Genomic DNA, 136,001 nt, shown 5'->3' on the forward strand with positions numbered 1-136,001 from the left:
AAAAACAAAAAGGGAGAAACACACAAAAAACACACAAACAGGAGCACAACACCCATCATTGTGAGCGGTGTTGTGCTACTTACAGTATGCAGCATCTTTACAGATCGCTGCTTACAGTCTGGCCCCCAAGGGGTTAAGGGAGGATGCATTGCATCCCCCTTAACCCCTTGGGGGCCAGACTGATGTCAGACTGCACCCATCCCAGCAAGGAAGGGGTTAAGTGACCCCCCTTCCTTGCTGGGATGGGTGCAGTGCTGGGGAGGGGGTGGGGAGAGCTTTATACTCACCCCGATGTGTCCTCTTCGTTGGTCCGCAGCACAATGAAGTCACTGTGCTGCGGACCCGCTAATTGTACGTGCGCTCAGCCGATCAGCCAATCAGCTGAGCGCACATATAATTCTAAATGTTTCTTCTAATAATGCTGTTGTAAAAACATAATTAGAAGAAACATTTGATGTTTTAATTAAAGTAAAGTGATGATTAGTACAGAAAGCTCTTTTGCCGGCAATATGAATTAACGGCTTACTGGAGCTTCCTGTATTAATTAATATTTAATTAATAAAACACATTTTCGTTTAAATAAAATCAGTTTCGTTGTTCAATAATTTAATTTAAACGAATATATATAAATATACATTTATATATATTTATTTTAACAGTATATTTAATTGCAAAATGATGGAATCGTTTAAATTTAATTATAGAACAATGAAAGGGACTTTATTACAACGAAAATGTGTTTTATTAATTCAATATATTAACCATGAGAGGCATCGGCATTACTGCAGAGGATCGCAAACCCCAGTAATAGTGATTCATGTAAACTGTTTCCCTGCTTTCCCAGATGCATCCAGAGGTGTTTTGCATCACTTTCTTAAGATTTTATTTGTTATTTTTAGTTGAACCAGATTTCCAAGTAAATGACCGTATGTTTTCAGCCGCATGTCTATTTTTTCCCACGGCCGTAGTTTCAGCCGCACATTTACAGCCGCATAAAAAATACAGCCGCACACATACATAGTGTGAACATAGCCCAATTGTGTAAGAAATTTGAAATTGTTAATTTTCTGTGTAGAGATTTTATTGTAATCCAATATTTTTCATTATTATAAACCTATTACCAGAGAAATGCACCCCAATATTGATTGCCCCGTTTCTGCAGTTTATAGAAATACCCCATATGTGGCCCTATTGCGCTATTTGACGCAACCAGAAGCCTCAGATAGAAAGGAGCGCCTAGTGCATTTCAATGGCTCCGTTATATTTGGTCATTTCTGACTGTACCACTTCAGGTTGGCAGAGGCTCTGGGGTGCCAAAACCTAAAAAACTCCCCTAAAGGGACACCATTTAGAAAACTACACCCCTCAAGGAATGTAATAAGGGGTGCGGTGAGCATCTTGACCCCACAGGTGCTTCACAGATTTTCCGAACAATACGGCGTGAAAAAAGACAAAAGTATTTTTTTACACTAAAACGTTGTTCTAGCCTTCAATTTTTCATTTTCACAAAGGGATAAAAGGAGAAAAAAAATTTAAAACATGTAGCGTAGTTTCTCCCGAGTACAGAAATACCCCACATGTGGACATAAAGTGCCAAGCGGGCGCAGGACGAGCGTCCAAAGGGAAGAAGCGCCAATTGGCTTTTGGAAGCTGGATTTCACTGGAATGGATTTCAAGGGCTATGTCGCATTTACAGAGCCCTAGTGCTGCCAAAACACTGGAAACCCCCCACAAGTGACCACATTCTGGAAACTACACCCCTCAAGGACTCTAACAAGGGGTGCAGTGGGCATATGGACCCCACTGGTGACGGGCACAAATGTGGAAAAATGTGACGTGAAAGGGAAAATTTTCATTTTTTCACTTTCATGGAATAAATGTGCCCGTCATCAAGGGGTCCATATCCTCATTGCACCCCTTGTTAGATTCCTTGAGGGGTGTAGTTTCCAGAATGGGGTCACTTTTGGGGGGGTTTCCAGTGTTTTGGCAGCACGAGGGCTCTGTAAATGCGACATGGCGTTCATCATCCATTCTAGCCAAATCCAACCTCTAAAATCCAAATGGAGCTCCTTCCCTTCGGAGGCTTGCCCTGCACCCACATGGCGCTTTATGTCCACATGTGGGGTATTTACGGACTCGGGAAAAATTGCTCTACAAATGTTGGTCTAGCCTTGATTTTTTTCCATTTCCACAAGGGGTTAAAAAAGAAAATAAAAGCAAAACGTGTAGGGTAGTTTCCCCTGAGTACGAAAATACCCCACATGTGGACATAATGTGCCATATGGGCACAGGGCAAGCCACCAAAGGGACAGAGCGCCATTTAGAGGCTGGAATGGAGGATGGAGGCCATGTCGCAATTACAAAGCTCCTGTGCTGCCAGGACAGTAGAAACCCCCCACAAGTGACCCCATTCTAGAAACTACACCCCATAAGGAATCTAACAAGGGGTGCAGTGAGCATATGGACTCTACTGGTAACAGGCACATATGTAGAACATGTGCCGTGAAAATAAAAAATACCATTTTTTTCATTTTCACGTCCCAAATGTGGCCGTCACCAGGGGGACATATACCCGCTGCCCCCCTTGTTAGATTCCTTATGGGGTGTAGTTTCCAGAATGGGGTCACTTGTGGGGGGTTTCTACTGTCCTGGCCGCACAGAGGCTTTGTAATTGCATCATGGCATCCTCTAATGGGAATGGCGGCCATACCTATTTAGCTGGGGAAAAGGGACAATTCTAATTTATTTTGGGGGTATTAGGCCAATTATTAGTTTATAAGGTTGAAAATGACAGGTGTCCATCAAATTCAACCTGTGTTGATCCAGAGGAAGGCAAAAAAAACCCTCGTAAGGCAGACGACAGTAGCCTCATCACAGGGAAAAAATTCCTTCCCGACTCCATAATTGCGATCAGAATAATCCCTGGATCAACGTGACCCCTGAAATAGGAATAAGGGACAGAATTTAGAAAATGTAGAACACCAATGATGTGTGGTATGCCTTGAAGCGATCCAGTATGCAGAGCCGGGGTGATCAGGACAGGTGTCACACAGGAAAATGGTGTCCTTCCTGATCCCCCTGTCACGCCACACTCTGCACTTCTTCTGGGGTCTCCCTTTCTCCAGTGTGGGGGACGTCACCTGGAAAATGTTACCCTGGTGCGATACGGGGTCCTTCATATCCAGAAGCGCTGGGTCCGCTCCATGGCTGCTAAATATTAGAGCGCTATTACTACTTCTGATATTTTCGGATCGTGCCGCAAGCTACAGTAGCTCGGGCAGCGAGGGACCGGAAGAGGGGGTGCTGGTATAAAAGTTTATCCAGCAGTGGGAAGATCAGTTCCCAAACGATCTTCCCACTAACTCCGAAGATGGGGGGGGAGGGGGCATCTGGGGGCTGGATTCGGGTGTCCCTTCCTTCATACACTCTAACCCGGGTACGTGCACACTGCGGAATGGCGAAGGATAACCCTTTGTGCATTCCGCAGCTGGCACCCACCGGCGGACTGATGCAGGCGCACGTCTCCGCTCGTGTCACACTCCATTCTATGCACGGGCGGATTCCGCTCTCCATCCAACGTATTCATTCTTTGGATGGACGATGGAATCCGCCCGTGCATAGAATGGAGTCTATGACACGGACGGAGACGCGCGCCTGCATCAGTCCGCCGGCGGGTGCCAGCTGCGGAATGCACAAAGGGTTATCCTTCGCCATTCCGCAGTGTGCACGTACCCTAAATCTGTAAGTGTACCCTAAGGTACTCTCACAGAGTTTGTAGAATTTCACGCCATACCGTCATCTCTTATTGGGACGGTACTGGCGGAAAAGACATGTCTGGGGGGCAGTGTACGCTTTGCTACCCCCAGACACGTCACTGGATGATGAGGATGAGGATGAATGGAGGAATAAAGGATCCCCCCATTCATCCTCACTTGCTGTTTCGGTGTCGGAGGCAATAATAACGTATGCGTCCGATACCGAAAACACGCCGGGGGCCACTTTTATATGGAGATTGGTATATGGGGTATGTAGTGGTGTAGTGTCAAACTTTATTCAATGTAGTGTAGTGTGGTGTAATGTAGTGTTTTTTACGTGTTTTTTTACAGTAAGTATAAAAAAAAACCTACGCCAAAAATGGTGTTGCTGATAAATGCCGCACTTATGTGCGGCACTTATCAGTAGACCGTGGCAGTAGGATATAGAAAAAAAACACCCTACGCCAAAAAGGAGGAGTTGCTGATTAGCAGAGCACTTTTGTGCGATGCTGATCAACACTCAGCGGCGATAGGGTGTGGAAAATGGGGAAAAAATTGGAAAAAAAAAAAAACTTTTACTACATTCTGAACATCCCTATAGTGGCTGATACGTGTATTACACTTATCAGCCATTAGAGGGCAGCAGAGTGCAAGATCCGAAAAAAGACGCTGGAGCCGAAAAAATCCGAAAAAAGACGACGCTGGAGCCGGAAAAAGCCGATCGGGACGTCACGGAAGAAGCCGAAGACCCGACAAGAAGAAGAGGACGCCGGGAACCCGGAAGACGCCGATCAGGACCCCGGGACAGGTGAGTAATGTACAAATACCTGCTCTGGTAGCTGAGGTAGCTGAGGGGTCCAGAGCAGGTATTTATTACTTGTGGGGACTGTGATCGCCGTGAACGGCGATCGGGCCGGTGGTACCGTGACCACCATTACTTTTTACAGTAATGGCGGTCGGTGCCGTCCTCGGACAGCACCGACCGCCATTTTTTCCGGGTCATCGGGTCACCGATGCCCCTTAAAGGTTCCGATCGCCGCTATGGGCTAATCAGCCAATAGCGGCGATCGTCGGCATGGGGGGGGGTTAACAACCCCCCATGCCGACAGGGAGAGATAGCCTGCTATGTATTATAGCAGGCTATCTCCCCTGATCGGGACCCGGCCGCGGCGCCCTCTTAAAGGACCCGCGTACCGGTACGTCATGGGTCCTTAAGTGACAGTGTTCCATGACGTACCGGTACGTCATGGGTCCTTAAGAGGTTAAAGTGTCACTGTCGTTAACATTTTTATTGCAGAAATCAATAGTCCAGGCGAATTTAAGAAACTTTGTAATTGGGTTTATTAGCCGAAAAATGCATTTTTATCATGAAAAAGCAGTTTGAAGCTCTCCCCCCTGTCTTCATGGTTTTCCTATGGAGAGAGAAAGTAAAGGCAGCAAAAACAGGACAACAAAGAGTTAATTTACATTCACATCACAGGCTCTCTCTTCTGACAGGCACCATGGAGCTATCTGACATCTGAATAGGGCTCTGAATAGCTCCCCGCTGTGTAATCCTCATCTCTCTGCTGACCTCTAAATCTCACTCCTTCCCCCTCCTCCCTCCCCTCTTCATAGACCAGACAGGATCCGACTGATGAAAGAGATGAAAAAACAGTCAAGATTTTCTGATTCTGAGGAGTGGACAGCAGAAAGGAGAGGAGGGGGGGACCTGGGAAAAGGCTTTTTACATGCAGATATTGGCAGATTTGGCTAATAAACCCTATTACAAAGTTTCTTAAAATCACCTGAACTATTGATTTCTGCAAAAAAAAAAAAAAATTAACGACAGTGACACTTTAAGCTGTTTTAACTATGACTGTCAGTATGGGAAAACTGGCTGCTGTAAGGAAAGCCAAGAGTATTGAGGATGGGGGAGTCTTTGGGGGAGGATAAAGCTTTTGGTAGTGAGACAAAATTTTGTTAGGATTAGCTGAACCATCACCCTAGGGAAGTCTGTGTTAAGAGTAGCTCTGGCTCTCAACCTGGCAGCTAGTAGTGTATCTATTTTTTTTCTTGGTGACTCGTGTTCAAGCCAGGGCCTTACCAGAACATTGTGCTAAAAAAATAATGCAATAATGCAAAGATTACACAATCAAGACCGTATTAGTAGTGTCAATGATGCCCCGATAAAATATTAAGTAACAGTATCGCAAAGGTGTAACAGCTTATGTAGAAAAAGACGGGAATAGAAAACTTTACAGTCGTTATTGGATGCTATCCCATTGCCAAAGACGATGGACTTGGGAGAACCCAACCACTAGCATTGATACTCCACTGCTCACACAACCATTCACAAGCCACTGCTCCCTAAAACAATGCCCCCCACCAGTGAATAGACAATAAAATATTTAGTCCCTATCTACTAAAGCCGTCTGTGGCACTGCTAGCCAGTCAGACCAAATTATGTCAATTTCTTTTAGAAGAGCTTCTATTCAAGTGTAACACCACCCTTTTGAGTCCTGTTTAAAAGGAGTGTAAGTCCGGCAAATGGGCAGAACGTAGTCACATAATGACTCTGTCCTGCTCATTTAAGTCAATGTGGCCGTCATGTGGTGGCACGCTGGGCTGCACATCAGCATCCTTATTTCACTGATTCCTGACGTGTAGCCCGACGTGGGGCCAAAAACGAGATGTGAACATACCCTAAGAAGGTTCCTTGCACGGACCTCCCAGTCATCAGCCAAGAGATCTTGATTGTCAACAGGAGGTTAGTCCGGTACCCACTGGGGACGATACTGCAGAGGCCCCAGAATCCATCACCTTAGAGTTAGGTTGTTCAGATGCAGTCTTCTTTTTGTCTGCCCGCCATTGTATAAGCAATAGTGTAGATTGTACTGAGTAATATGTGGTTTAGTGGTGGGATAAGACCATACAGTACGATGGGTGTCATAAGCTGGTATTAGGCCACTGGTGCGAAGTCCTTCTAAAGAATTATAAACTAGTTCAAAAAGATGGTATCCAAGATGAATGTCAGGTAGATCAGTCACTTAACAAGTATAGGATATTTCCCTTTAAGGGTATGTTCTTTGGAATCAGTGCCGCAGACTCCACTTGAAGTTCCTTCCGCCTTTCCCATTGATTCAATAGGATGTCTCAAGCATCCGCCCAAATAATTGATATGTCTTCCTGTGCAGTAACTGCTTAATGAATGATTTTTTTTCTGCCTAAAATTTCTGCATATTACTGTAATTGAACACTTTCTAAAGTAAGAGGTGCCCTTTATTTACATAACTTACATTACATAAAAAGAACACATAAAAGATAGGGATGGTCTGGAACCGAGTTCGGTTCGGGTTCGTACGAACCCGAACCCTCGGTAATGATTCCCGCTGGCGGATACAGCGGGAGGACCGCCTGGAAACTGAGATACAGCCATAGCCATAGGCTGTATCCCAGTTTTCCAGGCGTTACTCCCGCTGGATCCGCCCGCTCCACGGAGCGGGCAGACAGCGGGAATCTGCTGCCGAGCGTTCGGGTTCATACGAACCCGAACCTCAGCAGGTTTGGACCATCCCTAATAAAAGACAATTGTTTATTTTGATGTCTTACTAGGAAACCAGAAAACTAACTATTGTTCCATCTAGATACGTTTACTTGTAAATGTTGCTCTGGAGCTACGATAATACCAGTTCCAGGATGCTGCTAGTGTATCTAGCGTGTGGTGTTGGGGTTTTAGCTGAGGAGGGACTCCAATGGTGCCCTTGAGATATTCCATCAATACCACTCAGTAAACATGAAGGATTGTAGGGCGTAAGAGATGCTGCCACCTCTGTGTAAAGGGATATTGTCACCCTCTCTCTATAAGGAGTTCTCAGCAGTATTCTTAGGCTTATATTCTGGACATTTCATATGTTACTGTATAAAGGATTTCTAGTGGTCACGGTTTAAAAATGCATGTTATTTTTAGTGTACAGAGCCACAATGGGTAAGGCTTCATAGGCCCCGCTCCTCCATTACTTCATCAGTGTCGTAGGCCTCGCCACCTTCACAATATCATCGGAATGGGCCGACTTGGAGGCCTAAGCCCTGCTCCCTCTGTGACATCATCAGAACTGGCCAGAGCTGAAGGAGGATTTCCGTAAGTTCACTGCATGTGGGCTAAACACCTCACATTTTGTTCTTCTCCACAGTCTGCCCAACTTGTCCATGCAAGGCCATCTTCTTAATGTGAAGAATAACGACATGCGTTGTGTTTTTCCCACATGCAATGAACTTATTGAAATCCTCCTTCAGCTCCTTCTGATCTGGTCAATTCCGAAAACATAATGGAGGCGGTGATGACGTCACAGAGGGGATGGGTCCAACAATGCAGATTTAGGCCATGACATGGCGTGATGGCCATGAAGCCCCACCCAGATGGCACTGTCTGCCAATGATAACATGCATTTTTATCGGAGAGGTCACAAAGAAATCCCTTAAAAAGTAAAAAATTAAATGTTCCGAATATAAACTTAAGAATGGTGTTGAGAATTCCTGAACTGTGGAGAGTAGGTTTGCTTGTGTTCTGGACAGAACAGAAGAACAGAACAGAACAGATCAGAATATGGCAATTCAAATTTTATTCAAAGTTTATTTTTTACTTAAAAAGTAAAAAAATTTTAAACTTAATAAAACAAAACCAAAAGATGAAAATTTGGTATTACTGTAATTGTACTGACCTGCAGAATAAAGATAACATTACTTTTATTACAAAGTGAGCAGTTCCTCTGAACTACAATTTTTTTCCCCCAATTTCAACCCAGAAATATTTTTTTTAGCAGTATGTTTTTAAAAAGGACTATTGGTCTCGCAAAACATAAGCCCTCATGTGGCTCAGTATATAGAAAATTATAAGAGTTATGACTCTTCAAATGTGGGGGAAAAAATTGGCCAGAAACTTCCCCTGGGGGGTGGGGGTGGAATCATATTTACCTTCTGACCTTCTGAGTTTTTATGTTTTATATTATTGCCATTGTTTTATAATATTTTATATTGATCCTGTCCTTATTTTCTGTTTCCTTTTCTACAGTCTCTGAGGCCCAGATACAATGTACACGTACCCAAAGATCTTATTAGTTACAACAGTAGCGATGATTTTTATTGTTTTATTCGAGGTTCTAACGAACAATGTGGCAAATATAAATTATTCTGCCAAAAATATTCGGCCATTCTTAAGTTATTCTATAAAACTAGGTGTTGAGTGCTCCTGTTGTGATGGCAAACTTAGTACTGATACAATAACCGCACTGGAAGACAACCGGACGTTCATCATATCCCCGTACTATGACAACAGAGATGGCAATAAGCCGATGGTACGGATCCTCAGTATTATCCACCATCAACAGGTAAAGGAACTATACTGCTATTTCTGTTGCTCTACAAACCAGAGCGTGAAGATTTCCAAGGCGCTCATAGACATGCATAGTGATCGCTTTGGCTTTCCCTATGTCACAACTGACCTTCTATGTGAAGAGCCACCAGACTGCCATGCTGAGTATTTATCTGTCCATACATCCCCCTCCAGGCAAATGACACAACTACCCATAGTCCCAATACAAAACCGAGATGTGAAGCCATTTTCTGCCAATTTCACGGTCTGCATTTCCACCATGTTTGGTAATTACAGCAATGTCTTACAATTCATTCAGACCATGGAGATGTACCAGATCCTGGGGGCACAACGGGTCATGATCTACCTTAACAGTGTTAGTCCACAAATGGAGAAAGCTATGGAGTATTATATTGTAAGAGGAATCCTAGAGGTGGTAGATTGGCCAATCCAGCGATATCTCAGTACTGGCACAGCATGGCACCATAGAATGAATGCAAGCGATATAGGTTATTATGGTCAGTTGGCAACACTCAATGACTGCATTTATAGGAATATGTACAGGACCAGATATGTGCTACTCAATGATATCGATGAGATCATTTTGCCATTCTCACACATGTCCTGGGATACCATGATGAAAAGTCTTCAACAACAGTATCCATGGACTGGGGCGTTCCTTTTTGAAAATCACGTTTTTCCTCAGACTGTACCCATCGATGGTAACTTCTCTGATATTTCATCATGGAAAGACGTCCCGGGATATAACATACTCCAGTATGTCCATCGTGAACCAGATAGACCAAATTATTTCAATAATCGGAAGATGATTGTGGATCCCAGAAAGGTCGTCCAAACATCCGTCCACTCTGTTTTAAAAGCTTATGCCGGTGAAGTGAAAATCTCAATGAAAACAGCCCTGGTTTACCACTGCAGAGGACCTGTTCAGGACCTACCCGAGACTTCATTGATAGAAGATAAAACTTTATGGGAATATAATGCTTCACTTATTAAAAATGTTAATAAAGTTCTTGGGGAAATATCTTCCGGTGATTAAATAATTGGAGGAGCAAAGCTTGACATGATGCTTCTCTTAGAACTGTATATACCTATTTCTATGCACATAAGCCTGTGGACAATAGCTGTATATGCAGTTTTTTTCCATTACTGTTTTATTGATGAACAGCACTTTAGATGGGTGCAGCACAGCCTATTCTCCAAAGGAATATAGAAATAGGTTGTTGCACTGCACAAACCACATGTATTTGTATGCATGTTACTTAGTTATAACTTTTAGTAGATATTCCAATAAAACGTACAAAATACGCTAGGTTTGCACAATGTAGTTTTTATGAAAAGAACAGCAGTTGTTTTAAAGGGACACTGTCACCCCCTTTCTGTATGAGGACTTCTCTACACAGCTGTAAAGCCTGAATTCTGCAGTTTTCATACCTTAATTTATAATAGATTTCTTGGTGCTTTGTCAAGTGAAAAATGCTTTTTATGGTTGGTAGTTTGTGCCACCTTGGCGGAGCTTCACGTCCGCAGTGCCACTTAGCCCCGCCCACATCATCGCTGCAGGCCCCTCCGTGATGTCATTACTGTCTAGCTCCCCCCCCCCCCCCCATGGCGGCCATTGGAATAGGTTAACCTAGAGGGAGTTCTAGGCCGGCCCTTTCAAATAGCCAATGAGGGGGCGGGCTTTTGCTCCAATGTGGGCGAGGCTACGTGGCACTGCGCACGTGAAGCCCCGCCCAGGTGGCACAAACCACCAACCATAAAAAACATTTTTCCCTGGACCAAGCACCAAGAAATCTACACTAAAGTAAGGTATGAATACTGCAGAATTTAGGCTTTAAAGCTGTGCAGAGAAAGTATGTTTTTATACAGAAAGTGGGTGACAGTATCACTTTAAATTTACACAATGGCCATTCATTTCATAGTAAAATAATTTGCATTGAATTAAATGCAAACAACAGTCGTTGTTCACACAATGTAGCAAACAACTTTTAAACTTGCAGCCCTGTGTCAAATTGGCGTGGCCTAGAGTGTCTATGCCCTAACCTTGCACCGCCTCTCCATCCCTCCTCCTTACCCTCTTCACCATTAGGAATGCCCCTGGCAGAACTTCTCCTATTCCTCACCTGTCTGAACACTGCACAGGTGCCTTAACTATCCAGCACATGTGAATAGAAGAAAACCTGCCTGGAGCATTCCTAACGATGAAGAGGGCAGGGAGGAGGGACGGAGAGGGACGGAGAGCCTAATGCACAGACACTCTAGGCCACGCCAATTTGACACAGGGCTGCAAGTTTAAAAGTTGTTTTTTAGGACAATAACTGCATCACCTGCCGAATGGACCCCAGGACAGATCATGGATTAAAAGAAGCTATCCGAAGGTACAATCGGTTTGGGGAGGGCAGATTGTGGGTACAGAGTCACTTTAAGGACAAAGCTAATTTTCATTTTTCCACTTTTGTTTTTTCCTCTTCATGTTTAAAAGGCCATAGCACTTGCACTTTTTCACCTACAGACCTACATGATCCCTTATTCTTTGTGGCACCAAATATATTTTGCAATGGCAGAGTTAATTTTTTCATAAAATATGCTGCAAAACCGGAAACTAAAAAAAACTAATTGCTCTGTGAAATTGAAAAAAAAAAATCTCCATTTTTGGGGGTTTTTGTATTTATGCCATTCGCCCCATGGTAAAAATGACATGCTATGATCCTCAAGTCAGTAGGATTACAAAGATATGTAATTTCTATCAGTTTTATTTTACCTGACTGCTTTTAAAAAAAAAATTTAAACAGTTTAAAAAAAAACTAAATGTGATTAAAATTGCTCTATTACCATCCTTATTATGCTTTTATTGTTTCGTCTATGGGGCTGTGTGAGGTGTCATTTTTTTCTGCTATGATTTGTTCTTTCTATCGGTACCTTACTTGCATATATTTAACTTTTTGATCACTTTTTATTACAATTTTCTGGATTTTATGACCAAAAATTAGCAATTTTGTACTTTGGCATTTTTTTCACTGACGCCATTTATCATACGAGATCAGGAATGCCATAATTTAATTGTTCAGGCGATTATGCACGTGGCAATAATTTTTAATTTATTTGGGTTTTTTTAGAGTAATTTTAAATTTCACAATGAGACTTTTATATACATTACATTGATTATTAATATAGATTAATGCAGTACATATATCTTCACTGGATTAGTGATTAGTAATTTATTAAAGAGCCAAGATCAGCATCTTTGCAGCACTGACCTCCGGCCCGGCAACAGGAACGGATCGCCAGGGATAGCCTTTTTAGATCATATAAATGCAGCTGTCAATTCTGACAGCTGCATTTAAATGCTCAATTAGCCAGCGCAGCGAAAATGGCGGCAGTTCCCAGCTGAGCAACTGCAAAGATGTAGTATATCACCTCCGCTGCTGATTTAACATTATTTATTGGTAATGACTGCCTATTTAAAGTGTACCTCTTTCATTTTTCCTCCTACAGGGCCATGTAAGGGCTTGTTTTTTTCAGGAACAGGTGTACTTTGTAATGGCATCTTTTAGTCTGCCATAAAATGAATGACAAAAATGGCATAAAATGAATGACAGAAAATATCATTTATTTGGTGAATTTGGGTCAAAAAATCTAATTCCACAAATGTTGGGGGGCTTCCATGTTTACGGTAAAACTGGCATTTTTTCTTTATTCTGTAGGTCAGTCTGAACACAGCTATATGCATGTTTACATAGGTTTTCTAACGTTTTACTATTTTTATTAGCAGTAAAACATTTTTTTTTTGCAAATAGGCATATTTAAAATGGTCCTATTGTAACTCCTATAGCGCATTTATTTTTTCACCTATGAGGTGTAATTTTTTGCGTCATGATCTCTAGTTTTTATTAGTAAATTTTTTTCTAGATTAAACGTATTGATCGCTTTTTATTTTTTTATACATAAAATGTCATTAAAAAAGCAATCTCTGCGTTTTTTACCGCTTTTTGTTCACGCCGTTCACCGTGTGGGAATAGTATTGATTAATAGATAGATTGGACGATTACGCACGCTACGGTATATTATATGTTAATTAACTTTTAATATTACTTACTTACTATTACTTTTAATGTGTTTTATGTATAAAATGGGAAGGGGGGTGATTTTCATTTTTATTGGGGGAGGGGCTTTGGGACATTTTGTAAAACTTTTATTTATTTATTTATGCTTTTAAAGTTCCCTTAGGGAACTATCACTTACATACATTTGATCAGTAACACTGATCACTGCTATGTCATAGCATAGCAGGGATCAGTGTTATCTGCGATCTTCTGATAGAGCCTGCCTGACTGCACGGAGGAAGGTAAGAGACCTGCGGGGGTCCCAATCGCTAAGTAACCGGAGATGCTCTGGTCATTTATACTTAAACACCCATGGTGTTTAAGGGGTTAATGGCGGGCGGCCACATGGTCATGGCGGCCCGCCATTGAAGGCGAGGGCCTGGATGCAGATAGCAGCCGGTCCTCACTGGCTATGGAGCGAGCTCAGCTCGTGAGCCCGGTCCATAGCCTGGGACCCTGGCAGGGCGTACATTTACATGTACATTAAGGCACAGGCAGTGGGGGCGTAAATGTACGCCCATGGTCGTTAAGGGGTTAAATAAAAAAGTCCTTGAATCTAATAGTAATAACGGAGAAAAGAAGGTAAAAAAAGAAAAACTGTGTGAGAACAACTAAAAATAACGTCCGCTGTTTACAGAAGACGTCCGAAAAGAATTGACATGATCATTATTTTGACGTCCTCGCAGAAAACGTCTCTTATTAAATACAGTGTGTGCAATGGACGTCCGTTCTACCATTGACTTCAATGCATTGCATTCCAGTCAAATCACTGCAATAACGGACGTCTTTTTAAATAGAAAAAGCGCCCCCCTTTTCTCTTTTTTTTAATGTTGTGTGAACATAGCCAAAGGGTGAGTATCGAGCTTGTATTCCACACCATGGAGATTTGCATTGCTGGGAAGATTACTGTTTTTCTTAGATGCTAAGGCTTAGCAATGGCATTATGCACTTCAAAAAGAGTGGAAGGATTAGCCCCCTGAATCATCATTTAGCCTTAAATATTCCACCAAATCAACCCTTCTTATTGGAAGGAATTATTGAATGGTTTCTAACCTTTCCAAAAAATATGTGGGATCCCCTGTCGTGTGTATACATGAGGAGCAGCACTGTTTCTTACAATGATAGAACTTGGCATTTTGATTGGTTTCCCCTTCTTCAGGCTCCATCTCTACTTTTCAGTTGCCACACATATGTTACATTTATGATGTCCAACCTATAGTTTACAATCCTCATTATCTAAGGACATGTATTTATGACATAGCTATAAAAGCTAAGTATTAACTAAACTACATTCTATTTGTTTCCTGTGTTTCTCCCTATTAATATTCTGTCCACTTCTGTGGACTGGTAACATTGCAGAGACTGTGGAGACAGCAATCTCTTGTATACCTTCTGGCTTTATACTCAATGCTTTAGAAGAAGGATTTTGGCAACTTCTCCGACTGTTGTACATGCAAAGATGTCAGATCCCAGACACTAAAGGTGAGTGACCCCGCACATTTCTTTTTGTACCCTGCCCCAGTTGACTTATTACATTTTTCAAACTATCTTCTTCTTATTGGAGTACCCTTGCGGATATCCACTATGTAAGGTTACAAGGTTGGCTTTATAAGGAGTTTTGCAAATATATTGACCCGATTATCTGACAAATTAGCTGGCAAAATTTATCTGACAGATTTTTCAAGTCAAAGCCAGGAACAGACTTAAAACGGAGAACAGGTCTGAGGGAAAGAAAGGAACAGGTCTGAGAGAAGGAAATCCATGCCTGGCCTTGGCTTCAATAATCTGTCAGATACATCTGTGTAAACACACCATAAAGCAAAGGGCTGCACAGACAATCTAAAGATTCGGCTGTGCGATCAGCAAGCCATGTAAAAGGTTGTGTAAACCAGTGCTGATCTAGAAGATAGCATGTAGTACAATGTATGTTTAGCATAAATCACGGCTGTTGTTGCAAGCGTATACACATACTACATATAATACTACATATATACATACACATAGTATACGCTCCGGCCAGGATTTCATCTGGCCACACGAAAAACTGACGTCAGTTTCCTGCGGCCGCTATTCATTGAATAGCGGCCGCACAGAACATGTCAGTTCACACAACTGAATGTGCTGCTCTGATATGTGGATTAGGATGCTGACGCACACGGGTGCACCCGCATCCGAATGTAATCCGGAAGTAATGAAGGTCATCTGGTCGGTACTGCAGTTCTGCCCGGGATGGTCTTCTGTAACACCGGCCGTTCTGTGACCCGGCCGCGTCACAGAACGGCCGGTGTTATACACCATGTGAACATGGCCTTAAAACTGTAAGAAGATTTATTTCAGGGACATTTGGCAGGATCACCACTCATGGATTGAAGGATTTAAAGTTCTCTGAACTACCTGAAAAAATGTAGTGTATATACAGTACCTTGCCAAAGTATTTGGCCTTTTTGAACTTTTTAACCTTTTGCCACATTTCAGGCTTCAAACATAAAGATATAAAATTTACATATTTTTGTGAAGAATCAACAAGTGGGACACAATCGTAAGGTGCAACGAAATTTGGATTTAGATACAAAAAGATTTCCCAAGCTTTAAACATCTCAAGGAGAACTGTGCAAGCAATCATATTGAAATGGAAGGAGTATCAGACCACTGCAGATATTCCAAGACCCGGCCGTCCCTCTAAACTTTCATTGAACAAGGAGAAGACTGATCAGAGATGCAGCCTAGAGGCCCATGATCCCTTTGGATGAACTGCAGAGATCTACAGCTGAGGTGGGAGAGTCTGTCCATAGGACAACAATCAGTCGTACACTGCACACATCTGGCCTTTATGGAAGAGTGGCAAGAAGAAAGCCATTTCTCAAAGATTTCCATAAAAAGTCTTGTTTAAAGTTTGCCACAAGCCACCTGGAAGAGACCAAACATGTGGAAGAAGGGGCTCTGCTCAGATGGAACCAAAGTCCAACTTTTTAGTCACAATACAAAATTATATGTTTGGCGTAAAAGCAACACAGCTCATCCCCCTGAACAGTGTCGGACTGGCCCAACAGAGGATCCTCCAGTGGGCCCCCAGCTTTAGAACCTGCACTAACACTGACTAACATGTAGTTTCTCACTGGTTCTTTATTGGTGGGCCCCCAGGATCATTTCCTCTGGTGAGCCCCAGATAACCCAGTCCAACACTGCCCCTGAACACACCACCCCCACTGTCACACATAGTGGTGGCAGCATCAGGTTTGGGCCTGCTTTTCTTCAGCAGGGACAGGGAAGATAGTTAAAATTGATGGGAGGATGGACAGAGCCAAATACAGGACCATTCTGGAAGAAAACCTGTTGGGGTCTGCAAAAGACCTGAGACTGGGAAGGAGATTTATCTTCCAACAGGACAATGATCCAAAACATAAAGAACATAAAGCAAAATCTACAATGGGATGGTTCTAGAGATGAGTGAACCTGGAGCATGCTCGATTCCATCCGAACCCGAACTTTCGGCATTTGATTAGCGGTGGCTGCTGAACTTGGATAAAGCCCTAAGGCTATGTGGAAAACATGGATATAGTCATTGGCTGTATCCATGTTTTCCAGACAACCTTAGAGCTTTATCCAAGTTAAGCAGCCCCAGCTAATCCAATGCCGATCGTTCGGGTTCGGATGGACGCGAACCCGAACCCAGTTCGCTCATCTCTAGATGGTTCCCAAATAACCATGTGTTAGAACAGCCAAGTCATAGTCCAGACCTAAGTCCAATCGAGAATCTGTGGAAAGAGCTCTGTGTGAACATACAATTACACAGTTTAGTGTCAAACCCAAGAACTAAAAGGTCATTCATAAATATATTAAAAAGAACAGGGCCCAAAACTTACCCCTGTGGTACATACTACTAACTGATCCCAGTATCAGATGCTTTGAAAAAAATCAAGATATAGGACATCCAGTCGACTAGAGGAAGTAAAAAAAAAAAAACGTATGAGACAGATTTCCCCATACCAGGGTAAAAAAATGCTTTCCCCACTGCAAATATGACAGGCAGAATAAATTCCTGAGCAGGGACTGAGCAGGTGTAGGGCTTAGATTGGCTTGTTAGGTAGGCAACTACCCAACAGTACTTTTAAGGACTAGTATTCTGTCAGTGTGACTGAAAAAGAAAAGCTTATGCCATACAATATACCAATATATACTGAGTATACGTGTCACGGCCGCGGCGGCATCCCGTGTTCCGGGCCGCCGCCGCAACCTCCTCCAGCGCCATGCAGCCGCCGGGGTCCTTGTGCAGGGACCTGGCGCTGCTGCTAGTTCGGCCCCTGGGGGCGCCTCACCTTCCTCCGCTCCTGTCTCTCACTGTGCCGGCCGGCGCGCGCGTCCCCGCCTCCTAGGGCGCGCGCTCGCCGGCTGTCTCAGATTTAAAGGGGCAGTGCGCTCCTAATTGGTCCACATGTCAATCACTCCCGTATAAGTTCCAGCTCTGCCCCCTTCCAGGTGTTGGAGCCTCTACATGCTTCCCATAGCGTTTGGCCCAGCTCCCTGTTGTTCCTGACCTTAGTCCTTGTCCCTTGTTCCTGTCTTCAGTCCTTGTCCCTAGTCCTTGCCCGCTGCCTTTCCATTGTTCCTGAGTCCTGTCCGCCACCTGCGATCACGTCTACAGTCCTCTACCTGCACTATCTCCTGCCTACTGCTCCTGCCACGCCTCGCCTGCCGTCACTAGCAACCAAGCCAGGGGTAGCGACCTGGGGGTCGCCTGCCGCAGCAAGTCCATCCCGCCTTGCGGCGGGCTCTGGTGAAAACCAGCGGCCCCTTAGACTCCGCTCCCTGGTGAGGTTAGTGCTATCGCTAGTGACGGTCCAGTGGATCCACTACTCCAGGCGTTTCAGTAGGCTCCAACCATGGATCCCGGCGAGGTGCCTGATATCTGTGACGTAGCCAGAGTGGTCGCTCAACAGGCCCTACAGATCCAGCAACAGTCGCAGCAGATCCAGCAACTGACTGCCGCCTTACAGCAACATACTACTGCTCAGCGCTCACCACCTACTGCTGTCTCTTCGAAACTACAACTGGCTCTCCCGAGCAAATACGGTGGTGACCCCAAGTTGTGCAGGGGATTCCTGACTCAGTGCACCATGCATATTGAACTTTTAAGTAGTCAATTTCCCACCGAACGCTCTAAAGTGGCTTTCATCATCAGCCTATTGGAGGGTAGAGCTCTGGCTTGGGCCACGCCTCTCTGGGACCGAGATGACCCTACTGCTGCCAATCTCCGAACCTTTCTGGCCGAGTTTCGCTCCGTCTTTGAGGAACCTGCCCGTGCGTCTTCAGCTGAGACTGCTCTACTTAATGTCTCACAAGGGAATTCCTCCGTTGGCGACTATGCCATCCAATTTCGCACCCTGGCAGCAGAGCTAGACTGGAATGAGGCCGCTCTAATAGCCACCTTCAAGAAGGGCCTGTCCAGTCGGGTGAGAGACGTGCTTTCCGCCCGAGACCTACCTACCTCCCTGAACGAACTCATCCTACTGGCCACCAGGGTTGATACTCGTTTTTCGGAGAGGGAGGAGGAGGTTCTGCATGAACAACGACTAAGCCTGTCCCGTCGCCATCACCAGCTGGCGCCGGTCTTCCAGAATCCTGACATTCCGATGTTCCAGCCGTCTCCTGAGGTTCCTATGCAGGTGGAACGAGCTCGCCTGACGCCTGATGAGAGAATTCGTCATCTAGAGCTGAATCTCTGCCTCTACGGCGGTGGCCCTGATCACTTTCGGCAGAGATGTCCCCAACGTCCTCAAGCATCCGGGAAAAGCTCACACCTAGGTCCGGTGGGACAGGTCTCCCTAGGTGTGAATGCCACCTCTCCAAGATTGTCTATGCCAGTTTCCATCCAGACACCCTCAGGACAAAATCACCAGACTACTGCCTTTCTTGATTCTGGGTCAGCAGGAAGTTTTATTGCGGCAACATTGGTTCAAAGATGGCGGCTACCCGTGACCCAACTAGCCAGACCCCTGACTATCTCCTCGGTCACGGGCGAGATTCTTACCGACCATGTGTACTACCAGACCGCACCTCTAGTCCTCCAGGTGGGCCCTTTACATCAGGAAAAGATATCCTTCTACGTCCTGCCCCATTCTTCTCCCACCATCCTCCTGGGACTCCCTTGGCTGCAATTACATGCCCCCAAGCTGGACTGGAGAACCGGGGAGATTCTCAGTTGGGGTCAGGACTGTTCCAACCAGTGTCTGAAGTCACCTCAGACCAAGTACTCTATGTCGTCGCCTGACCCCGCCAAGCCTCTATCTGGCCTACCGGCGGAAGACCAAGACTTGGCGGATGCCTTCTCTGCCGAGGAGGCGGACTCCCTACCATCTCACGGGGCGTACGATTGTCCCATAGACCTCCTTCCTGGTACTTCTTCTCCACGAGGTCGGGTGTACCCTCTCTCCGTACCCGAGACTGAGGCCATGTCCTCCTACATCCGGGAGAACTTACAGAAGGATTTCTTCCACAAATCCACATCCCCTCGCCTCATTATACCTCCCGATCGCCTAGTGCCAGTCGCCACCTCTACTCTTCAGAGAATACCCCCCGGAAAGACCTATGTTCGCCCTGCGCTTCGAAGAAGGATTTTGAAGTGGGGACATTCCTCGTTGGTGGCCGGGCACCCTGGAGTCCAAAAGACCGGGCAACGGATCTCCCGCCACTACTGGTGGTCCAGTCTATTCCAAGATGTCAAAGACTTTGTGGCTTCCTGTACCATCTGTGCCAAAAACAAGTCCTCCCGACTAAGGCCTGCCGGCCTATTACAGCCCTTGCCAGTTCCAGACCTTCCCTGGCACCACATAGGGATCGACTTCATCACTAATTTGCCTCCATCTGCAGGCAAGAAAGAGGGGGAGGCCAAAGGGGGGGGGGTACTGTCACGGCCGCGGCGGCATCCCGTGTACCGGGCCGCCGCCGCAACCTCCTCCTGCCCCATGCAGCCGCCGGGGTTATTGTGCAGGGACCCGGCGCTGCTGCCAGTTCGGCCCCTGGGGGCGCCTCACCTTCCTCCGCTCCTGTCTCTCACTGTGCCGGCCGGCGCGCGCGTCCCCGCCTCCTAGTGCGCGCGCGTGCCGGCTGTCTCAAATCTAAAGGGGCAGTGCGCTCCTAAAGGGGCAGTGCGATCCACATGTCAATCACTCCCCTATAAGTTCCAGCTCTGCCCCCTTCCAGGTGTTGGAGCCTCTACATGCTTCCCATAGCGTTTGGCCCAGCTCCCTGTTGTTCCTGACCTTAGTCCTTGTCCCTTGTTCCTGTCTTCAGTCCTTGTCCTAGTCCTTGCCCGCTGCCTTTCCATTGTTCCTGAGTCCTGTCCGCCACCTGCGATCACGTCTACAGTCCTCTGCCTGCACTATCTCCTGCCTACTGCTCCTGCCATGCCTCGCCTGCCGTCACTAGCAACCAAGCCAGGGGTAGCGACCTGGGGGTCGCCTGCCGCAGCAAGTCCATCCCGCCTTGCGGCGGGCTCTGGTGAAAACCAGCGGCCCCTTAGACTCCGCTCCCTGGTGAGGTTAGTGCTATCGCTAGTGACGGTCCAGTGGATCCACTACTCCAGGCGTTTCAGTAGGCTCCAACCATGGATCCCGGCGAGGTGCCTGATATCCGTGACGTAGCCAGAGTGGTCGCTCAACAGGCCCTACAGATCCAGCAACAGTCGAAGCAGATCCAACAACTGACTGCCGCCTTACAGCAACATACTACTGCTCAGCGCTCACCACCTACTGCTCTCTCTTCGAAACTACAACTGGCTCTCCCGAGCAAATACGGTGGTGACCCCAAGTTGTGCAGGGGATTCCTGACTCAGTGCACCATGCATATTGAACTTTTAAGTAGTCAATTTCCCACCGAGCGCTCTAAAGTGGCTTTCATCATCAGCCTATTTGAGGGTAGAGCTCTGGCTTGGGCCACGCCTCTTTGGGACCGAGATGACCCTACTGCTGCCAATCTCCGAACCTTTCTGGCCGAGTTTCGCTCCGTCTTTGAGGAACCTGCCCGTGCGTCTTCGGCTGAGACTGCTCTACTTAATCTCTCACAAGGGAATTCCTCCGTTGGCGACTATGCCATCCAATTTCGCACCCTGGCAGCAGAGCTAGACTGGAATGAGGCCGCTCTAATAGCCACCTTCAAGAAGGGCCTGTCCAGTCGGGTGAGAGACGTGCTTTCCGCCCGAGACCTACCTACCTCCCTGAACGAACTCATCCTACTGGCTACCAGGGTTGATACTCGTTTTTCGGAGAGGGAGGAGGAGGTTCTGCATGAACAACGACTAAGCCTGTCCCGTCGCCATCACCAGCTGGCGCCGGTCTTCCAGAATCCTGACATTCCGATGTTCCAGCCGTCTCCTGAGGTTCCTATGCAGGTGGAACGAGCTCGCCTGACGCCTGATGAGAGAGTTCGTCGTCTAGAGCTGAATCTCTGCCTCTACGGCGGTGGCCCTGATCACTTTCGGCAGAGATGTCCCCAACGTCCTCAAGCATCCGGGAAAAGCTCGCACCTAGGTCCGGTGGGACAGGTCTCCCTAGGTGTGAATGCCACCTCTCCAAGATTGTCTATGCCAGTTTCCATCCAGACACCCTCAGGACAAAATCACCAGACTACTGCCTTTCTTGATTCTGGGTCAGCAGGAAGTTTTATTGCGGCAACATTGGTTCAAAGATGGCGGCTACCCGTGACCCAACTAGCCAGACCCCTGACTATCTCCTCGGTCACGGGCGAGATTCTTACCGACCATGTGTACTACCAGACCGCACCTCTAGTCCTCCAGGTGGGCCCTTTACATCAGGAAAAGATATCCTTCTACGTCCTGCCCCATTCTTCTCCCGCCATCCTCCTGGGACTCCCTTGGCTGCAATTACATGCCCCCAAGCTGGACTGGAGAACCGGGGAGATTCTCAGTTGGGGTCAGGACTGTTCCAACCAGTGTCTGAAGTCACCTCAGACCAAGTACTCTATGTCATCGCCTGACCCCGCCAAGCCTCTATCCGGCCTACCGGCGGAAGACCAAGACTTGGCGGATGCCTTCTCTGCCGAGGAGGCGGACTCCCTATTATCTCACGGGGCGTACGATTGTCCCATAGACCTCCTTCCTGGTACTTCTTCTCCACGAGGTCGGGTGTACCCTCTCTCCGTACCCGAGACTGAGGCCATGTCCTCCACAAATCCACATCCCCTCTCCACATTATACCTCCCGATCGCCTAGTGCCAGTCGCCACCTCTACTCTTCAGAGAATACCCCCCGGAAAGACCTATGTTCGCCCTGCGCTTCGAAGAAGGATTTTGAAGTGGGGACATTCCTCGTTGGTGGCCGGGCACCCTGGAGTCCAAAAGACCGGGCAACGGATCTCCCGCCACTACTGGTGGTCCAGTCTATTCCAAGATGTCAAAGACTTTGTGGCTTCCTGTACCATCTGTGCCAAAAACAAGTCCTCCCGACTAAGGCCTGCCGGCCTATTACAGCCCTTGCCAGTTCCAGACCTTCCCTGGCACCACATAGGGATGGACTTTATCACTAATTTGCCTCCATCTGCAGGCAAGAAAGAGGGGGAGGCCAAAGGGGGGGGGTACTGTCACGGCCGTGGCGGCATCCCGTGTACCGGGCCGCCGCCACAACCTCCTCCTGCCCCATGCAGCCGCCGGGGTTATTGTGCAGGGACCCGGCGCTGCTGCTAGTTCGGCCCCTGGGGGCGCCTCACCTTCCTCCGCTCCTGTCTCTCACTGTGCCGGCCGGTGCGCGCGTCCCCGCCTCCGCCTCAAATTTAAAGGGCCAGTGCGCTCCTAATTGGTCCACATGTCAATCACTCCCATATAAGTTCCAGCTCTGCCCCCTTCCAGGTGTTGGAGCCTCTACATGCTTCCCATAGCGTTTGGCCCAGCTCCCTGTTGTTCCTGACCTTAGTCCTTGTCCCTTGTTCCTGTCTTCAGTCCTTGTCCCTAGTCCTTGCCCGCTGCCTTTCCATTGTTCCTGAGTCCTGTCCGCCACCTGCGATCACGTCTACAGTCCTCTGCCTGCACTATCTCCTGCCTACTGCTCCTGCCTCGCCTGCCGTCACTAGCAACCAAGCCAGGGGTAGCGACCTGGGGGTCGCCTGCCGCAGCAAGTCCATTCCGCCAGGTGTTTCAATACGCCGCTGTACACTGTGGAGTAGGCTTTAAAAAAAGGAAGGTTACGTATTATAATCTAATAAAAACAGACAACATACAGCCGAAACGTCACGCACTGGTGTGTCATTAAAATCCCAATTATTGCTTTGGATGTGCTGTCTCTCATCTTCTTTTTCTATATCCAAGATGGCGCTGGCCAGGAAACTATATTTCCCATCATGCAATGCTTATGCCTGATTGATCTATGATGTGGCAGAGCTGATATCCACATGATATAGCAGAGTTGAGGTAATGAGCTAGTAGAGGTGAGTTAGTGAAGTAGCAGAGTTAAGGTAGTGAGGTAGCAGGGTGGAGGTAGTAAAGTAGCAGAGCTGCAGAAGTGAGGTAAGAGAATTGAGATAGTGAAGTAGCAGAGTTTATAAGTTAGTGAAGTAATAGAGTTGCAGAGGTGAGGTAGCAGAGTTGATATAATGAAGTAGCAGAGTTGCAGAGGTGAGTTAAGATAGTGAAGTAACAAAGTTAAGGTAGTAAGGTAGCAGAGTTGAAATAGTGAGGTAGTGAGCTGGGGGGGTCTGTGGATGAACTGGGGAGGGGGGATTGGTGGCCAATGCAGGTGAGCTTGGAGCTTTGGGGGGCTGAAGCAGGATGCCGGTGAGCTCCGGGGGGTGCCTTGCAGTCGGGGGTGGGGGGGCTGAGGGGGGTTGCAGCCAGAAGGGGGTCTTGGGGGCTGCGGGTGAGCTGGTGGGAGTGCTACAACCTAAGGAGCACTGCCAGTGGACTCCAGGAGGGGGGGTGGCTTGCAGTCAGGGGGGTTTGCAGTTTGCAGGCAGCTGCGGAAAAGCGAGTGGGGGTTGGCAATCTAAGGAGCACTGCCAGTGAGCTCGTTGTGGTGGCGTTTGAGCTCCGGGGGGGGGGGGGGGGGGGGGGGGGGGGAGGGTTGCAGTCAGGGGAAGCTGCAGGTGAGCTTTGGGAGGGGATGCATTTGGCTGTGGGGGGGCTGCTCGATGCTGAAATCAGAGGAGTGCTGTGGGTGAGCTACGGGGGTTTGGGCATTCTGCGGGTGAGCTCAGGGGGGGATGTTCTGCAATCAGAGAAGCAGGTGAGCTCCAGGGGGGGGGGGGGTTTGCAGGTGAAGTGGGGGGGACGGGACAGTCAGGGAGGGCTGCGGTCCGCGGCGGGTGAGCTCCAGGGGGGACAGGGGCTTGCCTGCAATAAAAGGCAAAGGAGCAGGGGAGCTCAGAGAGGGCAGTTGGGGTGGAGGGGCTGCTGTCAGAGAGGAAGACATGATCATCAGTGGCAGTCGTTACCTGTCCTCAGTTACTTCAGTGGGCAGGGTTAGAAGCCCTAACCCAGTCCATTGAAGAGACAGAGGACACATGATCCTAGTTTTGATGATTTTATGCAGACAGAGGGGGTGAGTGCCGATAAAATGCAGCAAAACTGTGCAGAATCCATAATAAGTTGATATTGGAAAGATGGAAATGTATGGGTGGGTAATTTACTAATACAAAAAGGATTTTGGGGGGGAATACCCCTTTAACTTAGAATCTGGCATAGTTTAGTGTGAAAATTGCCGCAACCTGGTGGTGTCAATTCCTTGAGCGAAGGGGATAGCAGGTGGAATTTGCTGCAGAGTCCACGGGCTGGGGTTCCAAGTGGAATTTCAATGCTGATTCTGTAGTGTGAACAGGCCCTAAGGTTTACGGGCCCTACTCTTTTAAGGGAAGTTTGAGGATTTTTTTTTGGTGCTCCTTTTTGGTTTCTCTACAAGTAAATTGTCAGAGACCTTCAAGGGAGGAATGGAGAACACCAGACGAGTGCTGCCCTAGTTCTTGCACCTACCCCAGCTGTCCCTAACTACTTCCCCCGGATGCCCTAGGCGGCAGCGGACAACTGAGATGCATTAGCTAACTTGGGCAAAGTGTGCCCCAAACGAAGACTAGACATACAAACAGAATAAGGGATAGTCAGGGGTCAGGGATAGTGAAAAACAGACGGTCAGCAAAGTACAAGAACAGGATTCAGAGAATAGTCAAAGTCCAAGCCAAGAATTAAGTTATCAAGAGTATCAGTCAGAACAAGTGCTAGGTCAAGAAGAACTTACAGGCCAGGGTACTAAGATAGAGGATGATACTTATGAGACCTGTAGTCCCAGCCCCCCGGCATGATTGGGGCTGAGGCTTCAGGTCCTGCCCAGATACCGACAGCTGACTGGTGAGTCAGCTATCAGTCCACAATCAGTGAACTCACCGCACCTATGCTGATCAGCCAGGGAGTGAATACTGGCCACTGCTACAACCAGGAATAGCAGAGCAGTGCAAAACCTGAGAAGCAGTCTGGCTATGGACGCTGAGCCGAACGCACGGCCCAAGTCCTAACAAAAATGTTCAGGAAAATGTGTTCCCTAACTTTCCCCCCCGCTATAATTGGACTTGGGTGGGTGAACAATATTGTCAGACTGTAAAAGTGACATAATTCAGAGAGCTGGGAGTATTTTAGGCATCCATGCTCCCTCTGCTGTCCCAGTTCCATTTCTGTGGTGTTTCCATCACTTTCTGAGGTTTTCAGGTGCACAAGACACCCTTCTCCCTGCTGAATTTAAGACTCCTGAAAAAAATGCTTGAGCCTCCCATTGACTTTAATGGGGTTCTTTACTCGAATTGAACACTCAAGTATCGGAAATGACTGAATTTGAGTAATGAGCATTCAAGCATTTTAGTACGCTCACCTCTAAATGTTATGACTTTACACTGGGAAGACCCAAAGTCTAATTAGGCCCCACCTGACAACAGTAGATATTTGGAACAACTTTCAGAAGATGTGATTGATAAATCTACCGTAATTTTAGACCTGCCTGCCATAAACAGATAGCTATCATAAGATATAAATAGAAGAAAACCTGCCTGCCATAAACAGATAAATATCAAAAGATTAAAATATAGGAAATAATATTTTTTTTTTTTTGCAGACAATCGTGTATGCTGAGTTTTGTAGCAATTAGAGATGAGCGAACCGGGTTCGGGTTCGGGTTCGAGTCCATCCGAACCCGAACGATCGGTATTTGATTAGCGGGGGCTGCTGAACTTGGATAAAGCTCTAAGGTTGTCTGGAAAACATGGATACAGCCAATGACTGTGTCCATGATTTCCACATAGCCTTAGGGCTTTATCCAACTTCAGCAGCCGCCGATAATCAAATGCCGAAAGTTCGGGTTCGGATGGACTCAAGCATGCTCCAGGTTCGCTCATCTCTAGTAGCAATCCTATTTGATTTCTGTCTATTTAAGTGCATTTGTTTTCTTACCAATAGCTGTACCTAATACGGTATATATTTTTTTAACACAGGAGCCTAAGGGCAATGCATGTCACTGTATTGTGGCAAACCTCGGAGGTATGTTAATTATTTCCTTTGATACATACCTGCAGCAACAATGTAAATGGAAACATTCATGTAAAAATAGCACCAGCTTTTAAACCCTTTTCAGCACTAAGGGATTCAACAGGAAAACACACTTTTCTTTTTGCAGAGTTAACAATAGAAAAAATCTTTTTATTTATTTAAGGGGCATAACGTGTCAGACCTGTCAGAGTTCCAAAGAACAATGATTGCTTGTGTGCACCTGGTAGGTGTGTTGAGGTTATAGTTTTTTGGGGCTATGTGAAGGCGCTGTAAGAACATCGGTCCTTGTTTGACACTGCGAATTTACCATCAGTACATTTGCTTCAAGTTTCGCATATGGATAGAACAGCGCTGGAGCAGGGAAGCCAGTGCCATTAGAATCAATATAACCGCATCATAGAGGGGTGGGGGTTTCCTCCCACTGGTGCCAGGGAATGGGACAGCGCTGTACGCGGGAACAGGGCCAGGGTTAAAAAGAAGGACTGCTGCACCACCTTCCCTGCGCCGGCAACGTTCTATCCATATGCACAACTTAAAGCGAATGTACTGATGTGCCCACAATCCAATTTGCCATAGACTCCAGTGTAATGTATGGCCGGGAGTCGTACTTTACACTGTAAGCACAGGCTATTTTGTATGGCCACTGTTCACCAAACTGCGGCCATACAAAATAGTCCTGCCAATTGTTTTGTGTAGCTTTATACACTACGGCCATTGTTTTTTACACTACTATGTATTTAAGCAGTGCTGTTAAACAACGTCCATTGTTTAAACCTGCAACAACGGCTGTTGTTTAACTTCAAAATACAGTGTGTGAACATGGCCAGCAAAAAATCTGCAGACAGAAGTAGCTGTGGTTGAAAGTTGAAGCTTGACGTGAGGGACAGAAAAGCAGTTTGTCAAACTGTAGCCAAAAAGTATTTACAATTATTTTAGAATATTTTAGAATGATTTATTTGTCCTTTTTTTCCTAAGGTTTCTGAAACCCTGATACAATGTACAAATACACAAAGAAGATGTTATTATTTTCATCAATAGTAATAACTTTCACCTTGATACTGTGATTTTCAAGGAGTAGCTCCCCGATTATAGTTGAATGTACCTTTTGTGATGGCAAACTTAGTGCCGACACAATAACAGCACTGGAAGACAGACGGACGTTTCTCATATTCCCGTACTTATTCCCGCAGAGAAGGGAATAAGCCTATGGTGCGGATACTCAGCATTACCCATCATCAAGGGGTAGAGGAGCTATACTGCTATTTCTGTTGCACTACAAACATCTGTGCGATCTCCAAGATGGATCTAGTCTTGCATAGTGATCGCTTTGACTTTCCATATGTTACAATGGACCTTATATGCGAGGAGCCACCAAATTGCCATGCTGAGTATTTATCTGTCCACATATCTGTTTCTAGACAAATGACACAATAACCCCGATTCCAAATACAAAACCGAGACGTGAAACCATTTTCTGCCAATTTCATCGTCTGCATTTCCACCATGTTTGGTAATTACAGTAATGTCTTACAATTCATTCAGACCATGGAGATGTTGAAAGACGTTAAAAGACAATGATCAGCTGTCAGCTTGCATGTTGGCTGATCGTTGTCTTTTGTTACGCAAATTGATTATCGGCTGTTATGGCCGATAATTGGCCAAATACGGCCGATAATCGCTTCGTGTAATAGGACCTTTACATGCCATGGTAACGGTGCTGCTAATCATTGAGTTTGATTATAATTGTACATAGTGGAATGCAATAGGATACCCTAGTAGTTAGCTCTATAGTGAGCGATTTGTAAAAAACAAACAGAAATCCAATCCTTTAAAGGGGAAGCTTTATCTATTGTTTCCTTTATCTACTGCTGTTTCCTTTTGATGTTATGCTGTAGAGATCACTTTACAGCAGCCTACAGTTTATAACCAGAGACATACTATTAGACGAATCGATCTTTAACAATAAACTATTGCAAAAAAGAGCTACTTGAAATCATTCACTATATAACACAGAACAATAATCGTTAGTTACTATGATCTTTTACTCCATCTGATCCCATCAAAAGAGTAAACGATGTGGAATTACACTTAAAGATGAACAAATGACCAATGATGATTTTGGTGCCAGCAAAAAATCAACGATCAAAGACACATGAGCGATTTCTTATTGGTCGTTAGTTTGTTGCCTGCATTTACACAAAACGAATTATCATTTAAATTCAAACAATATAATGATTTTTTGCACGATAATCGTCCCGTGTAATAGGACCCTTAGTCTCGTGGTAAGAAAGGAAACTTTCAGGATTATTTTTCAATATAGATAGTAAAGTGATAAGTTGGGGGAAAAAAACTCACTAAAAATTCTTTAAAAATGTGTTTAACATAAAAACGTGATTTAGGGTGCCTTCACACCTACCGGATCCACAGCGGATCTCACTTCTGCGGATTCGAAGCGAGAACCGCTGCGGATCCGGAACCGTTCACCCCTATGATAGTACATATTCGCAGCGGGATTAACATCCCGCTGTGAATATGTGCTTTAACCCCTTGCTGTCAGCTGACTGCAGCCCCGCCGCCGCATTAGCCTCCTCGGCCGCGGGATGCTGGATGCGGTGGGGAATGGGGGCATGCGGTCGGAGATGGGGGCATGCGGTCGGAGATGGGGGATGCGGCCGAGGATGGGCTAATGCGGCGGCGGGGCTGTGGACAGCGAGGGGTTAAAGCACATATTCACAGCGGGATGTTAATCCCGCTGCGAATATGTGCTATCATATGGGTGAATGGTACCGGATCCGCAGCGCTTCTCGCTTAGAATCCGCAGAAGTGAGATCCGCTACGGATCCGGTAGGTGTGAAGGCACCCTTAAGCATTAGGTAATTTTCTGATGACACATTCCCTTTGAAAAATCAAGGGAAGTTTATAGGACCACAAAAAACTCCATTGTGGTGCGTTCACACCTACAGGATCTGCAGCTGATTTTCTGCAGCAGATTTCATTTAAATAACTGAACTTAGCATCAAATCTGCTGCAGATTTGCTGCAGATCCTGTAGGTGTGAACGCACCCTCAGGGTAGAAAATGTAAACTATAATTGGTAATGAAAGTCATAGCTGGTGCTCCAACTTTTCACATAACTGGGATACTTTTTATATATAAATTCTCAAAAAGATCATATTAGTAGAGATAAGCAAATTGAACGTCCAGAACTGCCATTCGATACGAATTTTGCAAAAAGTTTGATTCACAACTAAACCAAACCTCACAAAGTTTGCACGAACCCGATACGGAATAGTGGCCACACATTATACATTACAAAGTGCAAGAGGTTATCTGTAAGCCCTTGCAGCTAGGCAATCATCTGCAAGCCAGCATACAGCAACAACACACTCCTGTAAAGTGAACTCAGGAAACTGAATGCATACATTTACACTAGCTATAGAGAGATAGGTAGGGGCAGGGTTAAAGAGGGTTATAAAAAGTTGATTAGGTATCAGGGACAGATAGAGCGTAGTGTGAGGGTTGTAGTGTAAACTGTGTAACTGTGAAATTGCTCCAGTCCTGTCACTTTGTGTGGCATTAGCCGCTATCCTTTACAATCCTTGGTGAAGGGCAACTCAAGCGAGAGATTTGCAAACTACTTCTATAGAAAGATCTCAAGTCTTCCAGTTCTAATCAGTTGCTGTATGCCCGACATTTCTATGTCTATGTCTGTCATACAGCAGCTGATAAGTACTGGAAGACTTGAGATTTTTTAATAGAAGTTAATTACAAATCTAAATAACTTTCTGACACTAGTTGATATAAAAAAAGAGGGCACTGGAGTACTCCTTTAATCTTGTAAAGCACCTGTCAGGTTACATTACGTGGCCTGTTTTAAAACTGTGTCTGGCAGCAGAATAAGTGTTATTGTCAATGACACTTATTATGCTGCCAGGCATGTTTTACAATAGCCAACTTGACATAACCTGGCTGGTGCTTCACAGGGTTAACTTCAACCAGGAAAGCTGTGAACAGGGGTGGGTCACTGACCCACAACGCTAGTGATCCACCCACATCCATAGCTTTCCTGGGTGAGGTTAACCCTGTTAATAAGGAGAGATTGTATTAAAGCAATAATAAAGTCTTGATACAAGCCGATTTCTATAAAACTCTCTCGTTATAGGAGATCTGCCACATGGGTCGAAGGGAGGCTGCACTATGGTATTGGTAATATTGATGTATGGTGTAGTTTCCCCCAGGGATAACTCCCTAGTACTGTTGTCTGAGGCAGTTAGAGGAATACCTTTGGTGTTGGTGAGGTTTAGTAGGAATCGGGCAACATGGAGACGAGCTATTATGGTTCAACAGCGACTTTGTAGAGTATCTTCAAAATGTCCGCCAGCCGGAGATCGCTCACTTACAGTAAATTGAGCCATCTCTCTTATATACAATGAAATAAACATACATCAACAAACACTGAAATATGTAACACTGGTTCCATGCTAGGCTCAACATTAGGGACTTAACATCAGTATACGGCAGGTTCCCCCTCTTTAAAAAAAAAAAAAAAAAAAGCCATCCTCGGCGATTGGCTGGGACGAGGATGGATCCTGTAATCTCCCATATTGTTATAACTAAAATATGTGACACCGAAATACTAAGCAATAAGTACAAAATTATCTATCAAAAACAACACATATACAGTACCTCATAAAGAATGAATAGAGCAGCAGGTCACGTGCCGTGCCCGCAGCTGTTTTTAAAACAATGGAGCCGATCATGTGGATGTAGAGGTGACAGCCATCATGGTGGAAGATATCATGATTGTGGCAGCCCACCATCCATGCAGCCCTCGCAAAGGGGTGTACTCCACCTCTCCACTGGGTTCTAGGTCATGCATGAACTTCAGAAGGTAGTGTTTTTATGGAGCTCTTGACAAATAGGATATGGTGATGATGGAGATCCCTTAGGCAGCCATACCCCTTGTAGCTAGGCTACGCTCACAACCAGGGCCACTTTAACCAGAAGGCAAATGGTGCGTCACATGACAGGGGCACCCCTGAGCAGGGCCGGCCTTTGCTATGTGCGACCAGTGAGGTCGAACAGGGCACCGGGCGTCACCTTGTCAGGGGTGGGCGCTATTGGGATGGGTAAGTAATCTTCTAACCTATCCATGGCGCCCCCCTTCAGGGGCCCCCTACCCACTGCTGCGCTCGGCATTGTAACTATGAGCGCTCGTAACAGGGGTCTATATACTACTGGGGCAGCACACAGGGGTTTATATACTACTTGGGGCGGCATAAGGGGTTTATATACTACTGGGGGCAGCATACGGGGGTCTATATACTACTGGGGGCAGCACACTGGGATCTTATTACTACTGGGGCAGCGCACAGGGGTTTATATACTACTGGTGGCAGCATAAAGGGGTCTATATACTACTGGGGGCAGCACATGGGGGTCTATATACTACTGGGGGCAGCACACGGGGGTCTATATACTACTGGGGGCAGCACACAGGGGGTCTATATACTACTGGGGCAGCATACAGGGGGTCTATATTAATCGGGCAGCACACAGCGTCTATATTAACGCAAGGGATATATACTACTGTGAGCACCTCACAAGTGGTATATACTACTGGGGTAAGCACACAAGGAGTTTATACTACTGGGGGCAGCGCACAAGGGGTAAATACTACTAGGGGTGGCACATATCGGTCTATACTACTGGGGGCAGCACATAGTGGTCTATAATACTGGTGCAGCATACAGGTATCTATACTACATTGGGGCTGCACAGAGGGGCCTGATACTATATAAGTGGGGGCAAAGGGACACCTTAAAACTATGGGGCACTATACTCCTATACTGTAACTACTATACAAGTATTAGGCTATGTTCACACTACGTAAGTTTCCGGCCGTATCGCACTCCGTGAGTAAGCAGCCGGAGATTTACGTAGTTTGCGTACAATGGAAAGTATACGATCTACGGCTGCACAGTTCACACTACTTAAGAACTTACGCCCGGATCGTATGCGGCGCCGTAAAAAATGAACCAGACCATTGTTTCGGGACGGAAATACTGTAACTTACGCCAGTAGCGTAACATGCGGTCCCGTACGGAGTGGTGATTTCTTCATTTTTACACTTTGATTTGCTGATCCAAAAGGTTCTGTTTTTACACGTATATGTCCAGCCGCGAAAAATATGCGGCCGGACATATACGTAGTGTGAACATAGCCTAACAGGGGACCTAACTACTGGATGTGTTGGAGCCTAAAATGTTTCTCTGGCAGATTCTGGAGAGAGGATTCACAGCTGGGGGAAGACTTCAATGTGGCTGGATGGATGAAGAGGAAAAAAAAGTTAAAGACTCTGATCAGAGAAAACACCACCTGTGAGTCACTGGATGTAACTGCACTCTTTTATAGGGTTGTAGTGATAGTGGTGGTATGGTGTGGCGATATTATGTAATGCCTGGTATCATTGGGGATATTTTTCTGTTTTGTTCAGAGCAGTTTGGAGGCACTGTATGGTGGTAACAGTGTGATAAGATAACTACCATATGTATTGGGGCTCTTAATACAGTGTGGGGGTACTTTCAGGGTGCCAAAAAGGAAGGGGGGGGGGGCAATCTTGAGAGCTTTGCACCAGGCTAACCAGTGTATTAAAACAGGCCTGGATGGAGGTTAACCTTCCAACAGGACAAGGACCCAATGCATACTACTAAAGCATCATTCGAGTAGTTTAAGAGTAAACATGTAAGGGTATTGGAATGGGCTAGTCAAAGCCCAGAGCTTAATCCATCTGAAAATTTGTGGTCAGACTTGAAGACTTTAGCAGTCTGACCACAGATTTTCAATTGGATTAAAGCAACTCTGTACCCACAACATGCACCCTCCGAACCGCATGTACCTTCAGATAGCTGTTTTTAATCCAAGATCTGTCCTGGGGTCTGTTTGGAAGGTGATGCAGTTATTGTCCTAAAAAACTTTTAAACTTGCAGCCCTGTGTCAAATTGGCATGGCCTAGAGTGTCTGTGCCCTAGGACTACACCGCCTCTCTGCCCCTCCTCCCCGCCCTCTTTCATTAGGAATGCCCCTGGGCAGGATTTCTCCTATTCCTCACTTGTCTGAACACTGCACATGCGGTTTTCCAATCTGGCACAGGTGTAGTGTTCAGAAAGGAGCTGAATAGGAGAAATCCTGTCAGGGGCATTCTTAATGGCACTGACACTCTAGGCCACGCCAATTTGACACAGGGCTGCAAGTTTAAAAGTTGTTTTTTTAGTACAATAACTGCATCACCTGCCGAATGGACAGATCACGGATTAAAATCAGCTATCCAACGTTACAAGCTGTTGGGGCGGGGGGCAGATTGTGGGTACAGAGTCGTTTTATGGTCTGGACTTTGACAAAGCCATTCCAATACCCTTACACGTCATGCTATAGCAGTATGCTTTGGTTTTTGTCCTGTTGGAAGGTGGACCTACATCCCAGTTTCAAATCACTGACAGACCGAAAAATCCCTGTATTTAGCAGCATCCATCTCCCCCTCGGCTCGGACAGGTATTCCAGTCCTGCTATTGAAAAACATTCCCACAGCATGATGCTGACACCGCCATGCTATTTTATCAACAATCGGGGCTGACACTGTCTCCTACATGTCACAAACAGAACTTAACAAAATCCTTAAAACATGTGGTCAGCTCACTCTACGCCTGTTCCCCATGATAAAGCCACAACAGAGTGGTGAAACGTCAGTGTGGTAGTGGGTAAGGGGAAGGGGGGTGTTGGTTTTTAGATAGGGACCAAAATATGAATGTGACCGTATAAAATAATCAAACAGCCGAACAAGGAGTAAAACAATGGACAGCTATGTGGTGGTGACAGCGCTCACCAGCACTTGAAATGTCGGCTCCCGCAGAGCCCTACACCAGCTCAATAGCTAGAAATCAATGTATCAAAGAATATGTAACAAAAACTTAATCCCTAAAAAGTATCTGCAGTGAGTTACGTTGTAGCCGTTCACTCTGAATAAGTAATACGGTATTCCCATTAAGTGTCCGGTGTACTGTATTCCTCTAGTGTCTAATACACTACAACACTGACATCTATTGACTAAGGTAGGTTACTACAATTGGTATACATTGACATTGTCTGGATTCTATATTTCCGGTTGTCATTCAATTACATCTAGTAGGCAACTATTGTACACTTTACATTCATATAAAGTCCCAAGGATTAAATTTCACTTACAGTCGCACATTTTAATACATTTAATAAAATCTTTTTTAAAGTTTTATACTTTTTGGTCTACATAGTCTAATGGGATTTGTTGTACTTGTACTCCATTATGTAAATTAGTAAAAGGGGTAAATCTGCAATTTCTGAGTTGTTATCTGTGGTTTGTTGCTGAGAGTTTGTTAAATTCCTATGTAGTCGCATGCTGCTACTGTCAAGCTAAATTCACACGATCTTTAGCTTTGTCCGTAATTACAGATTCTATTGGAGAAAATTAGCCGCATTTCCTTTTGGTACTGATTGGAGAATATTCACTTAGGCCTTAGAAGCTAAGTACTAACCAAAACATTTTGCTTTTTACCTCCATTGTCTCTTATAAATATTTCATCCAGTTCTAATGACTGGTAACATTACTAAGACTGCTCAACAACAATCTCTCCCACAGCTTCTGCCTTTACACTGAACACTTTAGGAAGGATGTTGGCAACTTCTCCGATTGTTATGTAAGCAAACACTTCCTGCACATCCACTCCAAGATTCATCCATATCCCAGACACTAATGGTAAGTGACTCCGCACACTTTCTACAGAGAACACCAGGTAGTTTAATATATCTTGCAAGTCATCCTGGTCCAGGAGTGGACGTCCACTATGCAAGGTAACACGGTTGGCTTTCTTAGAGGGGTTTTGCAACCATTTGGCAGACATGTAAATAGATAGATAGATAGATAGATAACAGATAGATAGATAGATAGATAGATAGATAGATAGATAGATAACAGATAGATAATAGATAGATAGATAGATAGATGATAGATAGATAGATAGGAGATAGATAAATAGATGATAGATAGATAGATAGATAGATAGATAGATAGATAGATAGATAGATAGATAGATAGATAGGAGATAGATAGATAGCAAAGGATGTTGAGTGGCACAACAGGAGATACGTTCGGGTGCCAGTAGATGTAGTTCAGACCACGAACCTTCTGTGTAGATAGTAGTGATGATCCACGGCACTCCAATTAAAAAAAAAGATTATATAGTGCAACACAGCAAAACACGACGTTTCGGCGGTACACCCGCCATTTTCAAGTGCCGTGGATTATCACTACTATCTATCTATCTACATAGATAGATAGATAGATAGATAGATAGGAGATAGATAGATAGATAGATAGGAGATAGATAGATAGATAGGAGATAGATAGATAGATAGATAGATAGATAGATAGATAGATAGATAGGAGATAGATAGATAGATAGATAGATAGATAGAAGATAGATAGATAGATAGGTAGGTAGATAGGAGATAGATAGACAGGAGATAGATAATGGATAGATAGATAGATAGATAGATAGATAGATAGATAGATAGATAGATAGATAGATAGGAGATAGATAGATAGATAGATAGATAGGTAGATAGGAGATAGATAGATAGATAGATAGATAGGAGATAGATAGATAGATAGATAGATAGATAGATAGACAGATAGATAGATAGAATGTGTGAGTGTGAGTGGGTGTGTGTAAAATTGGGTCGGTCACAGTTTGGTCCACCCCATGGTGTTATACCTTTATAAATGCCCCATGCCAGTGTGCAGTTCATCCTTTCAACCATCTTTAAGGCTTTACTCACACATTGTGTATTTCATTTGTTTGGTTAGTATGAGCAATATCACTTTATTTGCATTGCTTTTATGATTTTTGCATAGTCTCTAGCATAAGGAAGTAGAAGGCTCAGTGTTGCCCACCACTTTATAGTAATAATGGCGGCATAGGCTATGCTCACTCTTTGTTTATAGCAGGGATGGGGAACCTTCGGTCCTCCAGTTGTTGGAAAACTACAATTTCCTTCATGTCTAGACAGTCAAAACCAAAACTTTGGTTGTTAAAGAATGATGGGAATTGTAGTTTTTCAACAGCTGGAGAACCAGAGGTCCTCCATTGCTGGTTTATAGCATACATTCAGTATATGCATGGGGGGACCTGTTCCCCCAGTCCAGGATATGTGGGCATATACTGTATATTTTGCTATACAAAGTTGACTGTGCTTTCCTATGCAGCAGTATACTATGTATACTATATGGTATATGTTTTGTTATTTAACTGTAATTTTTATGGTTCAGTAAGTTTATTAAAGTTTTTTTATTTTCAAAACCTTTATAAGCCTATGAAATTTCAAACAACAACATCAGGGCAGTGCTTAATAGCATAATATTTACAGTGCAATGTACAGGCACATCCACAGTAGGCACAGTAGAGGACCCCCGTCTTGGCTATGATATATGGAATATAACCTTATCCTGGCAATGATCTTGCGTTAATAAGAGTAATAGCGGTTTTGTTCCCAACCTGAACACCCAGAATTAAAAGCTTTATTTGACCCCCAGCCCTAAGCAATATACTTCTCCGTACTGTAGACTTGTTTAATAGAGTCTAAGACCTCTGCTAAAAATGGAGGTGCCAATGTTTTCAATTTTCGCATAACTGCTACTTTAGCTATAGAAAGAGTCTTGTAAAACAATGGTTAGCCCCTATGTGGGACAGAGTCTAGATCCAATAATAGCAACGCTTGTGCAGGAGTCAGCGCTGTGCCAAGTCCAGCTACGGCCTGTAGCAAGTCCGTTATGTGTGCCCAACATTGTTTTAACACCGGACACTCCCATAATTTATCAAAGAGGGACCCTGTGCTCCCACATTTTCACTGACATCCACTGATGGAAATATTTTGATCAATTTCTGGGGTGTATAATACCAACAGAGTATAACCTCTTCCCATGACCGCACAGCGGTGTCTTTACTAAACTGGTCAAACCCTTCGCACAACATATATTGAGGTTTCCGACCCCTAGGAAAATGTATTACCTGTGAATTCCAGTGTTTTTCTGATAAATAATGCCTAATTTGCAGGTATATAAAAAAGTCATGTTTAGAAATATTGTATTACAAAGGCTCATTGTATCTGTATGATATTGTAAACATACAATCCTTTGTTGCCTGTGAGCGACTTTCTTTTTGAATATGTAATGAATTTTCAATATGTATGTTCAAATATTACATAAGCCACTAATAAAATATCGTTTAAAAAAAAAAAGAAATATTGTATTTAGTCATTAAAGGGACTCTGTCATCTTCAATCCACCTCCCCTCAATCCCTAAATTAAAGTAATCTGTAAATCAGATAAATCGGATAAACAACGTTGATTCCAAATCTGTAATTTGTATCTTTCTGCTCTGTTGCATTTCCATGTTGATGCATAGAGATGACTACTAAGCTCAGGAATATAATGGAGAGGACTACTTAGACTTCTTTGTGGGCTTATAGCGAAGCAATGCAAGTACATAAAAAGATAAAAATTGTAGATTCAGAATTAAAATTGGTAGATCTATTGATAACTTAAGTTTAGGCTAGATTCACAAATAACATATCCGCAGCGGATTTCCATGATCCCGCTTAGCCAATCAGTGCACGGCCCCACTGCAGTCACTGATTGGCTGCGCGGGACCTCCGGGAGCCTCAGATGCGGCCGGAGCGTGGAGCAGGTAAACTTTCTTCCCATGGTGGTGGCAGCATATACATTGAAACTAACAGGAGAGGTATTCGCAGCGGGTTTCACTGTGAACTCGTTTCATGTGAACCTAGCCTTACGAAGCGTTTTGGAGGTGACAGAGGTTACTGTATTAACAGTGGGAAAACTAAGTACGGGTGGGGATTTAAATAATTCTCCGCTTCTCCCCACTGCGGTAGGTCATTCCAACATCTCAGACCAGCCACCATTGGCAGAGACAGATTAGGTGGTGTGAGCAACCAAATAAAGCTTGTAGGTCTCCTTCACCATAATACTGTTCTTTATTTCACCAGGCTCTCAGCTGTGGTAATAAGGTAGCCGCATAGTAGAGATAGGGGTCTGCTGGAAGTCCCCACACTCCATACGTAACGGCCTAGTCAAAACCTGGTATGCTACTCTTGGTCCATGTTTCCTCCAAATGAAATTGGAAACCATTTAATGTACTGCTTTAAACTATGACTATGGAATATGAATTGGTAGGGTTCTAAATAATTTTATTTTTTTTTAAACTCGTTTTATTAACCTCTTAAGGACATAGGACGTATGCGTACGTCATATGTCCTCACTTGCACTTCAAAGCGGGGCCGCGCGGCGGCCCCGCTTTGAAGTGCCGCGATCCCGGGTGCCGCGAGTAGCCCGGGACCGCTGCTATTAGCGGGCACGGTCTGATCGCCGTGCCCGCTAATTAGCTAATCGGAGGCAGCTGTCAAAGTTGACAGCTGCCTCCGATTACCGGAGGCAACGTTTCCCTGGGGTCTAGTGGGGGAGATCGCTCCTCCGGGACCTTGTCCCGGAGGAGCGATCTCCGTTACTGATGCCGGCCGGGGACGCGTCCAAGATGGCGCCGTCCTCGGCTCGGCACTCGTTCGTTTTCGGCTGCAGCAGCCGAAAGCAAACGAGTGCCGATCTCATGGATCTCTGCAGCATATCTATGCTGCAGAGATCTCAATGAGAGATCCAAGTGTATATACTAGAAGTCCCCTAGGGGGGCTTCTAGTATATGTGTAAAAAAAAAAAAAAAAAGTGTTGTTAATAGTAAAAAGCCCCCTCCCCTAATAAAAGTCTGAATCACCCCCCTTTTCCCAGGTTTTAAATAAAAGTAAACAAATAAATAAATAAATAAACATGTTTGCTATCTCCGCGTGCGTAATCGCCCGAACTATTAATTAATCAGATTCCTGATCTCGTACGGTAAACGGCGTCAGCGCAAAAAAATCCCAAAGTGCAAAATTGCGCATTTTTGGTCGCATCAAATCCAGAAAAAATGTAATATAAAGCGATCAAAAAGATGTATATGGGCAATCAAGGTACCGATAGAAAGATCAAATCATGGCGCAAAAAATGACACCTCGCACAGCCCCATAGACCAAAGGATAAAAGTGCTATAAGCCTGGGAATGGAGCGATTTTAAGGAACGTATATTGGTTAACAACGGTTTGAATTTTTTACAGGCCATCAGATACAATATAAGTTATACATGTTATATATCGTTTTAATCGTAACGACTTGAGGAACATGCATAACAAGTCAGTTTTACCCCAGGGCGAATGGCGTAAAAACACATTTCCCCCAAATAAAAGAAATGCGGTTTTTTTTTCAATTTCACCACACTTTGAATTTTTTTCTGGTTTCGCAGTGTACTTAATGCACAAATTCAGCCTGTAATTGCAAAGTACAATTAGTGACGCAAAAAATAAGGGGTCATGTGGGTTTCTAGGTGGAAAAATGCAAGTGCTATGACCTTTTAAACACAAGGAGGAAAAACCGAAAACGTAAAAACGAAAATGGGCCATGTCCTTAAAGGGTTAAAGTGAATTGCAGGGTGCAAAATAATAAACATGAAAAACATGTGAAAACCAAGGACAAAAATGTCCAGTATTGTACAATTCCAAATGGAAAGGAATACAAACATAAATCCAAGAACAGAAACTCTAAAAACAGACATGAAGACATAATTATTCAAGTAAAATGAAACATGAAGTTCATGGGTTCATGGACAGTGCTTGTTGTGAGAGGCGAGGCACACTACAGGCTCCATACTTTTTCAAACTTTCAGGACATTTTCTGTGTATGAAAACCAATCTTTCAAATGTCATCACCTTGTCCATCATATTTATCCACATGGTCTCGGAGGTCTCTTGTCAATCCAGCGCATAACGATAGCCTTTCGAGCTGAGAAAAGCGTTTCCCTGAGAAATGTGCGAAATATGCAGGATCACAGGGTATGGGCTGTAAGGTCACCTCTGATAAAAAGGTAGTGACATCACTTCAGAACGTGCGTAAGGTAGGAGTGGGAATCCTACCCATTTGACGTACAGGAGTTAAATAACATTGGTGGATGATGTATAATTGTGTCAACTTGTTGTTAGCTGCAGGTGACACATACAAATCAGATTCTAGGATGTCTCCCACATCCACATCCGTGAGGGTGGGAATTTGTGTGCGCAATTGCCGGGAGAGGTGTATTTAGTGACTTTGTGCAAACAAGGTGAGCATAAATAGAAGACACCAGACCTTGTGACAAGAGATGAGCGAACCGGGTGTGATCCGATGAGTGTTCGGCATTTGATTATCGGGGGCTGCTAAAGCTGTATAAAGCTCTAAGTTTGTCTGGAAAACATGGATACAGCCAATGACTATATCCATGTTTTCCACATAGCCTTAGGGCTTTATCCAAGTTCAGCAGCCACCGCTAATCAAATGCCGAAAGTTCGGGTTCAGATGGACTCCAGCATGCTCCAGGTTCGCTCATCTCTACTTGTGACCTAATTATACCTATAAGGAGATAGGCAGATATTGTAGGGCGAGGGGTTACAAACTGTGCATTAAATGGGTTATCCAGCGCTACAAAAACATGGCTACTTTTACCCTCTCTTGTCTACAGATTGGGTGGGGTTTGGAACACAGTTCCATTGAAGTGAATGAAGTTTAATTGCAAACAACACCTAACCTGGAGACAAGAGAGGGGGAAAAGTAACCCTGTTTTTGTAGCACTGGATAACCCCTTTAAGTGCATGACGGAGTTGGAGGAATCTATAAAAATTGGAGTGAGGTATTTGATAGGTGTTGCGTAGAGTTTTTAATACATATCAGGGTTTCTATACATAGTATAGAAACTAAACTGTTGTTGGCCTAAGCATTTCGTGTTTAGGCTATGTTCACATTCAGTAAGAGACCGGCTGTTCCGTGACTTAAAGGGGTAGTGCGGCGGTAAGCAATTATTCACTAAATAACACACATTACAAAGTTATACAACTTTGTAATGTATGTTATGTAAGTGAATGGCCCCCTTCACCATGTTTCCCCCCACCCATGCTAGACCTGGAAGTGTAGTGCTCTATACTCACCTGATCCGTGTCGACCCCCGTGTCGACCCACAGTTATGCTCAGCCAATCGCTGCTGAGCAGCTGATGACGCGGCAGAGGGCGGCCGGCACGAGGGATGGTCAGAGCGGTTTGGCCGGTCGCCCGAAGATGACATCATTGTCACAAGATGGCAGACGGGGTGATGACACGAATCAGATGAGTATAGAGCACTACAATTCCGGGGGTGGCGTGGGTGGGGGGAAACACGGCCATTCACTAACATAACATACATTACAAAGTTGTATAACTTTGTAATGTGTGTTATTTAGTGAATAATTGCTTACCGCCGCACTACCCCTTTAAGTACGGGACGGATGATCTTTCCGGCCAAAGGGTTCTGATGGGGGCACATTAGCGCGCGCCCGCATCAGAACCTCCCACAGCACGCAATGAAGCAAGCGGCCAGAGCCTCTCGCTTCATTGTGTGAACTGACAGGTCTTTCTGCGGCCGCAATTCACTGAATTGCGGCTGCAGAAAACTGACATGTCAGCATTTGCAGCCCCGTACAAGGTCTCGACCGGAGCGTATTCGATGTGTATACGCTCCGGTCGTGATCCCACAGAAGATAAGGCTATGTCCACACCCCACAAAATACAGCCGTTGTTGCCGATCGCAACAACGGACGTACTTTTATGTAGTGTAAACATAGCCTAAGGCAGGGTTACAACAGTAGCTATTTGATTTTCAGTGGGGAAACAGCTTAGGGTTTGGGCCTCTTTAAAAAAAAAAGGCTAAAAGCCAAGATGACAATATGGAATTATGTTTGGTTACATTCATTGGTCACGCCGTCAGGTCCTGGTGGCTTACTGACCAGCAATTTTCAGATTTTCAGGGAAATTTCTTGTTCACTGAAAGGGGTATTTTTTTTTAGATATCTTTATTTTTTTCCCTTTTATTATAAGCAAAAGTTCCCCCCCAGATACAAACATGATATCAGTAATCACAATATATCAACCGCATCGCTCATAAATATTACACATAAATATTACATAAGTATTCTATGTCACTACTAAATTCAATATAAAATCAATCTACCCAAATAAGCGGATGTATAATGAGCCAAATCTGTAATAAGTACTTACATTATTCATTTCATAGGAGCGATGCTTGACTCCCTTAACCCACCCATAATACCCACCCACCCATGCGGTGAAGGAAAGCACGGGGAAAACATACGATCAAATGATAAAGTAAAAAAAAAAAAAAAAAAAAAAAAGAACCCTTCCCTCCCAAAATCACAGTAGATCATTTATCCACTATTCCATCAATCCATTTATCCCATATTCGGCTATATCTGTTCTTCGCTCTACTACTCCTCACACAAGATATTCTTTCCATTCCAGCAACTTTATTTACCAGATTAACCCATTCTTGAATTGGTGGAATTTCAATTTTAATCCAATATCTCATCACTACTACCCTGGCCATTAATAACAGTTTTGAGACCAGTATTTGGCAATCCGATACCTGGATGGTACATCCAAGAATGATACATAATGGGTTATATGGAATTAATATTTTTAATCGATCTTCTATAAGTTGTACTATTTTCTTCCAATATTCTTGTATTCTATTACATTCCCACAACATGTGTAAATTATTAGCCTCCATATTTTCACATTTCTGGCACTTAGCTTCCGTTCTTATACCCATCCTAAATAACATATAAGGTGAATAATATACCCTTTTGATTATCTTGAATTGCATCAATCTATAGCTATTGTTTCTAGTGCTAACTCCCATATTTTTTAGTATATTCTCCCACTCTTCCATAGTAATTATACCTATTTCCTGGTCCCATTTGTGTTTAGTTACTGTGTATAGATTGCTTATGCTACTATCATTAATTAGCCTATATAATCTACCCAACTCCCCTTTCTTCTTCCCACTCATATTAGCTATATAGCTAAACACCTCATGTGTCTGGACTAAAAAACCAGTATGATCTATCGTACGTGCAACTGCGTGCTGTATCTGGTAATAATAAAAAAAGTGAAATGCTTCAATCTTTTGTGTTTGTATCAGTGTCTCTAAATTTATTAAACACCCATCCTTGAATAACTGATGTACATCAAGGATGCCTTTATGAATCCAAAATTCACTCTCCATTTTTATTAACTCCTCAAAATAAGCGTTCCCCCAAAGTGGTGTAAAACTAGTACTACCTTTTATGTGACAAATTTTCTTTAGATTAGCCCAAACCTTTCCCCATAATTTTAAATAAGTGAGCCCAATAATATTTAGTGCCTTTATGTCTCCCATATCTATTATATTAAATATGTGTCTATGAGTCTTTTGTACAGGACTTTTAATATATTTACCCAGTGAGGAATCATTATTCCTTTGTGCGTTTTGAATTTGTAAAGCAAAAAAATAATGTCTAAAATTTGGGAGCGAAAAACCACCCTCCTTCATTTGCCCAGTAAAGTGATTGTATTTAAGCCGTACACGTTTCCGTCCCCAAATTAAACGATTCAAGGATATTTCAATAAGTCTAAACCACTTACTAGAGATCCATATGGGGGAAGACCTTAAAACATACATTATTTGGGGTTGAATTATCATTTTAATAAGAGCTAATCGATCTGCTTGTGATAAAGGCAATTTTATCCAAATATCAATTTTTTTATCTATCCTTTTTATCAATGGTTTTAGATTAAGTTCTATAAAGCTAGCTGGGTCAGGTGAAATATTTATTCCCAAATATTTAAAGCTTTGTTTACCCTCAATTCTTGTTAGCCCATAGTCCGGAATGTCCGTGTCGGGATATAGCATTATGCAAGAAGATTTTTCCCAATTAATCCGAAGGCCTGCCACTTCCCCGAATTGCTCTACATGCTCCATAACTCTGAGGATGGAATTCCTCGGGTCTCGAACCAGTACCAGCATATCGTCTGCATAGAGAATTACTTTCTCCTGTGTTCCTTTCAACCCAAAACCTTCTATGCATAAATCCTGTCTAACAATTGCTGCTAAGGGTTCCACATAAATAGCATACAATGTTGGGGATAACGGACATCCTTGTCTTGTTCCTCGTGAGAGAGTAAACCAATCTGAAAGCCCCCCATTAACAGAAATTCTGGCCCTGGGTGCATTATACATCATTCTTATCCAATCAATCATGGTCTGACCCACTCCAAACACCCCCAATGCCTTCCAAAGGAAACCCCACTCTACCCTGTCAAAGGCCTTGACAGCATCCAACGACAGGATAGAGCGGGGCTCCAAGCCCCCAATCTGCATATCTGCGAACACCCTTTCAATGTTAGTAAATGCTGACCTTCCTGACATAAAGCCATTCTGATCCTCCCCAATTATGTCCTCCATCACTTCCCGAAATCTCATAGCAATAATTTTGGAAAAAATTTTAAGATCAGAATTTAACAATGAGATTGGGCGATAGGAATTTATATCTGTCTCGTCCTTATCCTTTTTTGGGAATACCACAATTGTGGCCTCCCTCATGGATTGGGGCAATTCACCCTTGGAGCAGGATTCATTTATAACTTCGAATAGGATCGGCAGAAAAACATCCATATACTTCTTATATACTTCAACTGGAATGCCATCTGTACCAGGTGCTGAACCATTTGGTAATGCATTTATTGCTATTTGCAACTCATTGATAAAGATTGGCTGATTTAGTTTTTCCTGTTGGATATTGGTAAGGGCAGGGAGTTGTATTTTGTTAAAGAAGGCTTCTAACTGTGCGTCTGAGGCCCTATTTTCTGCGGTGTATAAATTTACATAAAACTCCACAAATGCCTCCCTAATAGCCTGAGGGTCTCTAAGAATTACTCCTATCCCCCCTTTTATAGCCTCGACCCTTTTCCTTTCTTCCTGTGATTTTATTACATCTGCGAGCATTTTATTTGGCCTCCCCCCTTCCAAAAAAATTTGTTGATCTAAGAATTGTAATTTATGTTGTGCCTTTTCTAGCATATAATTTGTATATTTTTCCTGAGCTTCCCTTAGTTGCTGTAAATTGTCCCGAGAGGGATCAGCAGTAAATCTATCATGTAGCTGTAAAGCCGCTTTTTCCAGCTCTTCCTCCTTATTCCTAAACTTACGTTTGGCGTTAACAATTTCTTTAAATAACAATCCCCTTAGGAACGCCTTTAGGGAGTCCCATACTATCAATAAAGGGGCAGAACCCCTGTTGATTTGCCAAAAGCTGGTGATCTCACTACCGATCCTATTCTCCGTGTCTATTATTGTCAACCAATACGGGTTGAATCTAAATTGTTTTCCCCTTGGGCCTTCAATTGCCCTTAATTCTAGGACAAGAGTCATAATGGAATGATCCGATATAGTTTTTACCTCATACGTCATACGTACCACTCTGTCTCGTGCACCCTCATTACACAATACAATATCTATCCGTGATGCTGAGTAGTATGAAGTACTAAAACAAGAATAAGCTAGTCTATTACCATATAGGGATCTCCAGAGATCGATCCAGCCGACCTCCCGGGCGAATTTAGCCAGAGGGGACTGCCGGACAGAGACCGGAGATCCACTACTCCTTCTATCCATATCTGGATCCATTACCATATTTAAATCACCATTCAGATACATAGGTATTCCCTCTTTATCCTGTACAAATTGCGTTACCGCAACCAATATTTCATAAGAAAAAGGAGGAGGAATGTAGACAAAAATTAGAACCACATCAATGCCCTCTAAATTACCAAATAAAAAAATAAATCTGCCCCTGTCATCCACCTTCCTTTCCCTTTCTCTAAAATTAATCTGTCGATGTATATACACAGAGACCCCCGATGAGTAACCTGAACCACAAGAGTGAATCTCCATGGAGGCCCATCTACACCGCGCCCTTTGTAGGGTATCAGGTACAAGATGGGTCTCCAGAAGACAGACGATAGCTGGCAGAAAACACCTAACTCGGTCGAATATAGCTACCCGTTTAGTACGTTCACCCAATCCCCTAACATTCCATGTTATAATCCTTGTATCCATTTATATTAAAGGAAGAGAAAAGCATAAAAAAAAAAAAAAAAAAAAAAAAAAAGAAAAGAAAAGAAGGAATCTATCTTCCCCGTGCTCCCCCCACCGCATGTTCCCACCCCCTGGATCCCCCCCCCTATACCCCCAATCCCCGCCCACCACGGCGACCTGATATACCTATCTGGCATCCAGATCTCTCTAACTGTTGCTACACTCCGCCTCCCCCCTCCCACCTCCCCCCGACCCGCGCCACAAACATAAAAAGTAAACAATTTATTGGTTATCACAGCCCGTTTCTATCCAGCCAATCCTGGGCTTCTAGTGGTGAAGAAAAGAACATTATTTTTTCATTATAGGTCACCCTAAGCTTGGCTGGAAAAATCAATGAGAACATTATCCCTGATTGCCGCAACCTTTTTTTAACATCTAAAAAAGACATCCTTTTCTTTTGAGTCTCTCTGGAAAAATCAGGATATAATCCCACACGGCTACCATTATAGGAGATTTCTTCCTTTTGCCTTGCAATCCTTAAAATCGCATCCCGATCGCTAGACAGTAGAACTTTCAATAATAGTGTCCTAGGGTGACCTCCCGGAGGAGGGGCTTTTGCAGGTATCCGATGAGCTCTTTCTATTGCAAATAATTTGGATAATTTATCACTGCCCACAGTCTCTAATATCCACTCCTCACAGAACTTTATGCAATTCCCTGTCTCCACGCCTTCTGGCAAACCAATAATTCTGATGTTCGCTCTTCTGGAGCGGTCCTCCAAATCATTAATTTTATTCTGGAATTCTATTAACCGATTTCCATTGTCCTTCATATTAATGCCCAGCGTCGAAACCTCCTTCTCTATCTTAGGCAAATCTTTCTCCAACTGGGTGACTTTCTCCCTTATTTTATTCAGATCATTCCGTATAAATGCTATATCAGCGGAGAGCGCCCCCACAGTTAGTGTTAGATCCGTTAATGACTTTCCACAGCTCTTAACTTCAGATAGAATCGTATTAAGAACTTCTGGCGACACCAGTGATCCACCACCATCCTCCGCCCCGCCCTCCTCCATTATTGTAGAATTAGTCGTATCAAGCTGTTCAGGGGAGGCTACTTTAGTATTTGATATTTTAGACACTCCACCTGGTGATTTCCAGATTTTATCCAGTTTCACTATCTTACTGGGATCCTTTGGGGAAGCTGCTCCACCCAATCTCTTTGGCTGACCTTTAGGTCCCATCTTCAAGGAGACAATCAGATTTGTACAAAAATCTTCTGAGTAATATAATCACTGATTATGTCGTAGCTTTGATGTTACATCATAAAGGAATAAATCACCAAGCAAGATATGGGTGTCGTTCATACAAGCACTATTTACAGATTATTACTGCACAAGATCACCCAGGTGTATTAAATACGGCTTTGCCTGAAATAAGTGAAGAGCAAGATTTCATGAGATTCAACGCTTACTCCATAAGATAGTGTCCACATAGCATTCTCTCACAACATATTACCTTCCTTCAGTACTGAATGGTTGCATTTCCTATTTCATATTTTAAACAGGGTAGCAGAGACAGGAACACCCTTTAAGGCAAGAAAGAAGGAGGGATTATAGTAATATATCCAGGAGGATTCAGATTTTCCCAGTGGCAGCTTTTACCTCATTTAGAGGTTTCTATATTAGACTTACAGCCGTAATTAGTTCTTAGCGGGGGGAGCCGGCCGTAGCCCAGGGGAAGGGGGCCGCACCATGCCAGCCGCACGGAAGCGGGCCACACTGCCCCCCACGGCAAACTTGCCGCTAGGTCCCAGTGCGCACCACCCCCAATGCACCCACAATGCGCCCCCCCCCACTCAGCCCGCACCGCCCTCCCCACATTTTCCCGTGCCGTACTATAGTTCATCATAATTCATCAGCTATGCTGAGCATAATATCCATTCAGCCACTTACTGCACACTTGGAGACAGTCCAGGTCAGATAACTCCGTCCCATCTACTCACAAGGGAGAGAGAGTGAGGGGCTGACGCCGGGGACCTTTTATCAGCCCGGCCATGCACGTGACCAAATCCACCACGGCGGCTGAGAGGGCGGCCGCGACACGCCTGCAACCCACACCAGCCTCCTGCAGGCAGCTGCGGCCCCGCAGAATCGTACGGCGCCGGCGGCGCCAACACCGCTAGTCCCACCGTCATCTTGTCCGGCTTCCCACAGGCTCACTCAGCAGCACCAGTCCGTCAGGCAGTTCAGTAGGCAGCCTAGGGGTCCTGAAGCCCAGCACGGGCCGGAGAGCCGTCACTCAATCGTTCCATGGCGCGGCATCACACGGAGGGCGGGGAGGGGAGGAGACAGCGCTGCGTCCTTACGTCATGACGCGCAACCCCCCGCTGAAAGGGGTATTTAATTGTGCTAATTGCAACGTTGTTAGGGATGGCATAAGGACCTTCTGTAGAAATCTTGTAAATGTCCTCTTGCATGGGATGGGGTGTTCTCGTATCCTCCTTCAAATTATATAGTTGTGAATAATAATTTTGGAAACATTTAGCTATGTCCCTCGGATCTACTAATTTCCCCCTTGTTATAGGGTCTATAAGGAATGGTATCCTCAATTTCAAATATTGAGTCTTAAGGCATCTAGCTAATAGTTTTCCTGCTTTATTACCTTGTGAATAATAAAGGGTTTTAGATTTCCTAAGTTTGTATTCATAGTAATGATGTTATTTTACGTGTCCTTTTTTTTTTTATGTCCTAGCGTTATGAATACACCTCTTATAACCCATTTATGTGCGTTCCATAAAGTGCTTACTTTGGTGTCACTAGTCATGTTTTCAGAAAAATTATGTTTTAAAGTATACTCTATGTCACCCTTATATGTAGGGTGGGACAGGCATTACAGCGCCACATAAAAGTTCAAGGTGTCTCTACTTGTTCACGTAGCGTTAAGGTAATTGGGTTATGAGTTTCTATTGTGGTACTATCTGCTAATAGTAAAGTGGGTTGTCGACTCAGAATAAGGGTCCTATTCCACGGGCCGAGGAGGGCCCGATCAACGATGTAAACGAGCGGCGATCTGCTAGATCGCCGCTCGTTTACTGGGCCTATTCCACGGACCGATGATCGTTGAGCGAGGGCTGCAGGAACATCGTTACTGATGTCCTTGCAGCCCTTGCAGCATCATACATTACCTGCAGGTCTTCTCCGCGCTGTCTTCATCCCAGGGTCCCGCGCGCTCTATCTTCTGAATGGCCGCTGCTGCTGCTGTCAAATCGTCGGTCGGCTGCCGCGCACCGCTATTCCACCGTAGCGATGCGCGGTGGGGGAACAATGATTTTAGGTCTGGCCCTAAATGAACGATCAGCCGATGACACGATCATCGGCTGATCGTTCTCTCTATTTCACCGAACGACAATCGGCCGAATCTGGCCAATTGGGGCCGATTATCGTTACTGTGGAATAGGGCCCTAAGTCTATCCTCAAGTAGCTATTATGTGGATGGGAATAGAATGTGTAGTCTATTTTAGTTCCATGCTGAAAAAGGTTACTTTTTTTAAGATAATGCTGAGGTATCTCTTGCAGAATCAGGTATTATATTAAAATCAACGCACATTACCACCCTTATGTTTGGTAAGGCATCTTTTGAGGCTCTCAATCATTAGGGCCATCCTGGATGTTGACCTTGATGCCCCAAGTGTGGAGCAGCTTCACACCTCCCTCAACATTGTGAATTACAAACATAGCATTTGTAAATGATTTTCTTTACACACAGCACTGAAGTAATAGGTAAAGGGGATTTACACAATTGCAGGGTGGCAGAGGACAGATGTGTGAACTTTAAACTCTAACTTTAAAACAAAGTGCTATACAGACAATTCCTATAGTTGGACCCTTGTGATAGTGTATAGGACATAGGTGTTATCCTGAGAGACAAATATACCTGGTGCTTGTGTGTAGCATAAAACTATAAAAAAAAGTGCTATACAGACAAACAATTCCTATAGTTGGACCCTTGTGATAGTGTCTTTCACATACGTGTTATCCTGAGAGACAAATATATCTGGTCCATGTGTGTAGCATAAAACCGTTGGCTACTGCTGCTCCTGCCTGGCCTCCATGTTGGCTACTGCTGCTCCTGCCTGGCCTCCATGTTGGCTACTGCTGCTCCTGTACTGGCCTCCAATGACTACTGCTGGACCTCCACTGGCCTCCAATGACTACTGCTGCTCTTTCACTGCATTTGTGACCTTTTTCCTGCATAGACCCTGTAATGGTGAATTTCCCGCATAGACCCTGTAATGGTGAATTTCCCGCATAGACCCTGTAATGGTGAATTTCCTGCATAGACCCTGTAATGGTGAATTTCCTGCATAGACCCTGTAATGGTGTATTTCCTGCATAGACCCTGTAATGGTGAGTTTCCTGCATAGACCCTGTAATGGTGAGTTTCCTGCATAGACCCTGTAATGGTAAGTTTCCTGCATAGACCCTGTAATGGTGAATTTCCTGCATAGACCCTGTAATGGTGAATTTCCTGCATAGTCCCTGTAATGGTGTATTTCCTGCATAGACCCTGTAATGGTGAATTTCCCGCATAGACCCTGTAATGGTGAGTTTCCTGCATAGACCCTGTAATGGTGAGTTTTCTGCATAGACCCTGTAATAGTGAGTTTCCTGCATAGACCCTGTAATGGTGAATTTCCCGCATAGACCCTGTAATGGTGAGTTTCCTGCATAGACCCTGTAATGGTGAATTTCCTGCATAGTCCCTGTAATGGTGTATTTCCTGCATAGACCCTGTAATGGTGAATTTCCCGCATAGACCCTGTAATGGTGAGTTTCCTGCATAGACCCTGTAATGGTGAGTTTTCTGCATAGACCCTGTAATGGTGAGTTTCCTGCATAGACCCTGTAATGGTAAGTTTCCTGCATAGACCCTGTAATGGTAAGTTTCCTGCATAGACCCTGTAATGGTGAGTTTCCTGCATAGACCCAGTAATGGTGAATTTCCTGCATAGACCCTGTAATGGTAAGTTTCCTGCATGGACCCTGTAATGGTAAGTTTCCTGCATGGACCCTGTAATGGTAAGTTTCCTGCATAGACCCTGTAATGGTGAATTTCCTGCATAGACCCTGTAATGGTAAGTTTCCTGCATAGACCCTGTAATGGTGAATTTCCTGCATAGACCCTGTAATGGTAAGTTTCCTGCATAGACCCTGTAATGGTAAGTTTCCTGCATAGACCCTGTAATGGTGAGTTTCCTGCATAGACCCTGTAATGGTGAGTTTTCTGCATAGACCCTGTAATGGTGAGTTTCCTGCATAGACCCTGTAATGGTGAATTTCCTGCATAGACCCTGTAATGGTGAGTTTCCTGCATAGACCCTGTAATGGTAAGTTTCCTACATAGATCCTGTAATGGTGAGTTTCCTGCATAGACCCTGTAATGGTGAGTTTCCTGCATAGACCCTGTAATGGTGAGTTTTCTGCATAGACCCTGTAATGGTGAATTTCCTGCATAGACCCTGTAATGGTGAGTTTCCTGCATAGACCTTGTAATGGTGAATATTGAAGTCTAATATTGAGATATTGAAAAAATGATGATGTTACTGACATGTAGAGCCATAAATTCAACCAAATACACTACCCCCGTATCATATAGATGCTTTAAACTATGAAATCCGAAGAAATCCGAAATTCGGTCGAACCAAACGTTTAAAAAAAAATCCGGAAGTCCGGTCGGAACGAACTTTTGAAAAGTTCACTCATCTCTAATGCTGGGAGATATCACCTACCAATCCTGTGATGAGAATTCCCTCAGACAGTATGAAGATGGCTCTAATCATTGATTAATCTTCTTCAGTTTTAGTGCCTAAGGCAGCAGCTGTTGATATGTACGGAGTACGGAGCACGAAGGGGGTTATCTGATCTATCAAAGCTGTGTTGTAAGGCGTCACATAAGGCAGTGAGCACAATTTTCAGAGAAGCTTCAGTGAAGGGAATATTTGCTGGTTTGCTATGCCAGTGGGCTGCTGCTGCCCTTCCTGCATTTTGGACTTTTGTGTCTGTGGGCTCCTCCTGGAGGAGGAGGATGGCAGGGAGCCGCTAGAGCTGGATTGTGTGCCAGACCTTAACTCGTGACTCATCCTGACGTCTGTGTGATTCGGTCGGATGCTTCTTCTCCCTGGCCTGCCAGGGAAAACATGTTGCTCACTGGGAGAATGCGGCTATGTTATGAGGATCCTGAGCCACCTGCAGGAGAGAGGCCGAATCTGCGTTCTGGCGCGAACCCAGAGCCATCTTGGATCAATGTGGACACATAGAAATCAGTAAGTTTCCACGGCTTACTGTCTGCTTTCAACGTTTAGGCATCTCCGGGTGTTCACAGCCCTCTAGGCGTTGTGTTCTGGCCAAATGCAGGCATCTAGCAGGTCTGTGGGTCACTGGTCATCGCTATTAGTATGGGAGCTCTGAAATCAGGCGGCCATTTGCCTCAGCTGTGAAGTCACGTTCCCTCTCAACTGTAATTTTTATTAACATTTGTAAAAGAGAGAAACATATACAAATGCCATCAAAATGGAAGACGAACAAGGTTGCACATAAGGGTATCTCAATGAGACATGTCAAGCCCACACATTGGTGCACAGTATGGTAATTTAACAATAAGGTAAAACCACTAGTAGTGTCAGTGTGTAAATGAAAAATGGATAACTAGCCAACAACATAAAGAAATAACCCAAATCAATACTAACGAGACAACGGAAAGTAGGGAGGGGTGGAAGCTAGCCGAAGCCATTCTGAACATAATAAGAATCCCAGGGAGACCATAGTTTTTCAAAAGCATCCACTTTGTTATTGAGAGAATCAGTAAAATGATCTAAGGCCCTCAGTCTCCTAATCCTAGCAATAAAGGCCAGGAGAGAGGGAGGAAAAGACTGCTTCCAATAGTGAACTATCAAAGTCTTAGCTGGTGTGAGTATTTGTAACAGTAGTTTAGTAGGTGTATTGCCCAGGTTCAGTTCCTAGGTGGGAGATTAAGAAGGCAAATGATGGGGTCATGGGAGACAAGTTTCTTGAGATCATGCTAAATACATTTATCCAGTAACCATTAATAAGAGGACGTTCCCCAAAAATAGGGGTGTGATACCACAGCATGAATAGTTTATAGTGGATTTTTTTGTAGGTTGTACAGATGGAGGAGTTTACTAGTCTTCCAGCAATAATACTGTCCCACTTATCCATGTATTTATGTCGGACCAGGTAGTCACCTATGGCCGAGTTTAACATTGTGTAGATAGCTAAGATCAAGCCCTTGGTCAGATGTCCCTGCCCTAGGAAGCTGTTAAAAAAGGTTGGTTAGAGACATAGTGGCTCCAAAAAGTGTTATTAAGAGTCATGAGTTGACATATTTGCAGGTGCGTAAAGTACTGTGGCGAGGGTACGTTGAGTTTTTTCAGAGAGCAACTAATGGGATCCGCAAACTGAAACAGCTTTCTTTCAAACCAGGTGCGAACCACAAAACAGTCTAAGAGCCAAATTATACGGAAAGATCGTGCGAAAAATCGTTATAAAGTCTGAATTTAGGCACTAATCTTTCTGTGTGTATGCAGGCAACAATCAAACGAAAATTTGTGTGTGTGTTGAGTTAAGCATGAAATTATTGTCTATTGTTTGGTAATTGTTCTCAAATCTTTTGATTTATGTACACATCATTTGTTCGTTATTACGATTGTTCGTATGCTAGAGAACACAAACGATTGTAATTACGACTAGAACTGCAATCATAACTTATGACTTATGCATTATGGTAAATTATTTTAGGTTGTTCACAAAAGCGCTTGTTTGCAATCATTTATCATTAATCGCAGAAAACAAAAAAAATCGGTTCATCTAATAGGACTCTATCCGACCAATAAAAGAAAACAGTTTTTAATTTAAAAAAAAGTCAACCTTCAAATAATTATGTTCAATTATGCACTCAATACTTGGTCGGGAATCCTTTTGCAGAAATGACTGCTTCAATGCGGCAATGTGGCATGGAGGCAATCAGCCTGTGGCACTGCTCAGGTGTTATGGAGGCCCAGGATGCTTTGATAGCGGCCTTAAGCTCATCCAGAGTGTTGGGTCTTGCGTCTTTCAACTTTCTCTTCACAATATCCCACAGATTCTCTATGGGGTTCAGGTCAGGAGAGTTGGCAGGCCAATTGAGCACACTAACACCATGGTCAGTAAACCATTTACCAGTGGTTTTGGCACTGTGAGCAGGTGCCAGGTCATGCTGAAAAATGAAATCTTCAATAGCGATAAGGGACTCTGTTGCAATATCCATTACCGAATCACTGATTGATAATGAGGGCAGATTTGTGATTCTGCGGTGTATGCTCAACAACTCCCCTTACACCTTGGTGTCGGCTTACTCTCCGAACAAAAAACAACACAGACTTTTGTTGCGTCTCTTAGCCAAAGTGAATACACTCAAACATGGCGCAGTTGTCATAGGCGGAGATTTCAACAAAACTCTGTGGCCTTCTATGGACTCTACCAACCCTGGATCGAGGCCTGAACCATCCTCCTTTACCAACACTTTGCACACACATAGATATTACGATGTATGGCGCCTACAGCACGCATCAGAGCGGGACTTCACCTTTTATTCTAATTCTCATAAGTCCTATTCGAGAATAGATTATTTCTTGGTAGACCATATTAATTTGCCCCGTGTCCTTTCCTCTGCTGTTGGAACCATCACATGATCCGACCATGCACCCATACTTCTAGAAATGGAAGAACAGTTCAACTCTCCTCCACGTACAGTGTGGCGGCTAAATAATTATATATTACAACATCCCTCTTACGCTCCTGCTGTCTCTACCTCACTTTCTGAGTACTTCCCCTTTAAGGATAACGACACAGTCTCAGATTATACCCTATGGTGCGCCCATAAAGCGACTATTAGAGGTCAATTTATCAAGCAGGCTGCTTATAATAAACGTATAAGACAGCAACAACTAATCACGATACAGGATAGACTAAGTGTCCTACATAGGAAAAATAAAGCACAGTTTGATGGACCAACAGCAGGGGAAATTTCTACTTTAACTAAAAAACTGCATGAACTATTAGCCCATAAACACGATTACGCTTTAAGGCTAGGTTCACACTATGTAACTGTGCGGCTGTATTTGCGGCTGTAATTGTGCGGCGGTATTTTTGGTGGTTCATGTGTATGTTGGAAGTATAGGATATGCGGCTGCACAGTGCACACTATGTATGAATCTACGGCCCTATCGTAAACGGACCCGTAAAAATTGAACAAGACCATTGTTTGCGGCTGGAAATGCGGCCGTGGATTGACAGGCGGTCCGTACGGAATACTTCAAAAATAGCCGGCAATGATGCCGAATGCCGATGCCTCTAATAGTTAATATACTAAATTAATAAAACACATTTTCTTTGTAATAAAATCACTTTCGTTGTTCAATAATTTAATTCTAACGAATCCATCATTGTGCAATTAAATATACTGTTAAACTAAATATATATATAAATAAATGTATATTTATATATATATTTATTTTTTGACAGTATATTTAATTGCACAATGATGGATTCGTTAGAATTAAATTATTGAACAATGAAACTGATTTTATTTCAACGAAAATGTGTTTTATTAATTAAATATTAATTAGTACAGGAAGCTCCATAAGCCGTTAATTCATATTGCCGGCAATAGAGCTTTCTGTACTAATCATCACTTTACTTTAATTGAAAAATCAAATGTTTCTTCTAATTATGTTATCACAATAGCATTATTAGAAGAAACATTTAGAATTATATGTGCGCTCAGCTGATTGGCTGATCGGCTGAGCGCACATATAATGAGCCGGTCCGCAGCACAGTGACTTCATTGTGCTGCGGACCAGCGAAGAGGACACATCGGGGTGAGTATAGACCTCTCCCCACCCCCTCCCCAGCACTGCACCCCTCCCAGCAAGGAAGGGGGGGTCACTTAACCCCTTCCTTGCTGGGATGGGTGCAGTCTGACATCAGTCTGGCCCCCAACGGGTTAAGGGGGATACAATACATCCTCCCTTAACCCCTTGGGGGCCAGACTGTAAGCAGCGATCTGTAAAGATGCTGCATACTGTAAGGAGCACAACACCGCTCACAATGATGGGTGTTGTGCTCCTGTTTGTGTGTTTTTTGTGTGTTTCTCCCTTTTTGTTTTTCAGATATCGGTATCCTGGGGATTACGTCGGATTCCGTGGACTATGTCGATGACCAGCGGTTGTTTGTTGTTTTTTTTTTTAATAAAATGGTCAATGAGGGGTGTGGGGGTGTTTTTATTTGAATACATTTTTTTTTTAACTTGTGTCTTGTCTTTATTTCTTTACTTTATAGACTTAGTAGTGGAAGCCGTCTAATAGCCGGAATCCATTACTAAGTTGGGGCCTAGTGTTAGCCGGTATAAAATGGCTAACACTAACCCCCCCCATTATTACCCCAGTACCCAATGCCACCAGTGGTACTGGGAAGAGCCGGGTGCCAGTGGTCCCGGAGCGTCAAAATTGGAGCTCCTGGACCGGCAGCAGGCTGGTAAGATTTAGGCTGGGGAGGGCCTAAACCAATGGCTCTTCCCACCCTGGTGTTACCAGGCTGCTGTCGTTTGGTTTTTAACCCGGCTGGTTATAAAAATAGGGGGAACCCTATGCGTTTTTTTTTTATTATTTATTTATTTATTTAAAAAAAAACGCATAGGGTCCCCCCTATTTTTATAACCAGCCGGGTTAAAAAACAAACGACAGCAGCCTGGTAACACCAGGGTGGGAAGAGCCATTGGTTTAAGCCCTCCCCAGCCTAAATCATACCAGCCTGCTGCCGCCCGGTCCAGGAGCGCCAATTTTGACGCTCCGGGACCACTGGCACCTGGCTCTTCCCAGTACCCCTGGTGGCATTGGGTACTGGGGTAATAATGGGGGGTTAGTGTTAGCCATTTTATACCGGCTAACACTAGGCCCCAACTTAGTAATGGATTCCGGCTATTAGACGGCTTCCACTACTAAGTCTATAAAGTAAAGAAATAAAGACAAGACACAAGTTAAAAAAAAAATGTATTCAAATAAAAACACCCCCACACCCCTCATTGACCATTTTATTAAAAAAAAAAAACAACAAACAACCGCTGGTCATCGACGTAGTCCACGGAATCCGACGTAATCCCCAGGATACCGATATCTGAAAAACAAAAAGGGAGAAACACACAAAAAACACACAAACAGGAGCACAACACCCATCATTGTGAGCGGTGTTGTGCTTCTTACAGTATGCAGCATCTTTACAGATCGCTGCTTACAGTCTGGCCCCCAAGGGGTTAAGGGAGGATGTATTGCATCCCCCTTAACCCCTTGGGGGCCAGACTGATGTCAGACTGCACCCATCCCAGCAAGGAAGGGGTTAAGTGACCCCCCCTTCCTTGCTGGGAGGGGTGCAGTGCTGGGGAGGGGGTGGGGAGAGCTCTATACTCACCCCGATGTGTCCTCTTCGCTGGTCCGCAGCACAATGAAGTCACTGTACTGCGGACCGGCTCATTATATGTGCGCTCAGCCGATCAGCCAATCAGCTGAGCGCACATATAATTCTAAATGTTTCTTCTAATAATGCTATTGTGATAACATAATTAGAAGAAACATTTGATGTTTTAATTAAAGTAAAGTGATGATTAGTACAGAATGCTCTATTGCCGGCAATATGAATTAACGGCTTATGGAGCTTCCTGTACTAATTAATATTTAATTAATAAAACACATTTTCGTTGAAATAAAATCAGTTTCATTGTTCAATAATTTAATTTAAACGAATCCATCATTGTGCAATTAAATATACTGTCAAAAAATAAATATATATATAAATATACATTTATTTATATATATATTTATTTTAACAGTATATTTAATTGCAAAATGATGGAATCGTTTAAATTTAATTATTGAACAATAAAAGGGACTTTATTACAACGAAAATGTGTTTTATTAATTCAATATATTAACCATGAGAGGCATCGGCATACTGCAGAGGATCGCAAACCCCGGTAATAGCGATTCATGTAAACTGTTTCCCTGCTTTCCCAGATGCATCCAGAGGTGTTTGCATCACTTTAAGATTTTATTTGTTATTTTTAGTTGAACCAGATTTCCAAGTAAATGACCGTATGTTTTCAGCCGCATGTCTATTTTTTCCCACAGCCGTAGTTTCATCCGCACATTTACAGCCGCATAAAAAATACAGCCGCACACATACATAGTGTGAACATAGCCAAAAGAGGATGAAACTTAACTATTACTGGCATGGTAATAAACCATCAGCCCTACTAGCTAAGTGTCTGTCTAATCGTGCAGCCAAAACCCGGATCCCCTACCTGTACAATAATCAGCAACAAAAAATCATGGACCCCAAGGGTATTGCAGATGTTATGGCATAATTCCCTATATAACCTGTCCCATGACCAGTCTACACCTCAGCCTAGCCAGGCTGACATAGACCACTTTCTAAAAGAGTTAGCCCTTCCCTCTCTTACACTGCAACAACAACAGGATCTTGCCCAACCCATAACGGAGTCTGAAGTATTAGACACTATCCGTACACTTAAAAACAACAAGTCACCGGGGCCAGATGGGCTTACAAATGAGTATTTTAAACTATATAAAGATATTCTGACCCCGTACTTAGTTAGAATCTTTAATCTCACTATGACCTTAGGTTCCCTCCCACCCAAAATGCTAAAAGCTCTTATCATCACTCTACCCAAGCCGGGTAAAAAACCAGATACGCCATCTAACTTTGCCCAATTTCTTTATTAAATTCGGACCTGAAAATATTTTCTAAATTACTTTCCCATAGATTAATAGATATTGTCCCCCAAATAGTACACGACAACCAAGTGGGCTTTGTGAAGGGTAGACAAACAGTGGATGGCACCCGTAGAATGATTAACATCATTTCAACAACTGAACGCCAGAGAACGCCTTCTCTGCTCCTAACATTGGACACGGAGAAGGCGTTCGACCGGGTTCACTGGGGCTATCTAAAGACCGTACTACTGAAATTTGGCTTCCAGGGCCCTTTCCTTAAAGGGGTTGTCCGGCGCTAAAAAATTATTCACAGAATAACACACATTACAAAGTTATACAACTTTGTAATGTATGTTATGTCTGTGAATGGCCCCCTACCCGTGTACCCGGAAGTGTGGTGCGCTATACATACCTGTCACGTGCCGACCACGGTCTCCGATCCTCAGCAGTGACGTCTTCTTCGGGAGGCCGGCGGATCTTCCCGAGTGCCGGCCGCCCTCTGCAGCGTCATCCGAAGCTCAGCCGCGATTGGCTGAGCATAACTGTGCTCAGCCAATCGCGGCTGAGCAGCTGATGACGCGGCCACGTCAATCGCTTCTAGATTAAATTCTGGAACCAAGGTTAAATCAAATTGGGAAAAGTGGCTCAGCTTACCCCCTAACCTATTCTCTTCCCTCCCCGGAACATCACCTAACCCCTCACCTAATGGTGCCTCAGGGGACCTTGATTGATTGATTGATAGAGAGAGACATAAAAGAGATTTATTTGCAAAAATGGATACCACTATAGATGCTCTAATATGATGTGCTTTGTATGTTATTGATGCCTGGAAGAGACCCTTGTTTCTTGTTTTTCTTATTCTTGATTGCTATGTTTGTATTGGCATTGAGCAACGTGTTGTTGCTTTGTCTAAGAATCTTTTCTATGTCTAAAAATGCAAAAATTCTTCAATAAAATTATAAATCATAAAAAAAAAAAAAAAATGAAATCTTCATCTCCATAAAGTTTTTCAGCCGATGAAAGCATGAAGTGCTCCGAAATCTCCTGATAGCTAGCTGCATTGACCCTGCCCTTGATAAAACACAGTGGACCAACACCTGCAGCTGACATGGCACCCCAGACCATCACTGACTGTGGCTACTTGACACTGGACTTCAGGCATTTTTGGCATTTCCTTCTCCCCAGTCTTCCTGCAGACTCTGGCACCTTGATTTCCGAATGACATGCAAAATTTGCTTTCATCAGAAAAAAATACTTGGGACCACTGAGCACCAGTCCAGTGCTGCTTCTCTTCAGCCCAGGTCAGGCGCTTCTGCCGCTGTTTCTGGTTCAAAAGTGGCTTGACCTGGGGAATGCGGCACCTGTAGCCCATTTCCTGCACACGCCTGTGCACAGTGGCTCTGGATGTTTCTACTCCAGACTCAGTCCACTGCTTCCGCAGGTCCATCAAGGTCTGGAATCGGTCCTTCTCCACAATCTTCCTCAGGGTCCGGTCACCTCTTCTCGTTGTGCAGCGTTTTCTGCCACATTTTTTCCTTCCCACAGACTTCCCATTGAGGTGCCTTGATACAGCACTCTGGGAACAGCCTATTTGGTCAGAAATTTCTTTCTGGGTCTCACCCTCTTGCTTGAGGGTTTCAGTGATGGCCTTCTGGACAGCAGTCAGGTCGGCAGTCTTACCCATGATGGCTGTTTGGAGTAATGAACCAGGCTGGTCGTTTTTAAAAGCCTCAGGTATCTTTTGCAGGTGTTTAGAGTTAATTAGTTGATTCAGATGATTAGGTTAATAGCTTGTTTAGGGAACCTTTTCATGATATGCTAATTTTTTTAGGTAGGATTTTTGTGTTTTCATGAGCTGTATGTCAAAATCATCATGATTAAAACAATAAAAGACCTGAAATATTTCAGTTGGTGTGCAATGAATCTAAAATATATGAAAGTTAAATTTTTATCATTACATTATGGAAAATAATGAACTTTTGCACTATATGCTAATTTTTTGAGAAGGACCTGTATATTCCACTGTGAGAAAGTATAGTGCCATAAACTTCTTCTCTGGGTCCCTGCTCAGTGACAGCCTGCTCAGCCAATCACTGGCTGTGTTAGGACAGTAAAGTGAATGCCTGAGCAGGCTGTAAGTGTACAGGGACCCAGAGAAGCATGTGGGAGCGTGCCGGTGGAACGTGGACAAGTAAGCATGATGTCGGAAGCTAAGTAGTTAATCTTTATAAGTCTATAGCACGATATTCTTGCAGCGGAATTTAAATCCACTGCAGGAACGGAGTGCCATAGACTTCAAATGAAATCAGTATCACACCGGATTTCACTGCAAAAAACACACGGTGGGAAATCCACTGCAAATGTGGTACGTGTGAAGGCACCCTTAAAGGGAGCCTGTCAGCCCTGACAGCGGGCCAGAACCCACCCTACCCTAGGATACAGTGCGGGATAGTTATCCTCTCCGTGCAGTCGCGCTATGGTCCCGTTGAGTAGAAATCATTGCTCTTTATGCAAATGAGCATAGACGAGTCCTTTGTCCATGAGAAGTCCCTGCTCATGAGCGCAGCTGTGATTTCTATGGGACAGGACCAGCATCCGAAGCAGGAGCGCGAGGAGAGGCTAACTATCCAACACTGTATCCCGGAGTTAGGTGGGTTCTGCCCCACTGTCAGGGCTGACAGGTTCCCTTTAAAGTGTCACGGTCATTATAACTTTCAATATCTAAATCAACAGTAGATGTGATATAAAGCAAGTTTGCAATTTACATTCTTTTTTTTTCTTTTTTTTTTAGTTGTCATGGAGAACACGGCACTTCCTGTTTTCTGACTCTTTTCTTTTTCTCAAAAAACAGGAAACAGAAAACAGGTATCCCAGGCCATCTGAGCGCTAACAGAGAGAAGGCAGTCATGTAATTAACAGACATATTAAGCTGTGACTCTGTCGTCTGGAATTCCTGTGTTTAGTCTGTTTTTTTCAACCAGCACAAGTCAGAAAATCTGCCTTCAGGAGACTGGACCTAGATTTCTGGTAAGTACAGCTTTGTATTACAGCATGATAGCAACAAGAAAAATAATGAATGTATATTGCAAACTTTCTTATATCACATCTACTGTTGATTTAGATTTTGAAAGTTATAACGACAGGTACACTTTAAGCAAATACTTTTATAATTTTATATTTAAAATTGTTTTTAAAATAATTTTAGAATATTTAAAAAAAAATTAATTTAAGAATATTTTATATTAATCTATTTTCTCTTTCCTAAAGTTTCTGGAACCCTGATACAATGTCCAAAAAAACAAAGAAGATTTTATTGTTTTTTTCACTAGTAATAACTTTCACCTTAATACTGTGGTTTCCAAGGAATAACTATCCGATTACAGTTGCATGTACCTTTTGTGATGGCAAACTTAGCAACCACACAATCACAGCACTGGGAGACAACTGGTCTTTCATCATATCCCCGTACTATGACAGCAGAGAAGGGAATAAGCCTATGGTGCGGATACTCAGCATTATCCACCATCAAAGAGTAAAGAAACTATACTGCTATTTCTGTTGCACTACAAACATGTGTGCGGTCTCCAAGGCGCTCATAGACAAACATAGTGATCGATTTGACTTTCCATATGTCACAACTGACCTTATATGTGAGGAACCACCAGACTGCCATGCCGAATATTTGTCTGTTCACACATCTCCTTCCAGACAGATGACACAATTACCCCAATTTCGGATACAAAACAGGGTCATAAAACCATTTTCTGCCAATTTTACTGTCTGCATTTCCACCATGTTTGGTAATTACAGCAATGTTTTACAATTCATTCAGACCATGGAGATGTACCAGATCCTGGGGGCACAACGGGTCATGATTTACCTTAATAGTGTCAGCCCACAAATAGAGAAAGCTATGGAGTATTATATTGCAAGAGGAATCCTAGAAGTGGTAGATTGGCCAATCCAGCGTTATCTCAGGCCTGGCACAGCATGGCACCATTCAATGGATCCAGGCGATATAGGTTACTATGGTCAGTTGGCAACACTCAATGACTGCATTTATAGGAATATGTACAGGACCAGATATGTGCTACTCAATGATATTGATGAGATCATTTTGCCATTCACACACATGTCTTGGGACACCATGATGGAAAGTCTTCAACGACACAATCCGAAGATTGGTATTTTTCTTTTTGAAAATCATATTTTTCCTCAGACTTTACCCATCGATGGTAACTTCTCTGATATTTCATCATGGAAAGACGTCCCGGGATATAACATACTCCAGTATGTCCATCGCGAACCAGATAGACCAAATTATTTCAATGCTCGGAAGATGATTGTGGATCCCAGGAGGGTCGTCCAAACATCTGTCCACTCTGTTTTAAAAGGTTATGGAAAACATGTACAAGTATCACTGGAAACAGCCCTGGTTTACCACTGCAGAGGTCCTCTTCAGAAAGATCTACCCAAGACTAAATTAATAGAGGATAAGACCATATGGAAATATAATGCTTCACTTATCAAGAACGTTAATAAAGTTCTGGGGGAGATATCTTTCCGGTGATAATAAGTAATCCGCTTATGCGTTGTCTTTGTAGAAGTACTGGCCATTGTTTTAAACACCTGAAGCTAGAATGGTGTGGAAAGTTGGCCATTTAACCCCTTAGTGACCCATGACATACCTAAAACATCATGGCACACTGGGAGGGTACACTCACACTCCTCACTCCATGAGCCCTTTCTGCATCGGTCCAATCCCGGCTGCTGATGTTGATGGCATAACATTGATCAGTATATTCAATCTAATGACTGCATATAACAGTCCCCCTTAAAAAGTGGGACTTAAAAAGTGTAAAAATTAAATTTTTTATTTATTTTTTTTAAATGTGCCAAAGCCCCCTAATAAAAGTTAAAATCACCCCCCTTTCTCATTATATAATCAAAACATGTTAAAATAATTAAATAAATATACATGTTATACAGTGGTGCCTTGGATAACAAGTATAATTCGTTCCAGGACCATGCTTGTAATACAAATCCACTCTTAAACCAAAACTAATTTTCCCATAAGAAATAACTGATTAGCAGACAATTGGTGCCACACCCAAAAAATAATTTTTAATAATTTTTTTTATTCTGAACAACATGTGGGACAGATGAAACAGATGAGAAACAGCAGAATATGTGATATTATAAGTTACTGTACAGTAATGGAGAGGATGGGAAACACAAGGACTGACAGAGACTGCAGGGAGCAGGAAGGAATGAGCAGGGTATATGGTGGGCACATACATGCAGCGCTCTCTGTCTGGGGAGAGAGGGGTTACAGCTATGGAGAGATTACCTCCACAGTCCTGTCCCCTGATGTAAGCCCCAGCCTGAAGTGGATCTGCTATGATTTGGAAGGTGATGAAGACTTCCTGGGTCAGAGTACAGGGCTGTAGACCCCACTATGCAGACCATGCCCCTCCCCAACTCGCCCTCCCACCCAGTACAGGGAGCTCTTAAACCAAAGCAATGCTCTTAAACCAAGTTAAAATTTTAAAAACCTGTGAGCTCTTCTTGCAAAATGCTCTTAATCCAAGTTACTTTTAAACCAAGGTGCCACTGTATATCGTAGCTTGCGTAATTCTCTGATCTATAAAAATATAACAGTATTGTTCCTGCATAGGGAACAGCCTAAACGATAAGCTAAATAAAGAGAGATCAAAATGTCTGATCTCCACAAATATGATTTAAAAAAAAACTTGAGCTCAAAGCGCGAAAATGACACCCCATAAGTGAAATAAAATTGTTACAATAGAGCAATTAAATTACAGTATTTGCAAAAAAAAAAGTTTTACTGTAAAAAAAAATTGTAAAACATTAGAAAAGCTATGAAAATATGCATAAGGTTGTGTTCATAATTACGTACGGAATAAATATAACATGTCAGTTTTACCATAAAGTGCATTATGTAGACACGGGAACTACCCAAAAGTTACAAATTTATTTATTTATTTTTTTCCATTTTCACCCTATAAATAATATTTATGGCGCCATTACAAAGTACACTTGATCCTGAAAAAAAAAGCCCTTGCATGGCCCTGTTGATGGAGAAATAAAAGTGTTATAGCTCTTATAAGGTGTTAAAGGGAACCAATCAGCATGATTGTGCTTATATGGGTCCCAGCACCACAGTATAGATCTCCTGTACAGCTTGTGAATAGTAATTTACGAACCTGTATAACTTTCTGACACCAGATCACAAGCTGATTTAAAAACTATTTTTTTTCCTCCAGAGTACCCCTTTTAGGGCTCATTTAGGGGTGGGCAGGGTGTGCTAGCAGTTGCCATAAGAATGCCCATGGCTAAAGCCTAAATTACTGTCAGACTAATCTGATCGGCTTCTATGAAGAGGTAAGTTATAGACTGGACCTGGGGGAGGCTGTGGATGTTGTGTATCTGGACTTTTCAAAGGCATTTGATACTGTGCCGCATGAAAGGTTGGTCTACAAAATGAGGATGCTGCGACTGGGGGAAAACGCATGCAAATGGGTAAGTAACTGGTTGTGTGATAGAAAACAGAGGGTGGTCATTGATGGAACATATTCAGATTGGGTTTTAGTTACTAGTGGGGTACCACAGGGGTCAGTGTTGGGTCCACTTCTTTTTAATATTTTTATTAATGATCTTGTTGAGGGGCTACAGAGTAGAATCTCCATTTTTGCAGATGATACTAAACTGGGTAAAGTAATCAGTACAGAGGAGGATAATATCATATTACAGAGGGATTTGGAGAAGCTAGAGGCTTGGGCGGAGAAATGGCAAATGAAGTTTAATGTGGATAAATGTAAGGTTATGCATTTGGGCCATAGAAATAATAAGTACAGTTATGTGCTAAATAATAAAACACTGGGTAAAACTACTTCCGAAAAGGACCTGGGGGTATTGGTGGACAGTAAACTCAACTTTAGTGATCAGTGCCAGGCAGCAGCTGCCAAGGCTAATAAAATAATGGGATGCATCAAAAGAGGTATAGATGCTAAAGATGAGAACATAGTTTTGCCTCTTTATAAATCACTAGTCAGACCACATATGGAATACTGTGTACAGTTTTGGGCACCGGTATATAAGAAGGACATAGGTGAACTGGAGCGGGTGCAGAGGAGGGCAACAAAGGTCATTAAGGGAATGGGTGGGTTACAGTACCAGCACAGGTTATCAAGCTTGGGGTTATTTACACTAGAAAAAAGACGTCTTAGGGGCGATCTGATCACAATGTACAAATCTATGAATGGACAGTACAGAGATCTTTGTAGTGGTCTTTTTACTCCTAGGTCCGTAACAATGACAAGGGGCATCCTCTACGTCTAGAGGAAAGAAGATTTCATCATCAGCATCGACGCGGGTTCTTTACTGTACGAGCGGTAAGACTGTGGAACTCTCTGCCACATGAGGTTGTCATGGCCGATTCATTAAATAAGTTCAAGGGAGGCCTGGATGCTTTTCTTGAACAATATAATATAACAAGTTATGGGCATTAGATTTCTGGTGATACATTGATCCGGGGATTGTTCTGGTTGCCATTGCAGTCGGGAGGGGGGGGGGGGGGGGGGAGATTCTCCAGGTGGTGGGGCGGTTGTCTTCTGCCCCATAGGGGTTTTTCGCCTTCCTAGATCAACACAGTAGGATTCTCCTAGGTTGAACCTGATGGACTCTTGTCTTCTTTCAACCTTATTTACTATGTTACTATGTTACTATGTTACTATAGTGGAAAAAAAAAATATACAGCATATATTATATCAGATCCTTATTATCTCACATATGAGGTGCATGAAAAACAATAGAAAGTGTAAAAAAAAAAAAAAGCATAAACAACATTTTTGAAAGCATCATGAAATTTATCTAACGGCCTTTGTGGTATATGAGTATAAATAAACTATGCAGACAATTTCCACATAGCCCTAAAGTCTTTCCAAAATCTAAATCTAGTGTGTGAGCCCCAAGGGAGACAGAGACCAATGTGAGTGACATCATTCTCTGTACTGCGCTGTGGAATATGTTTGCACTATATATAAATAAAGAAATTATTATCACATGTCTAATCAACTTGCAATATGCAATACTACCTCCTCTGACAATATAGATAGCTAATCCACATGACCAATTTATGAAATTCAGACTGGGTGTAAAAGGGACAAATACATTAAAATTTATCTAATAATTTACCTACTTTTCAGTTGCGCTCCTGACTTTCAGTCAAAAACCTGCATTAAAACGTGTATGCGTTACTCCAGCTGGACAGGTACTATATTTAAAGGGCAGCATCTAAGATCTGTTAATAAACAAGATATTCTCTATGCTATCCATGGGATTGGGAATAACAAGCTAATCGCTGGGGATCCAATTGCTGGGACCCCTATGATCACGAGAATGGTGACACAATCGTCCCTACAATGAATAGTGTGCTTACTGCGCCTGCACGGCCATTGTGGCCTATGCTCTATTCATTCTCTAGAAAAAAAAGAAAGAATGCACTGCGCAATCAGTTGGCACTATACAAATAAATACAGTATTAGGCCATGTTTACACCGGGTATGACAATGTGTCACAGAACAGCTGATGTCAGTGAAGATCATCTTGGCTGGTATTGCAGTACTGACCAGATGATCTTCATTTGTGCTAAACTGGGATGCGGGCCGATCCGTGTGCACACACATTCTAATTCACCATAGCCGACAATGGAGAGTGCGACCAGAGCCACACTCTCCACTGTCTGACCTGACAGGCTTTCCAAGCGGCCGCTAAGGATCCCGGCCGGAGTGTATACTATATGTATACACTCCGGCCGGGATTTCCTCTGAATGCAGTGCACACGTTTTGTATTAATCACGGCCGTTGTTGCAAATTGGCAACAGCGGCCATGATTAATACAAAATTTACATTTGTGTGAACATGGCCTTCTTATTATTACTATTGTTATGGGTCTCCAAATGCTTCCAAAAAGCGGTCAGACACCCAGCAGTCAGCTTGTTATAGCCCTATCCTAGGATAGCAATCTGAGATGGGAATACCCCTTTAAAGGGGTTATCCAGCGCTACAAAAACATGGCCACTTTTCCCCCTACTCTTGTCTCCAGTTCAGGTGCAGTTTGCAATTAAGCTCCATTTACTTCAATGGAACTGAGTTTCAAAACCGTACCCAAACTGGAGACAACAGTAGGGGGAAAGTGGCCATGTTTTTGTAGCGCTGGATAACCCCTTTAAGGCTATCCTGACAACATTTTGCAACACAACATTTGCACAAAAATTTTTGCTGTAGTTTGCAGCAATTCTTCCAGTTTGGTTTTGTTTTTTTTTTGCTTTTTTCAGGCCTTTTTTCATTTTAATATATAAAATATGTTTTTGTTTTTTTTTTCTCTGTTGCGTTGTCCTTGCAGATTATGTTTTTCAGTACACGTCATGTGAGTCTATCATGCAATTCTGGGTTTTCTATTTAAAGGGGTACTCCGGCGGGGGGCACTTTTTTGATGGGAGGAGGTGGCTGAGGGATCCGTGTCAAGTCCGCTCAGATCCTTCACTGAGTGGCTGAGCTGAAGCGGCCGGGAACCGGGGATCGGGACCGGGACCCGCCGCTGGAACCGGGGAGGTGAGTGGATGTCTTTTCCCTCAGCCACCTCCACCCCGGCCCCATCAAAAAAGTGGGAACTGTACCCTGGATAGAAGTCTATGGGATAAAAACACCAAAGTTTCTGTGGGAAAAAAAGTATAAGGCAGGCCTTGCAATAAAAAAAGATGCACTGAAAGACACCAAATCGTCCTGAAAAAAAAAACCATAGCAAAAAACGTCCTGCAGGTATTGCATTTCATCTTCCTCATTGGCACTCAGCTAACATCTGGTCACAGAATTTACCCCGAAAAAAAGCCATAGCCAAATTTTGTCTTTTTTCAGAATAACATCTAGTTTGAGTCCAGGGTTAAAGGGGTTGCCCGGCGATAAAAAATTATTCACAGAATAACACACATTACAAAGTTATACAACTTTGTAAAGTATGTTATGTCTGTGAATGGCCCCCTTCCCCGTGTTTCCCCCCACCCACGCTAGACCCGGAAGTGTGGTGCATTATACTCACCGCATCTCGTGTCGTCCACGGTCTCCGATCCTCAGCAGTGACGTCTTCTTCGGGAGGCCGGCGGATCTTCCCGAGTGCCGGCCACCCTCTGCAGCGTCATCCGAAGCTCAGCCGCGATTGGCTGAGCATAACTGTGCTCAGCCAATCGCGGCTGAGCAGCTGATGACGTGGCCGCGTCATCAGCCGCTCAGCCGCGTTTGGCTGAGCACAGTTATGCTCAGCCAATCGCGGCTGAGCTTCGGATGACACTGCAGAGGGCGGCTGGCACTCGGGAAGATCCGCCGGCCTCCCGAAGAAGACGTCACTGCTGAGGATCGGAGACCGTGGTCGGCACGTGACATGTGAGTATAGTGCACCACACTTCCGGGTACACGGGTGGGGGTGGTGGGACACGGGGAAGGGGGCCATTCACAGACATAACATACATTACAAAGTTGTATAACTTTGTAATGTGTGTTATTCTGTGAATAATTTTTTATCGCCGGACAACCCCTTTAAGACAGTGCTATGTGATTCTTTTATCATGTGACTAAATGTTTTATATTGAAAAACTGGAGTGGGGGGGTGGTAGAAGAAAATAAACATAATATACATCCACTGATTTTTTTTTCCCACCTATAGAAGTCTAAGGGAAGACTGCCAGGAAAATGCCATACCCTGAGCTAAAAACGCCACTACAGGAAGAAAAAAAAACGCCACTAAAGTCAGAAAAAACCCCACCAAAATTACAGGCTAGGATCACTCTTTTCTAAAATAAAAACACCAATATAAACACAATATTTTCCCACTTTAGTGGTCCTTTAGGCGTTCCCAACTTAATAATTTAAAGCCAGGTTCACACAAGGTATGACAGCGGCCATTCTGTGACGGCTGTGTCACTGAACGGCTGGATAAAGTTCATGACCAGATAAACCTTATTTCTTAATTAGAATGCGTGCACATTTGTGTCTGCCCCTGCATACCAATTACCCATAGCCAACAATGTAAAGTGCGCCCCGAGCAGCACTTTATATTGACTGCACTGTCAAACCTGCAACAACAGCTGTTATTTAATCAAATTATACGTTGTGTGAATGTGGCCTTAGACTGAAAAAAATGCCATAATTTTGTGACTAGCCCAAGATTAGACAAAACACAGCTATATATTTATATATACAGTACAGACCAAAAGTGGACACACCTTCTCATTCAAAGAGTTTTCTTTATTTTCATGACTATGAAAATTGTAGATTCACACTGAAGGCATCAAAACTATGAATTAATACATGTGGAATAACTGTGCTCAGCCGCGATTGGCTGAGCATAACTGTGCTCAGCCAATCGCGGCTGAGCACAGTTATGACGCGGCAGAGGGGGGCCGGCATGAGGGACGGCAGGAGCTAGTTGGCCGGCCTCCCGAAGATTACATCACTGTCAGAAGATGGCGGACGGGGGTCGACATGTATCAGGTATGTATAATGCACTACACTTCCGGGTCCACGGGCGGGGGTCGGGGAACACGGGGAAGGGGGTCATTCACATACATAGCTTACATTACAAAGTTGTATAACTTTGTAATGTGTGTTATTTTGTGAATAATTTCTTAGCGTCGCACTACCCCTTTAAGGTCAGTCCGAAAAATTGGGAAAACTTTGAAAGTGTCCCCAAGTGCAGTTGCAAAAATCATCAAGTGCTACAAAGAAACTGGCTCACATGAGGAGCGCCCCAGGAAAGGACGACCAAGGGTCACCTCTGCTGCAGAGGATACGTTCATCCGAGTCACCAGCCTCAGAAATCACAGGTTACCAGCAGATCAGATCAGAGACCAGGTCAATGCCGGCACACAGAGTTCTAGCAGCAGACTCTTCTCTACAACAACTGGTAAGAGGAGACTTTGTGCAGCGGCCTTCATGGTAAAATAGCTGCTAGGAAACCACTGCTAAGGACGGGCAACAAGCACAAGAGATTTGTTTGGGCTAAAGAACACACGGAATGGACATTAGACCAGTGCAAATCTGTGCTTTGGTTTGATGAGTCCAAATTTGAGATCTTTGGTTCCGACCACCGTGTCTTTGTGTAACGCAGAAAAGGGGAACGGTTGGACTCTACCTGCCTAGTTGCCACTGTGAAGCATGGAGGAGGTGTGATGGGGTGGGGGTGCTTTGCTGGTGACATTGTTGGGGATTTATTTAAAATTGAAGGCATACTGACCCAGCATGGCTACCACAGCATTTTACAGCGGCATGCTATTCCATCCGGTTAGAGTTTATTTGGACCATCATTTATTTTTCAACAGGACAATGACCCCAAACACACCTCCAGGCTGTGTCAGGGCTATTTGACCAAGAAGGAGAGTGATGGGGTGCTACGAGATGGTTTGGGGTGAGCTGGACCGCAGAGTCAGGGTCGCTTCACACGTACCGACTCGCAGCGTTAATAACGCTGCAAGTCGGCTAGGTCCTGGCAGATCACTTTCACTACATACACACAGAGGTCTGAACGACCGCTGTGTGTATGTAATTCTGCCGGCCTCTTAACCCCTTCAGCTGCCGCCCGGCTCCCGCTCTGTATACATTACCTGTCCTTGCTGCACGGGGTCCCGGCGTACTGCTTTCCCGTCCAGCCAATCAGTGTGTTGCCCAGCCGCAGCCACTGATTGGCCGGGCGGGAGAGCAGTACGCCGGGACCCCGTGCAGCGAGGACAGGTAATTAGTGCAGCAGCTGCTTCTGGCCGGACAGAGATGGTGGATCACTCAGGGGATTGGGGGATCCAGCCGCGCCTCCTGTGACATCACACCCTGCCCCCTGTCTGCATCATCAGCAAACACACACAATGTGAGACAGAGGCATGGAAGATTTGTCTCCTAGGGGGGGGAGAGCAGAAGGAGCAGGAGACAATGTGAATTGGCACAGAGGCCATTTTTCTTCACTTCCTGGATTTCTATCAGCTACCAGTATGGCAGAACCGCACAGATACAGTAATGCATTGTATAGACAAATCTATATAACTTATTGGACTTAATGTACTTTTAATAGAAAACAAATTTTCCTTATGTGGAGTTCCCCTTTAAGTGTATGATTCCACATGTGTTAATTCATAGTTTTGCCTTAAGTGTGAATCTACAATTTTCATAGAGATGAAAATACAAAAAACTCTTTGAATGAGAAGGTGTGTCCAAACTTTTGGTCTGTACTGTAGATATATATATATATATATATATATATATATATATATATATTTATTTATTTATTTTTTTTTTTTTTGCAAAAACAGCTCCACCCCTGTCCTCAGGCTGTGTGGTATTACAGAGCTACATTCACTTCAATGGAACTGAGCTGCAATACCACACCCTAACTTAGGACAGGAGAGGTGCTGGTTCTAGAGGTGACCATGTTTTTTTTAAGCCTGGACAGACAACCCCCTTTAGGTCTCTGACAACTCCTGGGAACACTGTAATGGCGGCCATTACTGACACAAGGGTCTGCTAGGAAACAATGACAACTGAGAATGTGCCAAGAGACCATTACCAGACCTCACAGGAGGACAGGGCGGTGCAATGGCTGCTGGGGGACTCCATACCAGTGTTATTTACAGTAATTTTGTACATTGGGGTCCCCTCTTGGAGTCACTAATCTCAGGCTCACATTTCTGGACATTTTTCACCTCACAGGTTCTCCATGTCTGTGTATTTCCTGTCACAATTCATGGCTGCTCTCCCCTCACATCTCCAGCTGCTGACTGACCCTCAGCCCCGCCCCTCCTCCTTCTGTCACTCATCTGACTGGCCACTCCCCCTCTAGTGCTAAATCTAGTGCCTTTGCAGTCTGTATACTTTACCCAATCCTCTTTATCGCTGCACGAAGGCCGGGCGCCGCCATCTTGATAACATCACTTGCATTCCAGAGGTGGAACCAGAGTGACGTCATCAAGATGGCGGCGCCTGGCCTTCGTAAATCTTGCCTGTTTCAGGGTGTCTAAATGTCTGACCTATTTGTACATGCCTGCAATTCACACAGTTACCACATGGATAACATCCAATGCTGTGAGGACCCAAAAAGGTCAGTCATGGATTCTTAGGTGGCGGTTACTTCAATTTTAACAATGGTGTCTCTGATGTTTGGTGCTCTAGACCATGAGTGGTCTATTTTGTAGTTCCTCGATATGTGGGTAACTGTACTGTATGATGTGCCAGTACTTGTTGATGATCTTAGCAATGTCAGGGCTAAGAGGGTTATACATAGTGACAAATGGAATACGATCAACATTGGATTGTTCACGATGTTGTGTAAGGAAATTGTTCCTATTTAAAGGGAACCATTCACTGGAAAAACGCATATAGAGCTTTTGAAATGTGCTGTTAGAGCACACAGCACACTTGCCACACGTGCCACACGTGCCTTCCCCGTGTAAGCCGCAAAGTAACTTTATAAAACTGGCGCCCTGTATGCTAATTACCTGAGGTAGTCACCTGGGCGGTGTTCGGCTAGCAGGTAGTCACGGTCCCCTGGGCGTTCTTCCGCTGTAATCACGCCCCTTTGGGCGTGATTCAAATGGCCGAGTAGCTGTGACATTCTGATGCCGGACGCCGCCGCACATGCGCAGTGCAGCCGCTTCCATTCCGGCGGTACTGCGCCTGTGCAGAATAGCCTCGAATAGCCTGTTAGCCGGAGTTCGAGGCTATTCTGCACAGGCGCAGTACCGCCGGAATGGAAGCGGCTGCACTGCGCATGTGCGGCGGCGTCCGGCATCAGTACGTAAGCGCGCCGACGTTGGGCACTGCGCGCTCCCGAGTGACGCCACAGCCACTCTGCCATTTGAATCACGCCCAGAGGGGCGTGATTACAGCGGAAGAACGCCCAGGGGACCGTGACTACCTGCTAGCCGAACACCGCCCAGGTGACTACCTCAGGTAATTAGCATACAGGGCGCCAGTTTTATAAAGTTACTTTGCGGCTTACACGGGGAAGGCACAGAGGCAATGGAAACACGTGTGGCAAGTGTGCTGTGTGCTCTAACAGCACATTTCAAAAGCTCTATATGCTTTTTTCCAGTGATTGGTTCCCTTTAAGGCCATGTTCACATGGCGTAAGAGCCTGGCCTTTCCGTGACCCGGCCGGGTCACGGAGCGGCTGGTCTCTGAAAATATCATCCCGGCAGGTACTGCAGTACCGGTCGGATGATCTTTGGCGCCGCAGACTTCGCATGTGCGCCCAGAGTGGAGTAGTGACCCACCCGGACTATTGGCACTGCCACCCACAGAAACAAAAGATAACCCAAGGAAAGTGTGATTACTGTGTTGGTGTCCTGTTAAAATAAATATAAGAGGTAGAATAAGTAGAATACTTGAGAGTAGAGAGAATACTTGTGCCTGTGTTTTGACTCTTTGGTCTTTGCACCACCTAATGCCCATCAGTGTCAGGTGACCCGTCCTAGAGGGTGACACAAGTCCCAGACCTTGTTACCTGGGATGAGCAGAGTGGTCAGAGTTCTCTGATTACACCCGCACTGCGAGATAGAGTGCATAGGCTTCTAGGCTTCTTTGCTCTATCCGGATCAGTTACTTTACTTCTTTGTGGATACTGTCCTGCACTGTGTTGCTCTTTGTCCTTACCGTGAGTTAGGATGATCCCTGACTTGTCCTCTCTAGTATTAGCTTAACACTGCATAGTGTGGAAGAGAAACTGTGTCTAGCTACATGTGCTCTACGTCTAGACAACAACTTAGACTTGGGACCTGGCAGGAGCCAGGGCCCAACTTGACTGCTGTAGGGAGCATCCTAGCTTGTGTCCTTCCTCTACAGAATCCAAGGCAAAAGACCCTACATTTCCTCTACCCATGTGACTTCCTTCCTACAGCATGCGTAAACTGTGCAGTAAAGAGAGAGATGATAGCTTAAAAAAGAAAGAACTCTCATTGTTGTACAGATCAATGTGGTATATAAGCAACCAATAACCCTTTAGTTACTACAGCTGTGCAATATCTGGATATACATATTTATAACAAAGACATCTAATGGTAAAACTCTGGTACTGCTACATCACCACTTACACTTAAAAGTACAGGCTTTTGCAAAGGGTGTAACCAATAGCAACACCCGTAGTGGGACACCACACTGTCTCTTTCTAACTTCAGGGGTTAGGAAGTACAAGGCCCCCTGGATACTTTTAGGAACCGAAAGTAATGGCTTATGCCCCGGCCTAGATACTAAAGCACAAAGCTCCCTAGCTGTCAGGGAAGGAAAGATTCAAGCACCATTGGAGAAAATGATCACAGTGCCAACCAGCATCCCACACGTAGTGACATACAAGGTCTGAGGCATACCATCTCTCCACACAGCACCAGTCTCCAGACAAAGTACAGTATCCCATTCAAGGCCAGTACTAACACCTGTAAGCAACTCGACTGTACAAGTGACTGCAAGTTAACCAATAAAGGAGTTATTGTTACACCGCCTCCCTTCTTGTCTCCCTGTTGTCTGGTACACCTGCACCACACCATTACCAAGGGCCATCTTGCTGGACAGCATCTCGGCAACAGGGCGACAGGGCTGACAGTATCAGCCTCCTCCCCCCTCCAGTCACCATATAGTATCAGTTACCAGCCCCCCCCCCCCCATATAGTAGTATCAGCCCCCCTCCCCCTGCAGTCACCATATAGCATTAGTTATCAGCTCACCCCCCATATAGTAGTATCAGCTTCCCTCCCCCTCCAGTCACCCTATAGTAGTATCAGCCCCCCATATAGTAGTATCAGCCCCCCTCCAGTCACCATATAGTAGTATCAGCCCCCCATATAGTAGTATCAGCCCCCCATATAGAAGTATCAGCCCCCCTCCAGTCACCATATAGTAGTATCAGCCGCCTATATAGTAGTATCAGCCCCCTCCAGTCACCATATAGTATGAGTTATCAGCCCCCCTTTTTATTATTAACCCCATTCCTGTAGCATCAGCCCCCCTCCTGCAATCACCTTATAGCATCAGGTGTATGTCTGTCCCCTCCCCAGCAGCCCCAATAGTCTCCAGTGCCCCCTGTACAAAAATAATAAACACTTTACTCACCTAGCTTCCTCTTCCTCCTGACACTTGCTGCATCCCCTCTTCTTCTCTTCCCCGCTCTGTACCTCTGCTGCGGCCTCTTGTGACTGCAGGCATTACGTTGCCTGTGGTCACAAGAGTGATTGACAGCGTGAGGAGCCAGTAGCACCTCGCGCTGTCAATCAGGGCGCCCTGTGTAACTGTAAGCCTGCCATTAGGCAGCCTTATAGCTAAAGGGGGCGGCGCGGCACCTTGTGATTGACGGGATGATGCATTCTGTGCGGTAGCACAGGACGCACACACCCCTAAGGCCGGCCCTGCGCTGCCTTCCGCCAGGAAGGGGGGCTGCCGATGCTGTGAGTCCTGGCGCTGTGGCGGATGCCGCGGGGCCTGTGATGCCGGGTGGCCGGTGCTGTCGGGCACCGCCGGGCGCCCCCTAGCTGTCGCCGCCCCGGGCGGTGACCCGGCCATAGAAACGGCCCTGGCCCTGGGGTAACTACAGGTCCACACCACTGACCACCTTACACACAGGTGCAGCCCCCCTAAAACCTGTACAGCGGATCACAGAAGATAGAGAGAGCACAGGGAAAGCTTCATAGAGTAACCTGTTCCTGTGGAAGCTCTCATGCCCACCTGAGAACGTGACAAGTCAGTCAGAAAGGGGGCAGTGCACCACAAGACCCAGCCATCTAGCAGGTAACAGCACGCACTCACTCTGCAGCTCTCAGTGTATCCCCTCATTCCAGAGCTCAAAGCCCACAGGCTTACAACTACTACCACCATCATCCTCGCCTCACACCCTCTCACTTTCTTTCACAACCCCTGTACGCTGCACTTCAACAGCATCCTGAATAACAGGATCCTCAGCTTCCTCACCCAGCACAAAGCCAAGCAGGGTCCATGCCAAACCACCGCACCACAGGGTACATCTACACCCTGCAGCATCTCATCTAGAGGCACATCAACAATGCAAAGCACAGAAAGATCCAGGCATCCAGGCCTATTCCTAAAACTTCTGGAGAGCGGAATAGGAGGAAAGACATATGACATGGAGAACAGATGCAGCCTGAGGGGAAAGGAAGGAGAACTGCCAAGTCCAATTCAGTCTAACGCTCTTCAACATCTACATCAATAAGCTGGCAGCGGCCCCGGAGTCCTCCTCAGCACCAGGACTCCACAATACAACACTGAGGAAAGAGTTATGCTGTATGCAGATGACCTCATACTACTGTCACCAACCGTGAAAGTTCTCCAAGACAAGCTGGAAATTCTGGAGAAAGTCGGCACCACCTGGGCACTGCGCATGAATCCGAAGAAAATCAACATCATGGTGTTCCAGAAGAGAAAACAGAAACCAGACGGGCATCTGTCCTTCCTGCTAAACAACCGTCCTCTTACAGAGACTGACAGAAACATCTACCTGGGCCTAGAGATCAGCCAATCTGGGAGCTTTAAACAAACCATAGACACACTAAAAGACGAGACATATAAAACCTATTCCATCAGAAGGCATCTGTACCATCTGGCTTAAAATCTTTGACATCATCATCATCGCCCTAATACTTCTGTATAGCAGCAAAGTCTGGGATAAAGACAAATATCCAAACTAGTCAAAGTAGGACTGTGAGCCAACAGAAATATTCCACCTGGAATTCTGCAAACACCTTCTCCAAGTCCATTGGAGCACCTCGAACATAGCCTGCCGAACAGAGCTGGGCCGATACCCTCTTTACCTCGCTGTCCATCCCTACTACCTACTTGCTTTCACAATGCTAGGCTATGCTCACACAACGTATGAGACCAGCCATTCCGTGCCCCCGGCCGGGTCACTGAACGGCCAGTCTCTGGCCGGATCATCTCGGCTGGTACTTAAGTACCGGCCGGTGATCTTTCCGGCCGCGGAGCTCTGATGCATCAGAGCTTCCCATAGCACAGAGTGAAGCAAGCGTCCGGAGCCGCTCGCTTCACTGTGTGAACTGACAGGTCTTTCTGCGGCCGGAATTCACTGAACTCCGGCCGCAGAAAACTGACATGTCAGTTTTTTCCGGCGCCGCATGGGATCCCGGCCGGAGCGTATACGATGTGTGTACGCTCCGGCTGGGATCCCATAGCTTAATAGGCCATCGGCAACAACGTCCGTAGTTTTACGTAGTGTGAACATAGCCCTAATATGTATTTCCCTTACGTCCCGTTGACATCACAATGTATGGGGCATTATCACCCCTGGGAGCCCCTGGGACACAAGACTATTTTAATGGGAAAAAAAAACAAAAGATGAACCCTTCCTACAGGAAGTATAAAAGGTGACCCCTCCTGACCTCCATAGTCCTTTTTACTTTGTCCTTAGCCTGGCAGGACCTAGCTCCCTCCAATAGGTTATCTCTCATTATATATGATATTACTAATATTCTTGTTCTTTCTTTAGCAGATAGGTCAGAAGATCGTTACTGATTTGATTATTAGGCTGCTGTATGTTACTACTCAGCTGTTCTTGTTGGTCCACCACATCCGGCTTCATGCATTGGGGTGTGTCATTCCCTGTGGTCCTTGAGCTCCCAGAAGTTTAACTTACTTACACCATTACGTGCACGGTGCACGCCTTGTTACTTGTGGAGTCCTCCTGGCTTCCAAGTTGCCACTGTGTCCTGTACTGCTCAGGTGGTGGTTCTGTGTGCTGCTGAGCTCTTATTTCTACTTGCCGACTGTCAACTGTTTCTTTTGCCTTCCTCTACCATGTATACATGCATCTAGTCTCCTGTATGTGCATGGTAAGTAATACTTACCCTGTGTTTTGCCATCTGCCATCTTGTGGCCATTTTGTGGTACTACAGTATATATTCTTATTTACATTAGGCAGGCCTGCAGTGCCATTACTTTTGGTTGGCGACGATATCAACAGATTTTCTTAAAGCTGGCCCACTGACAGGCCATTGCAGCCGCCCAAATTATAATCTGTTGCGATGTCCTAACTTCTAGGCCATGGGGAATTTAAGACCTGCGGCCTGGAACGTGCCCGAGACAGGGAGTGAGTAGAAGATGTCACCATGCTGCTTGAGCCGGGGAGCTGAGGGTCACACTCTGCAGGTAACAGTCTATTACTCTGTATCTTTTCTTATCTCTTATGTTCAGCATTGCTGTGTCCTTCTGCATTATTTTATTATGCAGTTGCTACAGGTTAAAATGCATGTTTTTATAGATGTCTTCCTACTGGCCGTAAAAGTTCTTCCAAAAGGAAAAATCTAACCTGTGCTCAGTCCGATGGCTAAACATACAGTAGGAGACAGGTTTTTTTGCTATCTATATATATATATATTTTTTTTATTTTATTTTTTTCCCACCAGTTTTGTGGCAAGCTTGCCAACCAAATGGGAGTGAAGAACCCAAGACTAGGGGCCCTATTACACGGGACGATTATCGTGGGAAAAATCGTTATACTGTTCCAATTTAAACGATAATCGTTCTGTGTAATTGCAGGCAATGATCGAAAAATCATTTGTATGTCGTTGATGGTTGATTTAGATCTGAACCTAAAATTATTGTTAATCGTTCGCTAATCATTCACTGTAATTCCACGTTCGTTCGCTCAAGTTCTGCATTTTTTCAGTGTAATAGCACATTGCCCATTGTTTTCCTGAGATCAGAAGGAATAAACGATCGTAATAAAGATCGTAATAACGACTATCGTTCTGTGTAATATGGTGAACGATTTCAGGTTAGCGATAAGTCGTTAATCGTTAAAAATCGCTCCGTGTAATAGGACCCTAAGAATTGTCGACATTCCAGACATAAGAAGAGGGCTAAAGGTAGTCTCTCTCCCTCTATTTCCCAGCCTGCGAGTAAGTTGTCTTCTATTCCTAGCTAGCAGACTATGTAAGCTACTGATGCTTTTCTCTTTCTACCCCAGGGGTCAGAATTCAAAGTAATCAATGAGGTGGGATCATCTTCTGAAGAAGGAGATGGTTAAAAGCTATTTTCCTGTGGACAGGATTCAGACACCTCTTAAGGGTCAGTTCACACGGAGTTAAACTGGCAGAATTCCCGCCATCCTTCGTGTCATACAGGCAGTCTATGGGAGGCTCCTCTCTCCGTGCCTCTCTGCTCAGGAGGATTGACATGACAATTCTTGCGAGTGGAGAGAGGAGGCACTCCTCATCCCAGGTAACAAAGTCTGGGGCTTGTGTCACACTCTAGGACGGGTCACCCGACACTGGTGGGTAATAGGTGGTGCAAAGACCAAAGAGTAAAAACATGGGCACAAGTATTCTCTCTACTCTCAAGTATTCTACTAATTCTTCTTCTAAAGTTCTGTACAGTACAGTAATACATTGGGTTGGGATTCTCACGACATCCTCCTCTCTACTTCTCTGAACCTTTTCTACCTCTCAGCACGTAACTCAGTCAGCACGGCTCTACTTCTCCTTAAGCTCTCAGCACAGGTTATATCACTAAAGATTAAAGTATATTATCAAGTCAAGATCCTTCTATATATCACTGTATTAAGCCTTTCTGCAGTAAAAAAGGGTTTATTTATTTTAACTGGACTCAGTGGTTGTTCACTAAGCACCTACAAAGCCATTGCATCTTCCTTGGGTCATATCCCCTTTCTATGGGTGGCAGTACCAATAGTCCAGGTGGGTCACAACTCCACTCCGGACCACCGTGATAAGCGCCAAAGGGAACCCCAAACTGCCCGACAGGTCACCGACCACAGGGGAAAGGGTATAGCCAGCCTATCTAAAATAAAAGCAGGTGTGCCACCATACCTGTGTGCCCAACCGGCACTGGCGTCATGACAACCTAACATCTGGCTGAGATATATTCCAACCAACCACCACAGAGGTGGCGTCATGCCTCACCATCTGGCAAGTGACCAGTCGAGCCTCCCAGCGGAGCGACACCACATCGGTACCTAATGGCACTAAGGCTAACTCTGGCGAGCACATGGAGGGCTGTACGACCCTCCAAAGAAATGCCACCCCACACCATTACCAACCCACTGCCACACCGGTCATGTTGAAGGATGTTGCAGGTAACAGATCGCTCTCCACGGCCCTGTCACGTTTGTCACATGTGCTCAGTGTGAACCTGCTTTCATCTGTGAAGTGGCAGTGTTGAATTTGCCAATCCTGGTTCTCTGGCAAATGCCAAGTGTCCTGCACGTGTAGGGCTGTGAGCATAGCCCCCATCTGTGGACTGCAACAGCTCACCGCAATGGCAAGATGCAGACCCAATACAGATATGAAAATCACTAAACGCAGCCCCCCAACTGCTAAAAAAAAATCCCCATGAAAATAACGAGGCTCTTGGTTACCATTTGCAAATAGTGTAAACCATCCCACCACGATAAGGTGGCCTCATGCTTGGGATGGGTCTACACTGTACTTTAGCCTCTCCATGACATATAATAAGCCTATGCTCTGGGCATGCATGCCATCCCGGCATGAGGCCACCTTATTGTGGTGGGATGATTTACACTACAGTGGTACCTTGGTTTAAGAGTAACTTGGATTTTGAGTGTTTTACAAGAAGAGCTCACAGTTTTTCAAAATCGTAACTTGGTTTAAGAGCACTGCTTTAGTTTAAGAGCTCCCTGTACTGGGTGGGAGGGGGAGTGGGGGAGGAGCATGGTCTGCATAGCGGGGTCTACAGCACTGTACTCTGACCCAGGAAGTCTCTCTCACCTTCCAAATCATAGCAGATCCACTTCAGGCTGGGGCTTACATCAGGGGACAGGACTGTGGGGGGTAATCTCTCCATAGCTGTAATCTCTCTCTCCCTGGACAGAGAGTGCTGCTATACTGTGCTCACCATATACCCTGCAAATTCCTTCCTGCAGTCTCTGTCATCTTTTGTGTTTGCTGCTATAATGTTCCTGCACTTACACTCAGCCATTCACACTGCTGTATAGAAAAGTTTCTTTCTCTGTCCTCCTGCTCAGCTATGTGAATCTCAATTCCTGATTGGTCCATGCTAAACACACACACCCCCTTCCACATTGCTGTCATGTGACCACACAGACCTCTGACAGCAGCCCCGCTTCTCTATTCTAGCCTGTTCTATGCTCCTGCATTATGGGGATCTGCAGTTCCATCCTGTATCTACAAACTGCTGCTGTTTTAAAGGACAACTCCGGCGAAAATTTTTTTTTTGCTTATTTAACACACATTACAAAGTTATATAACTTTGTAATGTGGTTAAATACCCGGTCTGGCCCCCTTCCCCCACTTTCCGACCCCCGACCCCCCACCCCGGAAGTTAAAGAATATATACATTACCTATTACGGTCGTCACGGTCCTCTTCTCTGGTGTCGGGTGATGTCAGAGCTGGGGGGCGGTCCGGGTCTTCTTCCTCCTCGGCGTCTTCATTGAGAGTGAATGGGAGAGAAAAGGCTGCTGGTGCACATGCGCACCAGCAGCCTTTTCATTGGCTGGAGCGCATCACATGGCTTCCAGCTTGCTCAGCCCTGATTGGCTGAGCTTGCTGGAAGCCATGTGATGCGCTCCAGCCAATGAAAAGGCTGCCGGTGCGCAAGCGCGCTGGCAGCCTTTTCTCTCTCATGGACCCGGAAGAAGGAGACATCGCTGGACGGCGGACGCAGGTGACGGTGAGGCGGACGGCGGGCGAATGGAGTGGCGATCGTCACCGGAGGGATGGTGAGTATGGTGTCTGTGTGTGTCTGTGTTTTTTTTTTTGGGGGGGGTCCCGCCGGAGTTGTCCTTTAAGGTTTATACACTTACTATACATTATACTCCACATGCTGATTGCTATACTGTACTGTAACTTATGATTTCACATATTCAGCTGTTTCTGAATGTTTGTTTCATCTGTTCTACATGTTTTTCAGAACAAAAAAAATCTTTATTTTTGGGGTGTGGAACCATTTGTCTGCATTTCAATTAATCTTTATGGGAAAATTTGCTTTGGTTTAAGAGTGATGTCGATTACAAGCACTGTTCTGGAACCAATTATGCTCGTAATCCAAGGCACCACTGTATTTGCAAATGGTGACCAAGAGCCTCATTATTTTTATGAAGATTTTTTTTAGCAGTTGGGTGGCGGGGGGGGGGGGCTGCTTTTAGTGATTTTCATATCTGTATTGGGTCTGTATCTTGCCATTGCGGTGAGCTGTTGCATTCCTCTGTGCTCCTGCCCAGTGCTCCTGCCCAGTGTGAATGGTGTTCTAGGAGAGCTGACCAAATTTGTCTTTTTTTTTCTGTGTCCCATTTGTGGATGCCGGGCCTTCATACCATCAGCATACAGTAGTTGGAGTATACAGCGGCAGACAAACCAGCAGAGCATACGGTGGCTGGCACAAGAGCGACAGAGTAAATATGGTTGAACAAAAGGCATCAAGTTTTTTTTTCAAAGCGACCAAGGGCAGTGGGCAGCGGTTGCAGCCGCTAAGTGTTATCACTTTGGTTTTCATGCTTAAGAGTCCAGTCCATTGAGTGACACCGCCCACTGGACTCCTTAGCACAGAATGATCAGGGATTTCAAGTTATACTGAATCTTTTCCCTCAAAGATATATATCAATCTGCTCAGTTTTTCCTGCTCTATAACATGATGGCAATAGTTTAGATAGCATTGTCTTGGTGACAGGTTCCCTTTAAGCAAACACTATGTAAATACTACAGTGGTAATGTAAGGTAAGGCTCACAGGTGACTACAAATGCAAAGTGCATAAACAAAGCCAGAGAATTTTCAAGCGTAATCTCAACACAAACACATGTGTAAACTGGCTTCTCACATAAGAAAAATAATGCATATGGATACATGGACCAAAACACTGTTCACAATATTGCTTACTAGACCTAAACTTTACTAACAACATGTGGATTTTCAAAAATGTCAAAGACAAAGTGAAGTGCAACAAACAATGTTTAACAATACTGTCATACAGGACATGTTTTCTTCTCCCCATAAACAAAACAATAAAAGGGGGGGGGGGGGGAATTATGTCCATACACAGACGCTGCTATACATAATGGTCAATGGAGCTTCCAGAAGCCACATTTATTATGTTGTTGCTATGTCAATCAGAACTTGAAATGAGGCAGTAATGTACTGTAATGGTTGTGCGTCTTAAGACAATACATTATCACTAGAGATGAGCGAATAGTGAAATATTCGATTCGATTAGAATAGCTCCCGATATTCGACTATTCGATCGAATATTGAATCCCATTATAGTCTATGGGAGAAAAATCCTTGGGACCTTTAAATCAAGATTCAACGAATCACCAAGTCCAATACATCTTTAGAAAGTGATTACAGGGAACGGTATTACCGAGGTTAGCAATCCCCGGCAATAATGCCGATCCCTGTAATAGTTAATATTTAATTAATAAAACAAAGTTTCGTTCTAAAAAAGTTATTTTCATTGTTCAATAGCTTAATTAAAACAAACCCATGCTTTTGCAGTTAAATATACTGTTAATAAAGAAATAAATATATAAATAAATGTGTATATATTTATTTATTTATTTACAGTATATTTAATTGCAAAAGTATGTATTCCTTTTGATTGAGCTATTGAACAACAAAAATAACTTTATTAGAACGAAAATGTGCTTTATTAATTAAATATTAACTACTACAGGAAGCTGTATTATTGCCGGCAATACCTATTGCCGGTAATACAGCTCAATGTACTAATTAATACTTTAATTAAAACAGCAAATGTTTCTCCTAATGATGCTATTTTTTTTATCACAATAGCAACATTACAAGAAAAATTTTGATTTATGTCTGCTCAGCTAATTGGCTGAGCTGACATATAAAGAGTCGGTCCTGTCACACTGAGCTCAGTGTGCCGGGGATCGGCGAAGAGAGAACATAGAAGAGAGAAGATAGAAGACATCGGAGGTTGAGTAGAAAGCTCTGGCCCCCAAGGGGTTAAGTGGGGACCCTTACTTAACCCCCTGGGGGCCAGATTTTTCAGTATGACACCCAAAGGGTTAAGGGGTAATCAATGCATCCTCCCTTAACCCCTTGGGTGCCACACTGTAAGCAGCGACCTTTAACCCCTTAAGGACAGAGCCTGAAATGGCCTTAAGGACAGAGACAAATTTTATGAATATGACCAGTGTCACTTTAGTCATTAATAACTTCGGGATGCTTTTACCTATCTGGCTGATTCTGAGATTGTTTTCTCGTGACATATTGTTCTTTACATTTCTGGTAAATTGGAGTTGATACTTATAACAAATCTTTATGAAAAAAAACAAAATAACGTGAAAAATTGTGAAAAAATGCATTTTTACAACTTTGAGACTTTTTTTCTTATACAGAAAATGGTTATGCCACATAAATTATATATTAAATAGCATTAGCAACATGCCTACTTTATGTTGGTAGCTTTTATTAAACTATCTTTCATTTTTTTAGACAATAGGAAGCTTAAAACATAAGCAGCAAATTTCCAAATTTTCAGTAAAATTTCAAAATAAGATATTTTTAGGGACCTGTTCAGGTTTTAAAAGTGTATTTGAGGGTTCTGTATGTTAGAAAGCCCCACAAAGCACCCCATTTCAGAAACTGCACCCCACACACTCTGCAAAAGCACATCCAGAAAGTGTTTTAACCCTTTAGGTGAGTCACAAAAATGCTAAGTGTGTAAGAAATTTGAAAATTTTAATTTTCTGTGCAGAGATTTTATTGTAATCCAATATTTTTCATAATTATAAACCTATTACCAGAGAAATGCACCCCAATAATTATTGCCCCGTTTCTGCAGTTTATAGAAATACCCCATATGTGGCCCTATTGCGTTATTTGACGCAACCACAAGCCTCAGATATAAAGGAGCGCCTAGTGAATTTTAACGCCTCCGTTATACTTGGTCATTTTTGACTGTACCACTTCAGGTTGGCAGAGGCTCTGGGGTGCCAAAACATAAAAAACACCCCTAAAGGGACACCATTTAGAAAACTACACCCCTCAAGGAATGTAATAAGGGGTGCGGTGAGCATTTGGACCCCACAGGTGCTTCACAGATTTTCCGAACAATATGGCGTGAAAAAAGAAAAATTTATTTTTTACACTATAACGTTGTTCTAGCCTTCAATTTTTTATTTTCACAAAGGGATAAAAGGAAAAAAAAAACTCCAAACGTGTAGCGCAGTTTCTCCTGAGTACAAAAATACCCAACATGTGGACATAAAGTGCCAAGCGGGCGCAGGACGAGCCTCCAAAGGGAAGGAGCGCCAATTGGCCTTTGCAAGCTGGATTTCACTGGAATGGATTTCAAGCGCCATGTCGCATTTACAGAGCCCTTGTGCTGCCAAGACACTGGAAACCCCCCACAAGTGACCCCTTTCTGGAAACTACACCCCTCAAGGAATCTAACAAGGGGTGCAGTGGGCATATGGACCCCACTGGTGACAAATGTGGAATAATGTGACGTGAAAGTGAAAATTTTAATTTTTTCACTTTCATGGCACATTTGTGCCCATCATCAAGGGGTCCATATCATCACTGCACCCCTTGTTAGATTCCTAGAGGGGTGTAATTTCCAGAATGGGGTAAATTGTTGGGGGTTTCCAGTGTTTTGGCAGCATAAGGGCTCTGTAAATGCGACATGGCGTTCATCATCCATTCTAGCCAAATCCAACCTCCAAAATCCAAATGGCGCTCCTTCCCTTTGGAGGCTTGCCCTGCATCCACATGGCGCTTTATGTCCACATGTGGGGTATTTACGGACTCGGGGGAAATTTCTCTACACATTTTGTCTGTTTTTTTCCCTTTTAACCCCTTGTGAAAATGATAAATTCAAGGCTAAACCAACATTATAGTGTAAAAAATGTAATATTTCATTTTCACGCCACATTGTTCCACATTTGTGCCAGTCACCAGTGGGGTCCATATGCGCACTACACCCCTTGTTACATTCCCTGATTCCTTACACCCCATAAGGAATCTAACAAGTGGTGCAGTGGGGATATGGACCCCACTGGTAACAGGCACATATGTAGAACATGTGGTGTGAAAATAAAAAATAGAATTTTTTTCAATTTCACGGCACAAATGTGCCCGTCACCAGGGGGCCATATTCCCGCTGCTCCCCTTGTTAGATTCCTTATGGGGTGTAGTTTCCAGAATGGGGTCACTTTTGGGGGATTTCTACTGTCCTGGCAGCACAAAGGCTTTGTAATTGCATCATGGCATCCTCTAATGGGAATGGCGGCCATACCTATTTAGCTGGGGAAAAGGGACAATTATTAATTTATTTGGGGGTATTAGGCCAATTATTAGTTTATAAGGTTGAAAATGACAGGTGTCCATCAAATTCAACCTGTGTTGATCCAGAGGAAGGCAAAAAAACCCTCGTGAGGCAGACGACAGTAGCCTCATCACAGGGGAAAAATTCCTTCCCGACTCCATAATGGCGATCAGAATAATCCCCGGATCAACGTGACCCCTGAAATAGGAATAAGGGACAGAATTTAGATAATGTAGAACTCCGATGACGTGTGGTGCGCCTTGGAGCGATCCAATATGCAGAGGCCGGGGTGATCAGGACAGGTGTCACACTAGAAAATGGTGTCCTTCCTGATCCCCCTGTTACTGCTTCTGATATTTTCAGATCGTGCTGCAGGCTACAGTAGCTCGGGCAGCGAGGGACCGGAAGAGGGGGTGCTGGTATAAAAGTTATCCCCATATGGGTGGTAACCTTTATCCCGCAGTGGGAAGATCAGTTCCCAAACGATCTTCTCACTAACTCCGAGGACTGGGGGGGAGGGGGCATCTGGGGGCTGGATTTGGGTGTCCCTTCCATCATACACTCTAAGGGTACGTGCACACTGCTGAATCGCGACAGATAACCCTTTGTGCATTCTGCAGCTGGCACCCAACGGCGGACTGATGCGGGCACGCACGTCTCCACATGTGTCACACTCCATTCTATGCACGGGCGGATTCCGCTCTCCGTCCAACATATTAATTCTTTGGATGGATGATGGAATCCGCCCGTGCATAGAATGGAGTCTGACACGGGTGGAGACACGCGCCCGCATCAGTCCGCCGGTGGGTGCCAGCTGTGGAATGCACGAAGGGTTATCCTTCGCCATTCCGTAGTGTGCACATACCCTAAACCTAAAGCCGTCTAATAGACGAAATCCATTACTAAATCAGGGCTTAGTGTTAGCCGGTATAACCCCACACACACACACACACACACACACACACATTTGTTTTTTTTTTTTAAATAAATAGTTTTAAAAAATGCATAGGGTTCCCCCTATTTTCATATCCAGCCGGGTTAAAAAGCAGACAACAGCAGCCTATTAACACCAGGGTGGGAAGGGCCATTGTTTTTGGCCCTCCCCAGCCTTAATCTTACCAGCCTGCTGCTGCCCTGTCCAGGAGCGCCAATTTTGACGCTTCGGGACCACTGGCACCCGATTCTTCCTAGTACCCCTGGTGGCATTGGGTACTGGGGTAATAATGGAGGGGTTAGTGTTAGCCATTTTATACTGGCTAACACTAAGCCCTGATTTAGTAATGGACACAAGTGAAAAATATTTTTTTATTCAAATAAAAACACCCCACACCCCTTGTTGACCATTTTATAAAAAAAAAATCCTAACAACCGCTGGTCATCGACGTAGTCCATTGAATCCGCCGTAATCCACAGGATACCATTATCTGAAAAACAAAAAGGGAGAAACACACAAAAAAACACACAAACAGGAGCACAACACCCATCATTGTGAGCGGTGTTGTGCACCTTACAGTATGCAGCATCTTTACAGATCGCTGCTTACAGTGTGGCACCCAAGGGGTTAAAGGAGGATGCATTGCATCCCCCTTAACCCTTTGGTGCCATACTGAACAATCTGGCCCCCAGGGAGTTAAGTAAGGGTCCCCACTTAACCCCTTGGGGGCCAGACTGATGTCAGACTGCACCCATACCAGCAAGGAATGGGTTAAGTTACTCCCCCCTTTCTCGCTGGGATGGGTGCAGGGGGGGGGGGGGAGAGCTTTCTACTCACCCTCCGATGTTTTCTATCTTTTGTCTTCTATCTTCTCTCTTCGCTGGTCCCCGACACTGAGCTTGGTGTGACGGGACCGGCTCTTTACATGTCCGCTCAGCTATTGTGATAAAAAAATAGCATCATTAGAAGAAACATTTGCTGTTTTAAATAAAGTAAAGTATTAATTATTACATTGAGCTGTACTATCGCCAATAGGTATTGCCGGCAATAATACAGCTTCCTGTAATAGTTAATATTTAATTAATAAAGCACATTTTCGTTCTAATCAAGTTATTTTCGTTGTTCAATAGCTTAATTAAAACGAATACATACTTTTGCAATTATATATACTGGAAATAAATAAATAAATATATACTTTTTTTATTTTTTTATTAACAGTATATTTAATTGCAAAAGTATGTATTCGTTTTAATTAAGCTATTGAACAACGAAAATAACTTTATTAGAATGAAACTTTGTTAATTAAATATTAACTATTACAGGGATTGGCATTATTGCCGGCAATTGCTGATTGCCAGTAATACCGTGCCCTGTAAAATACTGCTTCCCTGCTTTCCCAGGGAGCATAAACTTTATTAAAACAGCTAAAAAATTGTTAAGCTGTTTTAGTAAAGTTAATTTAGATTCGAATATTCGATCACATATTCGATCAAACTCAAATCTTTCGAATAGTGCAGTATTCGATCAAATAGCTATTCGATCGAATACTATTCGCTCATCTCTCATTATCACCATCTTTCAAAATCTTAGGGCCAGTTCACACTGAGCAAAAACGGCGGAATTGCTTAGTGTCCTGCAGTGTCTGAATGGGAAGGCGCACGTGCCTCCACTTCCGTCCCTCTCCGCTCAAAGAATTGACATGACAATTCTTTGAGCGGAGAGCAGCGTAAGCGGAGACGCGTGCCCTCCCATTTAGACACTGCAGGACACTAAGCACAGCAGGATTCTGCTGTTTTAACTCAGTGTGAACTGGCCCTTATTAACCTCTTAAGGACGCATGACGTAATGGTACGTCATGCGCCCGTAAGAGGTGTTCAGAGTGGGGCCGCGCGGCGACCCCGCTATGAACCGCGGCGGTCCTGGGTGCCGCTTGTAGCCAGGACCGCAGGTATTAGTGGGCATGGTCCGATCGCCGTGCCCACTAATACAGTAATCAGTAATCATGTTTGACAGCTGCATCCGATTACCGGACGCAGCCGTTCCCTGGTGTCTAGTGGGTGAGATCGCCCCTCCGGGACATTGACAGCTGCCTCCGATTACCAGAGGCAACCTTTCCCTGGTGTCTAGTGGAGGAGATCTAGTGGAGCGATCTCCGTACCTGCTGCCGGCCGGGGACCGCTCCAAGATGGCGCCGTCCCCGACTCGGCACTCGTTTGTTATTGGCTGCAACAGCCGAAAGCAAACGAGTGCCGATCTCATTGATCTTTGCTGTATATCTATACAGCAAAGATCTCAATGAGAGATCAAAGTGTATATACTAGAAGTCCCCCAGGGGGAATAACCCTAACCCCAGGGGGGGAATAACCCTAACCCCAGGGGGGGAAAACCCTAACCCCAGGGGGGCTTGTAGTATATGTGTAAAAAAAAAAAAAAAAACTATTGTTGTCAATAAAAAGCCACCCCCCCTAATAAAAGTCTGAATCCCTTTTCCCAGGTTATAAATAAAAGTAAATAAATAAATAAACATGTTTGCTATCGCCGCGCGCGTAATCGCCCGAACTATTAATTAATCCCATTCGTGATCTCGCACGGTAAATGGCGTAAGCGCAAAAAAATCCCAAAGTGCAAAATTGCACATTTTTGGTCGCATCAAATCCAGAAAAAATGTAATAAAAAGCAATCAAAAAATCGTATATGCACAATCAAGGTACCAATAAAAAGTAAACAACATGGCGCCAAAAATGACACCTGACACAGCCCCATAGACCAAAGGATAAAAGCGCTATAAGCCTGGGAATGGAGCGATTTTAAGGAACGTATATTTGTTAACAATGGTTTGAATTTTTTACAGGCCATCAGATACAATATAAGTTATACATGTTACATATCGTTTTAATCGTAACAACTTGAGGAACATGCATAACAAGTCAGTTTTACCCCAGGGCGAATTGCGTAAAAACAAATACCCCCAAATAAAAGAAATGCGTTTTTTTCAATTTCACCACACATTGAATTTTTTTCTGGTTTCACAGTGTAATTTATGCAAAAATTCAGCCTGTCATTGCAAAGTACAATTAGTGACGCAAAACATAAGGGCTCATGTGGGTTTCTAGGTGGAAAAATGCAAGTGCTATGGCCTTTTAAACACAAGGAGGAAAAACAGAAAACGCAAAAACGAAAATGGGCCCCGTCCTTAAAGGGTTAAAGGAGAAGTTCGGTAAAATTTTATTAAAGTATTGTATTGGCCTCAGAAAGTAATACAAATCACCAATATACAGTCAATGTGTGTAGCCGGCTCAGCACCTAGAGACTTGCTGCTCCGCAAGAGCCCCCACTCCAACAGCGTGTAGTAATCAGTAAAGGAAAATCACCTGGGCTCAGCGATGCAGCGCTCAATGATAGCTTTATTCTCTGATCCTTAGAAAGCAACGGAGACAATACATAGGCTCTCACAGTCTCACGCCAACATGTTTCTGGTACGTCACATACCCTTAATCATGGCTGAGGTTAAAGCCATACAGGTGAGTATAAATAGGTGGTCCGACTCCGCCCAGAAGCATGATGGCGTCAGAACTTTACATATACACACACCCATAATAAACAAAGTGCAGACTAAAACCAATTTTTGCGTTCTACTTGACAGTTGTAAACCGTGTCCAAACAATCAGAACACATCATGTGCAAGAAATATAAATAAATGAATAACACAATATGAAACAGCTAGTTTGAAGCTTCTAGTAATACAGTTGAAGTTCTCTGCGAAGGTTTAAGCCATGTGGTGCAATAGTATTTAAATGAAAGATCCAATAGGCTTCTTTTCTGGCTAAGGCATGTCTAATATCGCCCCCTCTAGGTGGCAATTGTACACGATCAATGGCAAAAGCTCTGAAAGAATCCAAATTGCCCTGATGGGTATGCACAAAATGGTGGGAGGCTCCAGATAGGCTGCGTGTGGTAGAATGTCCTATGTCATAAATGTGCTCCACAATGCGAGGTTTAAACTTACGTGTAGTGCAACCCACATAGATAAGATTACAATGTGTGCACAAAATAATGTACACTACGTGTGTACTGTTACAATTCAAGAAGCAGCCTATCTGGAACTCCCTGCCAGAGCTACTGGCAAATGACTTTTTAGGCAGTGCTACCGAACAGGTGCGGCAGGGAACTTGTCCACACCTGTAAAAACCTTTGCAGCTAAGCCACGTTGAGGACCTCTGCTGTTTAGGGGCCGAATTTACAGGGTAGAATTCAGCATTCCGAATACGAAAAGATGCATTTTTGCATATCTGTTCATTTACTAGATGTGTGTCCTCGCTGAGCTCAGTTAGACATTTATGCGCCACCTGTTCACGGAAGGAAAGGTTAGTGAAATCATTATGAAAACCATGTGGGACATTACTAAATGATTCCCCTTCCTGATTAAAGAAATGCCTCCTAATAGTTAAGTCCCGTACAAACTTGTTAACGTCCAAAACAGTAGAGAAAACATCAAAGTCTCTTACCGGAGCAGAGCTCATACCCAGAGAGAGGACTTCAATCTGTGTCTGGGTGAGTGGGTATGTCGACAGGTTGAGAACACTGTTGCCTAAGGCTTGGGTCGGCTCCTGGTGTTCCTGGACTGGAACTGGGGTGGAATATCGGTGTTTTCGTCCTCCCCGACGCCTGCTTTTGCGTTTTTTGCTTTAGGAGTAGCTTTTTTAGGCTTGGATTTTTTGAAATAGGACGGCTGCACCGTGGAACTTGACGGGCTCTGGTCCTCGTCTGTCGGATCATCTATGGATTCCATTTTAGTGGAGGAGAAGCTGACATGGCTTTTATCCGGTCTGTTCGATCTCTTTTTCCCACGTTTGTATTTGCATAGGATAGGCTTGGGGATGGAGACATCTTTTTCCCACCTTCCCCATTCATATACTTGGTCTTTGCGATAGTCGAACAGGTCTCTGCGGTATTTATGTTTTTTTAGTTCAGCAACCTGATCATCGATTACCTCTACTCTTTGGTTCATTGAGGCCATAGCTGATTCATAGTCCGCCAGGTGACTGTATTGCTGCAAAGAGGCTTTCATGCTAAGTGTGGTATTAAACAGAAAAAATACCTCCAACACCAAGACACACGGATTGTGGGGCGCAGGTCCTACTTGAAGTCAGAAAATGATAAGAATAAAATGTAATTTTATTAACAAAATTACATTTTATTCTTATCATTTTCTGACTTCAAGTAGGACCTGCACCCCACAATCCGTGTGTTTTGGTGTTGGAGGTATTTTTTCTGTTTGTTCCTTTTGGATATCGGGAGTGGCTGCGGTCCAGGATCTATATGTTTAAGAGTGTTGTGCCTCCATACTTGCACAACCTCACCAGGTGAGGGTTGCCTTGCACCCCCTAGCCCTTCTTATATGTTATCCCTCTGATCTTCGCTATGGAGCGCTGTCGCCCTTTGTTTTGTCTATAGATATAAGTGTGGTATTAAGCATGGTTTCATATTTGTCTTTCTCTTGTTTGACAATAAGTCTCATGAGATCAAGTGAGCAATTTGTCAATACTTTGTTTCACTCCTGGACAAAGGTGTCTGAGAACACAGTCGTTGGGATCTTGTTCAGTCTGAGACCTCTGGGGATCATTTCTTTTTCGAGGTAAGTCTCTATAGTTGTTAGATCCCACCATAAACGGGTCTCGCTGACAAGATGTTTTTCCAAGGCTCTCAGATCTGCTTTAAAGTCCAGATTAAGCAAATCAATAGTGGCGTCCGAAGCAAATGCTTCTGCTGCTTTGTCTTGTCTCGTCTTGGAATGTTGAGACATATTGGACACAGTTCACACAGCAGCAGAACGCAAAAAACTTGAGAGTGTGAAAATGAGCTCTGAAGTCAATCCGTTGTTTGCTCACCATACGGCGTCCAGGATCTTGTAGCTGGTAACCGTGCACGGCAAAATTGGAAGTAGATACAGTCAATGTGTGTAGCCAGCTCAGCACCTAGAGACTTGCTGCTCCGCAAGAGCCCCCACTCCAACAGCGATGGAAAGATGATCTTTCTTGACCTTGAACTTACGGGTATACCATCACATGTAGTTGAGACTAAAACACACAGAAAGCCAGTGTCAGGCAACACCACATTGCATGCCTCGAGTTCCCACCCCAGGCACACCATCAAATCCATACCAGTAGGGGAGCTAACCCGCATGCGCCCTAACTGCAATACGGAGCATGCTTATAGAGAAAATAGCAAATGTACATGGGATAGATTACTATCCAGGGGATACCCACGTTGGATGCTGGGGCGAGCTGCCAACAAGGTGGATAATCGAGATAGACATGACTTGCTAGTAAGGAAGCCTAAGCCAATTTCTCAACACATCCCTACATTGGTCACCAGATTTAGCCCTCAGTTCAGACAGATCAGAGACATCATCCTCAAACATATCCACATATTGCGGAGTGACCCAATACTGAATCACATCTTGCAGTCAGGATGTCGGGTAGTTTCCAGCAGAGCTTCCACCCTGGGAGATGTTCTCTCCCCTTCGGCCCCTAAACAGCAGAGGTCCTCAACGTGGCTTAGCTGCAAAGGTTTTTACAGGTGTGGACAAGTTCCCTGCCGCACCTGTTCGGTAGCACTGCCTAAAAAGTCATTTGCCAGTAGCTCTGGCAGGGAGTTCCAGATAGGCTGCTTCTTGAATTGTAACAGTACACACGTAGTGTACATTATTTTGTGCACACATTGTAATCTTATCTATGTGGGTTGCACTACACGTAAGTTTAAAACTCGCATTGTGGAGCACATTTATGACATAGAACATTCTACCACACGCAGCCTATCTGGAGCCTCCCACCATTTTGTGCATACCCATCAGGGCAATTTGGATTCTTTCAGAGCTTTTGCCATTGATCGTGTACAATTGCCACCTAGAGGGGGCGATATTAGACATGCCTTAGCCAGAAAAGAAGCCTATTGGATCTTTCATTTAAATACTATTGCACCACATGGCTTAAACCTTCGCAGAGAACTTCAACTGTATTACTAGAAGCTTCAAACTAGCTGTTTCATATTGTGTTATTCATTTATTTATATTTCTTGCACATGATGTGTTCTGATTGTTTGGACACGGTTTACAACTGTCAAGTAGAACGCAAAAATTGGTTTTAGTCTGCACTTTGTTTATTATGGGTGTGTGTATATGTAAAGTTCTGACGCCATCATGCTTCTGGGCGGAGTCGGACCACCTATTTATACTCACCTGTATGGCTTTAACCTCAGCCATGATTAAGGGTATGTGACGTACCAGAAACATGTTGGCTTGAGACTGTGAGAGCCTATGTATTGTCTCTGTTGCTTTCTAAGGATCACAGAATAAAGCTATCATTGAGCGCTGCATCGCTGAGCCCAGGTGATTTTCCTTTAGAAATCACCAATATACACTTAAAGTGCTTTTTTCCCTGCACTTTCTACTGTATCAAGGGTTTACTTCCTGGATAACATGATGATGTCACTTCCTGGATAACATGATGATGTCACTTCCTGGATAACATGATGATGTCACTTCCTGGATAACATGGTGATGTAATTTCCTGGATAAAATGGTGATGTCAATTCCTGGATAACATGCTGATGTGACTTCCTGGATAACATGGTGATGTGACTTCCTGGATAACATGGTGATGTCATTTCCTGGATAAAATGGTGATGTCACTTCCTGGATAAAATGGTAATGTCACTTCCTGGATAACATGGTGATGTCACTTCCTGGATAAAAGGGTGATGTCACTTCCTGGCTAACATGGTGATGTCACTTCCTGGATAAAATGGTGATGTCACTTCCTGGATAACATGGTGATGTCACTTCCTGGATAACATGGTGATGTCATTTCCTGGATAAAAGGGTGATGTCACTTCCTGGCTAACATGGTGATGTCACTTCCTGGATAAAATGGTGATGTCATTTCCTGTATAAAATGGTAATGTCACTTCCTGTATAAAATGGTGATGTCACTTCCTGGATAACATGGTGATGTCACTTCCTGGATAACATGGTGATGTCATTTCCTGGATAAAATGGTGATGTCACTTCCTGGATAACATGGTGATGTCACTTCCTGGATAAAATAGTGATGTCACTTCCTGGATAACATGGTGATGTCACTTCCTGGATAAAATGGTGATGTCACTTCCTGGATAACATGGTGATGTCACTTCCTGGATAATGTGGTGATGTTACGACCCGACTCCCAGAGCTGTGCAGGCTGTGGCTGCTGGAGAGGATGATGGCAGAGGGATGCTCAGTGTCCCTCCAGTGCCCTGTGTCCCTCAGTGTCCCCCTGCCATCATCCTCTCCAGCAGCCACAGCCCACAATTAGTATCATCATTGATAATATTGTAAGCTCAAAGGTCAATTTTCTATAACAGTGTCCATGTACAGACAGCATTCTTGTGACTTGCCCTTAAAGTATGCTTACAAGAATGGAAGTGCCAGACTGATCTGAAAACCAACATGCTAACACATAGCATAACTAAAGAGCATAACTACAATCTTTATAAAACCTTACTCTGTAGATTAAGCATTTTGTGAACTTTTAAAAGGTTTTGTATTGTCTTGGGGTAGAGATTGGGTTTACTCTTTGGCTCACATTTGGTGACTCTGTCAACTGGCTGTCAAGTTTTGTTGAAAAGGACATTTGAGTGGGAGCAGTAGGTGGAGTTGAGGGAGAGTTGATCTACAGATCATTGATGTTGATCTTTCAGCATGACTTAACTCAATGTATTGTGACCTGTGTTCAACGTTCTTGAATTGCTGACAGGCAAATTTGGTGTTGAGTGAGTTACAAGACTATTTGGATGGGCAAGTGTGAGGCTTCAAGTTGCTTAAGGGCAAGGAATATCTCAGAATTATTGGGTGTGGATTTGAAAGAAAACTCAGTAATTCATACAATGCAGGAACACAAACCCACTGTCGTTGCTCAGACAATTGCCTTATACGTTCTGCGATAGAATACGCTAACTGGTCCCAGTGGTCTTCACGATGGACTCTTTTGATCATATTTAGGCCATGTTCACACTACGTAAGTCTCCGGACGTAGCGCGTTCCGTGAATAAGCGGCCGGAGACTTCCGTAGTTTGCGTACAATGGAAAGTATACGATCTACGGCCGCACAGTTCACACTACGTACAAACTTATGCGAGGATCGTACGTGCCGCCGTAAGAAATGAGCCAGACCGTTGTTTGAGGACAAAATGCCGTAACTTACGCCCGTAACGTAACATGCGGTCCCGTACGTAGTGGTGATTTCTTCATTTTTCCAGCTTTTTGTGCCGATCCAAAAGGTTTGTGGGGTGTCCGAGGCTAGGCGAAGCTTTCCAAGTAAAAGACCGCTACGTAGGGCGCTCGGGAAGCGTAAGTAGACAGCGGGCGTAAGAGAGAAAGGGAAGAAGAAAAAAAAGGGGTGGTAAAGTGAGTGGCCGATCCCGCGACCCAGCCCAGGATGGTCAAAGAACTTCAGCCAGGAGCTGAACTCCAACCATGGAATAATGTGTGCAGGGCAATTTCAATGCGTTCGGCTGTGCACACATTACTGTCCCCAGAACCGGGCATGACTGTCGCTGTGCATCGCAACTTTTAAGGTAGTCAGTGACAGGACAAGAACCTCTCATTGATTGATCGGGACCTCCGCAGCCATGTACTGGCAGGCAGGGGTAAGCCACTTACCTCTGTCCTATCTGATCAGCAATCTGTAGATAGAGTCTGCTCTCAGGAGACTCTATGTACAGATCGCCGATAGTACTGATAAATGGTATACTCTGGCATAGCATAGATCAGTATATGCAATCAGAGCACTGCATACATAAGTCCCCTAAGGGACTTTTATATGCAATGCAAAATGTGTAAAAAATGTGTAAATAAATAAATCCCTAATAAAATGCCCCAATAAAGATTAATATTACCCCCTTTTCCAATATACAAATAAAAATATAAAAATATAAAAAAAAAACATAAAAAATAAACATATTACATATCATAGCGTGCGGAATCTATTAAACTATAACATTATTATTCCCGCAGGGTGAACAGCGTAAATAAAAAGAAAAAAAAGAAAAAAAAAAACCCACAAGGATTGCTAATTTTTTAAAACTGCCCTACCAGTGTCGGGGACCCGTCCTAGTGGGTGACACAAGCCCCAGACCTCAAACTGGTTCGAAACAGGTAGATGCTGTCGTCTCTTGCGTATGGTGTACCTATAATGGTTTCACCCACATACAGGAGACGACAGGTACACCACAGGACATAAACAACGTACTCAAAATTGCACGTGAGGTAAAGTTTTAATGGGTAATGGGATCTCAGGCATCGCAGGCATAGTAATGGAGCGAAGATGCCATCTGACCAAAAGTCCGACGGTTCGCTCATCCGTACTGATAATGTTTCAATGTTTGATAGCCAGATACATGATGGTAAGTGGTAATAAAAGGTTTATCTTTCTACTGTTGGGGAAGAATGTGGATATAGAAAATAACATCTGTCTAGGGTTCTAGCTATAAGGTAAGTGTTTAACCATTGATTTCAGTAAGAGAGTGTTACAATCTGTTTTTTGGTGAATAAAACAGTGAAAAATTTGTTGTTTTGAATAGTGACCAACATGTCAAGAAATTGTACAGAGGTGTATGAGGTAGTCATGGTAAACTGTACAGTAGGGTCAATAGAGTTCAAAAATATGTGAAACTGTGACAATTCTAGTTCAGAACCCTGCAAGACCAAGAAAATGCCAGCACATGACCGAAGTGGTGGGATACATAGACAGATGTCTCCTCCAGGTCAGCAACAAATATATTTGCATATGTTGGCGCAACATTGGTGCCCATAGCGGTACCCTGTAATTGGATAAAAAAAATTGCCTCATTAAACACAAAGTAATTGCAGGTAAACACTAGCTCAAGCAATTGCCAACAATTGCCAACAAGGTGGATAATCGAGATAGACATGACTTGCTAGTAAGGAAGCCTAAGCCAATTTCTCAACACATCCCTACATTGGTCACCAGATTTAGCCCTCAGTTCAGACAGATCAGAGACATCATCCTCAAACATATCCACATATTGCGGAGTGACCCAATACTGAATCACATCTTGCAGTCAGGATGTCGGGTAGTTTCCAGCAGAGCTTCCACCCTGGGAGATGTTCTCTCCCCTTCGGCCCCTAAACAGCAGAGGTCCTCAACGTGGCTTAGCTGCAAAGGTTTTTACAGGTGTGGACAAGTTCCCTGCCGCACCTGTTCGGTAGCACTGCCTAAAAAGTCATTTGCCAGTAGCTCTGGCAGGGAGTTCCAGATAGGCTGCTTCTTGAATTGTAACAGTACACAAGTAGTGTACATTATTTTGTGCACACATTGTAATCTTATCTATGTGGGTTGCACTACACGTAAGTTTAAAACTCGCATTGTGGAGCACATTTATGACATAGAACATTCTACCACACGCAGCCTATCTGGAGCCTCCCACCATTTTGTGCATACCCATCAGGGCAATTTGGATTCTTTCAGAGCTTTTGCCATTGATCGTGTACAATTGCCACCTAGAGGGGGCGATATTAGACATGCCTTAGCCAGAAAAGAAGCCTATTGGATCTTTCATTTAAATACTATTGCACCACATGGCTTAAACCTTCGCAGAGAACTTCAACTGTATTACTAGAAGCTTCAAACTAGCTGTTTCATATTGTGTTATTCATTTATTTATATTTCTTGCACATGATGTGTTCTGATTGTTTGGACACGGTTTACAACTGTCAAGTAGAACGCAAAAATTGGTTTTAGTCTGCACTTTGTTTATTATGGGTGTGTGTATATGTAAAGTTCTGACGCCATCATGCTTCTGGGCGGAGTCGGACCACCTATTTATACTCACCTGTATGGCTTTAACCTCAGCCATGATTAAGGGTATGTGACGTACCAGAAACATGTTGGCGTGAGACTGTGAGAGCCTATGTATTGTCTCTGTTGCTTTCTAAGGATCACAGAATAAAGCTATCATTGAGCGCTGCATCGCTGAGCCCAGGTGATTTTCCTTTAGAAATCACCAATATACACTTAAAGTGCTTTTTTCCCTGCACTTTCTACTGTATCAAGGGTTTACTTCCTGGATAACATGATGATGTCACTTCCTGGATAACATGATGATGTCACTTCCTGGATAACATGATGATGTCACTTCCTGGATAACATGGTGATGTAATTTCCTGGATAAAATGGTGATGTCAATTCCTGGATAACATGCTGATGTGACTTCCTGGATAACATGGTGATGTGACTTCCTGGATAACATGGTGATGTCATTTCCTGGATAAAATGGTGATGTCACTTCCTGGATAAAATGGTAATGTCACTTCCTGGATAACATGGTGATGTCACTTCCTGGATAAAAGGGTGATGTCACTTCCTGGCTAACATGGTGATGTCACTTCCTGGATAAAATGGTGATGTCACTTCCTGGATAACATGGTGATGTCACTTCCTGGATAACATGGTGATGTCATTTCCTGGATAAAAGGGTGATGTCACTTCCTGGCTAACATGGTGATGTCACTTCCTGGATAAAATGGTGATGTCATTTCCTGTATAAAATGGTAATGTCACTTCCTGTATAAAATGGTGATGTCACTTCCTGGATAACATGGTGATGTCACTTCCTGGATAACATGGTGATGTCATTTCCTGGATAAAATGGTGATGTCACTTCCTGGATAACATGGTGATGTCACTTCCTGGATAAAATAGTGATGTCACTTCCTGGATAACATGGTGATGTCACTTCCTGGATAAAATGGTGATGTCACTTCCTGGATAACATGGTGATGTCACTTCCTGGATAATGTGGTGATGTTACGACCCGACTCCCAGAGCTGTGCAGGCTGTGGCTGCTGGAGAGGATGATGGCAGAGGGATGCTCAGTGTCCCTCCAGTGCCCTGTGTCCCTCAGTGTCCCCCTGCCATCATCCTCTCCAGCAGCCACAGCCCACAATTAGTATCATCATTGATAATATTGTAAGCTCAAAGGTCAATTTTCTATAACAGTGTCCATGTACAGACAGCATTCTTGTGACTTGCCCTTAAAGTATGCTTACAAGAATGGAAGTGCCAGACTGATCTGAAAACCAACATGCTAACACATAGCATAACTAAAGAGCATAACTACAATCTTTATAAAACCTTACTCTGTAGATTAAGCATTTTGTGAACTTTTAAAAGGTTTTGTATTGTCTTGGGGTAGAGATTGGGTTTACTCTTTGGCTCACATTTGGTGACTCTGTCAACTGGCTGTCAAGTTTTGTTGAAAAGGACATTTGAGTGGGAGCAGTAGGTGGAGTTGAGGGAGAGTTGATCTACAGATCATTGATGTTGATCTTTCAGCATGACTTAACTCAATGTATTGTGACCTGTGTTCAACGTTCTTGAATTGCTGACAGGCAAATTTGGTGTTGAGTGAGTTACAAGACTATTTGGATGGGCAAGTGTGAGGCTTCAAGTTGCTTAAGGGCAAGGAATATCTCAGAATTATTGGGTGTGGATTTGAAAGAAAACTCAGTAATTCATACAATGCAGGAACACAAACCCACTGTCGTTGCTCAGACAATTGCCTTATACGTTCTGCGATAGAATACGCTAACTGGTCCCAGTGGTCTTCACGATGGACTCTTTTGATCATATTTAGGCCATGTTCACACTACGTAAGTCTCCGGACGTAGCGCGTTCCGTGAATAAGCGGCCGGAGACTTCCGTAGTTTGCGTACAATGGAAAGTATACGATCTACGGCCGCACAGTTCACACTACGTACAAACTTATGCGAGGATCGTACGTGCCGCCGTAAGAAATGAGCCAGACCGTTGTTTGAGGACAAAATGCCGTAACTTACGCCCGTAACGTAACATGCGGTCCCGTACGTAGTGGTGATTTCTTCATTTTTCCAGCTTTTTGTGCCGATCCAAAAGGTTTGTGGGGTGTCCGAGGCTAGGCGAAGCTTTCCAAGTAAAAGACCGCTACGTAGGGCGCTCGGGAAGCGTAAGTAGACAGCGGGCGTAAGAGAGAAAGGGAAGAAGAAAAAAAAGGGGTGGTAAAGTGAGTGGCCGATCCCGCGACCCAGCCCAGGATGGTCAAAGAACTTCAGCCAGGAGCTGAACTCCAACCATGGAATAATGTGTGCAGGGCAATTTCAATGCGTTCGGCTGTGCACACATTACTGTCCCCAGAACCGGGCATGACTGTCGCTGTGCATCGCAACTTTTAAGGTAGTCAGTGACAGGACAAGAACCTCTCATTGATTGATCGGGACCTCCGCAGCCATGTACTGGCAGGCAGGGGTAAGCCACTTACCTCTGTCCTATCTGATCAGCAATCTGTAGATAGAGTCTGCTCTCAGGAGACTCTATGTACAGATCGCCGATAGTACTGATAAATGGTATACTCTGGCATAGCATAGATCAGTATATGCAATCAGAGCACTGCATACATAAGTCCCCTAAGGGACTTTTATATGCAATGCAAAATGTGTAAAAAATGTGTAAATAAATAAATCCCTAATAAAATGCCCCAATAAAGATTAATATTACCCCCTTTTCCAATATACAAATAAAAATATAAAAATATAAAAAAAAAACATAAAAAATAAACATATTACATATCATAGCGTGCGGAATCTATTAAACTATAACATTATTATTCCCGCAGGGTGAACAGCGTAAATAAAAAGAAAAAAAAGAAAAAAAAAACCCACAAGGATTGCTAATTTTTTAAAACTGCCCTACCAGTGTCGGGGACCCGTCCTAGTGGGTGACACAAGCCCCAGACCTCAAACTGGTTCGAAACAGGTAGATGCTGTCGTCTCTTGCGTATGGTGTACCTATAATGGCTCATGCGGTTTTAAAAGTCATTCTTGGTTTCACCCACATACAGGAGACGACAGGTACACCACAGGACATAAACAACGTACTCAAAATTGCACGTGAGGTAAAGTTTTAATGGGTAATGGGATCTCAGGCATCGCAGGCATAGTAATGGAGCGAAGATGCCATCTGACCAAAAGTCCGACGGTTCGCTCATCCGTACTGATAATGTTTCAATGTTTGATAGCCAGATACATGATGGTAAGTGGTAATAAAAGGTTTATCTTTCTACTGTTGGGGAAGAATGTGGATATAGAAAATAACATCTGTCTAGGGTTCTAGCTATAAGGTAAGTGTTTAACCATTGATTTCAGTAAGAGAGTGTTACAATCTGTTTTTTGGTGAATAAAACTGTGAAAAATTTGTTGTTTTGAATAGTGACCAACATGTCAAGAAATTGTACAGAGGTGTATGAGGTAGTCATGGTAAACTGTACAGTAGGGTCAATAGAGTTCAAAAATATGTGAAACTGTGACAATTCTAGTTCAGAACCCTGCAAGACCAAGAAAATGCCAGCACATGACCGAAGTGGTGGGATACATAGACAGATGTCTCCTCCAGGTCAGCAACAAATATATTTGCATATGTTGGCGCAACATTGGTGCCCATAGCGGTACCCTGTAATTGGATAAAAAAAATTGCCTCATTAAACACAAAGTAATTGCAGGTAAACACTAGCTCAAGCAATTGTAACAGAAAGTTGACTTTCTTAGGTGTGAATGCAGAATTACAAAGGGCCTTCTCTACCGCTTTCAATCCGCCCTGATGCGAGATCGAAGTGTACGTCCTGTGGTGTCCCTGTTGTCTCCTGTATGTGGGTGAAACCAAGAATGACTTTTATTGATCATGGTTTATTCCTATTGATCATGTGCCACCCCTTAAACGGGGAGGTGACCTTATAAGTATTTTATTGAAAAAAAAACAACTTTTTTTGGTTTCATGAATTCCAGACACTCAAACCCTTGGGCTTAAATGTTGATTTTAAGGTAAATCACAAAATACTGAACTAGGCTGTATTGATGAATCGTGTCGTAACCCTGTTTCCCTGTCATTGTTTTTAATCCAATTTTTATTCTTTTTTTATAGCTCATCACAAGAGGGGACTATGGAGCACTTGTCCACATGACTGTATACTTTTGTCTATTTTTATCTGACTGGAGGCATGCGTCTTTATACCACCTTCTATAAATCAGGCTCAGAACAAATTTTTCTCACTGCGTCTGAATGACACCTACTGCAGCGGCTTAGGTGAAGTGTCTCTGGCCTTCTTGAATCCTTGTTTTGTGTTAGCCAGACAGCTAGTTTCTATGGAGACAGTATACAAAGACTCTGACTGGCTGCAGGTGACAGTGGGGACAGCACTATCTTGCACATGCCCCCTGGCTACTTACCCATGCCGTCCGAGCCTTCATGTCTCCATCTTTACCTCCTGGTCTGTTTCCACATCCAGTTGGTGTTTCTGTCCATAAGATGGCCAACATGGAGGAGCATGTGATCATGCCCTGCCCCCTGTGTCCTCCATAGGCATATACAGGCTCAAAGGTGGACACTGGGGGCGGGACATGGTCACATGCTCCTTCATGTCGGCCATCTTATAGACCGAAACACCACAGAGCAGGGCAGCACAGCCTGGAGATGGAAAGTCTGATTTTAGCTCTATGAGGTACACACAGGAAGCTGCTTTCAGTATATACAGTGTGTACAGTTACTAATACCGTACACCAGTGGCGGAACTACCGCCGTAGCAGCCGTAGCTGCTGCTACGGGGCCCGCCTTATCAGGGGGCCCGGTGCCCGATCCTGTAATGGGCCGAGCCACCTGAGAAGACACTCGCAGCACCCGACAGCCGAGCCATAAGGCCCGCCCCCGTCCTCAGCGTCCCCTGCGGCACCCGCCCCCTCCTTCCCCTGTCCTGCGCAGGGCCGTTTTGGGTGACCGCACGGGCGCCGACAGCTAGGGGTGCTGGTGGCACTCTCCGCACCCACTTAGCTGCGGGCACCCCCGTCCGCCCGCCCGCTCAGCCCATCACCTGCCCCTCTGCCCCATCACCTGGCAAGACTGCCCTCCGATCGCCTGACCGCCTGCCCATAGCTCCGCCCCCAGCCCGCCCGTAGCTCCGCCCCCGGACCATTCGTAACTCCGCCCCCGGACCGCTCCGACTCAGCCGAGCACATGGAGACATCTCCCTCCAGCAGCGCAGTGACGTCATGGAGAGAGAAGACGTTGCAGGGGCGCCAGTGGAGGAGAAGAGGGACCGCGGTATGCCAGAATAAGGTGAGTATAATGTGGTTTTTTTTGTGTGTGTGTGTTTGCCAATGCAGTGGGAGCAGAGGGGATTAGTACTATGGGGGGGGCACAGGGGGGATTTTTTTTTATGGGGACAGCATGGGGGAATTACAATGAGGTCAGCACAGGGGAATTACAGGGGGTGGTCACCCAGTTTTCCCAGCATCCTATATGTCAGTGTAATGGAGGTCACCCAGCTTTCCCAGCATCCTGTATGTCAGTGTAATGGAGGTCACCCAGCTTTTCCAGCATCCTGTATGTCAGTATAATGGAGGTCACCCAGCTCTCCGCATCCTGTATGTCAGTGTAATGGAGGTCACCCAGCTTTCCCAGCATCCTGTATGTCAGTGTATAATGGAGGTCACACAGCCCTCCCCTAATCCTGTATGTCAGTGTAATGGAGGTCACCCAGCTTTCCCAGCATCCTGTATGTCAGTGTATAATGGAGGTCACACAGCCCTCCCCTAATCCTGTATGTCAGTGTAATGGAGGTCACCCAGCTTTCCCAGCATCCTGTATGTTAGTGTATAATCGAGGTCACACAGCTCTCCCCTAATCCTGTATGTCAGTGTAATGGAGGTCACACAGCTTTCCCAGCATCCTGTATGTCAGTGTGTAATGGAGGTCACCCAGCTTTCCCAGCATCCTGTATGTCAGTGTATAATGGAGGTCACACAGCTCTCCCCTAATCCTGTATGTCAGTGTAATGGAGGTCACACAGCTTTCCCAGCATCCTGTATGTCAGTGTGTAATGGAGGTCACCCAGCTTTCCCAGCATCCTGTATGTCAGTGTAATGGAGGTCACACCTTGCAGACTTTACTGCACCAAGCAGCAGAATTACTACAGTTTAGGAGCCTATAGGAGGGAAAAGGGAAGGAAGTTGCCGGAAATGTGCAGAGCCTGAGATGTCTGTCTGGCAGGTTCTGAAGACACGAATTGTAGCTGCAAGAAATCATCATGGTGGTCCGGGCCGGATGGAGGAAAAGGAAAATGGCGCCTCAGATCAAAGAAGACGTCACCTGTGAGTCCCTGTACGATGATTTTGTATTCAGTTGAACTCTTAGGGGTGCAACCTGCTCTATGCCATAATACACACACTGCTTCTTCCTAATAACCCGATTCCTGATAAAAGCCCCCCTTCCTTCTCCAGGGATGAATTGAGTGCGGTCGGGCGGGGGGGGGGGGGGGGGTGCTTTTATCAAGATTCGCCCTGTTGCAAAAATGATCTAGAAACTGCCCTGGTCCTGCGGCTCCCGCCCCCATCCTCAGTGTCCCCTGCGGCACCCATCCCCTCCTTCCCCTGTCCTGCGGCTCCCGTCCTCAGCGTCCCCTGCGGCTCCCACCCTGTCCTGTGTCCCCCTGCGGCCTCCGTCTCCGTCCCGTGTCCCCCTGCAGCCCGCGTTCCCGTTCTGTGTCCCCCTGCGGCCTCCGTCTCCGTCCCGTGTCCCCCTGCGGCCCCCGTCCCCGTTCTGTGTCCCCCTGCGGCCTCCTTCTCCGTCCCGTGTCCCCCTGCAGCCCCCGTCCTCGTTCTGTGTCCCCCTGCGGCCTCCGTCCCGTGTCCCCCTGCGGCCCCCGTCCCCGTTCTGTGTCCCCCTGCGGCCTCCGTCTCCGTCCCGTGTCCCCCTGCAGCCCCCGTCCCTGTTCTGTGTCCCCCTGCGGCCTCCGTCTCCGTCCCGTGTCCCCCTGCGTCCCCCGTCCCCGTTCTGTGTCCCCCTGCGGCCTCCGTCTCCGTCCCGTGTCCCCCTGCGGCCCCCGTCCCCGTTCTGTGTCCCCCTGCGGCCTCCATCTCCGTCCCGTGTCCCCCTGCAGCCCCCGTCCCCGTTCTGTGTCCCCCTGCGGCCTCCGTCTCCATCTCCCGTGTCCCCCTGCGGCCCCCGTCCCCGTTCTGTCTCCCCCTGCGGCCTCCGTCTCCGTACCGTGTCCCCCTGCAGCCCCCGTCCCCGTTCTGTGTCCCCCTGCGGCCTCCGTCTCTGCGGGGTCCCTGTCCCCTACCATCACCATCAGTGCCCCCACAGACCAGAGAGAAGAGGAAGGCGGGCACAGAAGCCACACAGGACCAGAGGACAGAGGCAGGAACCAGGACAGGTGAGATTACCCCAGAGAACTACAACCCCCACTATGTCCTGCTAACAGTTCATGATGGGAGATGTAGTTTTACAGCCTGTGGACATTCAAGTTGCAGAACTACAACCCTCATCATTTCCTATTGATGGTTCATAGTGGGGATTGAAGTTCTGCAGGGGATTAGAGGTTGACATAGTATAGGAGGGGGGAGATAGTTGTACAGTAGAACTACTTCTCCCAGCATGCTGTGTGGTAATATGCAGGACTACATCCCCCAGCTTTGTGTATAGGGTGGGCTGTAGAACTACATCTCCCAGCATAGTGTGTGGTAACATACAGGACTACATCTCCCAGCATAGTGTGTGGTAACATACAGGACTACATCTCCCATCATGGTGTGTGGTAATATACAGGACTACATCTCCCAGCATAGTGTGGGGTAATATACAGGACTACATCTCCCAGCATAGTGTAAGGTAATATACAGGACTACATCTCCCAGCATAGTGTGGGGTAATATACAGGACTACATCTCCCATCATGGTGTGTGGTAATATACAGGACTACATCTCCCAGCATAGTGTGGGGTAATATACAGGACTACATCTCCCAGCATAGTGTAGGGTAATATACAGGACTACATCTCCCAGCATAGTGTAGGGTAATATACAGGACTACATCTCCCAGCATAGTGTGTGGTAACATACAGGACTACATCTCCCATCATGGTGTGTGGTAATATACAGGACTACATCTCCCAGCATAGTGTGGGGTAATATACAGGACTACATCTCCCAGCATAGTGTAGGGTAATATACAGGATTACATCTCCCAGCATAGTGTGGGGTAATATACAGGACTACATCTCCCAGCATAGTGTGGGGTAATATACAGGACTACATCTCCCATCATGGTGCGTGGTAATATACAGGACTACATCTCCCATCATAGTGTGTGGTAACATACAGGACTACATCTCCCATCATGGTGTGTGGTAGTGAAGGACCGTGGAAATCCCGGCTTGTAACGGGCGCTGGTGCAGAGTAAACCACAGATTGACGTGGTATAGTCCATAAAACAGATTTATTTTATAAATCGCAACGCGTTTCGGCCACCATGTGAAAGGGGGCCTTTTTCAAGCTAACATCAAAAACAAAAACCAGCCATTTAAATGATACCCCGGAGGTCAATAACACCAATAACTTCCGGGTTGCATACATATAAATCAGCATGACATAGTAGGACATATAGGGCAAAAATAGTAATTAAAATCCATAAACAATGTTTAAAATACAGGATATTGTTAATAGCTTACGGTTCTGTGTAGCGGCGTCTGGATCCGGCACAGTCACGTGAGCAGCCGGGCGTAACTGCGTCATTACGGCGGTGCGCGACGGCATCACGTGATCACGGACTCTACGCCTACGTAAAAAGCGTAAACAGAATAGAGAATAGAAAAGTGCGTAAGTGCTGAAATCCTCTTAAATACATACAAAAATGGGCATAATTACAGTAGTGGACATGATTACAATAAAATATGTAAGAAATAGTGTGGACATATCTCTGTAAAATAGGGGAACACTATATGTATAATAAGAATTAATAAAAATTGATAAAAATAGAGGAAGTATATATAAGGAAGCTAATGATCGCCATCTAGTGGACAATAGTAAGAAATACAAATGTATTAGCTTAAAAGGGGAGGCCATATAAGTAGTATATAATATGGAGTGGGGAATAAAAATAAGAATGGAGTATGAAAAAAATGAGAGCAAAAAATATTAATAATAAATAAATGAATAGATAAATAAGTAAATAAATAAACAAATAAATAAATAAACAGTTCGATTGATAAATAGATACAAAAATAGATGAATACATAAATAGTTATTAATCAACAAGTTCGATACATTCGTTAAGTCCATCCGGTATTAGAGACTGGATTTGATAAATCCAGAACGATTCTCGTTTACACAGTGACGACCAGCGGTCTGTGTTATCGGCCGGGATCTGTTCAATGGGGAATATTTTTATATGGGAAAAATCGCTCTGGTGGTTCTCAGTGAGGTGTCTAGATACACTTTGCTTTAGAAACCCTTTGGTTGTGTTATGGCGGTGACCATTAATCCTTTTATGGAGTGGTTGCTTTGTACGTCCAATATACTGGAGGCCACAGTCACAAGTTAATAAATATATAACAAAGGTGCTAGTGCAGTCAAGTCTCTGTTTAATGGGATAAGAGACCCCTGTAACGCCCGAACTGAACGTTTTTTCTCCACTAGCTATATTATGACAGCATAAGCATAGGGGTTTACCGCACTTATAGATCCCCTTTCCTAAAGGTCGATAATCTCTTTTATTATAGCTTTCCGGGGGTGAGGACGACCGTATTTTGCTAGGTGCAATAATGTTCCGTACTGTCATACCCCTACGAAATGTCAAACTTGATTTGGTAAAATGTCCCTAAGGTACATGTCCGAGGTAAGGATATGCCAGTGTTTATTTAAAATTTTTCCTATAGTAAGGTGATCATCGTTAAAAGCGGTAATAAAATCGGGTGTTCTTTTTACGAAAGGGTCCTCTTTTTTTCTTTTTCTTTTTTCCCCATTTTCCAAAGGTGTACTCTGATGGGTCACTAGATTTCTACGGAAGGCATCACTAATTAATTTTTTTGGATAGCCTTTTTCTAAAAATCTGTGTTGTAGAATTTTACTTTGGATCTTGAAATCGTCGACATTAGTACAGTTCTTCCGAATACGGAAGAACTGACTATAAGGAATATTTTTAATCCATTTCTTATGGTGTCGGCTTTTAAAATCCAGGTAACTATTTGAATCCACAGTTTTAAAATTTGTCTTAGTGACGATCTTCCGATTGTGGTGGCTTATGACTAAATCTAAAAATATAACATTATCGCTATTAGAACAGGGGGTAAAACTAAGGCCCCAATCGTTGGAATTGAGGTGGGAGACAAAATTAATGACCGAAGACTGGTCTCCCCTCCATATTAAAAACAAATCATCTATATACCTTTTATAGAATATTATATGGTCTTTTGCCCAAGGGGATTCTGCAATGAATAGGGACTCGAACCGCCCCATAAAAAGATTAGTGTAACTTGGCGCGGCCCGAGTCCCCATTGCAGTCCCTCTTAATTGCTGGTAAAAAAAACATCTTGAAAAGTAAAAACATTGTGATTGAGAATAAAATCCATACCTAAAATCAAAAAGTCAATCTGTGGTTTTTGGTATAATCTACTGTTCTCTAATGTGAGTCTAGTTGTGTGTGTGATATTAGAGTACAATGAGGTAACATCAAGGGTTAGAAATAGGTAGTCATTCTCCCATTGGAGGTGCGAAATATCACTGATTAAAGTGCTGGAGTCTTTTAAATACGAGGGGAGGTCCATTACCACGGGTTGTAAACAAAGCTCTATATAGTTCGATAGATTGGCGGTTAGGCTGCCAATACCCGAAATAATAGGTCGACCAGGGGGATTTTTTTGGTTCTTATGAATCTTAGGAAGGTGATAAAAGAAGGGGGTTCTAGGGTTAAGAACGGTTAAAAATTGTTTTTCTTGTTTGTTTAAAATTCCATCCTTAAAACCGGTATCAATAAGTTGTTTATATTCAATGTGGTGCTCAGGGATCGGATCTCTAGTAAGTGTTCTATAATAGTCCCTATCATTTAGTATGTGTAATGCTTCTCCAACATATACTGCTCTATCCTGTATGACGATACCCCTGCCTTTATCTGCTTCCCTGATTATGATGTCATGGTTATTTTTAAGGGTTTTAAGAGCTATTTTTTCGCTGGCTGAAATATTTTTAGGTAGCGGTTTATGGGAGAGGTCCCTAAAATCTTTCTGTACAATGTATGATGTACAATTCTGTATGATGTAGAGGATTAAATTTAGATTTCCCTTTTATTTTTTGGTGGACCAAAGAGATTATCGACCTTTAGGAAGGGGGATCTATAAGTGCGGTAAACCCCTATGCTTATGCTGTCATAATATAGCTAGTGGAGAAAAAACGTTCAGTTCGGGCGTTACAGGGGTCTCTTATCCCATTAAACAGAGACTTGACTGCACTAGCACCTTTGTTATATATTTATTAACTTGTGACTGTGGCCACCAGTATATTGGATGTACAAAGCAACCACTCCATAAAAGGATTAATGGTCACCGCCATAACACAACCAAAGGATTTCTAAAGCAAAGTGTATCTAGACACCTCACTGAGAACCACCAGAGCGATTTTTCCCATATAAAAATATTCCCCATTGAACAGATCCCGGCCGATAACACAGACCGCTGGTCGTCACTGTGTAAACGAGAATCGTTCTGGATTTATCAAATCCAGTCTCTAATACCAGATGGACTTAACGAATGTATCGAACTTGTTGATTAATAACTATTTATGTATTCATCTATTTTTGTATCTATTTATCAATCGAACTGTTTATTTATTTATTTGTTTATTATTTACTCATTTATCTATTCATTTATTTATTATTAATATTTTTTGCTCTCATTTTTTTCATACTCCATTCTTATTTTTATTCCCCACTCCATATTATATACTACTTATATGGCCTCCCCTTTGAAGCTAATACATTTGTATTTCCCACTATTGTCCACTAGATGGCGATCATTAGCTTCCTTATATATACTTCCTCTATTTTTATCAATTTTTATTAATTCTTATTATACATATAGTGTTCCCCTATTTTACAGAGATATGTCCACACTATTTCTTACATATTTTATTGTAATCATGTCCACTACTGTAATTATGCCCATTTTTGTATGTATTTAAGAGGATTTCAGCACTTACGCACTTTTCTATTCTCTATTCTGTTTACGCTTTTTACGTAGGCGTAGAGTCCGTGATCACGTGATGCCGTCGCGCACCGCCGTAATGACGCAGTTACGCCCAGCTGCTCACGTGACTGTGCCGGATCCAGACGCCGCTACACAGAACCGTAAGCTATTAACAATATCCTGAATTTTAAACATTGTTTATGGATTTTAATTACTATTTTTGCCCTATATGTCCTACTATGTCATGCTGATTTATATGTATGCAACCCGGAAGTTATTGGTGTTATTGACCTCCGGGGTATCATTTAAATGGCTGGTTTTTGTTTTTGATGTTAGCTTGAAAAAGGCCCCCTTTCACATGGTGGCCGAAACGCGTTGCGATTTATAAAATAAATCTGTTTTATGGACTATACCACGTCAGTCTGTGGTTTACTCTGCACCAGCGCCCGTTACAAGCCGGGATTTCCACGGTCCTTCACTACCTTATCCTCCGTACGACTCTTTTGACGTACCCCGGTAGGAGCTGCTGTGCTTTTCTACTGCTTATGTTCTACATAGAGTTGTGCCTATCACTTAGCACAACTCTAATAGGTGAGTGTCACTCATCCCCCCCCCCCCCCACCCCTGCATACCCTTTACCACCTCTTATTGCACCAGGAGGCGCCCCTCGCTTTCTCTCTTTTTTATCTCTCCTATCATGGTGTGTGGTAATATACAGGACTACATCTCCCAGCATGGTGTGTGTGGTAATATACAGGACTACATCTCCCAGCATGGTGTGTGGTAATATACAGGACTACATCTCCCAGCATAGTGTGGGGTAATATACAGGACTACATCTCCCAGCATAGTGTGTGGTAATATACAGGACTACATCTCCCAGCATAGTGTGTGGTAATATACAGGACTACATCTCCCAGCATAGTGTGTGGTAATATACAGGACTACATCTCCCAGCATAGTGTGGGGTAATATACAGGACTACATCTCCCAGCATAGTGTGGGGTAATATACAGGACTACATCTCCCAGCATAGTGTGGGGTAATATACAGGACTACATCTCCCCGCATAGTGTGTGGTAATATACAGGACTACATCTCCCAGCATAGTGTGGGGTAATATACAGGACTACATCTCCCAGCATAGTGTGGGGTAATTTACAGGACTACATCTCCCAGCATAGTGTGGAGTAATATACAGGACTACATCTCCCAGCATAGTGTGGGGTAATATACAGGACTACATCTCCCAGCATAGTGGGGGGTAATATACAGGACTACATCTCCCAGCATAGTGTGTGGTAATATACAGGACTACATCTCCCAGCATGGTGTGTGGTAATATACAGGACTACATCTCCCAGCATGGTGTGTGGGGTAATATACAGGACTACATCTCCCAGCATAGTGTGGGGTAACATACAGGACTACATCTCCCAGCATGGTGTGTGGTAATATACAGGACTACATCTCCCAGCATAGTGTGGGGTAATATACAGGACTACATCTCCCAGCATAGTGTGGGGTAATATACAGGACTACATCTCCCAGCATACTGTGGGGTAATATACAGGACTACATCTCCCAGCATACTGTGGGGTAATATACAGGACTATTTCACATAACAGGAGTTGTAGTTTTGCAACAGATAAGACGATGACAGGGTACACAAGGGGGAGATGGTGGCACAGTAGACTAGCGGCTATGTGGGTGCATGTGTATATGTAGGGCTTGCAACACATTGCCAGAGGCAGCGTTCCTTCCAGGAGTATGCTGAGGAGGGGGGCCCCCATACAGTTTTTTGCTATGGGGCCCCATGAATCCTAGTTACGCCCCTGCCGTACACTGAACTATTTTACTATGAAGTGGCCGACCCCTTTAATGCATTATATACTTTGATGCACTTTTTCACAAATTTTATGATCATTTTTCGCAATTGTATCATGATTATGTAAATCACTTTAAGGCTATGTTCACACTGCGTACGAATCCATACGCATTTCATACGGCGCCGTACATGTGCGGCTGAAACTAGGGGCGTGCGAATATTCGATGTGCGGCCGGATGCGTACGCAATGTGTACGCAATGCGAACGTATGCCCGTAGTCTACTTACGCTTCCCGAGCCCCCTACGAAGCGATCTGACAGCGGTCTTTTACTTGGAAATCTTCGCCTAGCCCCGGACACCCCACAGAACCTTTTGGATCAGCATAGAAGAGTGGAAAAATGAAGAAATCACCACTTCGTACGGAGCCGCGCGATACGCTACGGGTGTAAGTTACAGCCTTCCGGCCGGAAACAATGGTCTGGTTCATTTCTTACGGCGCCGTATACGATCCGGGCGTACATTCGTACGAAGTGCGAACTGTGCGGCCGGGATCGTATACTTTGCATTGTACGCTAACTACGTAAGTTTTCGGCCGCATATTCACGGAGCGCACTACGGCCGGAAGTTTACGTAGTGTGAACCTAGCCCCCGGGTTATTTATGCTAAGGGCTCGTTCACACAGAGCAAAAGCAGCTGAATTTCTGCGCTGAATCAGCGCTTAAATTTCAGCCGTTAAAATAGGTGCAGAGCTAATTTACATTGTGTTGAATGGAAATTCTGCTCTGCAGTTCACACGGTGGAATTTACGCACTGAACTAATCCGCTTTCCGCCAGAAGAATGAACATGTTCATTCTTCCGCTAGCGGAAGCCTATACAAACCAATGGGGCCCTGATTTTCTGTTTCAGCGCGTAATACAAGCGTAATACAAGCGGAAATTACGCGCTGAATCAGCGTGGAAATGGGGGAGAAAGGGGGGAGGAGGATTCTAGTATATATTCTGGTATAGTCTAGTTTACTCGCCAAATACTCGCTGAATGCATGCGGATTCAGCGCGGATTCCTCGAGTATTCCGCGCTGAATTTGTCAAGAGCTGATTACGAGCTGAACACTTTCCTAGCGGAATACGCAGGGATTCTGCTTATATTCTGCTCGGAATTCAGTGTCAGTTGATTTCAGGCGGAAATATTTCCACACGTAATCCGCCCCTTTTGCTCTGTGTGAACGTAGCCTAATCCTACAACTATTTAATGATGTCATTGTGACCCTCCCACTATGCTTGGTAATGGTTCTGTGAGAAAACCGAAACATCGCATTCTGTTTGTTTTTGCACTTTATGGAATAAATTGCACCTTATTTTATCTACGCTGGTGTGCTGTGGTTTTGGAAGTGCGGCCTCCTCTAACCCAGTAACCCAATGCAGTAACCAGGACATGCAACAGCTGCATGTGGGCCCTTGGGTGACAGGGCCTTAGTGGGTCCTTTTTCAGTGAAACTCAAGCAGCGTCAGTGACATCAAATGTAATCGTTTTAGTTGCAGATCAGGAATGGACCCTGGCTTAAAGTAATAAGATTTGTTTAATGAATGGTTTGTTTTTATGATGTTAGACAGGGCCGCCATCAGGAATTTCTGGGCCCCATACACTCAAAGTGTCTGGGCCCCCCATTAACAAAAAATCCGGGACATATCTTTGACTGATGTCTCTGGTACGGTGTGCAGACGCAGCTGCCTATAGAGGATTGGGTTTCATTCGATATGTCCCACATCAGACCAGTTCCACCCAATCTCCCAGCAGCACCTGCATCTGAACACCACTCCAGAGACATCAATTTTGTAACAGGTACCCTTTAAAGTGTACCTATCATTTAAAAAAAAAAACTTTTGACTTGTTATAGTTACATATCAAAAGTTTTGATCGGTCTGGGTCCGAGTATTCAGACCCATACCGATCAGGAGAAGACTGCTGCAGCGCATCCTCTCCCCCGCTCTGTGTAATAGAAAAAAAAGACACCATAGACGACTAACATTATAAGTCTGTTTTTTTTTTTTTTCAAACACAGAGCGGGAGTGGACTGTGCTGCAGTAATCCCCAAAAAAACAACTTTGAAAAACCATATGTAAATTACCCCATGTAGTCATGTGGGCGGCCCTCATGGTTCACACAAAAATATCTTCTCTATTTACACCTGTAATTTCCCGAGTGCTGACGTCATTGCTGGGTAAAATAACAGACTGACAAAATATCCTGGCTTACCATGAAGAGATGACCCCCATTAATATAACACACATACATCGTATACACACAGCACATACCATATATATTACATACATCGTATACACACAGCACATACCATATATATTACATACATCATATACACACAACATACACCGTATATATTACATACATCATATACACACAGCACATACCATATATATTACATACATCGTATACACACAACTTACACTGTATATATTACATACATCATATACACACACAACATACTTCGTATATATTACATACATCATATACACACAACATACACCGTATATATAACATACATCATATATACACACAACACACCATATATATTACATACATCATATACACACACAACACACCGTATATATTACATTCAGTCACACTTTAAACAGATATATACACGTATGTACATTTTATATTTACATCCATACTACTAATACACAGGGCCAATTCTAGCTTTTCTGCTGCCTGAGGTTAAAATTAAAATGATGTTCTGCTGCAGCTGAGGTGTATTATGATGTTCTGCAGCAGCTGAGGTGTATTATGATGTTCTGCAGCAGCTTAGGTGTATGATGAGGTTCTGCAGCAGCTGAGGTGTATTATGATGTTCTGCTGCAGCTGAAGTGTGTATTATGAGGTTCTGCAGCAGCTGAGGTGTATTATGAGGTTCTGCAGCAGTTGAGGTGTAGTATGATGATCTGCAGCAGCTGAGGTGTAGTATGATGATCTGCAGCAGCTGTGTATTATGAGGTTCTGCAGCAACTGAGGTGTGTAGTATGATGAGGTTCTGCAGCAGCTGAGGTGTATGATGAGGTTCTGCAGCAGCTGAGGTATATTATGATGTTCTGCAGCAGCTGAGGTGTATGATGAGGTTATGCAGCAGCTGAGGTGTATTATGAAGGTAAGCAAACATCATAATACACCTCAGCTGCTGCAGAGCCTCATCATACACTTAAGCTGCTGCAGAGCCTCATCATACACCTCAGCTGCTGCAGAACATCATAATACACCTCAGCTGCTGCAGAACATAATACACCTCAGCTGCTGCAGAGCCTCATCATACATTTAAGCTGCTGCAGAGCCTCATCATACACCTCAGCTGCTGCAGAACATCATCATACACCTCAGCTGCTGCAGAGCCTCATCATACACCTCAGCTGCTGCATAACATAATACACCTCAGCTGCTGCAGAGCCTCATCATACACTTAAGCTGCTGCAGAGCCTCATCATACACCTCAGCTGCTGCAGAACATCATAATACACCTCAGCTGCTGCATAACATAATACACCTCAGCTGCTGCAGAACCTCATAATACACCTCAGCTGCTGCAGAACGTCATATTACATCTCAGAGATGTGCTGCAGCACCAGCCTCCCAACACAACAACTCCCAGCATACCTTGTTGTGCACTACAACTACAAGCATACCTTCTTGTGCACAAAGAGGTATGCTGGGAGTTGCTGTACCACTGTACCAGTGATCCCTGGGGGGAGATAAAGGGCCACTGCAATGGCGGGTCCTAGGGAGAGTATGGGGGGGAGGGGACCATACACTGTAAAACAGCCGGCACAAGTGATCACTAAGTGCCGACTATTTAAAGTTGGGGCCATTGGGAGTGGAGAGTGGGCCGGGGTGACACTAAGGGGCAAGGGGGGGGGGGGCACAGAGAACATGGCCGTCGCTCAGCAAGCCCCCCGATGTGTTCTCTGTACTATACTTTATGTTAAACTGCGCTATTATGCAGCTTAATATGAACTATCAAATACCAGGAAATCTGTGTATCAAACCATTGTTTTGCCTGGATAGCGATGCCGCAGAACCTCATACTACACCTCAGCTGCTGCAGAGCCTCATACTACACCTCAGCTGCTGCAGAGCCTCATACTACACCTCAGCTGCTGCAGAACCTTATCATGCACCTCAGCTGCTGCAGAACATAATACACCTCAGCTGCTGCAGAGCCTCATACTACACCTCAGCTGCTGCAGAACCTCATCATACACCTCAGCTGCTGCAGAGCCTCATCATACACCTCAGCTGCTGCAGAACATCATCATACACCTCAGCTGCTGCAGAGCCTCATCATACACCTCAGCTGCCGCAGAACATCATCATACACCTCAGCTGCTGCAGAACCTCATCACACACCTCAGCTGCTGCAGAACCTCATAATACACACCTCTCAGCTGCTGCAGAGCCTCATCATACCCCTCAGCTGCTGCAGAACCTCATCATACCCCTCAGCTGCTGCAGAACCTTATACACCTCAGCTGCTGCAGAACCTTATCATACACCTCAGCTGCTGCAGAGCCTCATCATACACCTCAGCTGCCGCAGAACCTCATACTACACACCAGCTACTGCAGAACCTCATCATACACCTCAGCTGCCGCAGAACCTCATAATACACACATCTCAGCTGCTACAGAATCTCATAATACACACCTCAGCTGCTGCAGAACCTCATCATACACCTCAGCTGCTGCAGAACCTTATCATGCACCTCAGCTACTGCAGAACCTTATCATACACCTCAGCTGCTGCAGAGTCCCATCATACACCTCAGCTGCTGCAGAACCTCATACTACACACCAGCTGCTGCAGAACCTCATCATACACCTCAGCTGCCGCAGAACCTCATAATACACACATCTCAGCTGCTACAGAACCTCATAATACACACATCTCAGCTGCCGCAGAACCTCATAATACACACCTCAGCCGCTGCAGAACCTCATAATTCACACCTCTCAGCTGCAGCAGAACCTCATAATACACACCTCAGCTGCTGCAGAACTCATAAGCCTCTCCCGTTAGCATCATCTTTTAGCTATAATTGTACAAGTTTCAGCATACAGCACAGAGGGGCTGAGGATACAGATATCCAGAGCTGTGCTCACCATTACTATCTGGTGTGCACAGGGTGGTAGCCTAACCCCCACTCCAGGTGACCCCCCAACTCTCAAACACACACACACAACACACTAACACACACAACACACACACATGCGATACCCTGGCCCCTGGGGGCCACTTCCGCAGTGCTGGTGTTATGAGCGGGCAATGACCGGGGCAGCTGCAGGGTGTATACTTGTCACGGTATAGGCCTGAGGGCGGCACAGCTGTAGGGCCGGTCTGTGGAATCTGCGGGTGATGATGGCCATGCGATTCCTCGCTGCACCTAGTCAGGGCACCAGTTAGTGGACACCAATGCCAGGGTTCAGTAACAGCGGTTTTATTATAGATGAGGTAACTAGTAGCAACAGTTCTGTCCGGATGCAACCGGGTATATAGCAGGCTTTGACAAATAAGGCAGGAGTGGTGCTGCATAGGCTGTGAGAATACGTGCCGGATGATGGGAGTTGGAGTATGAGAGCAATAGCGTTGCTGGGTGGATTAGCTTGAGAATAATACTTGCTGTGAATCCTTGTAGCGATGATGAGAGATAACGGAATGACACCCAGATGAGAGAGAAGAAACCGGTCACTTGAGCAGGCAGGTACAGCCGAAGACTTGAATACAGCAGAGCACTCGATCCACAACTCCTAGTGGTGAAGTGGGAGCTGCAGAGAAGAAGCCCAACTCCTCTGAGGCAGGCAGGGCCGGCGTTAGGGGGGGGCAAAGTAGGCACTTGCCCAGGGCCCCCATCCCCCAGGGGCCCCCTAGCTCCTTCCTTCATTAGTGGAGCAGGAAGCAGAGCAGCACAAGCAGCTCCCCTGCTCCACTAATGAACGAAGGAGCTGAGCTGTGAGGACGGAGCGCCCCTCCTGCAGAGCTGCCAGGCCCTGAGCAGTACATGATGGAGGTGGGTGCTGAATCACACAGTATCCTGTATGATAAAGTACCCCCATATCTCTCCTCTGCTCTACTACTACCCCCAATACTACTCCTAATACTGCTCTACTATTACCCCCAATACTACTCCTAATACTGCCCTACTATTACCCCCAATAGTGCCCTACTACTACCCCAATACTACTCCTAATACTGCTCTACTATTACCCCCAATACTACTCCTAATACTGCCCTACTATTACCCCCAATAGTGCCCTACTACTACCCCAATACTACTCCTAATACTGCCCTACTACTACCCCCAATACTACTCCTAATACTGCCCTACTACTACCCCCAATACTACTCCTAATACTGCTCTACTACTACCCCCAATAGTGCCCTACTACTACCACCATCAATACTACTCCTAATACTGCTCTACTACTACCCCCAATAGTGCCTTACTACTACCCCAATACTACTCCTAATACTGCCCTACTACTACCCCCAATAGTGCCCTACTACTACCACCATCAATACTACTCCTAATACTGCTCTACTACTACCCCCAATAGTGCCTTACTACTACCCCAATACTACTCCTAATACTGCCCTACTACTACCCCCAGTAGTGCCCTACTACTACCCCCAATACTACTCCTAATATTGCTCTACTACTACCCCCAATAGTGCCCTACTATTACCCCCAATACTACTCCTAATACTGCCCTACTACTTCCCCCAATAGTGCCCTACTATTACCCCCAATACTACTCCTAATACTGCTCTACTACTACCCCAATACTACTCCTAATACTGCCCTACTACTACCCCCAGTAGTGCCCTACTACTACCCCCAATACTACTCCTAATATTGCTCTACTACTACCCCCAATAGTGCCCTACTATTACCCCCAATACTACTCCTAATACTGCTCTACTACTACCCTCAATACTACTCCTAATACTGCCCTACTACTACCCCCAATAGTGCCCTACTACTACCACCATCAATACTACTCCTAATACTGCTCTACTACTACCCCCAATAGTGCCCTACTATTACCCCCAATACTACTCCAAATACTGCTCTACTACCCCCAATACTGCCCTACTACTACCCCCAATACTACTCCCAATACTGCTCTACTACTACCACAAATACTGCCCTACTACTACCCCAATACTACTCCTAATACTGCTCTACTACTACTCCCAATACTGCCCTACTACTACTCCTAATACTGCTCTACTACTACCCCCAATACTGCTCTACTACTACCCCCATACTGCCCTACTACTACCCCCAATACTACTCCTAATACTGCTCTACTACTACCCCAATACTGCTCTACTACTACCCCCAATACTGCTCCACTACTACCCCCAATACTGCTCCACTACTACCCCCAATACTGCTCTACTACTACTACTCCCAATACTACTCTACTACTACCCCTAATACTGCTCTACTACTACCCCCAATACTGCTCTACTACCATTGCTATTATTACCTCCACTCCTGATACTACTACTACTCCCAAAACTGCTACTCCCCTTATCTACTACTACACCCCTCATCTTATATGCTTCTACTATTGCTACACCCCTTATCCACTATGCCTATACTACTACACCCATCAAAAAATAAATAAAAAAAATCGAGAAAAGAAAAAACGAGATTTTATTTTTTGCCCACATCACCCCAGCCCTAGGAGATGCTATGTGCTGGGGGCGGGGGGGCATTTAACTATCAGTGGAGATGCTATCTGCTGAGGGGGCAACTATCAGTGGAGATGCTATGTGCTGGGGGGGGGGAACAGGGGAGATGCTATGTGCTGGGGGGGGGGGGTAACTATCAGGGGAGCTGCTATCTGCTGAGGGGGCAACTATCAGGGGGCTAGCTAACAGGTGTAAAACCTACAGTGAGATGCCTCCTATATTGGTGGATACTACATACTGGGTGGTGGAGGTAACTACCAGAAGAATTACCTACAGAGGGATACCGACTATATGTACTATGGAGGCACAGAGGGACCTATCTACTATATAGGGCACAGAGGGACCTATCTACTATATAGGGCACAGAGGGGTCTTATTTAAGGTCACAGAAGATCACCCCACCTCGAGCAGCGCGCCAACCGCTGACAAAAAAGTATCGGGACCTTAAATTGCTGCTACAATGTTTTAGCATTTGGGGCCCCACCTTCAACTTTGCCCAGGGCCACATTTTGTCTAAAACCGGCCCTGGAGGCAGGAGAGGGACGACACACATCCTCCTTGCTTGGAAGCAGGGGGAAGACTCACTTGTTAGGAGGAAGTGGGAGGTCACATGGTTGCTCCTGGGCAGAGCTAGTCGGCCATTGGAGGAACCATTGTTACAGGGCACTGGCACGGTCACGTGATCAACAGCCTTGCATACCACTGTACAATGTAATAGTACACAGGAATACATGAGAATACACATGAGAATGCACATTACCAGAGAATACTAGGGGAAAACCAGCAGCAGTTGCAGTGCAAACACTTACCAGAACAGGCATTGACACAGCAAGAGAAATGGCCATAATAGGAGTAGTAGTCTGCATGTTCTGGGACACTGCATACCTCCCTAGCAAATTTGAGCTGACCTCAGCGAATCTAGAAGGCAGCAAACATGAATAGACTGGACAATCAAACAACAGGGATGAATGATGAGAGTGAGTGTGATGAGGTGTGTGTGTTTCCCACGCCCAAGGCACAGGTGAGAAGAGAGAGAGGATGAGAAACCCTAGTGGCAGGACTTCACCTAGGGGTGCCTAACGTACTCTGGCGACCAGGTAGCTAGTGCGTGAACCATCTGACGTGTAAGCCAGGACAACTTAACTGCTGGCGGGTGACCCTCCATGTTCCAGCCAGTTAGACAGTAGGTTTTCTGTTAAATGTGTTACCCTACTGGAGGAGAACGTGAAGACCTGTGTACTACCTTGGAGTGTCTGAGTAGTGTCTTGGATACCTGGAAGAGAAAAGAACAAAATAATAAAAGCAAACATACATGGGGAGCTCCCTTTCATACCACTCAATCACACACACAAGCACTCCACAGACCAAACACACGAAAAGGTATCCAAGGTGCGATATGTATGGACCAGTGTGAAGGTTAGGTATGACTATGTGTGATAACTACTGTGTTGGGACAAGACAGAGGCGAACAAATACTGGAAACAAAAGGAAGAGAAACACAAAAGACAACAAATAGGTCTTGAGGAGAACTGGCTCACATAAATCTGAATGAAAATCTGAGGAAAATCTGCATACGAACTGGCTCAACTAAATCTTTCCAGCTATAGATATGATAATAATACACAATAATGAGACTGGATGAGAAAATACACTCCTACATAAACTAGGCTTTCTCTGAGGTATATGTAAACTGACTTCTCTTACTCAGAGGAGGAGCTATCTGTCTCAGACACTGGAAAAATATACTGTTTTACAAAAGAAGCACTCTACTCTGAGGCAATCTATGTAACCTTGTGCTTACTCAGAGGACTTGTGCTTACAAAGACTTTGATAACACTGGAATGCAATGGTAGAAAAAAAAAGTGCAATAATACCCTGTGTGGAACACACAATCACAGGAAAGTGCATTAGGAAGGAATGGATTAAGTGTCTCTGTTAGGTAGAGTCTCTTTTAGGCAATTAGACATTGTCCATATAAAAGGCTCTGGGACAGGCACTAGAGAACCTTTTGTTATTGTAAGTGTCCATCAGCTCATGGCTGGTTAGTACAGGGAACTTGGTCAGGAGGACCAGGCACGAACCTTGAACGTTGCAGGAACTGGAACAAAGCAGTGAGACAACAAAAACAGTTTAAGGGCTCTGGTCTCTGTAGCGGAGTGGAGGAATTCCTCTGGTAGAGCGCTCAGACCGTCTCAGCGGAGGATCCTCTTCAACAGTGATTGGTGCAGGTACAGGTCGAAGATCACCCCCAGTGTCTGGTTGTAGAGATGGAGTTGTTGGAGGCACAATTGGAAGTGGAGGGGCCACTGGAATGTGTACAGGGACCGCTGGATAGCCTATGGCCATGAGGAACGGTTTAACTTGGAACATTTCTTCCAGAGAGAGAGGTTTAGCTGGAGCTGCTGGGGGAACCGGAGGCGTGGATGCAGGTACCGGACACGGTGCTGTAAGGCCCTGTTGGTCCTCCTTAGTGCAACGTTTTATCCTATGCCGGTGCACCGTCTGTGGGGCTAGCCCTGGCTTTTTGACTTCATACAACATCAGTCTCTGGGTAAGGGATAAAAGAGATGACATAGGGCTCAGGCTCCCAAAGGCTTTCAAGTTTGTGAGAGCGATGATATTTCTTTAGCCAAACTTTATCTCCCACTTGTAGTGGTGTGGCATTCGCCCTTTGGTTGTAGGCATCCTCTTGGCGCTACTGAGCTTCCCCCATCCTCCGGTCAACAATTTCCCGGGCATCCTGGATTCTCCTCTGATGCTCCCGAACCCAGTCAGTTTCAGGTAGGGGGTTGAAGGTGTCAGGAGCTTGGACTCCAAGAGCACGGTCCTGAGGAAGTTGGCCTTGGCGGCCGAACATCAGGTAGAACGGGGAGTAGCCAGTGGAACAATGAGTGGTATTGTTATAGATCTCCACCAGTTCATCCAACAAGTGGGGTCACTCTACTCTCTTCGTCACTGAAGCTGTTCGGAGCATGTTGATAAAGACCTGGTTAACTTTTTCACACAGACCATTCCCTTGAGGGTGATAGGCCGTGGTACGGAGCTTCTTACATTCGTGGTAGGCACACAGCTCCTGGAAAAGTTGCGACTCGAAGGCTGGACCCCGGTCCGTCAGCAGAGACTCTGGGCACCCATAAGGCTTTACATACTCCTTGTAAAAAGTAAGGGCGGTGGTCTTGGCGGTCAAGTCTCTGACAGGTACCATGACTACCCACTTGGAGTAATGGTCGACCATGGTGAGGGCGTAGGTATACCCGCATCTTGTAGGGGCCAGCTTCACATGGTCCAGGGCGACTAGCTGATTCGGCCAGTGGGAGGTGATTGGATGCAAAGGGGCCCTGACTTCTCTTCCCCCAGCTTTGGAGATATTACAGGCAGGGCACTCAGCACACCAGTTCTCGATGTCAGCCCTCATCCCGATCCAGTAGAACCGCTGTCGGATAGTGGCCTCCGTCTTGTGTACCCCGAAATGACCAGACCGGTCATGGTAGGCATCTAGCACCATCTTAGCGTCTCGTCGAGGAATGAGGATCTGGTGGCACCTCTCCCCAGAGATCGGGTCAAGAGAGTTCCACAGGATCAGTCCCTTCTGTAGGAAGAGCCTCTTTCTTTGCCTCCAGAGTCGCCGTAGCTCGACATCAGGATAGGGCCTCTTTATCCGCATGGGGACCCGACCAGTAGAGAGGTAGTCATAGACCTCCCCCAGGACACGGGACTCTTCCTGGATGGTCTGCCACCTGGCCAAGTCTTGCGGGGCCCTAGGTGGAGGCGAAGGCGTTTCAGGCCTAGCTGCATCAATAGCACTCTGGGTAGCGAACCTTTGATAGAAGGGAGGCATTTCTACATCTTCCCAATCGCTGTCCTCTGGGGCCTCTTCGCCCTTGGGTAGTCGGGACAGGAGGTCTGCATTGACGTTAGTCTTGCCACTGCGGTACTTTTCAAACTGAAAATTGGCCAGTCGAGAAGCCCACCGCTGTTCCAGGGCGCCCAGCCGAGCAGTGTTGAGATGCGCCAACGGGTTGTTATCCGTATCGATGGTAACAGGGGTGGCAGCCAGGTAGTCCTTTAACTTTTCGGTGACGGCCCACACTAGGGCTAGTGACTTCAACTTGAAGGAGCTATAATTGTTGTCGTTCTTTTCAGCGCCCCGAAGACTCCGGCTGGCATAAGCTACAACTCTCTCTTGGCCATCTTGAACCTGGGACAGCACAGCTCCCAGGCCTTGGAAGCTGGCGTCCGTGTAGAGCCGGAAAGGAAGGTTATAGTCCGGGTAGGCCAGGATAGGAGGCGTGGTCAACAAGCGTTTCAGGGTTTGAAAGGCAACCTCCTGCTGTTCGGACCACTCGACGGGGAGTCGTCGGTTGTAGCTTTCTCGAGGGCAACCCCGGAGTAACTCATTGAGGGGCTCAGCCACTTGGGCAAAGTAAGGAATGAAGCGGCGGTAATAGCCGGCAAATCCCAGAAAGCTTCTCACCTCCTTGACGGTCTTAGGGGTATCCCAGTGTTCCACAGCCGAGATCTTCTCTGGATCGGGTCGTATCCCCTCAGCACTCACAACATGCCCCAGATAGTTCACTTGGGGTTTGAGAAGGTGGCACTTGGAAGGCTTGATTTTCAGGCCGTGATCGATTAGGACCTGGAACACTTCAGCCAGATGATGGACGTGATCTTCGTAGGTACGTGAATAGACAATCACATCATCTAGGTATAGCAGGACACTCTGAAAGTTGAGATGGCCGAGACACCTTTCCATCAACCGCTGGAAGGTAGCGGGGGCGTTGCACAGATCGAAGGGCATGCTGGTGAATTCAAAGAGCCCCATGGGGGTGGTGAAGACCGTCTTCTCACGGTCTTCGGGTGCCATGGGCACCTGCCAGTACCCACTGGTGAGGTCCAAGGTGGAGAAGTAGGCGGCTGACCCCAAAGCAGCAATAGACTCTTCGATCTGGGGCAAAGGGTAGGCATCCTTGTGGGTGATTGTGTTTATCTTCCTATAATCCACGCAGAACCGGATGTTACCGCCTTTCTTTTTCACGAGGACAATAGGGGCAGCCCACGGACTATGACTTTCTTGGATAACGTTAGAGTCTTTCATCTCCTTGAGCAGTTTCTTGACCTGCTGATAGCTGGCAGGAGGGATTGGCCGATGTTTCTCTTTGATAGGCAAATGGTCCCCAGTGTTGATCCGATGCTGGACCAGATTGGTCTTCCCGAAATCGAGGGAGTGTTTGCTGAAGGCCTCGTGATACCTTTTGGCCACCTTGAGGATGCCGTGGAGGTATTCAAGTGGGGTATTGGCATCGCCAATATGGAGTTCGTCCTACCAAGGGGCGAGAGCCCTGTTTGAGTCCCTTTGAGTGCCATGGATGGATCTCTGATAGGCGATGGTCTCCTCACAGACGATGTCCTCAGGATCGAGTTGGTATAGCATGGCCACGGTGGTGAACTTGGGTAGGTCAGCTGGGGAGTCTCCAAGGTTCACCAGACGGACAGGGACCTGACTATTGGTTGCCCCTCAATTTCAATAGCATCCAGAAGGGCCACATAGTCAGCATTGTTGAGGCCCGGACGGACCCTGCACCAGATGAGGACCTCACTGTTAGCTGGGATGGTGATCGGACGAGGATCTCTAGTGCGGACACAGCAGATTTCTCCTCGAGGATTGGCAAACTTCAGCTGAGCGGTGAGCACTTAAATGGTCTTCTGGACGGCTTGCCTGTACTGAGGAGAAGCACAAGACAGAGGCATTCAAGGCATCCAACACTTCAGTGAATACATGACGGATAATATTCATGCCTAATACCACGGTCCCACTATCTCCCTGAGCCTCAGTAACAATGATACCCTGACGTGCTAGCTCTCGCTTCCCTATGCAGACAGTGGGTTCCCAGTAACCTAGTTGCACAATAGGACGACCATTACTAGCAATAAGTTTCAGACGGTATTTCTCAACTGGACCTAGGGTTCTCAGATCCCAATGTTCTTCAAACACATGCCTCGGGATAGTGGTAACCTGGGAACCTGTATCTACCAGAGCCTCCAGGGGGACTCCGTCCACCCAGAGAGTCACATGCGGGCATTGTGAGAGGAACCTTGAGAACCACTGTGCTTCCTGCGGGCCTGGATCTCGACCTCCTGGGTGTTGGCCCTCGGACCCAGGGGTAGCCCGTTTAACTGATAGCACTGAGAGCGGTAGTGTCCATGTCGCCTACAGTGGCGGCAATAGGGGCGCTCAGAGGATCTAAGTCTCTGTGGAGGAGGCCGATCAGGAACTGAATACTCAGGGCAGGGGTCCTGTGGTGGTGGAGGTGTTGGATAGGCCCCTTGTAGCCCCCTTAGGGCTTGGCAGAGGGAGTCAACCACTTGCGTAAGGAGAGCAGGGATCACTGGTGAGCTAGCCGGGATAGACTGTTGGGCAGCTTGTATAGCGGAAACCGGCAGAACCATAGTGGGCACTGGAGGTGAGGGTATAGGTCCCACCGGGTCCGGGGAATCTGAACCCGGAGTACAGCCGGCACAGGGATTGTCAATGCCAACCACCCTCAGAGCCAGAGTCTTGAAGTCCAGGAAAGGCATTGTAGGGTTTTGGGCAGCTAGCATATGCAGTTGGCTCTGGATGAGTCTAGAGTCCACCCCCTCTATGAAGCGGTCAGTGATCATACTCTCCACAGCCGAGGGGTCTATGGTATCAACCTGTCTCAGGGCCCGGTAGGCAGATTGGAGTGCTAGTGCATAGTCTCTGAGGGTCTCACCTGGCCTCTGCAGCGGGACCCCCAAGTTGTCCTAGCAGCAACTGCACCTGCTGAGTGGGAGAGAGTGAAACAAGTTTAAGGGTGCGGGAAATTTTTTCCTTGAAAGCAGCCAACGTGTGGGGTTCCCCTTTATAGCTGGGGAGATTGTTGGGCCCAATGAAGAACGAAACCGCTGCGGTAGCCATAGCAACGGGAGCCGCGGGTGACGCCCGGGCCATCGGCGGACTGCCGGACCCGTCAGAGTCACTGTGATGGCCGGTGGACATGAAGAGGGGTTCCGGTGTAAGGCGCCTGGAAGGGAGCAGAGGCCAGGAGAGCTCGCGGGAACAGCAGGCACCAATAGGCAAGGTGTCCGGGATCGGAGAGGGATAGGACGGAAGTCAGCACCAACACTTCCGGCGGTCCGGGCACAATCTTCTTCCCTCCTGCAACAGAGGCTTGGGTACTGCAGGGCCGGGGCAGAGCTTGAGCGGAGCACGCGCACGCGCGAAGACAGTGCGTCACCAGCTGACTTGACCCCTTAGCAGGCCGCAGCGCGGCAATAGCAGAGTCTCTGAGGATGATGAGGGGTAGCAAATATGAACACAGCGGGGTGTACGTGATCCTGTTCGTGACGCTAAAAATGCGATGCCCTGGCCCCTGGGGGCCACTTCCGCAGTGCTGGTGTTATGAGCGGGCAATGACCGGGGCAGCTGCAGGGGTTATACTTGTCACGGTATAGGCCTGAGGGCGGCACAGCTGTAGGCCCGGTCTGTGGAATCTGCGGGTGATGATGGGCATGCGATTCTTCGCTGCACTTAGTCAGGGCACCAGTTAGTGGACACCAATGCCAGGGTTCAGTAACAGCGGTTTTATTATAGATGAGGTAACTAGTAGCAACAGTTCTGTCCGGATGCAACCGGGTATATAGCAGGCTTTGACAAATAAAGCAGGAGTGATGCTGCATAGGCTGGGAGAACACGTGCCGGATGATGGGAGTAGGAGTATGAGAGCAATAGCGTTGCTGGGTGGATTAGCTTGAGAATAATACCTGCTGTGAATCCTTGTAGAGATGATGATGAGAGATAACGGAATGACACCCAGATGAGAGAGAAGACTCCGGACACTTGAGCAGGCAGATACAGCCGAAGACTTGAATACAGCAGAGCACTCGATCCACAACTCCTAGTGGTGAAGTGGGAGCTGCAGAGAAGAAGCCCAACTCCTCTGAGGCAGGAGAGGGACGACACACATCCTCCTTGCTTGGAAGCAGGGGGAAGACTAACTTGTTAGGAGGAAGTGGGAGGTCACATGGTTGCTCCTGGCGAGAGCTAGTCGGCCATTGGAGGAACCATGGTTACAGGGCACTGGCACGGTCACGTGATCAACAGCCTTGCATACCACTGTACAATGTAATAGTACACAGGAATACATGAGAATACACATAAGAATGCACGTAACCAAAGAATACTAGGGGAAAACCAGCAGCAGTTGCAGTGCAAACACTTACCAGAACAGGCATGGACACAGCAATAGAAATGGCCATAATAGGAGTAGTAGTCTGCATGTTCTGGGACACTGCACACACACACACAACTCACTAACACACACACACACACACTTACATTCTCTGCAGGGAAAGTCTGGGGCAGCATGAGGTGCAGTCCTCATCTTCTTCTCTCCTGCACACAGCCGGCCCGGGCCCCTCCCCCTCCTGCTCCTTTTCTCCCGACAGAGAACACAGCCAGAGAAGGTACCGAGGTGGCTGGGGAGGGGCCCGGAGGAGTGAGGAGGGGGCCCTGCTTGTGTCTTCTCTCAGCGGGATTTTAATTGCCCATGTATGATAGAAAGGGCGCACCGAGAGGGCCCTCTAGGACAGGAGCAGCAAGATGGCCGGGGAACATTGGAAGGAGAGGCCACGCCAATTAATTGTTAAATACTTAAACTATATGGACAAGGCAGCTATACTGCAGGCGGCTAAGAAATCTGCACAGGACTTGGTCATTAGAGGAGGCAAACGATTGTTATTCAGTGACTACTCGGCAAAAGTAGCAAAACGTCGCAGAGTAATTGCGGCAATATGTACATCCCTCATACAGCTCAAAAAAAAATTCTTCTTGCAATTCCCAACGGTTCTACAATCACCTTTACATCACCTGCAACAGCCCAAGAGTTTGTAAAGTCTCTGCGACAGTCAGATGCGCAACTGCCATAGCCGTCGAAGAGGCGAAAGATGACCAGCCACAGTCGGGGCAAGATTCTATGGCCATATGAAAGGAAAACTGATAAACTGGGGACACCTGTCTGCCTTCTCATGGGTACTGTGGAGACAGCACAGGAAGAAGTGATTTGAGCTAGGATGCTTAAGGGTCTTTATAAGTAGAATGCTTTTCTTTACTTTTAGGGATGGCAAGTTGTCAGCCCCCTGAATCACTAACCTCCTTTTTTACTACCTGGTCTGGTACACTTTTTCTTACTTTACTCTCCTCCCCCTACCTTACTTTTCCGTTCCTTCCTGTGTTGTGCCCCTTGAGGCCTCAAGTGTCATGTTCTCATTTGACCCTATCAAGCAGGAGGGTGATGTGTGTTGGGAGTTTTCCTGAGTTATCGCAATTTTGTAGTACAGTTTTATGGTGGGTGTTTCGGGGTGCGCCCATAAGGTGACACGAAAGAAGTGAAGCCTATTAGCTACGCTGATCCTGTGCTAGTTTATTACAAGTGTTTGTTTACCTGTAAATGGTATAGTTCTAGAAGATCAACCATATGTTGGGGTTTGTAAGTTTTTGTGTTAGGGAGTTTGGGGGGGGGGGGGCGGGAATTCTTCCGCAGTCACCACAGCTTGAGCCATTTTTCAGCCATGGATCACCCATGGGCCTGGTCATATATCAGCTTTGTTAGAATGCTTAGTATAAAACTAGTGACATGGAATGTCAAGGGTTTGCGATCTCCTAATAAAAGAAGGATGGTGCTCCATCAAGAAGATGAAGATGGATGGCACTATATTACAGGAAAAGCTTGCAACTTCCCTAGAATGCAAAAACTATGGGTAGGCCAAGTGCTGGGGTCCTGGCAAAGCAGGGGTTCTCCTTCTTTTTAATAAGAATCTGCATTACACTATAGTTTCCCACGACCACGATGATGAAGGGAGATTGATCCACACGGTCCTGGAGGGCCAAATGGGTAGATCAAGTGTCGATGGTCCCACAGACACTAATGGATCTTTTTTTTCGGATGCTGGAAAAACGTATGTTGGAGAACAGAAAGAGGCACATCAAGGTAGGGGGCGACCTCAACACTGTGCTGTCATGGACAGAAGACAGAAAGTGGACCAACAGTGTGAGGGCAGCAAAGAGAGCAAGGGACAAGGTACTGTCTCATGTTCTAGAGGATGTGTGGCAAGTTAAAAAACTCGATGGAGAGTAAATTTACGCAATATTCCCACGCTCAATTAGCATGGTCTACATTAGACTACTGGCTCACATCCACGACTCTGTCAAAATGAATACATAGAGTGACCATTGAAGAGTTAGTGATTTCAGATCACGCACCTGTGACCATTTTGCTATAAGACTCCTACCACACTCCTACCTACCTACTCCTCTAAGGGAACTGACTTCTTATGGAGGTTCCATTCCTATCATGGACCTGCTTAGGGGGTGGTGGCTCCAATAGACAGAGGAAAACGCACAACACAGGGAAGACTCACATGTATATTGGGACACTGCCAAGAAAGAAGACAACACAGGCGGTGAGAGAGGCTACTGAGAGGTGAGGCAGGCTTACACAGCTTAGGTATGAGGACATGAGAAGGGATCAGAGGGAGGCAGATTTCTTTAAAAACGGGAATAAGACGGGTTCTCTACTGGCTTGTATGGCACGAGGCAAATATACCCCGACCTACATCATGTCTCAGTGGGGCCTCTCGGGTGACCTGGTTACTGATCAGTCTGAGACCCCTACGATGGAAGAGCTCGTAATGGTTCTGCATAAATTATTTTTGTACGGTAAGGTAGAGACTTTGAGACACAAAGAAAAAGAGTCCAAAAAAATTGGAGAGTTTTTATTAGCCATCATTTCTCTCATGTAGAGATAGACACGCTCATGAGCAATTTCAGGGGGACTGGTTGGTACAACACAGAAGCGTTGAAGGGCATGTTAGAGGTACTGGAAATAGAGAGGGTTGGGTGACTGCCTGGAAGAGGGGGGTTTGTTTCAGTTTAGGTATGAAAGCAGTTAATGCTATTAGACGAGCCTTGAGACTGCCGTGTAGGCAGGATAACCTCTTCTTTTCTCAGCACATTGACGTGGCGTTGACGTCCTCAATTGCATGATCAAGATCTGACCCAGGCCAAAGAGGAGGACGTCTAACACTGGATAGGGGTTCACTGCCAGCATACAAAAAGAGTGACTCCACACACACTAATAGTCTCCTTTGTAACAACAGTGACCCATATCTGGCTAACGGCCATTACTAAAGAGGAGTTGTAGTACAGAGAAGTGTTCTTGTTTTAACCTTCTCCTTAAGTAAAAGTCATTGTTGTCCCTTATCACCATCAAGCACTTTTTTCTTATCACCTCAGGTAGCAGTAACAGAGGAGGCCCAGGGGGAACTACAAGTATCAACAACACCAAACACCTAGTGCAGTCCCTCTCCTAAACCTCTGTGGCAGAATTCACCTCAGGAAGGAAGAAAGCCATTACCAATCGGCCTGTGGCAGCATGGCCTTCCCTCTCCCTAGGTGATCCCCTTACTACAGACTGCTACACAACTTTATGGCTACTCCAGTAAATAAAATCTCCATGTTGGTAATCCCCCTTAAAAAACAAAGAGAACCATACCCACCTGACTACTATGCAGTCTTTCTCCTCGCTCTGCAGTCTACAAGTAATGTAACCCATGCAATAGAGAGCACTGTAAAATTAAGTCGCCTATTGTGACAGCAGGGGTAATACTGCCTGTGGCCACAAGGGTGATTGCCATGGAAGGGAGCCAATAGCTATTTGCCCTGTAAATAAGAACACCGCAACATTTAACTGTGACCGCTTATTACAAGCACTCCAGTGGTCAGGTGGGTCCTCCCAGGAGCCGGGGGGCCCCCAACACTTACTTGCTGACGCTGGCCCTGGCTGTAACAGCAGATGACCATCTCCGGTGTCTTTGTGTCTAAGAGTATTTTCGCACCATGATTGTGCCCTCCTAGGCATGGATACATTGGCACCCAGTCAAACTCAGATGCCACCAAATCTATGCACGTACCAACACAGATCCCATTTACTTTTATGGCTCGAACATAGTTCATAGAGTGACTAGGTTTACATCTTTTCTGCATGTGGTTTGTATGGGAGTCAGGTATGGTTACTCAGGTTCAGTAGCCTGGTTTGTTTTGCTTTTTATGTACACCAGAAAACTGAGGAGGCGCACTGTATAAAATATCATGACCGAGCTCTTTGCATATTCGATTGTGCTATGATACGTAACATTGGGCATGATGTATATAGTGCAACGACTTTGCATACATTCCCTTTATAGTCATGCTTATTTGCTTGGCAAGGTGGGGAGGTGGCCTCCTCCTGCACCTGATTTACCATGATATAAACCTGTTTGCAACTTCTTGTTGTGGGATGTTTTGTCTTTTTAATCCAGGTGAGAAGTTCAGACCATAAAAGTAAATAATGTCCATGCCAGTCTGTGCACAGATACAGCAGCACCTGCCTTTGACAAGGTGCAGATGTATCCATTCTCTTGGAAGGCACAATGATTGTGTGAATTCTGCCTTAAGACCCCCATACACTTTCATTATCTCCTGCCTGCCTCCCGTCCTTCCCACACATAGGGAATAATAAACTTCATCACCACTTAGCTTGGAGTAAAATGGCTTTTGCGACAGGTGTGGCATACAAAACACCCATGGTGGGACACCACATACTCCCCCACTTGAGAAAAGCTGTCCACAGAGTAACACCTGGAGAAAAAGACTTGCACAGAAAGGTAAAGCGCAGCAAGGGTTTTATTGTAAAATAGACATAAAAGTGCACAGAAAACTTTTTTCTTGCAATAGGCAATGGTTAGATCATCCTTAATGCAACAATAGGTGAACAATTAAAACTCTGGATGCATCTGTCCCTTTACACCCTTAGTGGTGCTATGATGCGTCAGTCTCTTTGTGTAGCAACACAACCAATAGTGAGGTTTGTTCCTCACAAGAAAGGGGACTTAAGGGAAGGGAAACATGGCTAGGCCGGGCACAACAACTTAACAGGGGTGTTGCTAACTGGGGACACACAAAACTTGGGGAGCCAACTCAACTTGGCTCAACTTGGACTCAGCAAAGCGTCCATCTTTGTTGGAGTGTCTGGGACACTCTTTAATCTGTCTTGGCTTTGGGGCCAAACCATGGTGGTCCGACGCCAAGGCTGGACAGGCTGCAGAGGTCGAGGAATCTGATGTAGCCACATTGTATGTGACTTGAGGTTGTACCTGGTACACAGTGGTGTTTTCCGCCGGGGTCAAGGAGTGGATCAGCTCCGTAGTAGGCTGTGGAGTTGCCGGTAGCACAACCGTC

At 45.0% G+C, this 136,001-nt stretch overlaps 2 protein-coding genes across 11 annotated transcripts; both read left to right on the plus strand.

Moving 5' to 3' along the window:
• The first annotated feature begins 8,866 nt into the window (after positions 1–8,866).
• On the plus strand, positions 8,867–15,772 carry LOC138766375 (uncharacterized). Its single transcript, XM_069943951.1, has 3 exons — positions 8,867–10,154; positions 14,589–14,711; positions 15,705–15,772. Exons 1-3 carry the CDS (start codon positions 8,867–8,869, stop codon positions 15,770–15,772), a joined length of 1,479 nt encoding a protein of 492 aa, XP_069800052.1.
• On the plus strand, positions 14,549–64,313 carry LOC138802909 (uncharacterized). Of its 10 annotated transcripts, XM_069986654.1 has the most exons (7): positions 14,549–14,711; positions 15,705–16,001; positions 26,702–26,747; positions 27,732–28,266; positions 35,427–35,543; positions 62,579–62,754; positions 62,995–64,312. In XM_069986654.1, exon 7 carries the CDS (start codon positions 63,014–63,016, stop codon positions 64,295–64,297), a length of 1,284 nt encoding a protein of 427 aa, XP_069842755.1. In that variant the 5' UTR covers positions 14,549–14,711; positions 15,705–16,001; positions 26,702–26,747; positions 27,732–28,266; positions 35,427–35,543; positions 62,579–62,754; positions 62,995–63,013; the 3' UTR covers positions 64,298–64,312. The 10 variants fall into 10 exon arrangements, with proteins under 10 accessions (XP_069842755.1, XP_069842754.1, XP_069842758.1 ...); XM_069986653.1 differs by lacking the exon at positions 27,732–28,266; XM_069986657.1 differs by lacking the exons at positions 26,702–26,747; positions 27,732–28,266.
• Positions 64,314–136,001: the final 71,688 nt, after the last annotated feature.

Source organism: Dendropsophus ebraccatus, chromosome 10 (assembly GCF_027789765.1).
Source record: "Dendropsophus ebraccatus isolate aDenEbr1 chromosome 10, aDenEbr1.pat, whole genome shotgun sequence".
Lineage (NCBI taxonomy): Eukaryota > Metazoa > Chordata > Amphibia > Anura > Hylidae > Dendropsophus > Dendropsophus ebraccatus.

What these genes read in the sequence shown, in the direction of transcription:
- LOC138766375 (XM_069943951.1), top strand. Translation starts at nt 8,867, where the DNA reads ATGATTTTTATTGTTTTATTCGAGGTTCTAACGAACAATGTGGCAAAT. An exon ending in TCTTGGGGAAATATCTTCCG is followed by an intron (nt 10,155 to 14,588) that starts GTGATTAAATAA and finishes GTAACATTGCAG; the next exon opens with AGACTGTGGAGACAGCAATC. An exon ending in TCAGATCCCAGACACTAAAG is followed by an intron (nt 14,712 to 15,704) that starts GTGAGTGACCCC and finishes GCCACATTTCAG; the next exon opens with GCTTCAAACATAAAGATATA.
- LOC138802909 (XM_069986652.1), top strand. Translation starts at nt 53,051, where the DNA reads ATGCTTCTTCTCCCTGGCCTGCCAGGGAAAACATGTTGCTCACTGGGA. An exon ending in ATGTGGACACATAGAAATCA is followed by an intron (nt 53,209 to 62,994) that starts GTAAGTTTCCAC and finishes TCTTTCCTAAAG; the next exon opens with TTTCTGGAACCCTGATACAA.